At 47.2% G+C, this 119,343-nt stretch overlaps 4 protein-coding genes, 1 long non-coding RNA gene and 1 other non-coding gene across 10 annotated transcripts; 5 read left to right on the top strand and 1 right to left on the bottom strand.

The window, feature by feature from the left end:
* Nucleotides 1-2,349: 2,349 nt before the first annotated feature.
* On the bottom strand, nt 2,350-77,291 carry LOC112673806 (uncharacterized). Of its 3 annotated transcripts, none has more exons than XR_007405613.1 (7): nt 77,068-77,291; nt 62,762-62,817; nt 61,876-61,975; nt 60,383-60,553; nt 57,974-58,183; nt 46,128-46,245; nt 2,350-2,736 (listed from the first exon to the last, which is right to left on the bottom strand). It is a non-coding gene; the product is annotated as an uncharacterized LOC112673806 (long non-coding RNA). The 3 variants fall into 3 exon arrangements; XR_003145051.3 differs by lacking the exon at nt 77,068-77,291 and adding an exon at nt 64,826-65,120; XR_007405614.1 differs by lacking the exon at nt 57,974-58,183 and having other exon boundaries at nt 77,068-77,287.
* Nucleotides 17,807-29,716, top strand: BPIFA3 (BPI fold containing family A member 3). Its single transcript, XM_025469734.3, has 8 exons — nt 17,807-17,962; nt 18,061-18,199; nt 23,871-24,021; nt 25,888-25,995; nt 26,808-26,957; nt 28,208-28,292; nt 28,719-28,782; nt 29,505-29,716. The coding sequence occupies exons 2-8, from the start codon at nt 18,076-18,078 to the stop codon at nt 29,537-29,539; spliced, it is 717 nt and encodes a 238-aa protein (XP_025325519.1). The 5' UTR covers nt 17,807-17,962; nt 18,061-18,075; the 3' UTR covers nt 29,540-29,716.
* BPIFA1 (BPI fold containing family A member 1) lies at nt 35,848-43,112 on the top strand. Its single transcript, XM_025469732.1, has 9 exons — nt 35,848-35,984; nt 37,954-38,128; nt 38,301-38,460; nt 39,940-40,047; nt 40,174-40,323; nt 41,240-41,324; nt 41,957-42,020; nt 42,387-42,463; nt 42,941-43,112. The coding sequence occupies exons 2-8, from the start codon at nt 37,969-37,971 to the stop codon at nt 42,425-42,427; spliced, it is 768 nt and encodes a 255-aa protein (XP_025325517.1). The 5' UTR covers nt 35,848-35,984; nt 37,954-37,968; the 3' UTR covers nt 42,428-42,463; nt 42,941-43,112.
* LOC112674307 (U6 spliceosomal RNA) lies at nt 53,141-53,247 on the top strand. The gene has a single exon (XR_003145361.1). It is a non-coding gene; the product is annotated as a U6 spliceosomal RNA (small nuclear RNA).
* BPIFB1 (BPI fold containing family B member 1) lies at nt 71,454-91,798 on the top strand. Of its 3 annotated transcripts, none has more exons than XM_025469731.2 (16): nt 71,454-71,545; nt 73,871-74,030; nt 75,197-75,338; nt 76,017-76,124; nt 76,813-76,962; nt 77,707-77,788; nt 81,468-81,531; nt 83,461-83,546; nt 84,545-84,724; nt 85,541-85,594; nt 86,073-86,231; nt 86,682-86,749; nt 87,278-87,323; nt 88,186-88,249; nt 89,165-89,241; nt 91,621-91,798. In XM_025469731.2, exons 2-16 carry the CDS (start codon nt 73,916-73,918, stop codon nt 91,651-91,653), a joined length of 1,428 nt encoding a protein of 475 aa, XP_025325516.1. In that variant the 5' UTR covers nt 71,454-71,545; nt 73,871-73,915; the 3' UTR covers nt 91,654-91,798. The 3 variants fall into 3 exon arrangements, with proteins under 3 accessions (XP_025325516.1, XP_035561598.1, XP_035561597.1); XM_035705705.1 differs by having other exon boundaries at nt 71,516-71,651; XM_035705704.1 differs by lacking the exon at nt 71,454-71,545 and adding an exon at nt 73,045-73,638.
* Nucleotides 91,799-95,016: 3,218 nt separating this feature from the next.
* LOC125753582 (uncharacterized) lies at nt 95,017-116,902 on the top strand. Its single transcript, XM_049100781.1, has 15 exons — nt 95,017-95,094; nt 97,564-97,624; nt 98,715-98,922; nt 100,253-100,357; nt 101,435-101,566; nt 102,287-102,371; nt 102,469-102,532; nt 102,815-102,990; nt 103,832-104,014; nt 107,321-107,473; nt 108,648-108,715; nt 108,959-109,004; nt 111,312-111,375; nt 114,207-114,286; nt 116,429-116,902. The coding sequence occupies exons 1-15, from the start codon at nt 95,017-95,019 to the stop codon at nt 116,459-116,461; spliced, it is 1,536 nt and encodes a 511-aa protein (XP_048956738.1). The 3' UTR covers nt 116,462-116,902.
* The last annotated feature ends 2,441 nt before the right edge of the window (nt 116,903-119,343 follow it).

The following is a 119,343-nucleotide window of genomic DNA, read 5'->3' on the forward strand; positions in this document are numbered from 1 at the left end:
TCACAACTGTCACCTCTCCCTGTGAAACCAGCCCCTGGTCTACCTTATTTATTTCCATCTCAAGCCTGGCCCTAGAGGCAGTGAAGTTTGTGACCTCCAGAAGGGTACTTTCCAAAGTCACAGTTTCTCAATTTTGATAAGATGCTATGCTTAGAATCAACCTTTTCCTTTCTAACTGTCCCTTGAGCCAGAGATAGCAGGTATCAGTTATACAACCTAAACACAGACCTACGTGGCTCAGCTACTGGCAGCATGCCTGACTTGGAGAAAGCCATTCCCATTCTCCTGAAACACTTCTTTAGAAAAATGAGGAAATGGAGCAGCTGAGTAGCTCAGTCAATTAAGCATCTGCCTTAGGTCATGATCTTGGGGTCCTGGGATTGAGCCCCACATCAGGCTCCTTGCTTGGCAGGGAGTCTGCTTGTCCCTCTCCCTCTGCACCTCCCCCCAACTCATGTATGTGCTCCCTCTCTCTCTCTCTCTTCCTCATTCTCTCAAATAAATAAAATCTTTTAAAAAATTTGTTTAGAAAAATCAGGAAATGATCTTCACAGGGTGATTTTGAGGATCCTGTGCAAACACAGGAGAACCTTCATTCTGGAAACAAATGGAAGGAAAGTAAGCTCTGAGGTTCTCTCCTACTAGCCTTAATTCTTCCCTCCCACAGGTTTCCAGCTCTTAATCCCTGCATATTCCATGTATGGACAGATATGAAAGTCCAGCTTTATTTGGAGAAGGATGTAGATAGCAGATATCAACTCGCCTTTGGGCATTGCAGGATTGCACCTGACACTGTATGGATCCAATCTGAAAATTTGTAAGTTCTCCATTTTTCTCTCTCTGCATGCAACCGGTTGTGATGTAGCACCAAGGAGGCTTCACCTGAAAGATGTCACCAGCAAAACAATACCTTCTCCAATGAGTCTTTTGTGCATACGAGGATGGGTGTCTTACAAATAGAACTTCATGTCATTTAAAAATTTTTGTTTATTATGAAAATAACATTTTTACTGACATGAAAAGTGGCTCCCTGAATAGTACCCAGGACGAACAAAGCAGGCTCACTCGATTATTGGCTGACATTTAAGTTATTTCTGAATTTTTTGCTATTATAATAATCCTGAACCTTTTGGTGCAGGAAAGTATAGATTCCTAAGATTATTGAAAAAGTATAAATAGTTTTATGACTTTTAAATTTGAAGATACATTATAGTTTTAAGGCATTCCAAACCCCTTACCAAATACCTCACCAATAGAATTAAAGTGAGGTATTTCTGGCTGGCGTTGGTTAGTTTCACCTCATAGCCAATCTGGACCAATTATTCCTATTTTTACAACTTTTCCTTCAGTAGGGATTTTCAGCGAAAATCCCATGGATGCCATTTCCTTGACTACCAGTAGAGCAAGGATTTCACCATTTGTTTATTGGTCTGTGACACCTCCTCTTCAGAGTAACTGTTTTCAGAGGTTTGCCCTTTTACTAAGTGTTATCTTTTAAATTTATAAATGTATAATCTCTTTTTTACAAAATCTGTAAAAATGTTTTAAATTTAGGCTCGTGTTCATGATTAACTGAATCCATAGTCATCACCAACCTATTGCATACCATCTCTTTTTCATTCATGAATTCTTTATTTTGATTCAAGAAAGATGTGAGTGTGAAGTCCTTTCTGAGCTCTTACAGGTCTGGTAACATCTTCCTGTCCTGTTCTAGATAAGGCATCCTTGACTCACAGCCATTTTCCCCCAAGGGAAATTCTGTCAGTGTGGCTCCATGTCTTTTGACATGGTGAAGAAAACCAGTCTTTCCTTTCAGGGAAATCGGAGTCCTCAGGCTGGAAGTGTCAGATTATCTGATTTATATGTAAAGCAAACATGTTGCCTGAGAATGAGATTTACCCTCACCTGTAGAGATTATGGACTGGGTCAGGAACTTGAAGACACATTTACACTGCTATATCCTGCTTCTTTCTCCTCTACACCTGAAGTATGATATTACATTACTCCTTCCATGAAGGCATGACCATTGGGCTAAGGAGAAAAGATCTGTTGGAGCATTTGATAATTAGAAGAACAAGAAAGTGCCAGAAATAGAATGATCAGGACCTAAAAGGGTGGTAGATGTTGAAAAAAGCATTCCGGAAGAGAGGAACAAAATAGGCAAGGAGAGAGGGGTAATGCAGAACAATGATGAGGGCAGGATGATTTAAATTGAAAGATTAATTTTAGGGAGCCCTCTCAGATAGGTTGGAGCAGAAGGTAAGCCTGGGTCATGGAGTGCCATGGAAACAGTGAGCAGACTTTAAATAATGTAGGGTCAACTCTAACACATAAATGATGTAAAGAAAGAAGAGTTTGGGAGAATTTAATCTGTTCTATTTTCATTCTTCATTTAGTGTCACCCCAATGAAAAAAAATATTGTAGAAAACATAGAGAGAATCCTGGGAGACCTGATAATCCATAATTTGGGAGCAAAAGTAAGTATACAAACCCAGACTAGTTCAGTTTTTTAGTCTGGAACCCAGAACTTGGTGGACTGCATCTTCTTAATAAACTGGAAGGAAATCTTCCAGGAAGGAGAGTTAGGGAGAGAGGAAGTGGTGTTTAACAAGTTCCCATTCCGCAACCAGCACTGGTGAAGTGTTTTATGGATATTTTCAATTCTTCAAGTCAAAATCAGCATCTGTGTGTCTGGAGATAAGTTGATAAGCCTCTCCAAGACTCAGTTTCCTTATCTGTAAAATAAGTATAAGTAATCATAAAATTAACAATTAATACTCATTAAGACACAGGCATTGTGCTAAGGATCTTACATGAATTTTCATATTCTAAATAACAGTATTATCTCCATTTTCCAGATAAAGTTCCAGAGATGACCAATGACTTACCTAAGTCACAGAGCTGCCAAATAGCTCAACTTACATGTGACCCCAGGGCAGTCTGTCCCCCAAACCCCACTACCGGGTTGTTCCCTAGGGTTGGTTGGCTTTGAAGGAAATCTTGCCCTGATTGCCCCCAGAATATTCAGCCTCCATTGGTGGAGCCACCCCCCTCCTGACTCTTGCATACTTTCTTGTCTTTCAGATGTGTCCCTTCATTAATTCGTGTCTTTATGACCTGAATCCGCAAGTGACTAAGGAACTGATTAGTAAGTGCTGGTGGTGAGAAAACAGAGAAACACTCCAGGAGGAAGCTCAGACTCCTCCTTTACCCTTTACATCTCCTCTCCCCTGACACTCCTCCCAGATAAACATTCCCTTCCTCAGGGAGGCAGAATGGTCCCTGCTAATAATGATCCTCATAAACTCAGCTGCTACTGACTGTGAGAGTCCTATGCACTATGTCCAGGGTTAAGCACTCTGCCTGCACTGGCCATTGAACCTCTACCACTAATCAAACACATGTTGGTTTCAATTCCATTCTGGCTCCCAAAATTTAGAGAAGCTGAGATATAAATGGGAGCTTCTTTGGGGAAAAAAAAAAAAGCTGCCTGATTCTTCCTTTACCCTTCTAGATTGGATGATGTTGCATTTTGAGCAAAAAATTGGCCTGGTTTCAGCCCAAAGATACCTCCTTCTAGTAGTCTCTACCTCCAGGCACCTGAAGTTTCCAGGTCTGCCAGAAGCCAAAGCAGGCAGCTGAGGCCCCCAGTGGGAATCTGAAAACCAATAGAATTTCTGGGCTGAAAGGACTTTTCCTTCATTAACGGAAGATTCACTAGTCCTACCCAGCAAGTAGTTTTCTGGCCTCTGCTCACATACCTCCACTGACAGGGAGCTCACTATTATAAAGTAGGAAGCTTGAGGCAATTGATCTGAATTATTCTTTAAACTCCCAAGGTATAGTTTCCAGGCTCACCCAAACTAAATGTGAGTGGGGCAGCTTGACCAATGCCTTCACTCTGCTGATAATTGGGCCGCCATTCTAGAGAGGTGGACAGGCAAATGGGGACCAGCTGCTGTGACGCCAACTCCCTTCACTGTCTCATTTCAACGTATAGCTCTTAAGTTACTAGCATGGGAGGGAGTGATTGTTCCCAATTTATGGATGAAGAAACCAAGGCCCAGAACTGTCAATGAAGTGATCAGAGATGCCAGTGACTAAGCATTGCCTCCAGCCCCAACCTCATGTCTCCTAGTGGTTGCCTCATTCCCTAAACCTGCTCTGCTCCCATTCAGAGTAGGAGAAAACTCCTTTGGCCTCTCTGATCCTCCTTTACTGCCACTGTCTAAGTTATCTGTTTTGCCTTCTAGGTCTGCTGCTGCAGCAGGGCAAGTACCATGCCACTATTCAAATATCCCCAAAGTAAAGGAACCACGTTTGCACCAATATGGTGAGAGATTAGAGCATATTTCCATTCCTTAGTGATGGTACTTAGCCTTTAGGGTCATTATAAATGTTTCATTCATTCATAAGATTTCAATTAAGCTTCTACTATGTGCTAACTGCTAGGATATGGCTATGAACAACACAAGACTCTGCTCTCCTGGAGTTTCTAGCCTAGTTGAGTGCACTGACAAAGAACTAGGAAATAACTGCATAGTCAACTAAATTCCAGCAGATGGTGCATACACTGAAGAAAACAAAGCAGAGACTGAGAATAACAGGTGGAGGCAGGGAGGGAGGCATCAAATTAAGAGAATAGAGTCACGCAGAAGGCTCTTTGAGATCTTTCAACTGAGCCATGAATGATAAGGCAGGAGTTGTGCCAAGACCAAGGGGAAGAACATCACAGATAGAAGGATGAGAATGTGCAAAAGCCCTGAAGCAGGAATGAGTTTTCCTTTTGGAAGCAGGAAAGGAAAGCAATGTGACTGGGATGTGGAAGGGCACCAGTTGTAGGAAGTATCTTTACAAAGCTTTTGTAAAAAGTTTTATTAATGTATCATGTATTTATTTGCAACTATTCTATGTTGAAAACACTCTGATCGAGTGTCACCATCTCAGGTCTCTCAAAAAAAAAAAAGTATATCGACCACTCTCTTCCCTACTTCCCTACTTATTTTTCTTCATAAAATTCATTATTATCTGACTTTTACTATACTGTTTCTTTTCTGTCTCTACTACTAGAATGTATGGTTCATGAAAGCAAGGACTTTTTCTTATTCCCTGTTTTTATCCCAGGTGTCAGCATTACAAAAATGAATTAGACATGGCTCCTGACTAGAGTCCAGCCTAGTAAAGGATAAGACAAATAAATAGGCAATCTTATATGCGGTAGGGTCTTCTGGTTGGGATTCTGTGGAAGTAGAGAGGCAAGATCCAGCAGCACTCCCTGTGGACTTCCAGAAAGGCTTCAAGGGGAAGCAGGCTTTAAACTGGGCATTGAAGAATGATTAAGAGTTTCTTCCTGGGAAAATACATTAAAGACAGAGAACACCTGATGTGCAAATACACAGGAGTAGGAAAGGACCTGATGCTCTGAACCACAGGAAGAAGCTCTAGGTGACTGGTCGTAGGAGTCATGGAGGATGGAAGCATGAGGAATAAGGATAAGTTTGTAGTGAACTATACATGCTTTCTGAGAACAAGGGTTCATGTGATGGGTCAAGCCACCAAGAAGAAGGTGCAGTCCATGAAAGGGAACATGAGAATTTGAAGACCAACACTACAATTGAATCTGTCTTTAGGTTGGTGGCTTAGTTATGTAAGATTCTAAACTAATACTGTGTGATAGAAATATAACACAAAACACACATGTAACTTAGAATTTTCTAGTGATGAAATTTTTAAAAGGAAAAGGGAACATATTTAGCAATATATTTCATTTGTCAAATATATCCAAAATATTATCATGTCAACATTTAATGAATATAAAATTATTAATGAAATATTTTACATTCTATTTTTGTCCCAAGTCTTTGATTCCTGTGTATATATATTTTATAAGTTATATATAATATGTTATATATTATTATATGTTATATAATATATGTTATTATATATAACATATATTACAAGTATATTTCATACTTACAGAACATTTCTATTTGGACTAGTTGCAACTGAAGTTCTCAGCGTCCACCTATGGCTAATGGCTGCCATACTGGACAATGCAATTCTAACTAACTTGCTGCCAGTTGCAGCACTTTGAAAAGCCTAGAGCATCTCATTTTATACCCACCAATACATCTAGGCTGCCATCTATCACAGCAGCTCCAAATTGTGCCCCCATGTCATGTTAGTCCACAGACATATTTGCTTCAACCCAGAAAGTATTTTGTAAATGTGACTGTGTTGCCAATATTAAAAGTAAGAAATATGTCTTGTGATCAAGCAGAACATCTGGCAGTATTTTATATCCTTGTGTCATGAAGTAAGTCAAGGTGAGAAGGAAGATCCATCTTAGTTGATGAGAGACAGTACAGGGAACAGAATTTTTTATCCTGGGAGACGCAGTGGATGGATGTCCAAACTGGTATATGGTTCAGCACCATGGATAGTGGACAGCAGTATGAGGGAAGTGAGATGGGCAGAGGAAGAGGCTCTCAGCTCTGGTTTACATCCTCCTTAAAAAGGGGTATGAAGTTGACTAATATCTTTATTATCTCACACAAAATTAGGTCTCGCTTGCTGACCTCCTCCTTGGAATGTCCTCCACATTCCAGACCCTCACCTATATAGATGTTCATGTTGATTACTCAACTGCCGCCTGGAATTTCTTTCCCCACCCTGAACTCCAAGGATCCCCTACTTCTCTGGGTATGGAGGCTATTTTCCTGTAACTCCTCACCAGAATTCATGTGCTGATTCCTTATAATCTCTTCACAATAAATTCTTTTTTGCAACTCTGAACTATGGGTTGTCCTCCCTCCATAGTGCCATGTGGGCGGGGGGAAAGATAGCCAGAGATGGCTGTGGGTCTGATCATGATGACAAAAAACTTGCAGAATAGAGGAGGGTTCCTAGGTTAATTTAGTCTTTGTCTCAGAAATATCTCAACACTCTGGTCTGGAATTTCCCCAAAACTAAGGAACAAGTCTTCCTGTCTTCTCTGAGATGTTTTCTGGATGATTTTGTGGCCTTGGGCCACAATCCCCTCACTGTGAAGTGAGTTTTGTTCTCATCCAATAGATCCCTCAGGCAACCTACAAAGTTGTGGTTTATGGAAGAAAACTTAGCTCTGGTAACCCCATTTTTCTTCTCTCTGTAACCAAACTTCTCAAGAGACATATTGCTATCCATTGTTTCTACTTCCTCACCTTTATCCAGTGCTCAATTTTGGATAACCTGCCTTATCCCTCAACACAAAATAATTTACTTTAGGTTATCCATCACTTCCTTCAAGGCCAACATCAGCGAACTGAATAGTGTTCATGTTCCTCAAGTCATTAGCAATTAACTTTGCATGACCACTCCAATCTACTCCCCATCTGCTCCTCCTCCGCTTTTTCTTCCTTATCACTACCTTGATTCATGCCTGGCACTCTTCTGTATGCACATACATTACATCCACTTACTCTTTTAAATAAATTGTGTTGGTTATTAAGCTTTTATCTCTTGGTTATAAATCTAACTTTCTGTACTCTGTTTTGCTGTGCTGGGTCTGGAAGTATGAAAACCACCTATCTCTTTTACTAGCTTGCTCCTTGTTAGGATCCTTCACTTGAGGGAGGTTGCAAAGCTGAAGGAGGAGAAAAGAAAACTTTTCTCTCCTGTTTGCTTCCTATTCCTCTAAGCATTACCCGGCAATGGTTTTTCACCCAATCGGGGAAAGTTGGTTTCAGTTTACAAGTTGCTGGTTTGTTTGTTTTTTTAATGCTCCAAACCCAGCTTTATTCTTTTCCTCAGAATACTGCACCAATCAACGGGAGCCCCTTTCTCAGAAGTCTACTTCCTAGTTCCATGGGGTTTCTCCTCCAAGATCCTTAAAATTCATCCCAACCACCTTTTGTTGCCACTGGACCCATAACTTGGTTCAGATCTCAGCATGCTCCAGAAGGACAAGAATAAAGGATAAAATAACTTATATACTCAAAATAATTACTTTTTTTGATCATTTATATCAGCAGACATGGGGTATATGTGTAACAATTGATGTGAAAATGTTGGGGCTCTGGAGCAGACAGTCAAGAAAGAATTCTTGAGATGTCCTTGGTGCAAAAAGGTGGTTTTATTAAAGCGTGGAGACAGGACCCAGGGACAGTAAGGGCTGTACTAAGGCTGTGAGGAGTGATTGATCATACACTTTCAAGTTGTGAGGGGGTCAGGGATAGTGTAAGTCTCTAAGGAATTTGGAAGCAAATTTTCCAGGACCTTGAGGGGCTAGCTGTTGTTAGGAAAAGGTAATTTACTACTGCCTAGTAAAACCTTAGTCATGAGACCCTTCAGATATATATCAGTGGGACTTATGCTTGGAGAATGATGACTAACATATATCTTCGGTAGGGGGGTAGAGATAAAGGAAATTTCCAAAGGGATTTTTATATGTTAAAGAAAATTTAGGACAGCCTGGATGGCTCAGTGGTTTAGTGCCGCCTTCAGCCTAGGGCCTGATCCTAGAGACCCAGGATCAGGTCCCGCGTCAGGCTCCCTGCATGGAGCCTGCTTCTCCCTCTGCCTGTGTCTCTGCTTCTCTCTCTCTCTCTCTCATTAATAAATAAATAAATAATCTTTAAAAAAAAAAAGAGAAAATTTACAGGATCCTAGGGATTGAGCTAATGTTAAGGTTGCTTTTTGCCTCTAGCAAAGTATTAATATCAAGGCAGCTAAGCTCCTTAAGGAAGATCACTTTGCCTGTCCCAAGTACTTGTCAATGGGCTATAAGTTTTAAAGAAGTTTAATTCTTTTTCTTTTGCCTTTGTTCTCTACATCAGTAATTGACTCTAAATATGTTAGACAAAAAAAGAATATAAACTGAGTTGTATGTGATTAATTGATGGGTGCCTTTATCCAAGATTCCAGATTTAATATTAGATCACACAGCCTAAAATGGCTTTGATAGCTTATTGTGTTGGTTACTGGAAAATAAACTCAAAAACGGCCTTCATTCAATGAGGTTGAAGACTTTCTGGGTTCAATATAAGTAAGGAACCCGAAGACTTGGAGTGATTGTACTGTTAGAGTGTAGTTATTTTTGCAAACATATGTGCCCCTGCCGTTAAACCTGCTGAGAGAGCCCAAACAACAATCTCTTCACCAAAAAATTGGAAAAAAAAAAACAAAAAACGTTGGTTTGGACAGCATTCACATCCTTGAAAAGCTCTGTGGTGGGGATCCCTGGGTGGCGCAGCGGTTTGGCACCTGCCTTTGGCCCACGGTGCGATCCTGGAGACCCGGGATCAAATCCCACATCGGGCTCCCGGTGCATGGAGACTGCTTCTCCCTCTGCCTGTGTCTCTGCCTCTCTCTCTCTCTCTCTTTCTCTGTGACTATCATAAATAAATAAAAATTAAAAAAAAAAAAAAAAGCTCTGTGGTGTCTGTTTTCTATTACCCGGAAAATGCTGCCATTGAGAAATACTCCCTGATTTCAATGGGGCATGATGAGACAAACGAGTAGCAAAGAGCAAGTGGTGGAGCTTAACTGGGCGGAAACAAGAAGGCAAGCTTATTGGAATGGATAGCCAATCATGAATTGGCAATCAGAATACTTGACAATTGCTAATTGATCACAGTTTTCCTATAAAGGAAATGGATGGTCCACCTACTAAATGTTAATTGATTGGGAAGATCTCCAGGTTTGGAATCCAGAAACTTGCCTTGGGTTGCCAAAATGGAAAGTCAGAGCTTTTCATCCAATTTCCAACTAAAGGCTGGTTCACATTCAGGAAACTCCTGATTGAAGGGGAGGCAAGGGATCTTGCAATATTGCCACAGCTTATACTGTAAGTCTTCCTACAAGTCTTTCCCAAATTGGCCTGTTGACATTTATTGAATCATGGTACACTGTGGAAAAATATCCAGAATTTTTGGGGATATGAGATACTGGCTCAGAAATTATGCTATTTTCCAGAAACTGAAAATACTTTTATGGTCCACCAAAGTGATTATGGTTGTCAAATGATAAATGGAGTTTTGGCACGAGTTTAATTCAGAATGGGCCTGATAATTACATGGACCCATTCTGTGACTATTTCCCCAATTCTTTAATGTATAATTGGAAGAGACATCATTAGCAACTGGCAGAAGCCCCATTTGGCTCTCTGATCCACAGAGGGAGAGCTTTTGGGAGAGGAAAGCCTAAATGGAAACTCCCAGAGCTTTCTCTTTTAACCCGATAATAAACCAAAGCAAAACTATATCACTGGGGGAAATTGGAGAGACAAAGACCATCATTTTAATCTGAGGATTAAATTAAAAGGATGCTGAAAAAATAAAAATAAATAGAAGGATGCTGATACTTGTATCAGGCAAGATTAATGCGAGAAGAGAAAGAGACAAAGAGAGGGATTACAAGGAATTGATTTACATGATTATAGGGGTTATTTAAGCAAGACCAAGACCCATGAGGAAGCTATGAGGAAGTGAGAATCAAGCACCCAAGCTACTGTCCACAAGAAATATTTCTTTTTTTCTCTCTCTCTCCTCCTTGTTCTTCTACTCCTCCTCCTCTTTCCTCTTCTCTTTGTTTCTCCCTGTCTCTCTCTTCTCCTTTCTCCCTCTCTCCCCTCAGCCTTGCTTGTAAATCCTCCCAACTAATTGAATCAGTCCTAACTGGATTATCCAGGATAATCTCCCTTACATTAGGTCACTCACTATGAACTTTAATTACAGCTGAAAACTCCCTTCAGAGCAACACCTAGGTTAGCATCTAATTAAATAACAGGACTGTAGCCTAGCCAAGTTGACAGGATAGGAAAAAAGAAACTCACAATACTTATCTCATCTTTAACAAGACTGTTCGCTGTCCTTAAAGTGAACCCATCCCCTGACACCTGGGATTTACTATTGCCCTTAAAATGTTTTTCCCTCTATTCCAAGATGTAGGGACCATCAAAATCAGCTTGCTTTTACTTGGCAGTGCTATCAGTACTGTTTTCACAGTTTTTCCTAGCACTAGTCAGCAATCCTGCTCTCTCTCATAATATAGTTTACAAAACTCTTGATCATACTGATGTCACAGAATATCACATATGTCCAATACATTAACATTATGCTAATTAAACTTGATGAGCAGCAATTAACAAGCATTAGCAAAATTAAAGGCATTAGTAAAATACACATGAGCAAGAAGGTGAGATACAATCTCATAAAAGCCCAGATCCCCAGCACTTTCATGAAGTTTATTCAAGTACAAAAAAGCACAAAGCTTCATGAGCCGTTTTCATTTTTAAGGTAATGCATACCACAATTAAAATTGTTATTCTGACACATTTACTGAATAACTCTTAAGGTACCAGTTCCAGTAGGAATCAGCAAAAATAGGCTCTCCAGCAAACAGTGCAAGCTTCTCTAACATCTTGTCCTTATAACCTAGGCAGAACAAACTATACTTTCAAAGTATCCATGGCAAATAAGGATGTTTATGGATGCTCTGGCAAGCTCTAATAAGAGAAACACAGTACAGATCTCTAGAGCTTTGGAGAAAAGCCCTATCTTGGCCCCAACTGTTTCAATTTTTAAAAACAGCTCCTGCCTTGCTACTTAGTCCTAGTAGAAATGAATATCTAAACATGGGATATCTAATATGCAATCAGAGATATCCTTCAGGGACTACATATCAAGTTTCTTTTTTTTCCCCCTGACATGCAGTTTATTTTTTTTATTTTTATAAATTTATTTTTTATTGGTGTTCAGTTTGCCAACATATAGAATAACACCCAGTGCTCATCCCGTCAAGTGCCCACCTCAGTGCCCGTTACCCAGTCACCCCCACCCCCCGCCATATCAAGTTTCTTTATGATATATTACATTGATTTTCAAATACTAAACTAAACTTGATTTCTTGAGATAAACCCCCACTTAATCATGATGCCTTTTCCTTTTTTTACATTTAAATCTGTATTGAAGTCACAAATATGTTGTTGAGGATTTCTGTCTCCACGTTCATGATAAATATTGGCCTGTAGTATTGACCCTGGTCTGGGTTTGGTATTAGGGTAAGGCTGGCTTCAGAGAAGGACTTGATAAATATTCTCTCCTCTTCAATTTTCTGGAATAGCTTGGGTATAATGTGGTGTTTAGTATGGAGCAATCTGGACCTAGAGTTTTCTGTGTAGTAAGGTTTTTATCTACAAATTCAATATCTTTAATAGATACAGGGCTTTTCAGGTTATCTATTTCTTCTCAAGAAGCTTTGGTGGTTTGTGTCTTTCAAGGAATTTGTTCCTTTTATCTACATTATAGAATTAATTGGCATAAAGTCATTTATAATATTTCCTTATTATTCTTTTAATACCTGTAAAGTCTGTAACGCTATCAGCCCTCTCATTCCTGAAGCTGGTCATTTGTGTCTTCTCTCTCTTTTTCCAAATCTACCTGACTAGAGTTTTATCAACTGTATTAATCTTTTAAAAAAACTGGCTTCTAATTTCACTGATTTTCTTTAATGTTTTTTGGGTTTATTTCATTAATTTCTATTCTATTCTTTATTACTTCTTTGTTTCATTTTTATTTATTTTTTTAAAGATTTATTTACTTATTTGAGAGAGAGAACATTTGCACATGAGCAGGGCAGGGCAGAGAAAGAGGGAGAGAGAATATCAAGCAGACTCTGTGCTGAGTGCAGGGCCAGATACGGGATCTGATCCCAAGACCCTGAGATTAGAACCTGAGCCAAAACCAAGAGTCTGACGCTCAATTAACTGAACCACAAAGACACTCCTGCTTGCTTTGTTTTTAATTATTTTAACTTTTCCTGTTAAGCTTCTTACAATGAATGATGAGGTCTGATATGTGCTTTAAGGAGAAGAACTCAAGCACATTTCCTCCTCCCCACTGGCTGGCATTTAAGGCAGGCGTGGCTCTGAATAGCTGGTCATTGTGAATGGCCTACCACTGTCCTTTCCTCCTGAGAACAACTCCTCATTGTAGGACCCTGGGCTTGATGGGGCCAGTTCCTGCCCACTAGTGGTTCAAAGTGTTCATAGTTATGGTGAAACATGCAGTCTTCACTCTCCCTGAGAACTCCAGCTCATTGAAAATCTTTGATGGTTGCCATGCGTGTCCCATGGAGTCTTTAGTGGCCTCTGTGGAATACAAGAGGAAATGCCACAGGCTCACAGAGCCCAGGATGAAGGGCAGGCCGTAGGCAAATTTATCTAGAGACCAGATACAGCCTACAGAGCCAGACAGCCTGGGTTCGAATCCTGGCTCCATGCTTACCAACCGTGTGTCCTTGGGCAAGTGACCTCATCTCTGTCAGTCTCAGGCTTCATGTCTGTGAACTGGGACAATAACAACACAACCCTCCAGGGCTATTGGATTAATGAAATTAATCTACAATGAATGCTTAGAGCAGAGCCTGGCACTGAGCACCGAGCTTGGGGCTCAATACATGTCTGCTATGGCTCTTCCTGCCTCTCCCGCAATGCCTGTGGGGGCCATGGGATCATTTTGGGGAGCAGGGTGGAGGTGGGAGGGGGAGGGAGATGGAGATGAAGGACCACTCCTCTGATCTCCCTTCTGTGGGTCTGGCTGCCTTGCTCCTGCCTCAGCCCCACCTGCCCCAGCTGGTGACTTCAGAGACTTCATTCACCTTCTCTGTGCTTCTGCAAAGAGAGGCCAGTCATAACAGTACCTCCCTCAAAGGGCTGTGTGGAGGATTAAAGAAGCAATTACAAGTAAAGCACTTAGACTGCCCCTTGAGCACAGGCAGCTCTCAACAAATGTTGTCTGGCATCATTGTTCTTACTTCAGCTAAGTGGTTCTCAGGTGCCATATGCAGCAGACTCCCCCAGAAGCTTATTCCTAGTTCCCCTCTCCTGGGAAAGACTCAACTGCTCATCTGTATTTCTACAAGCCCCACTTGTCCCGCAAAAAGCAATACAAGGTACCAAGAAACTCCGGCATTTCCACTTTCCCTTCCTTGATTCAGGTCAGCCCTGAACCCAGAAGAGGCATCCTCATCATCCTTTGTCAAATTCAATATTCCACTCAGAAGGCACCCCGCTTCCCTTCTACCCCTCACCCCATTTTCAAGGAAGTTTGTCTTTGGGGTAATGTTCCATCTTTAGACCTCTATGATTGTTAAAAATGTATATTTCTTTAAAAATGGAATAAATGAATGCCTGTGTGTGTAATGAATTCCATTCTATAGCAGAGTGACTCTCAATGAACTAAACCAGTCTAACCCACTGAATCAGGTGCAGGGATCTTCCACCTTCCTCTTCCACCCATTCTGCTGTACCCTGGACTTTCAGGACCTCTGCCTTTGGCTAGGGACATGGAGCTGCCTTCAAGCCCAAGGAGTTACAGTGGTGGGAGGTTGGGTTGCAGGGTTCAGGGGAGGAACACCTCTGCTGAGTATAGGAGGGCACTCATATACAAAACCCTGCTTGGCCCTTGGTTCTGCAACAGGAAACTCCTGCCTCCTGGTCATGCTAGACACCCCCTCCCTGGAGCCAGGGACGGGAGTCTGGGCACATGGGCCTTTGTCCCTGCAGTTCTGTCTGCCATCCATGCCCTATCCCATCTACACCCAGGGCAGTCTCCATCTCCTGGACTCAGCTCAAATGAGAGACATTCCCCACTCGTCACCCAAAGTGGCCTTTCTCCTATTCTCAATTTCACTCCATTTATACGATCTGTAATTATTCCACGTGTTGTTTATTTTGTCAGTTTCTGATTCTTTCCCCAGACTAGAAGTTGCTAGAGAAGCAGGGTGTCTGTTATTGCCTAGAGCCAAGGAGAATGCCTGGCACATCATAGGCCCTCAGAAACTAATGGCTGACTGGATAAATAAATTTCTATCCAAGTTAAATTCCTTGAAAGCCAATTACCCAGAAGAGCAGAGGTTTTAACTGGTAACAAAGGGCATGCCTTAGGAGGATGATGGAAATCTTGCTACTATGAGCAACACTTTTTAACTCCGTACATTTTTTTTTTCTGAACAAAGGTTTTCATCACATTTTCAAAATGCCCCCCAACAATTGATGGGATGAGCACTGGGTGTTATGCTATATGTTGGCAAATTGAACTCCAATTAAAAAATGCCTCCCAAAAAGGTAAAGAAGTTTACTCTAAAGAAAGTTCTTTGAAATAGTAAGGGAGACAGCTAATAGATGAGGATTGGGGCTCCAACAGCTCCACCTTCCAAAGGAAACAACATCCACCACTCTGGAGATGGCCAGAGAGCCTGCTGGGGAGGCAGCTCCTCCTCATCCTGGCTGGGAGCTCCATGGGCCGCTGGGTTTCACTGGGTCCACATCCTGTCACATACGCTATGAGGGTAAAAGGAGATCACACATGGAGCAGGCTTGGCACAGTGAACAAAGCCCACCAAATAAATGGCAGAGCCACCATCCTCAGAGGTAGCTGCTGAGGAAAAGTAGGGAGCAATGGGGGTGGGGAGACAACATGTGAGCTAATGTTACCCTTAAATATCCACTCAAACTCCCTCTCTTCAGAGATTGATTCTCTAATAACCCCCTCCTCATGGGCCAGGTCTCCCCTCCATGGGCCCTCACATAGCACCTCCTACCTCCCCTTTACAACCAGGACTACATGTCACCCTCACAGGCTCACAGCAAGGATGGCTAAAGACTACCCGTCTCCCCATAGGGACGAGAGTGCCACAAGGACAAGGAAATGCATGGCTCACCCCTGAGCAGTGCCTTCCTGCTCTGTTGCCATACACCAGGCTTAGAAAGTCTACACCCTCTACCTCATCATCTCTTTAGACTCAGTGGCCCTGAGAGCCCCAGCCTGTGATGGGGCAGGCTGTCACTCCAAGTTCAGACCTCCAAAGAGCCAAGGACAACAGGCTTGTTCCTCCCGACAATGCCCACTCTTCTCCAATTTTCTTGATAAAATATAGCAAAATGCCAACTGGTTACACAAGACCAGGAAGACTGGAAAAGTACATTTCAAGGTAACTGATATTCTACAAACATCCCCAAGGAGAGTGTGAACTCTGCAAGGATGTCGATTCCGGAAAGCCATCACCCTGAACTAATGCTTTCGTTATGATCTCTTACAAAACTGGATATGAAGTGCCCAAAGATGGCCCCAGGGCTTCGTGAGATCTGTGAAGGACCCTGAACATTCCCTACAGCCCGGGACAGAGAGCACAGGGAGTGAAGAGTGCCTTTGTGTTGGAGCTCCCAGCAGCTGAACTGTGAGGCCCAGACCCCCAAGGCCTGTGTGGATACAGGGGAGCCGATGAGAGAGAGTGGTAGGAGGTGAAGTCAGAGAGAACTCCAGGGGACCCTGGGAGGCACTGCTGGGGTTTGGCTTTTTCTCTGTGTGCAGTGGGAAGTTTTAGAGAATTTTGAGTGGAGGAGGGCCCTGGTCTGATTAATGTCTTAAGATGATCATGCAGGGAGCACCTGGGTGGCTCAGTTGGTTAAGTGTCCGACTCTTGGTTTCGGCTCAGGTCATGATCTCAGGGTTGTGAGATCAAGTCCTATGTCGAGCTCTGCTCTCAGCAGGGAGTCTGCTTAGGATTCTCTTCCTTCCCTCCCACTCTGCCCTTCCACCCACCTCAAATAAAAATAAATCTTTAAAAAATAAAATGACTGTGCAGGCTGTTGTGTGCAAAAAGATTGTAGGCGGGCAAGGGGAAAAGCCACAAAATCAGTAAGGACACCCCTGCATAATCCAGGCCAGTGTGATGATGGTTGAATAGGAGCTGCTCGATGTGGTCAGATTCTGAAAGTATTGACAGGATTTCCTGACAGATGGGTTGTGGACAATGAGGAAAGAGGAATCAGGGACTCCAAAGGCTGGCGTCAGAGCCACTGGATGGATTATGGTGTCATTTCTTAACAGGATGGGCCCAGGGGGATTTGAACTGAATTCTGTCTGACCCCCAACTCCAGAGCAATGAAATAAACCTAATGCTTTGGCCTTAAAACTCTGTCTGCCTCCTATAAATCTTATTCATAAACCATCCATCCAACCAACCATTCATTCATTCATTCATTCATATCATTTAACAAACATTTATTGTGGCAGCCCGGATGGCTCAGCGGTTTAGCACTGCCTTCAGCCCAGGGCCTGATCCTGGAGACCCGGGATCAAGTCCCATGTCAGGCTCCCTGCATGGAGCCTGCTTCTCCCTCTGCCTGTGTCTCTGTCTCTCTCTCCCTCTCTCTCTCTCTCCCTTTCTCTCTCTCTCTCTGTGTGTGTGTCATGAATAAATAAAAAGATCTTTAAAAAAACAAACAAACATTTATTGTTAACTACCATGTGGTAAACATGGGAGGCACTGAACACACGAGGGTTAGGACTCACACCCTGCCCTCCAGAAACTTGTAATTTGGTAGGTGGTTCAGAGATCAGCTTTTCTCACTCATTCATGTGTTCAGTCAGTCAACAAACATTCATTAATACTTAATTCCTGGCAAGCAAGCATCACAGTAGGCATCGCAAATGATCTTGGCCTTAAGAAAGTCTTAGTCCGGGGCAGCCCTGGTGGCGCAGCGGTTTAGCACCGCCTGCAGCCCAGGGCGTGATCCTGGAGACCCTGGATCGAGTCCCACCTCGGGCTCTCTGTATGATGCCTACTTTTCCCTCTGCCTCTCTCTCTCTCTCTGTCTCTATGAATAAATAAATAAAATCTTTAAAAAAAAAAAAAGAAAGAAAGTCTTAGTCCAATTGGAGAGCCTGAAATTAGCCGTCCTCATTCATTCACTGTAGAATCCCAACACCCAGCCTGTGCAGCGTCTGGGAGAAGACTCCCACTGGATGACCCAACAGTGGGCTCTACTGGGCGTTTCCAAGCAACACGGCCTCCCTCTGGATCCCTGGCCCTCCCCACAGGGTTCCACCTGCTGCCCTCACCATATGAGCAAAGCCCAGTGGTAGCTGCCAGAGCCCATCACGACACATCTCCACAGCATGCTCAGGACTAACTCTGGTGTGTCTTCCCACAGAAAACTATGAGTCCACTCATTCAGACAGCCACCCCCACAACCACCTGCCTGGGTACCATCTGACCCTTCTTGACACCCGCAGGTCCCAGAACCCAGGATGTGTCCAATCTGGAGGCTCTTGGTCCTCCTCAGCTTGCTGTCCCTACCCTCAGCACTGCACAAGCAGCCCTGGCGTGCCCTGGCCAAGGCCCACATGGACAGCAAACCAGCTCTGGCAAGAAGTAAGCTCAGCCCACACTCTGCCTACTGTCACTGGGTGGGTGGGGAAGGTATCAACCTACTGGGTGACCTCGGGTCAGTCACTCTCTTTTCTTCCTTTTTCTCTGAACCCTCAAGTACAGAAAACTGAGGATGAGTTGATCATATGCCAATTCATAACACATCATTGTCACATGCATCATGGCAAGGCCCTCTTGTGTTGAATTTGTCATTTTCCTGTTTACCTCTTATTCTTTCCCATTTGCCCTTCCTCGGCAGGCCCTGAAGTGTGTTTAACACATGTGTTTACTTATGCTCATGTCCTTATAAAAAAAGGAAGGTTTTAGTTTGCATAGATGGTATTGCCACATAGATCTTGTTGTTTTTTACTGTTTTCATTGGACACTGTGCTGTTGACCTCTGTGGCTGGTACTGAGATGTCCAAGGGAGTCCTCCACCTGCATCGTCTCTAATTCTCCACTATAACAAACTACACTGAGATGAACATCCTTGCATGTGTGCCTGTTAGGAGCTGTGGAAGAGTTTCTCTGGGATATTCCCAGAAGTGGAATGGGTGCCTGGGCCCTAGGGTGGATACAAACTCAATTCAACTAATGGCTGCCAGATTGCTCTCTAGAATGGCTGTGCTGGTCTATACTCGCTCCAGTGATAGACGAGCATACCTGTCTCCCCACACCTGCTTGCCAACACCGGAGGGTATCCATCTGTATCGCTCTACTCCAGCTGCTGTAGCAAAAAATCACAGGCTGGAGACTCAACAGACATTTCCTTTCTCATGGTCTGGAGGCTGGAAGTTCAAAATCAAGATGCCCATAGAGTTGGTTTCTGATGAAACCCCTCTTCTTCTCTCTGCCTTCTGACTTGCAGGCCTCTGCCTTCTCCCCAATTTCCTCACACGGGCCTTCTGTGTGTGCACAGAGTGAACTCTGATATTTCTCTTTTTTCTTTTTAAAAGATTATTTATATTTATTCATGAGAGATGCAGAAAGAGAGGCAGAGACCTAGAAAGAGGGAGAAGCAGGCTCCCCAGAGGGAGGGAGCCTGATGTGGAATTCAATCCCAGAACTCCAGGATCATGACCTCAGCCAAAGGCAGATGCTCAACCATTGAGCTAACCAGGCATCCCTGTCTCTCTTTTTTCTTATAACACCAGTATTATCAGATTAGGGACCCATCCTTATGACCACCACGTTTAACCTTCTCTTTTTAAAATTAAAAAAAAAAAAAGAATTTAGTTATTCAACAGAGAGACAAACAGACAGACAGACAGCAAGCACAGGTAAGGGGAGGGACAGAGGTAGAGGGAGAACCAGGCTCCTGACAGAGAAGGGAGCCCGATGCTGTGCTGCATCCCAGGACCCCAGGATCATGACCTGAGCTGAAGGCAGCCGCTCAATCATTGAGCCACCCAAGCACCCCTGATTGACCTTCTTACCTCCTCCAAGACCCTGACTCCAAATACAGTCGCACTGGAGACTAATACCTCAATATATTGAGTTGGGGGCGAGAGGAGCCACACAATCCAGTTTACAACACTACCTTTCTAATCTCTGTCAGCCTGGAGTGCACTGAATTGTCTTAGCTTAACTTCATCTGATCCATGGGAAGTTTAGGCATCTCATCCTGGTTTTGTTAGACATTTGACTTATTCAAATTCCCTGTTCTTATCTCTTGTTCATGTTTCTCTTTGCTTCTGAGGGATTTCTTTTATGCTCTCTGATTTGAGTGGCAATTATTTTTTTTAAGATTTTATTTATTTATTCATGAGAGACACACAGAGAGAGGCAGAAACATACGCAGAGGGAAAAATAGGCTCCATGCAGGGAGCCCGATGCAGGACTTGATCCCAGGACCCTGGGATCACACCCTGAGCCGAAGGCAGATGCTCAACCACTGATCCACCTAGTCACCCCAGAGTGTTAATTTATTTTTGACGCTGGTCCTTTGTCAGGTCTAACCAGTGCTAACATTTCTCCCAAATTGTCATCAACTTTTTTGTAGGTCCTCCAATGAACAGGAAGATTTTTCAAACTCATCACAATTTCATCCTATGGTTTGTGTTTGATGAGTCCTAAACCTTTGTCTCTACCCCCAAATATCTTCTACTTTGTTTTTTCTAATAGCTTTGTGGTTTTATCCTTCACATGCAGGAATTTTACCTGTCTGGAGGCCACCTTTATGTCACTTATGCTTGTAAGTGACAGCTCCAACTTCACTTCTGTCTGTGTAAGGAGTCTGCTTTCTCAGTCCTTCTACGAAAGATCAAGTTCCCCAAGCATGTGGATTCCCTTTGGGACTCTGTATTCTATGTCTGTGTAACTATTTCTACACCAATAGCAGAATATTTTAAATACTACCTTCTTCTTGAATTTTAGAGTGTGCTGAGTCTTTAAAAGAAAAAAAAATATCATCTGGAAATTTGATTTGGGTTTCATTGAATTTGTTATTTTAGAGCAAACTGACATTTTTGCAATGTGAGGTCACCCATTAGTATAATGGTGACCATTATATACCCTTTAAACTTAGTCTATCTTTCAGGGTTTTTTCAGATTTTATTTTACATCCTTTAATAGAATCTTAAAGTCCTATGACCTTTGTTAAACTCCTATCTTTGTTAAATAGATTCCTAGAGAAATGTATAGTTGTTGCTACAGTAAATATTGCCCAATTTTCTATTATATTTGCTAGTTGGTATTACTTGTTCAGATGAAAGTTGTTGGTTTTTGAAAATTAATCTGCTATCCAAAAATCTCACTGACCTCAGTTTTAATAGTCTGTTTTATTTATTCTGCTGGATTTTTAATCCAGAGGATTGTAGCAACTACAAATAATGACAGTTCTCCTTATTTATAAACCTTATACTTCTTGAGTCTTTTTCTTGTCTTATAGTATAGCTAAGGCCTCCTATAGGAATGGGAACGTATCTAGAATTCTCCACTAAGTTTGACATCTTCTCTAGGTTTTTGAGATCTTTTTTATCATGTTAAGGAAATCCCCTATAGTCCTGGTTTTCTAAATTTTTCTTAATCATAAATCAGTATTGGCTTTTAACAAATTTTTTCTGCATCAAAAATTACTCCATTCTTTCCTCTAAGCCATTAATGTGATAGATTATATTAATAGATTTTCTTCTGCTGAACCCATCCCAGCATTTCTGGAATAAACATGAAATTTTCATAATTAACTAGAATGATACATTTATATTGCACTACTTTTATCATATACTAGAATATACTTATAATGTATCATACTGAAATATATTTTATAATGTAATGTATTTTTATAATGCACTATTAGCTATTTAATTTGTTAGCTAATAATTTTATAGGATTTTAGCAAATTTTTCATACATGAAATTGATGTGTACCTTTCTTCCCTTGTACTGTTCTGGAAGCTGGGCAAGTTTCGCTAGCCTCATAAAATTAATTTGGCATCTTTGTCTTTTTTCATTTTCTTTCACAATTATCTCTTTATAAAAAGTGTAGTAAAACTCTTCCCCAAAACCATCGAGATCAAAAACTTTTGGAGAATGACATCTTCAATTACTATTTCTATTTCTTAATGCTTTTAGATAATGTTTCCCACTTCCCCCATCACAACTTTGCATTTTGTGGTTTACCACAAACAAATCCATTCCATTTAGGTTATGAAATACATTCATGTATATTTGAGGTCCCAGGCATCCTCATGGTTGCGATGGGTGCAGTTAGAATGCTATTTCATGGGGCTGCCGTGAAGATTTAAATGAGGGAAAGCATGTACCAAGTACTTTTTCAACTGTGAATATATTTATTACTATAACTACCTCTCACTATCAGTTAGGGTACTTAGCTACACAGAACAGAAAACCTACCTCAATATGGCCTCAACAATGAAAAAAAAATGTTGTTTCACATAATCAAAACTCACAAGGAGGACAATCTCAGATCTGATTCAATTAGCAACTCAAATATACCACCCCAATTTTGTCCGTTTTTTTTTTAGCTCTGCTATCATCCTATTTTTATCCTCAGGTCTCTAGTTCCCAGGATTGTAGGAAAATGGTGGCTAGTGGCCATCAGGTGGCCTTGCTCCCTTCCAGTAGGTGACAGAGAAAGAAACTCCCTCTCAAACATAAAACATAAGATCTTTGGTTTAGTGTGATGAAGCCAACTTGGGTCACATGCCCACTTTAAACCTGAAAGACGGACGCCCAGGTGGCTCAGCGGTTAAGCATCTGCCTTTGGCTCAGAGCATGATCCCGGAGTCCTGGGATTTAGTCCCACATGGGGCTTCCTGCATGAAGCCTGCTTCTCCCTCTGCCTGTGTCTCTGCCTCTCTCTCTCTCTCTCACTCTGTGTGTGTGTGTGTGTGTGTGTGACTCTCATGAATAAATGAATAAAATCTTTTAAAAAAATAAAATAAAATATATCTGAAAGAGTCACTGGGCAATGATGGCTCAGATTATCAAAGGCCTCATTTGGACCAGGAATTAGAAAGAGTACTTGAATGAAAACAGGATTCAGATGGGAATGATAGAATGGATGAATGGGAGGACGGATAGATGAATAGATGGATGGATATTGGATAGATGGTAGATGGAGGTTGGAGGGATGGATAGATGGGTGGATAGATGGATGCATAGGTGAATGGATGGATAAATGGATATTGGACTGGCAACTACTAGTGTCTCTTATCATCAACCAAGAACTACTAAGACTTCTAGGCATACTTGTAGTGTCACTCTATCCTTGAAACTATTTGGTCAATGTATGTCTCTTTTACTAGACAGAAAACTGGTTTGTGTCTTTGGTATGCCCCACAAGGCCTGATATCCAATAGATGCTCAATAATATTCTTTTTTGGACAAATGGTATCTATACAAATATCTTTAGATGAATTAATCTCAATATTTCTCACAAGAATCATGTGAGATGGGTATTATTACTGCCCTTATTATACAGATGAGGAAATCAAGACTCAGGAGGGTGATAGACCTAGCATTTCAACTCCTGACACACTTTCTTGTTTGCAGGCAACAGAAACATGGGATACTGAAGGGGAGTCTGGGAGCTGGAGGGAAGGGAGTGAGGGGGAACCATGGTTTCTGCAGCTCTGCAGTGTGGATTCTGATTACAGGGAGGGTCAAGTCAGAGAAATAAACGTGTCCTGTGGTATGCTCAGAGGCTCATCAGAGCTGGGCCCAATAGGCCACGGATTTCAGCATGCCATCACTTTTAGAATCCCCTTCCTTTTCAGAATTCATTCTTTTCTGCTGGTAGCTCTGTTTCATCCTACAGCTTATTCCAGGGCACAGTGTGGGAGAAATTACATTTCTTCTCTTCTTATTTGTTCTCCTCAACCAACATTTATTGTGATGCACATCCTGTACATGAGGTTCTGTGTTCCAGATATAGAGACACAGCCCTGGGTGGACTCTCAACCAGTAAATCTTGTTTGAGCAGCTCTTGTCTGTCAGACCCTCTACAGGTATGTCACCACCTCAACCCTGCAAAGCACCATTTCCCAGATGAGGAATGCGGATTTCCAAGTAGAGAGCGGAGTTGGAGGGTGACAAGCACCCATCACTCAGCAGGAAGTGGACACCAGCCCACAACCTGGGCCTCTTGACTCCAAACCCCCTACCTTTTCCATGACATTTTGGAATGTCACTGGTCCCTTGTCCATTTCCAGTTATTGCCCAGGGCCTCATGAAGTACAATGCAGAGGGCCGGATCCAGAATATCCGCCTCATGGACAGTCTGAATGCCTCAGGGCAGATGGCTCCAGGGATGGTGGGCTGGTTAATAGGCAGCATGAGCCTCCAGCATCAGCAAGAAAGCAGGTGAGCCCTGGAACCCCACCACTGGCCCTGGGACTCTATAAAGCTGAGTCAGAAGGCAGAGCTGAGGGATCACGGGGCTGAAGAGGGAAAGTGGGAATATTGCAAGGAGGGGATAAAGGGCCCAATATGAAGGGTTGTTTGGGGGAGGCAGCATAGCAGGGGAATTAAAGCAAAATTTCAGGAATAATAGCTCCTACATTTAAATCCTGGGCCTGCCTCCAACCTTGGGGAGATTACTAGATCACTCGGGCCCTGAAAGACATTTTAAAAGTACAAAACAGCAAAGAGGCTTCATCTATAACATGGGCACCCAGAGCACGGCCTAGGTAAATGTCTGGGGTGCCAAAGAACCCAGGACTAGGGTCAGACATTCAAACCCCACTCTAATGCTTGAGAGCTGAGTGACTCTTGGTAAGGTTTTGGAGATCTCTGAGCTTCACCTTAAGTCCTCATCAGTGAAATGGGCATAACAATTGTCCCTGCCTCTGGAAGTTGTGAGCTTTCTCTGCTGCACAGAGTGGACGCATAGGCATTGGGCGCTCCGATTAACCCAGAAGAGCTGGACCCGTGCTGCTTGCCTATAGTCCCACTGCTTCCCCTGGAGGACATGGCACCTTCAGCCTCCCAGGCTCCAGCCACTCCAGTGCACTGCCCCAGCTCCAGCCTGCTGCGCCCTGGAGCTCCCTTCCCTCTCATTTTGCCCCTTACTTTCGACATTCTAATGAGCGCTGGTACTTGCCAACAGGGTTTCCCTGGATGCATGCATCCCCCATCACCTCCTTCCATTCCCTTATTAGTTGTTACAAAGTATTCCTGGAGCACCCACTGTGTACCAGGACCTGGGCTGGGTACTTGGAATACAGCTATGAATAAGACATATGGTCACTTTTTGGATCTTACGTCCTACTTAGTGAGATAAGCCACAAAAGTAAGTAACTCATTTCAAGTAGGGGGATATGTTATGAAGATAACTTTAGCAAGGTAAGGGGTGAGAGTGAGGGACTTATCGGGAAGACCTTTTAAAGAGAAATCCCTAGGAAGACTGAAGAGAAGGAAGCAAGCCACATGAAGGACATGGGAGGGCAGTAAGTGCAAAGGCCCTGAGGTAGCAAAGAGACTAGTGTGTCTGAGAAAAAGGCCTGTGTGACTGGATGAGCAAGGGGGAGGGTGGAAGAAGGTGCGGCTGTGGTGGCAGGTAGGGCCAGACCCTGCAGGTCTCAGGCACCATGGTATGGAGTTTGGATTTTATTCCAAGAGCAGTGAGAAACTCAGAGAGAAGGTTAAATAATAGGGCTGCCTAGTGACTACCACATGGAGAATAGTTTATAGGGAGGCCAAGTTCATGGAAAGGGAAAGGAGCCCAGAGAGAAACTAGAGCAACTCCAGGCAAGAAGTGATGGTGACCTGGACCGGGTGATAGGGATAACAGTGAGAAGTTGCCAAATTCCAGGTATATTTTGTAAGCAGAGCAAACATGATTCACTGATGGGTTGCATGTGAAGGTGAGGGCTGGGGAGAAAGCAAAGAAGGCTCCCAGGGATTGAGCCTGGGCACCTGGGCAGGTGGTGGGGCACTGTGCTAGGAGGCAGTGGCTGGGTCTGAGAACAGCCCCAGTGTGGGCCTGTAGTTGGCTGTGGGCTGCACACATTCGTTGTGTGGAGTTGTTAAGGGCCCTCTGGGACAACGTGCAGCAGCCCGGGGCTCCTGTGGGTGGCTCTTGCCCTCCGAGCATCTTTAAAAGGATCTGACTCCAAAGCCTACCGCCTGGCCCTTTACATGAACGGCATACCAGCGTTTTTTATCATTCTGAGGCCTCGAGTCTGAGTTCCCTCACACTTGAAGGGCCTCTGCTCTTTCCTTGTGTAGCGCCAACATCACCAACATTCAGCTAGACTACAGTGGGATCCAGATGTCTTTCCATAAGGAGCGGTTCTCAGCAAACATCTTATTTGAATTTGACATTGACTTGAGACTGTGAGTCATTTGGCAGCAGGGTCGGTGGGAATCTGGGAGTTGGGGGGAGGGTGGAACTGGGCAGCCTGGGGAACCCAGATCTTTCTGACTTCAACCTCGTTCAAATCTTGGTTTCTGAACTCACTTGCTACGTGACCTCGGGCATGTCACTTCCAAGTCTCTGAGCACTGGTTTCTTCAGCTGAAATGTGACTGGCAATCACTGGTGATTTGCCCATTTAAACCTATGTGAGTTCATTACGCTGATTTTTTAAAAAAGAGAGAGAGAAACACTTTAATTATATCATCACCTTCCTTCCATCTGTTCAGACGGTCCTTTACCATCAGTTGCTCCCAAGAAAAGGGAGACCACAGCTAAACGGTAGAGATTTTTTTTTTTTACGGTAGAGATTTTTTTAAAATAAGATGAGCCCTCTTTACGCTGATTTTTTAAAAAAGAGAGAGAGAAACACTTTAATTATATCATCACCTTCCTTCCATCTGTTCAGACGGTCCTTTACCATCAGTTGCTCCCAAGAAAAGGGAGACCACAGCTAAACGGTAGAGATTTTTTTTTTTTACGGTAGAGATTTTTTTAAAATAAGATGAGCCCTCCACTTCTGAATTTCCAAGGATTTGGAAGCCAATCTATTTAAAGGATTTTCAGGAGCCACTCTGCCTAACAGCATTTTCTCCTTAGTTACTGGCTGTAGGAGTCAACAGGCAGGGCTGCTTCATTGAAAGAGTCACTCTTCCCTTTGTGTTGGTTGTTTCCACCTCGTCCTCCTCTCTGCCTCCTGCCCCTTCTCTCCCCCTCCTCTCTCTCATCCCCAGGCCCTTCAATAACAAGATTGTAAAGACACATGTGTGCATGAACCTCGTTGTGGAGTTCTGGCTGGAGAAAGATGAGTTTGGCCGGAGGGATCTGGTGATAGGAGATTGCCATGTGGAGCCGAGTAGCATCTACATGACAGTCCTAACTGAGTAAGGCCCCAGGGACCCTCCCCAGGGCTGGGCCCCTTCCTGGCTAGTCCTAGCTGCAGCCGCACATCTCTACCACCTCCTAGATGAGCCCAAAACAGATCTCACCCTTTCCCCAGGATCTACTTCTCTCCCTGAGTCAGCATCCCAGTGATGGCCCAGCCACCCTCCCAGGATCCAGACTCTTCATCTTCCTCACACCCTGCAGCCCACCTTCACTGGTTCACGTTAATGACCTCCTGGCAGCCTCCACTAGCTTCCTCTCTCTCCATCCCCACAGCCACTACCCTGATAACTAGACCACTTCCCAGACCATTACAAGACCCAGACTGGCTTTCCCTGACTCGGACTTTGCCTCCTTCACTCCATACAGCCCCCTGCAGGAGAAATAACTTTCTAGCACAGAAATGTGGTCATGTCCCCAACCTCTGCTCCAAACCCTCCAGTGGTTCTCCAAAACCCTCTGAATGAAGAGTAAACTCCTGGATGTCATTCAGGGCCCTATTTATCCTCCTACCTGTGCCACTCTGCAGCCATCTACCATCTTGTGTCGCTGAAGGACCTACCCCTCCATCAACACGCCCAGTACTTTCATAGCCCCGTGCCTTTGCCTGGAATGCGTGCCTTTTGCCTGGAATGCCCTTCCCTTCTTCCCTAGAACTCCTCCTCATCACTTATTCATTCAACAAGTATTTATTGAGAACCTACTATGAGCCAGATATGGCATGCTTGATGCTAGGGATACAGTAGTGATCATGACAGAAAAAATAGAGCTGTTTGTATTGGTGTAATTACTAATAGAGTATAACAGATCCATATACTGGTTGACCAAGTCTATCAACCTCAGCAGACTATGAGTCTCTCAAGGGCAAGATCTGGATATGATTTCTCTCTGTAATTCCAGAAGGCTGAAAGCAACTAGGTCTTCAGTGGGTGTCCAGTCATTTATTCATCAGATGTTCAATGAATGCCTAAATCACACCAGGCATTCATGGCTAGGACAGTGCAGGGAAAGGACTGATCTCTGGTGCTCTGCCAACCTGATTCTAATTAGCACTTACCAGCTGTGTGACCTTGGGCAAGTTACATCACCTCTCTGAGTTGCCCCTTCAACTACTGCTGACTGTGATGCCTCTTGTAGACAGCTGGCTGAGGACTAAATGACTGTGTAAGGTGTACTCAACACCTAGCCCCTGGCATGGGTACTACATGGATTTATCTGTTCTGTTCTGTACATCTACCTCTCTTTCTAGAGATATCTCACCAAAGATGAAACATTTTCTCCACAACTTCAGAGGGACCCTGGCAAAAGTTATCCCAAACCCAGTAGAAAGTCAGGTAAGTTTGTGAAAAATATTGTCCCCGTGGGGTTCTTTGAGTCTGAGGGTCAGGACATATATATTGTTTCGGAAAAGAGTTTCCAATCTTGGGCTTTAGAACCTGAAAAATCTCAATTAAAAATTTCAGTTTTGTCATTTATTGATTGTGTGTCCTCAGCAAGTGACTCGGCTGCCCCATGCCTCAGTTTCCCCACCTGTATCATGGGAATCATCACAGTCTCTATCGCATAGAATCATCATGAGGATTCAGGCAGACATGAAAGTGTTGTGCATGGCATCCAGTTGGTGTTCAATACAGGGGAGCTGCTCTTGCTGCCATGATTCCTTGTGGAAATGCAATAGAGTCTAAACTTCCAGCTGCAGGCTCTTTAGCTTTGTTTTCCTAGTCCTTGGCCTGACTCTTCTCTCTCTGCTGGTGACCCAGGTGTGTCCTCTAATCGGTGAAATCCTCAGACAGCTGGACGTGAAACTGATGAAAAGCCTCATGGGTGAGTGTCTACATCCATGTAGGAAGGAGGACAGGATTGGCAAATGGAAGAGGTGCCCCAGGGGAGCCCACAGAGAGGCTTGCTGAGGGGTGTCTGCATGTGCTCTGAGAACACTTAGAGGTGGCCATGTGACAATGACCATTACTGTTCCCCAAGAGAGCTAGGACAGCAGAGGACACCCTACAAGCAGTCTGTATGCTGCCAAGTCACCCAAACCTCCAGATTAGATTACTACAAACTATAGCTCCTCTCAATGTCTCCACTCCCCTTTAGGGAGCACTGCCCACCCCTCGAACCTCAGACCAGACCACCCTCCATCTGCAGATAGACAGATACAGTCACCACCCTCACGGAGCTTACAATCTAGTGAATGGAAGACTATGAGAAGCATATAACTACATATCATGTGGAAAGAATTTTTTTAAGATTTTATTTATTTATTCACGAAAGACGCAGAGAGGGAGAGGCAGAGACATAGGCAGAGGAAGAACCAGGCTCCCTGTGGGGAATCCAATGCAGGACTCGATCCCAGGATCCTGAGACCACACCCTGAATGAAAGGCAGACACTCAACCACTGAGCCACCCAGGCATCCCCATTTGGAAAGACTTTTAATGCAAGTGCCTCAGGCACTGGCTCTGGTTGGCATGGACAGATGAAGGTTCCTTCAGAGGCTGGACAGGCAGTCACCCTGGTAACTGATCCTGCCTCTCCTCCTTACAGAACAGGCTGTTGCTCATAAATTCAACCAACTATGAGTCCAGCCAACCCTCCACATGCCAGACTTGAACGTCTTCCAGCTACCCACTGATCCAGAAGGAGATTCCACATCTTGGGACCTTAAGTCTTCCTTGGAGTGGGCCTCCCACTCCCAAAACCTTGCCCACAGAGTCCTGTCCTGTCCCATAATAAACTCTAGCTCTGAAGGGTACAAAGGTCTCCTTTCCTGGGCCCCGAGGTTAAGGTTCCAGAAGTCAGGCTTGATGAAGCTCCATCCTAAGACTAAATATGCCTGGGTTTACTCATCAGCCCAGAAATACCAGAGAAAACACCTTGTTTTCCTGTAGTTTGCAACCAGGAACCCATCTATAGATTTGCTCATCAATGCAGGGAAGGCCTGTTGAGATTTCCCATGCCCTCATTCATTCACCCCAAATTGCTGAGTACCTACTACGTGCCAAGTACTTGGCCAGGCTCCAATGGAATGTAGAGAAAGGATGACAGAGTGGAAAAGCATAAATGTTGGCACCGAACAGATCTGATTCACTTCAAATTCGATTCAGCCCAACGAGAAGTCCCACATGAGTGTGAACCATGCACATCAGAATAACTGATGACCCCCTGGCCCCAGCACAGGGTTGCAAAGAGTGTGAGCTCAGCAAATATCTGCTGTTAGTGGTGGATGAATCTGCTTTAGGACTCACTCTCTGTGCTTGGGACAAGGCACTTTACCTTCAGGTCTCCCTCACCTGCAAAGCGAGGCTAGAAATCGTACGGGATATGGAGCAACAGGAGCCTTGATGCTGCTGGTGGGTGGTAAGTTACACCACTGCTTTATAAGTCCAGGTGACAGCAGCTACAAAAGCGTGACAGAGGCCTGCCCTGTGCTCCAGCCGTGCCACTCCTAGGTGGGTGCATCGTAGACACACACACAGACACTACGAGATGTGGACGAGACTGCTTGTAGCAGCAGTGGTCCTAATATTCCCTGAGTAAGAACCCTGAATTCCCATCAAAAGAGTGGGTAAATACCAAGGGAGAGTCACCCATTGGAATGCTCTATGGTCATGTAAATGACCTACGACTACACACGACCACACGGATGGATCTCAGGCCCGTAATAAAGCCAGGCACAAAAGGGCACATGTTGCATCTCCCATTTACATGAAGCTCGAAAACAGTAAAAGGAATCCGTGCTGTCAGAGTGCAAGACCATGGTTACCCTTGAGGAGAGGGTAGGTGACCGGGAGGAGCTTGAGGCGGGCTTCTGAAGAGCCAGTACTGGCCTGTTTTTTTTTTTTTTTTTAAGATTTTATTTACATATTCAGAGAGAGGCAGAGACATAGGCAGAGGGAGAATCAGGATCCCTGTGAGGAACTTGATGCAGGACTCGATTCCAGGACCCCGGGATCACACCTTGAGCTGAAGGCAGATCCTCAACCACTGAGCCACCCAGTTGCCCCTGGCCTGTTTCTTGATCTGGACACTAGTTGTGGGGAGAGTGTTTCATTTGTGAAAATTCATGGAGCTATTCACTTGCGTGCATTTTTCTTACATCTGTTAGACTATAACAAACATTTTGAAATAAAAATATTTACTATGTAGGACGTTTGTAGGACTATGTGAAAAAACATCTGCAGTATGTCTAGCATGCACTAGGTCCATGGGAAATGCTTATGGAAAGCCATTTAAATCATTGTTAATTATTTGATTAATGACAATTCAGTTCTTAAGTATTGATTCCTGCCCTCCTCCCAAAGGGAGGCAAAGCATACTGAGAAATCAAGGGGAAATAACACACCCATTAATCACAGTAGCACACACATATTAAGCACTTGGCACGTGCCAAGCTTGGTGCTCAGAGCTTCTATTCAGCAATGTCATCAAATCCTCACAGCGAATTCATGCAGGAGGACCCCAAGGCTCAGAGAGAGAAAGCCACTTGCTCAAGAGCACACAGCGAGGAGACGATCAAGCGGAATGTGCCCAGGCAGCCAAACTCTAGAGCCCAGGCTTAGCCACTGTGAATCCTGCCTCCAGTCCTCCCTCTCTTCCTCCTAACACCCTACACACACACACACACACACACACACACACACACACACACGGGAAAATGATGATAGAGGCCCTGGGCTGGATCGACAAGTGCAAACAAGGAAGTGTCAACAGCTCAGATATGAGAATAGGGCGGGAGAGCCTCCTGTCTCCCTCTGTCAGCTCTGACCACCTAATCCGAAATGCTTCGTTGGGGATTTGCAACCCTAAACGCCCATGTTCTCACAGAGGATTCCCCTTGACAGCCTTGAGTTTGGGGGCGGGGTGTGGGGGGGGTTGTCCAGCTCATGATTCAAAGAGCAAACAGAGGAGGGCTGAGCCCATCCTCCAGTGAGCTTGCCTGAAGGCAGCTTTTGTCTGTCTTCCTCCTGACCCGGGGGTGGCTCAGGGGCCTCTCCTTCCTCAAGGGGCCTCCTTGGGTTTCTCAGATTCTATTTTCCTTTTGTTTTGAGGTTCATAGAGCCATGGACTCATCATGTTTTCTCCCTACAGACCCTGTTGCACAATAGGCTTCCATTATGATACAGGGGCTGGAGTGGGAGCAGGGTGGGGGGATGTTAAGCAGAAATTCAGCCCTAAGGGCCCAAAAGCTTGCTCCAAGCAAGGCACCTGTCTGTGCCTTGTAACTCCCATGCCCCTCTCCTACGGAGTTCTGACTCTGTGCCAGGCACTGGGCAATAACCCCACTTAACCCACAGCCGGGGGTGGGCAGCATCAGCCCCAAGTTGGAGGGTGTAGGCTAGGGAATCAAGGCTGCAAGAGGGAAAAGCATCTTGCCTAGAGGCCTCAGCCCAGCCGGGCTTGGGATCCAGAGCAGCCTGACTTCTCAGGGGTGAGAAGGCTCCAGAGAACAGGAGCAAGAACTTTCTGAAGATTCAGTAACACAAAGTCGTTCTCAAAGTGAAGAGCACTGAAGCGGCAGCTCGGGATGACGGTCTGCTTTCCTCCCTGGGCTGACCCTGGGCAGGCCACCATCCTCCCTGAGCCTCATGTACCCTCACAGGGTTGTTCTGGACAGTAGAGGGATGGTATAGAGCTCCAGGTCTCATAAGAAACTATTATTATCATTAGCTGCAAATGTAGGTGGGAAATTCATCTCCAAGGTAAGTGGTAAGTGGAACTTGAGCAAATTGCTGAAAAAAAAAAATTCTCAGGTGCCTGGGTGGCTAAGTGGTTAAGCATCTGCCTTCGGCCCAGGGCATGGTCCTGGGATCCCGGGATCGAGTCCCACATTGGGCTCCCTGCATGGAGCCTGCCTCTCCCTCTGCCTGTGTCTCTGCTTCTCTCTCTCTCTGTGTCTCTCATGAATAAATAAATAAAATCTTAAAAAAAAAAAAAAGAAAATATATTCTCTCTCTTGCCATTTGCAATGATGTGGATGGAATTAGCGCATACTATGCTAAGCAAAATAAATTCAATCAGAGAAAGACAAATACCATATGGTTTCACTCCTATGTGGAATTTAAGAAACAAAAGAGATGAACATCAGGAAAGGGAAGGTAAAATAAAATCAGGTGAAAACAGAGTGGGAGGCAAACCATGAGAGATGCAGAACTCTAGGAAACAAACTGAGGGGTGCTGGAGGGGAGAGGGTACAGGGATGGGGTAACTGGGTGATGGGCATTAAGGAGGGCATGTGATGGAATGAGCTCTGGGTGTTGTATGCAGCTGATGAATCATTAAATTCTACCTCTGAAACTAACAGCAAAAGATCAGGAAAAAAAAAAGAAAATCTATTTTCTCATCAAAGTTGGGGCACCCAGCTCCCCAGCTCCCTGCTAACCCTTCTGCCTCAGCCCCTCAATAAAACCCCTGGGGTTTCCAAGACCACCTGAAAGTCCCCCTCCAATGCAGTCCCCCATGCACCCACCTCCACCTAATCTTGCTCCAGGGCAACAGAACCAGCACCCTGACTGAGGAAGCAAAGGGCACCACTTATGGTTTCTGAGAAACACTTTGGGAAGGCACCAACGTCACCAAGGTGGAAAACTGTCTCAAAATGTTAGCAGCGTGACCTTTCATGTCTCTGGATGCCCCCTGCCTCTTGCCCTCCTCAGGGCAGCAGGACGGGGCAGCTCCTGTGGCTCCAAGGAAGGGCATCTCTGGCAGGAGTGAAGAGAAGCCTTGTGAATTTTCAAAGCCTGGGTCTTTGCCAAAAAAGGTAGTGACATCCCATCCAGACTCCTTGGACAGCAGGGAGCCTGCTTCTCCCTCTCCCTCTCTCCCCCTGTTCTGCTAGGCTCTCACTCTCTCTCTCTCAAATAAATAAAAAATAAAAATCTTTTTAAAAAGAAGAAGAAAGAAAGAAAACCCCAGAGGAAAATGGGGAAGTTTCTGTTACCCAGGAAAGTGGCATTTGAAAAGGTAACTAAAAAAAAAAAAAAAATGAAATGGTAACTAAGCTACAGATACAGGAGAAAGACAGACATGGGCACTTGAATTTATGAACTGAGATTCACACCAGCTCCCCAGACTTCATCCCCCACCGCCCAGTGAGGTAGATATCATCCTCCCATTTATAGACAAGGAAACTGAAGTTGAATGGATTAGAGTCACGTGCCTGAGGTCATAGGATTAGAGTCAGGGCAGTCTGCACCCAGACCCATCCCCTCTCTGCCATAATATATATGCAGCCTCCTGGCTTCAAACCAGAGGTTGTTAGCTGTCCAGAAATTAGCTTCACAAACTTAAATCGGTCCCTTGACTTATCTACCTCAGTTTCCCCACAAAGATAGTAGCAATCTGACCCTACTCATAGGAGTTGTACCAAGATAACAAAACAGTGAGACCCCTTTGAGGATGACTGACAACACACAAGCCATGGGAAGAGTCTAGAGAATATTTCAATGGATAAGTGAGTTCAGAGCCATGGCACTAGCCCCTTAGAGGCATCGGCCAGACTCTGCCAGGAAGGAGAGCAGTTCTAGTGAAAGCCTGGCACGAGGGAAGGCAGCACGGCTCATTGATTACAGGGATATGAGACACGGGAGTGAGTTCTGACTCCACCACTCACTTGCTGTGCGCCCTGGGAAGTAGTTTCCCTCTCTGAACCTCAGTCTCCCTATCTGATATTTGAGGGGCAACCATCCCAACCACCGCTGATGAAGACGAGGTTGAAACAGGGAAAGCACCCAGCACATAGTAGGTGCCCCATAAATAATATGCATTTCCTCCTCCCCTTTCTGCTTTTACTTATAAGATGTTAGGTATTGCAGGGCAAGAGCTGCTCTCACTAGTCTAGGACCTTGATCTCTCAATGTCCCAATGGTTTCATCTGCAAAACGGATTCAAAGGCCCAAGGAGTGGGGACAAATGCCTTATTTGGAGAAGGGAAGAAGATAAAGTTAGGGTAGAGACTGGGATGCCACAGCATCCTTCTGGCCTGGCAACCTGGAAAGATTTTTCCAGGATATCAAAGTGAAATGTCATGGGATCATGCCATGTCTGAAAGCAAAACGGGCAGTGAATGAACGGTGGGCGTCTTTGCGTCTCAGCACAGCGATTCAGAGAATGGACTGCGGCGTGAAGGTCGTGGCCCCAGGCCCGCTGCGCACATCTGGACGCGTCCACTCACGCTGCAAGTCTCAGTTTTCCCCTTGTAAAAGAGGGGTACTCATTCCCAGCCCACACCTTGGGAGGATTTGTGGGGTTGCTGTCTGTGAAGAACAGAGCCAGGCTGGCATTCAGCAAGGGCTCAGCGAGTGTTAGCTGTTGACAGTGTTTCATTGTGATCATCCAGTGCGAGCAGTTCTGACTGCCCCATTCTCACTGGGTCTCGGGCCCTTGCCTCCACGGTGCCTCAGTTTTCTGCTCTCACAAAGGAGGAGCGCCGCCTGCCCTCCCTCCTAGAGTTCTGATGAGGATGGACAGCCCCCAGCACATGACTGTCATGCTATAGAGAGACTCGGAAAAGAGGAGACCCCAGATGTAGGAAAATCAGTTTGAAGCTTTGGACACTGGGAGCAAGAATCCTTCAAATGGAAAAAAAGAACTGGACCAGGAATGGAAAACAGCCTCACTATGAGACTGAGGCCCATTCCCTGGGCTCCCACTGGCTGCCTCTCCCCATGTTCCAAAAGTGATGCCAGGCTGACTGGGAGCGTGGGCCCCCGGCCTCGGCTCTGCTCATGAACCCATGAAGTCTTGAGTAATATCCCCATCTCAAGTTTTTCTCTGTTTAACTTGTCCATCAAGTAGCTTAACTGTCCCACCTACTAATGTGATTGGCAATTATTTACTTTGGAGAGCCCTGAAAGACACCACCAAATCACAGAATTCTGAATTATCTAGAAACCCAGCATCCGATCGCATCATCTGATTGCACATTTCCTGATTTGCACACTATAAAAGACGCTACCTCCGTGGCAGAAGCAAGCAGGAGAGGGAAGGGGAGAGCAGGAGAGCCACCAGGACCTCTGAGAAGCCCAGGTGAGATCCGCTCATCCCACACCTGCTCCGCCATCCTGGGTGGCAGGGCTGCCAGGCTCCTTGCTGTGGGGTGGGCACTGGCTGGCTGCATTTAGGATCGCTCACTTGGAGTCTTTTTCAGAGGGATTTTCAGAGGAATAGGAATGGCCATTTACTCTGCTCCCCTGAGAGACCAGTGATATTGATGTAAGGTTTGAATGTGGAAATGTAGAAAAGAGGATTTGGTGGTGATGGGGAGCATGTGGTTGTGTGTGAAGGTTCGCTCACGAGCATGTTCTTCTTACTCTAAATCAAAATCTCTATGGCAGGAATTTTACCTTGAGGTTTCCATTGTGGACTCAGACCATCATCTACAAACCACCTAAAATTCACCCTCATTTTGTACATTTTGATGCACTTTTCTGGGAAGAGTGTCCTCAGCTTCCATTGCATTCATAAAAGGTCTGTTTCCCAAAAGAGATTCAGAGAATGCAATCTAAGTTGACCTCCCCAGGGAGGCCACAACTGGCTCTTTGGACCAGAAAGCCCTTTCGATTCCAGCCAGTCACAGCAACGATAGTGCTGCTTTGTCTGAATCAGCCAGTTGATGGAATTTTGCCCAAAGAAGCTTTCAACACCTTTGCTGGCTGCCAAATAGGCCTATGAGAGGAGGTGATATGTGGGAGGAAACAGTGCAAAAGGCAGCCAGATGTCAGGGGTTGCACCTAAATTTTGTTCAGGTTAGCTTGAGAGAGAAGAGAAAGGTATAGAACAGACAGTGTGGGGACTCCTGGGTGGCTCATTCAGTTAAGTGTCTGCCTTTGGCTCAGGTCATGATCCTAGGGTCCTGGATTGAGTCTCATATTAGGCTCTGGACTCAGCAGGGAGCCTGCTTATCCCTCTCCCTCTGCCCCTCACCCCTGCTTGTGCTCTCTCTCTCTCTCTCCCTCTTTCTCTCTGCTCTCTCTCAAATAAATAAACAAAATCTTAAAAAAAAAAAAAAAAGATCAGGGTGTACATTTGAAGAGGTCAGAGACCTATCTCCAACCACCAAGTTGCCATCAAATTGTTGTGTGACCTTGGGGAAGTCACTACCCCTTTCTGGCCCCGATTCTTTTTTTTTTTTTTTTAAGATTGATTTTATTTATTTATTTATTTATTTATTTATTTATTTATTTATTTATTCATGAGAGACACAGAGAGAGAGAAAGGTAGAGACACAGGCAGAGGGAGAAGCAGGCTTCATGCAGGGCTTCGTGCAGGGCTTCATGCAAGCCCGATGTGGGGCTCAATCCCGGGACCCCAGGATCAGGCCCTGAGCCAAAGACAGATGCTCAACTGCTAAGCCACCTAGGCATCCCATGGCCCCTTGATTCTTGTTATGCAATGAGGACTTCGAATGGCTCCAGGATCTCTCCAGCATTGGTCTGGATGAGATGGTGGCTATGAACATGTGACCTCTGATATTCTGTGATTTAATAGGGCTTCCACAAATCATCGCAATCTGGGTCCGGGCCAAAAGATTTTAATGGAGATAATGGCAAAGAAGCTCAGTCCCTCAGCTTTTTCATTTGCTTTGTCTAAAGAGGGAAAACTAGGGGCAATGATTCAGGCCATTGCAAGCAAGCCCAAATGGAGGGTAAATCTGATGGTCACTGAATTTAAACAGAGGCCTCTGGGTCAGACAAATCTGGCTTCAAATCCTGTCCCTATTTTGTGTTTACAATCTTGGGGGAAGTCATCTAAACTCACTAGACTGTCCTTTCCTCACCTGTGCAATGCAGGTGATAAATCCCCACATCTTCGGGGGTGGTTAAGATAAAATCAATTACTGAGCATGAAGTACGCAGATGAATGCCTGGCCCAGAGGAAATGCTAGGTAGTGTTAGCTATTACTATTCACTCTCTGGTGTTCTGGAGGTCGGGGGCAGATGGTGGACGAATTCCTCTCTGATATACGTGCTAGCTGGACCCATCATTCTGTCCACAGATACCAAGAGTAAAGATGTTTCAAACTGGGGGCCTCATTGTCTTCTGTGGGCTGCTGGCCCAGACCACAACCCTGCTGGAAGCCCTGTCTTTGCCCCTGGAACATACCCTGTTTTTGGAGGCGACTCCAGGCCAGGACCCAAGTCCCACAGATCTTGCTGGAGACTTAACAGATGGTGAGAGTTTGTGACAACCTCTTTCAGGGGTGTGTGTGTGTGTGTGTGTGTGTGTGTGTGTGTCCAATGGTTCGATGCAGGGAGGGAGGCAGGGATGATTGGGGGTGAGGGGCTGAGGATCTGTAATTATCAGATTTGACCCCCAAGGATCCACCCCTGTACCCATTTTTAGGCCTCAGCAGTGGCCTGCTCTCTGGGGGTCTATTGGACATTCTCGAAAACCTTCCACTTTTGAACATCCTGAAGACTGGAGGAGGCACTTCTGGTGGCCTGCTTGAGGGCCTGCTTGGGAAAGTGACTTCAATGGTCCCCCTCCTGGACAGTATCATTGAGTGAGTAGTCATAGGCCTTGGTCCTCCACACACCAGAAAATCTCTGTTGGAGATCTGGGCCCCCAGGCAGTGGCCCCAGAGGAGAGAGAGGGGTGGTCTGAACATGAGGCCAGGACTCGTGTGAGATCCTTCCCACAGCCTGGCAAGAACACCAGTCCTCTTGAATCAGTGATTGCCCCCAGTCCTGAAGCATATCTTGTGTCCTCAGCATCATCCATAGTCCTTATGACAATGCTTTAAAGTGCAATTAATCTCCAATTTAGAGATGGTAAAACTGAAGCACAGAAATGTGCCTGTGCTCACACAACTAGAGTGGTACAGAGCCAGGGATCTAGGTCTAATTAAGTTCAAAGGCGAGGCCTTTCCACTGCACTGTGGTAATTCTGTTCTCCTCACCTATGGAGAACACAGGTGGCCTTTGATGTAAACAAGAAAATATAAGCTACTCTCCTTGATGACATCCTCAATGTAATGGCCACTGAACAGTCTGATGTGGGGTTTCCCATTAGACTCCTGAGAGCTCTCTAAGCAAGTATAGCAATAATGGGAAGCTTGATGCCAGGGAGCTTCCAAAGCTGGGTCCTTGATAGGACTGGATCAAAGCCATCTCTAAAATTCCCACCCACCCATATGCTTGCCCCTGACTTGGAGACAGACAGACAGCCTTGAGTTTGATTTCCAAATGCACCACGTACCTGCTGGGTGCCAGAGAATAGGATGCTTGGTCTCTCTGGGCTTGGTTTCTCCATCTGTAAAATGGAGATCATGGTACCCACAGAGAAAAACTGTCGGGAGGACTGGAAACAATGTAATCACCTGCCACAGTTGTTGTGAGGTCGGCTCATGGAAGAGCCTTGCTTCCATCCTCTGTCTCCATTCTCTCCTACTTCCTGCTCCTTGATTTCCATGGTAATCATTGTTGACTGACTTGCCACTGAAGGTGATGGTTACTCCACTTGCCCATCCCCATCCATTCATCCATTTATCCATCCATCCATTTGTCCATCCTCTCTTCCACATAACCAGTTACTCTCCCATGGGTCTGCCTACCTACTCATCCATCCACAAAGTGAACCAATATGGAGTAGCCTCCTTATTTGTAAGACTCTGAGTTGGCGTGCAGAATACAAACAATCCAGACACAGCCTCCACCCTGAATACCTCAGAGACTTGAGATGAGGAGAGGGCCATGGTGTGTCAGGATCTGACCTAGTGCAGAAGTTGGGAAACACTAATCTCCCTGCAAATCTCCCTGCTTAATGGGTGAGGCCAGAGGGGTGGCTTCTCCTGCCCAGGAACAATATCAATGGTATGACTCAGAACCATGTGGTTTTTGCTGCAAGATGCCACTCTTGTCTCCCCCATCTCACCTCATGGGTAGCTCCTCTTCTGGAATGAGTACAGTTGGGTTAAAGGTGGTTTCCAGGTTTGGGGCCAAAGGAACTAATATTCCTCCTTCCAATGTTGCTTATTGGACAGATTGAAGATCACTAACCCCCAGCTGCTGGAACTTGGACTTGTGCAGAGCCCTGATGGTCATCGTCTCTATGTCACCATCCCTCTAGGCATAGTCCTCAATGTGAATACGTGAGTGAGTCCCAAGGGAAGATGGGAGGGTGGCTCTCCAAAGGAGACCCTGATGACCATGGGTAGCCATAAGGGAGGTGTTGGGAGTCTGACAGATGCAAATGCAGCAAACTTTCTCCTCTGCAGGCCCCTGACCAGCAGTCTGGTAAAGCTGGCTGTGAAGTTAAACATCACTGCAGAAATTTTAGCTGTGAAAAATGATCAGGGGAAGATTCATCTGATTCTTGGTGACTGCACTCACTCCCCTGGGAGCCTGCAAATCTCCCTGCTTAATGGGTGAGGCCAGAGGGGTGGCTTCTCCTGCCCAGGAACAATATTGATGGGATGATGGCTAGATGGCTGGGAAGATGGAACAATGGGAGTGGGGATTAGTGGGAGGATGGGAGGGTGGGAAAATGAATAGGAGGGAGGGAAGACAGATGGATGGATGGGTGGATAGATGGATGGATGGATAGGTAAATGGGTGGGTAAATAGCCACTATCTCTTCTTAGCTGGGCTGGCCAATTTTATGCTCATTAGGCAATAAAAAAATCTGAGTTCAAGCTCATTGACCAGAGGGGCATGCAAAGGTGGAAAGATTCTTGTATGAACTTGGACAGTGCTTTCCCCACATAGAGTCTCTTGTATGAACTTGGACAGTGCTTCCCCACGTAGAGTCTCAGCTTGGTCTGATAACTGTAAGATGAGAGCTGCATTGGAGTTCTTGAGTGAATCCACTAAGATAATAAGTATGAAAGTGCTTTATCCCAGTATGAGGTAAAATAGCTATGCAGCCTACCTGGGTTACTTCTTTCATTTACCTGCTAAAAGGGAGAATGAATTATGCATAATATGTAGAAGTCATCCCATAATGGTTACCATTTCCTAAACACATATATTGTGTTTCACATGTATCATCTCACTGAACCCTCATGACAAGTATATACTAAGCACTGTTCATCCATGTATAGGAATTCTACTGAATTCCTAGTGTCTGCTGGAACTAGGTGTTTAAACTACACGTGCCTATCATGTGCAAAGCTGTGTAGGGTGCCACTCCCTGTGAATAGGCGCCCTGGTGTTTGCTGTGCAAGGGTGTGAGTGGACAAGGCCCCATTTCGGTCACTTAGTACTGAGACTGATGTGGGCACAGTGGCCGCACATACCATCCCCAGGCCTCTGCACCACCCCATGGATTTTTTTTTCTTTTAGATTTGCTCCCCTCCCTGTTCAAAGTCTTGTGGACAGTCTCAGCAGCTTCTTGAATAAAGTCCTTCCTGAGCTGGTACAGGGCGAGGTAAGCGGGGGCGGGGGGCAGGGAGTGGCAGCTCCTGATCTTTGGGTCTCAGAGCTTCTCGGGCTGAAAGAAGGCCCTGGAGTAAGCTTTTCTGAGCCCCTCAGTTTGTTATGTATATACCATCTATCATCTACCTGTCCACTGATTCACTTGTTCGTGTTTCTTCTTTCTATCCTGCAAATTGCAGTGGTTGGATCCTGCTCTGGGCTGAGCCCTGTGCATGTCCACACCACAGCTGAAAGGAACTGTCCCCTGCCCCAAGAATCTTCCAGTCCACTCCCACTGTGGCTATAGACAGGCATTCTTACAGCCTATGCTTGGGTGCCTCCTACAATTCGAAATTTACCCCTCCTGGAGCAGTTCGCCCTATTATGGCACACAGGTGTCATATCACATGGTGAACCCTGGCTCGGTGTGTGATTGGGCACTTCACGTACATGCCTCCATTTCTCCTTCTGCCCGTGTGAATGTGTAAGCATCTATCTGTGAGATGGCTTAGAACCAAACAGTCTCAGACACAGAAAAATGACAGAGAATCTCCCCCAGAGAATCCATCCTGGGGCTGCTGCAGTTCCCAGGGCCTCCCTCCAGGTACTGCTTTGCCCAATGCCTCTCTTTGCTCCCTGGGTCAGGTATGCCCTCTGGTCAATGAGGTTCTCAGTGAGTTGGACGTCACCTTGGTACATTCCATTGCTGGTAAGTACCCCTTCCCAAGGCCTCTCTCTCCCTCTTCAGAAGTAGCGATCTCCCCCAAGGAGCTCTATCCCTGCACACCACAGGAGAGAGCTAGATCCTTCCAGCCTCAGCTCTCCCTTTTTCAGGTTTCTTTTTGCCTTGAATTATCCAGATAATGTTGAGGGCTGGGCCCTGCCTCCCTCATCAGCCCTGACACTGAGAACAGCTGGGCTGTTTGGTAGAACGAGGGATTGTCCCTGTCAACCTTTGCCTGAGCTTAGTTGGATGACCAAAGTTCCTGCTCCCCAGCCCCAGGCTTCAGGGGGAGTGTAGGATATCCCTCAACTCCTTCACACTGAGATCGTCATTCTGGCCTGCATCTTCCAGAGTTACTGATCCATGGGCTGGAATTTGTCATCAAGGTCTAAGCCTTCTGGGAAAGGGACCCGGCTACTGTTGAACTGGTGAGTGCCTTTCCCCAATCCCCAGGATTTGGGTGCTGCTGTAGGAGGCAGCAGGGGGCTTGGGACAAGTGCTGTTCAAAGAGAGACAAAGAGCCATGTAGACATTCCCAAAGATGCACAGAGAAGTCTACAGAAATGCTGATGGAGGTGGAGAGACTCAGGTAGCACCACAACACAGCCACAAAGAGAAACATGCATGGCTGTGGATACATACACACACACACACACACACACACACACACACACACACATAAGTACATGTGGATAGAAAGAGTCCCCGAACCCCAAGTCTAGGCCTCCCTTGTGGCTGAGACAAGACCAGACCCTAGCCTTAGAGTCTCAGCCCCCTCCCCTTCTCTGGAGGGCATGTTTGATGATGGGCCCATACCAACAAGAGTCAGTGACCTCGAGTCTCCATTTGGATGGTGGCTTCTCCCAAAAGAACAATTTCCTTTGCTCAATCCACTCTCTTCCCAGCTTCCAAGGGCTCACAGAAGGCTGACCCATGTCCTGGACAGTGACACGGCCACTGCTTGTGGACCAGAGGAGCTTTCTCTCCAAGGAAACCCCACTCTCCCTCCTTCCCCACCAAACATGTGTTACAGCCCATGTTCTTCACCAAATAAAGTTGCTCTTTCTCTGCACCGGGGACCTTGTCATGCTTCACCCTCATTCGAGGGCTAATAGATTGGGAAGAGCCCTGGCCTGGGTGGTTGGAGCCATAGAACAGAGTGTGGAGCTTACATTGTAGAACTTTATGGTCTTAAGCTAGACACGGAGATGTTCAGAGGAGGGGGGATTTCAGAGTAACTGCTCTAGTGTCCTCAGGAGGAGTGTATGAGGGGTTGAAGGTAGGTGTAACACTCTAGGCAGAGATGAGGACACACAAGTCTACCACACAAGAAGCAAAACATCAGATCTGAGAGATGTTCAGGAGTGGACCTGAGTGTAGGTGAGGGAGCAGGTGAGGTGCAGGTTGCTGTCCATATCTCAGGTAGAAGAGTCTGAAGGTGACTGGGGATGTGGGAAGATGAAGTGATTCCAGCAGGAAGATTATGCCTTCAGCTGTGGCCATGCTGAAGGAAGTGCCTGGGAGACCCAGGGGAGATATCCAGGAACCCGATGGATACACAAATCATCCACCATTCCTCTTTTGCTCGCTGGCATCCAGTCATACTGACTTCCTTTCTGTTTTCTCAGCAAGAGGATATGAAAAATGACAAAGAGGAAGTGTAGGAGGCAGGACAAACTGGTCCACATTGTTCATTGCTCATAGACATAGAGAAGGGCCATTGGAGAAGCATATGATAAGATTATTGATGCCATGGGTGAGAGTCCTATTTTTGGAAGAAGAAGCCTGATTTTCAGAAACTGAGAAGAGGAAAGGATTAAAGGAAGGAAAGACTGAGTGCAAAGAAGATTTATGAAAAATTGGAGACAAGAATAAAGAACAGGACTACTCAGGCTGGGGAAGGTTGTCCCCTCAAATAAAAACTAAATATGCCATCATTGTTTGTGGCCCTTAAAAGACTAGTGCAACCATGTCGTTACACAAATGAGGGTACTGAGGCCTTGAGATATATGTGAATGACTTGCACAAGCCACAGTTTGACAAAAAGACAAATCAAGGGCTGAAACATTCCAGACTGCACAGAAAACTTCTCCCTTGTGCTCTAGGAGACCCCACTGACCTTGTGACAAGGAGCAGATTCAGGTTGGTGTTTCTCAACCCTTGTCAAACATGTGTCAACATGCCTAGACTTAGCACCATCCCCACCTACTGCTGTCACCAGCCAATACGGCATAGTGGGAAGACAGCCTAGAGTTCAGAACTGCAAAGTTTATTGTAGGAAACCAGCATGTGTGTTCTGGCAAGGGAATGGAAGGAAGAATTTTCCACAGCCACAGAACTAGAATACTTCTGGGCTCAGGATGAATAGTTACATTTCCTAAGCAGCTGAATGATCATCATGAATGTCTGTCTACCTAGTCGAGTGATCTGAAGCACCACTTTCCAGACTGGAAACTAGCAATTAGGACCTGACAGGGTTTGAGAAGAGTCCAGGCATTAGTTACTCTTAAGTCCTCTTTTGGGCAGGCATTAGGTCAATACTGAGTGTCCCCCTTGGCTGAGATTCCAAGAATCAAGCTGAGTAAGGACAGGCACACACCTGGTACCATCAACCCTGGTCCTGCTGCCCTCTGACCAAACTGCTTTCCCTTCTGGACACACATTCACTGCCTGTCTCTGAATACTAGTTTCCCACTGCTCCCCTCCAAAATTAAAATTGTTAGAACCAGCTTTTTCAGAACTCTTGAAATTAACCAAAGGCTTGCAGCAATCTGGGGTGTGTTTATTCAATAAAAATTGCTGAATCTTGGTAAGAACAATGTGCTTTGTGGTGTCTTCTTTTACCCTAGTCCCATCTCCTACTCTCCATAGAAGACTTGAAAACCCAAAGCCTATAGTCTTGGTGAAAATCAGTAGCCTGGAAGCCTCTGGACAGGAAGTATTGGAACAACGTCAAAACCTCATCCCCAGAATACCATCATTATTTGATCTGCCTCGTTAGTTCCCTGGAAGATCCTACTCTCAAGGCTCTCTTTATTTGACTCAGAGTTCACCCAGTATAAACAGCCTCTTTTCCAAGGACGTTTGTCAAAATGACAGATCTAAAGACTGGGAGTTTCTAACTCTCAAGCCAGTCTACACTCAGGTTTCAGCAATTTGTCATAATTACACTTTAAGTATTCCTACCCAGCAGCCTCTACTTCAGGTAAGCTGATCTTGGCTGTAATTCGATGTGTTCACCTATCTCTCCAGACCAGGGGATGGCAGTTTGCCCTCTGACTTCCATTCCCTGACAGGACGAAGAGAGTGGCTGACTGTCCACGTTGAGTTCTTTTCTTGTTGTGAGGATGGGAGTATTCACCTCCAAGCTCTTTACATGCTGGTGCTGAGATGGGAAGTCTGAGGTTTTTATACTTTTCACCAGTTATGTTTGATTCCCTGGAGGATGGGCCTCCCAGGATTCTCATACCACCATCCAGAAAGTGAGACTTCATTAAAAATTGTCAACCATTATTTCTTCACATTTATTTCCCACACCATTCTTTTCTCATTCTGAGACTCTTGTGACATGAAAATAGACCTCTCGCTAGAGTCCAACTGCTCCCTGAGGCTCTGTTCATTTCTTTCAGCTATTCTTCTTCCTCTCATTCAGATTGGATCCATCTCCAGTGTGTCGTTGCACTAGACATTTTTTTTATTTTTTTTATTGGAGTTCAATTTGCCAACATATAGCATAACACCCAGTTGCACTAGACATTTTTAACATCATGTTATGAGACTGGATCTTACTTAAATCCTATGGAGAATGTTTGGGGTGGGTTGGTTTGGGTTAGCATGCAAATTACCCAGTTAGATTCAGGCTAACCCAGTTAGGTTCAAATTCCAACCCACCTTCTGCAGGTGGTGTTTTTATAAAGAGGATTTCCTTCACTGTCTTATGTGTAGGGGACCCCCTTCCTACTTCTTGGGATCAGAAAGAGAGGACTTCTCTTGGAACTTCTTGTATTCACGCCTGTGTGTAGTTCCATGCCTCACATTGCTCTTGAGTCCAGGACAAAAGATATGGGAGGGAGAAAAACCCAGGAAACTCACCTGTGAGTCATTCATTCTTTCAGGTATGACTCCCTTCCTTGGTCCACCTGCTGCCACTTATGTTTCAGACCCCTCAGAGAGCCACCTCATTCACTGTGTCCAGGGTTTTCATTTCATTCTGAAGGAAAGACAAAGTAAAGGAAGTTTCCTTCCACCCATCTCAACTCTCCAATCCGCATAACCAGATGGGCTTTCGGCACATAACAGTGGACTACCAGTGACTTAACCAAGAACCCTCCTGGTCATAATATTTTTACTAGAACAGATGAGTGCAGCCTCTGGTGCCTGGTATGTATTATTTACCTGGCAAGTGTGTTCTTCTCAGTCCCCACCAGATAACCACTTAAGAGGCAATTTGCATTCACTTGGGATGGACCATGGCACACATTCGGTCTTTTCCCTGTTCTGTCACAAAATACAGTCTAAAGGGGTCCCCTCATGTTCATGTTCTGGCTACCACTTCTGTATAACATACCACCCCAAGATTCAGTGGCTTAAACAGCAGTACTTATTTCATGATGGTTCTTGGTTTCTGTGAGTGAGAAATTCAGAAAGGGCTCAGGATGAAGTTCTGGTTCATAATCTCTGCAATTGCAGCTTTACTTGTCATCACTTCCTTTAATCCTCCACACAGCCCTTTGAGGGAGGTACTCTTACGATTGGCCTCTCTTTACAGAAACACAGAGAAGGTAAATTAAGTCCCTGAAGTCACCAGCTGGGGCAGGTGGGGCTGGAGCAGGAGCAAGGCAGCCAGACCCACAGAAGGGAGATCAGAGGATTGGTCCTTCATCCCCATCTCCCTCCCCCTCCAACCCCCACCCTGCTCCCCAACATGATCCCATGACCCCCACAGGCATTGCAAGGAGAGGCAGGAAGAGCCACAGCAGATTTGTATTGAGCCCCAAACTCGGTGCCAGGCTCTGCTCTAAGCATTTGTTGTAGGTTAATTTCATTAATCCAATAGCCCTGGAGGGTTGTGTTGTTATTGCCCCCACTTCACTGCGAAGCCTGAGACCCAGAGAGATGAGGTCACTTGCCCAAGGACACGCAGCTGGTAAACATGGAGTCAGGATTCAAACCCAGGCTGTCTGGCTCTGTAGGCTGTATCTGGTCTCTAGATAAATCCATCCACAGTCCCTGGGGTGAAGTAGTCCCCCCTCTTAAAGGGAGCATCAAAGAATTTGTAGGAAGACAATTTAAAGGGGGAATATTAAATAAATAAAGGTGAGGCACCTGGGTGGCTCAGTCAGTTAAGTATCTGCCTTCACAAGGAAGGAAGCTGAGAAAAACAAAAGACCATGAGGAAAGTTTAAGGAAAATAAATGATAGCCTCAGAAGGAAAAAAATCTATGTATAATTGAGAGCACCAAGAGGGACAGAGGGCCAGAAAGCATATTTGAACAAATCATAGCTGAGAACTTCCCTAATTTGGGGAGGGAAACAGGCATTCAGATACAGGAGATAGAGATGTCCCCCCCAAAATCAATAAAAAACGTTCAACACCTCAACATTTAATAGTGAAACTTGCAAATTCCAAAGATAAAGAGAAAATCCTTAAAGCAGCAAGAGACAAGAGATCCCTAAATTATGGGGAGAAATATTAGATTATCAGCAGACCTCTCCACAGAGCCCTGGTAGGCCAGAAAGAGCTGGCAGGATATATTCAGGGTACTAAATGAGAAGATTTAGCCAAGAATACTTTATCCAGCAAGGCTCTCATTCAGAATAGGAGAGATAAAGAGCTTCCAAGATAGGCAGAAATCGAAAGAAAATGTGACCACCAAACCAGCTCTGCAAGAAATATTAAGGGGGACCCTGTAAAAGAAAGAGGAAGCCCAAAGAAATAATCCACAAAAACAGGGACTGATTGGGTATTATGATGACACTAAATTCATATCTTTCAATAGTAACTCTGAACGTGAATGGGCTAAATGATCCCATCAAAAGGCACAGGGTTTCAGAATGGATAAAAAAGTAAGACCCATCTATTTGTTGTCTACAAGAGACTCGTTTTAGACCTAAGGACACCTACAGTCTGAAAATGAAAGGTTGGAGAACCATTTACCGTTCAAATGGTCCTCAAAAGAAAGCTGGGGTAGCAATCCTCATATCAGATAAATTAAAGTTTACCCCGAGGACTGTAGTAAGAGATGAAGAGGGATGCTATATTATACTTAAAAGGTCTATCCAACAAGAGGAACTAACAGTCATGAATATTTATGCTCCTAATGGGGCATAAATATGGGATCTGCCAAGTATATCAATCAATTAATAACCAAAGTAAAGACATACTTAGATAATAATACACTAATAGTAGGAGACTTCAACACGGCACTTTCTGCAAATGACAGATATTCTAAGCACAACATCACCAAAGAAACAAGAGCTTTAAATGATACACTGGACCAGATGGATTTCACAGATATTTACAGAACTTTGCATCTGAATGCAACTGAATACACATTCTTCTCAAGTGCACATGGAACTTTCTCCAGAATAGACCACATACTGGGTCAAAAATCAGGTCTCAACCTATACCAAAAGATTGGGATTGTCCCCTGCATATTTTCAGACCATAATGCTTTGAAACTAGAACTCAATCACAAGAAGAAATTTGGAAGAAATTCAAACACGTGGAGGTTAAAGACCATCCTGCTAAAAGATGAATGGGTCAACCAGGAAATTAGAGAAGAATTAAAAAGATTCATAGAAACTAATGAAAATGAAGATACAACCGTTCAAAACCTGGGATACAGCAAAAGCAGTCCTAAGAGAGAAATACATCGCAATACAAGCATCCCTCAAAAAATTGGAATAAACTCAAATACACAAGCTAACCTTGCACCTAAAGGAACTGGAGAAAGAACAGTAAATAAAACCTATACCAAGCAGAAGAAGAGAGTTAATAAAGATTTGAGCAGAACTCAATGAAATAGAGACCAGAAGAACTGTAGAACAGATCAACACAACCAGGAGTTGGTTCTTTGAAAGAATTAATAAGACAGATAAGCCATTAGCCAGCCTTATTAAAAAGAAAAGAGGAAAGACTCAAGTTAATAAAATCATGAATGAGAAAGGAGAGATCACAACCAATACCAAGGAAATACAAATGATTTTAAAAACGTATTATGAACAGCTATACACCAATAAATTAGGCAATCTAGAAGAAATGGATGCATTTCTGGAAAACCACAAACTACCAAAACTGGAACAGGAAGAAATAGAAAACCTGAACAGGCCAATAACCAGTGAGGAAATTGAAGCAGTCATCAAAAACCTCCCAAGACACAAAAGTCCAGGGCCAGATGGCTTCCCTGGGGAATTCTATCAAACATTTAAAGAAGAAACAATACCTATTCTACTAAAGCTGTTCCGAAAGATAGAAAGGGTTGGAATACTTCCAAACTCGTTTTATGAGGCCAGCATCACCTTAATTCCAAAACCAAAGACCTCACCAAAAAGGAGAATTATACACCAATATCCCCGATGAACACAGATGCAAAAATTCTCAACAAGATACTATCCAATAGGATCCAACAATACATTAAGAAGATTATTTACCATGACCAAGAGGGATTTATCCCTGGGATCAAGGTTGGTTCAACACTTGTAAAACAATCAACGTGATAGATCATATCAACAAGAGAAAAAACAAGAACCATGTGATCCTCTCAATAGTTGCAGAGAAAGCATTTGACAAAATACAGCATCCATTTCTGATCAAAACTCTTCAGAGTGTAGAGATAGAGGGAACATTCCTCAGCACCTTAAAAGCCATCTATGAAAAGCCCACAACAAATATCATTCTCAATGGGGAAACACTGGGACCCTTTCCCCTAAGATCAGGAACAAGACAGGGATGTCCAGTCTCACCACTGCTGTTCAACATAGTACTGGAAGTCCTAGCCTCAGCAATCAGACAACAAAAAGACATTAAAGGCATTCAAATTGGCAAAGAAGTCAAACTCTCCCTCTTCGCAGATGACATGATACTGTATATGGAAAACCCAAAAGACTCACCCCAAGATTGCTAGAACTCATACAGCAATTCAGCAGTGTGGCAGGATACAAATCAATGCCCAGAAGTCAGTGGCATTTCTATACACTAACAATGAGACTGAAGAAAGAGAAATTAAGGAATCAATCCCATTTACAATTGCACCCAAAAGCATAAGATACCTAGGAATAAACCTATCCAAAGAGGTAAAGGATCTATACCCTAAAAACTACAGAACACTTCTGAAAGAAATTGAGGAAGACACAAAGAGATGGAAAAATACTCCATGCTCATGGATTGGAAGAATTAATATTATGAAAATGTCAATGCTACCCAGAGCAATTTACACATTTAATGCAATCCCTATCAAAATACCATGGACTTTCTTCAGAGAGTTGGAACAAATAATCTTAAGATTTGTGTGGAATCAGAAAAGACCCCAAATTGCCAGGGGAATATTGAAAAAGAAAACCAGAGCCGGGGGCATCACAATGCCAGATTTCAAGTTGTACTACAAAGCTGTGATCATCAAGACAGTGTGGTACTGGCACCAAAACAGACACATAGATCAATGGAACAGAATAGAGAATCCAGAAGTGGACCCTCAACTCTACGGGCAACTAATATTCGACAAAGCAGGAAAGAGTACCCACTGGAAAAAGGACAGTCTCTTCAATAAGTGGTGTTGGGAAATTGGACAGCCATGTGCAGAAGAATGAAACCAGACCATTCTCTTACACCAAACACAAAGATAAATTCAAAATGGATGAATGATCTAAAGGTGAGACAAGATTCCATCAAAGTCCTAGAGGAGAACACAGGCAACACCATTTTGAACTTGGCCACAGCAACTTCTTGCAAGATACATCTATGAAGGCAAGGGAAACAAAAGCAAAATGAACTATTGGGACTTCATCAAGATAAAAAGCTTCTGCACAGCAAAAGAAACAGTCAACCAAACTAAAAGGCAACCTACAGAATGGGAGAAGATATTTGCAAATGACATATCAGATAAAGGACTAGTATCCAAGATCTATAAAGAACTTATTAAACTCAACAGCAAAGAAACAAACAATCCAATCATGAAATGGGCAAAAGACATGAAGAGAAATCTCACAGAGGAAGACATAGACATGGCCAACAAGCACATGAGGAAATGCTCCGCATCACTGGCCATCAGGGAAATACAAATCAAAACCACAGTGAGATACCACCTCACACCAGTGAGAATGGGGAATATTAACAAGGCAAGAAACAACAAATGTTGGAGAGGATGCGGAGAAAAGGGAACCCTCTTGCACTGTTGGTGGGAATGTGAACTGGTGCAGCCACTCTGGAAAACTGTGTGGAGGTTCCTCAAAGAGTTAAAAATAGGTCTGCCCTACAACCCAGCAATTGCACTGCTGGGGATTTACCCCAAAGATACAGATGCAGTGAAACGCTGGGACACCTGCACCCCGATGTACATAGCAGCCATGTCCACAATAGCCAAACTGTGGAAGGAGCCTCGGTGTCCATTGAGAGATGAATGGATAAAGAAGCTGTGGTCTATGTATACAATGGAATATTCCTCAGCCATTAAAAACGATGAATTCCCACCATTTGCTTCGACGTGGATGGAACTAGAGGGTATTATGCTGAGTGAAGTAAGTCAATCGGAGAAGGACAAACATTATATGATCTCATTCATTCGGGGAATATAAAAAGTAGTGAAAGGAAATAAAAGGAAAAGGAGAGAACATGAGTGGGAAGTATCAGTGAGGGAGACAGAACATGAGAGACTCCTAACTCTGGGAAACGAACAAGGGGTGGTGGAAAGGGAGGTGGGCGGGGGGACGGGGAGACTGGGTGACGGACATTGAGGGGGGCACTTGACGGGATGAGCACTGGGTGTTATGCTATATGTTGGCAAATCGAACTCCAATAAAAAAATATATATATACCAAAAAAAAAAATCTGCCTTCAGCTCAGGTCATGATTCCAGGGTCCCGGGATCGAGCTCCACATTAGGCTCCCACCTCACTGGGGAGTCTGCTTCTCCCTCTCCCTCTGCCTGCTGCTTCCCCTGCTTGTTCATTCATTCTCTCTCTCTCTCTCTCTCTCTCTCTCATAAGTAACTAGAATCTTCTAAAAATAAAATAAATAAAGTTAATGGTGGCTGGTATGTAGTAGAAGTTCTGGAGGTGAAATGTGAGCAACTGGAATCTAGGGAGCTTGGGGATCTGTCCTCCAGCGCCTGACCAGCCTGGCTGCTGGGGCACCCAAGTCCCCAGGATCCTAGCCTTGCACCAGTGCTCGCACACATGTCCTGTGACCACTAGGAGGAGCTGCTGTAAGGTAACCCAGCAAACATCTTGAAGATTAATATTTATTCAGCACCTTGCTAAACCCTTTCAATGCAAGGTGTTGTTTTTTTTTTAATCCTCACGAGATGAAGCCTCTAAGGCTCAAAATCATACAGCTTGTAAGCAGCGGATCCAAAATTCAAATTCCAGCAAACTCTTGAGCCTAAGCTTTTTGCCAGGGGTTGCAAACTTAGGAGCCTCCAGCCAAATCTGATACGTTGTTTTTCGTTTTTACCTTAAATTACTTTAGGGCAGCCCAGGTGGCTCAGCTGTTTAGTGTCACCTTCAGCCCAGGGCCTGATCCTGGAGACCCAGAATCGAGTCCCATGTCAAGCTTCCTGCATGGAGCCTGCTTCTCCCTCTCCCTGTGTCTCTGCCTCTCTCTCTCTCTCTCTCTCTCTCTCTCTCTCTCATTAATAAATAAAAATCTTTGAAAAAAATTACTTTAAATGCTGATTTTTTCCTCCACCTCAATGTGATTGTAAATGCATTCACCATTTCCCTGAGCCCTGTCACACCACCCTATGCTCTTAAACACTTGGTCCCTAAAAAATAGGGTTGCCAAATTTGTCAACCAAAACTAGACACCCAGTTAAGTTTGAATTTCAGATAAACAACAATGAGTAATTTTCGTAAGCACATCCCAAATATTGCAAGAAATATACCAAGCTGTGCTCGCTTCGGCAGCACATATACTAAAATTGGAACGATACAGAGAAGATTAGCATGGCCCCTGCGCAAGGATGACACGCAAATTCGTGAAGCGTTCCATATTTTTTAAAAAGAAAACCATATCTGGGGGCATCACAATGCCAGATTTCAGGTCGTACTACAAAGCTGTGGTCATCAAGACAGTGTGGTACTGGCACCAAAACAGACACATAGATCAGTGGAACAGAATAGAGAATTCAGAAGTGGACCCTGAACTTTATGGGCAACTAATATTCGATAAAGGAGGAAAGACTATCCATTGGAAGAAAGACAGTCTCTTCAATAAATGGTGCTGGGAAAATTGGACATCCACATGCAGAAGAATGAAACTAGACCACTCTCTTTCACCATACACAAAGATAAACTCAAAATGGATGAAAGATCTAAATGTGAGACAAGATTCCATCAAAATCCCAGAGAAGAACACAGGAAACACCCTTTTTGAACTCGGCCATAGTAACTTCTTGCAAGATACATCCACGAAGGCAAAAGAAACAAAAGCAAAAATGAACTATTGGGACTTCATCAAGATAAGAAGCTTTTGCACAGCAAAGGATACAGTCAACAAAACTCAAAGACAACCTACAGAATGGGAGAAGATATTTGCAAATGACATATCAGATAAAGGGCTAGTTTCCAAGATCTATAAAGAACTTATTAAACTCAACAGCAAAGAAACAATCCAATCATGAAATGGGCAAAAGACATGAACAGAAATCTCACAGAGGAAGACATAGACATGGCCAACATGCATATGAGAAAATGCTCTGCATCACTTGCCATCAGGGAAATACAAATCAAAACCACAATGAGATACCACCTCACACCAGTGAGAATGGGGAAAATTAACAAGGCAGGAAACAACAAATGTTGGAGAGGATGTGGAGAAAAGGGAACCCTCATACACTGTTGGTGGGAATGTGAACTGGTGCAGCCACTCTGGAAAACTGTGTGGAGGTTCCTCAAACAGTTAAAAATATACCTGCCCTACGACCCAGCAATTGCACTGTTGGGGATTTACCCCAAAGATACAAATGCAATGAAACGCCGGGACACCTGCACCCCGATGTTTATAGCAGCAATGGCCACGATAGCCAAACTGTGGAAGGAGCCTCGGTGTCCAACGAAAGATGAATGGATAAAGAAGCTGTGGTTTATGTATACAATGGAATATTCCTCAGCCATTAGAAATGACAAATACCCACCATTTGCTTCAACGTGGATGGAACTGGAGGGTATTATGCTGAGTGAAGTAAGTCAGTCGGAGAAGGACAAACATTATATGTTCTCATTCATTTGGGGAATATAAATAATAGTGAAAGGGAATATAAGGGAAGGGGAAGAAATGTGTGGGAAATATCAGAAAGGGAGACAGAACATAAAGACTGCTAACTCTGGGAAACGAACTAGGGGTGGTAGAAGGGGAGGAGGGCGGGGGGTGGGAGTGAATGGGTGACGGGCACTGGGGGTTATTCTGTATGTTAGTAAATTGAACACCAATAAAAAATAAATAAATAAAATAAATATACCAAGCTAAAAAATTATTCATCTAAAATTCAAATTCAAATAAACTTGTATTTTTTCTGGCCAAAATAATTTTCAAAACTTCCTGTATTTTTTCCGGCAACCTTAACCTACAGGCAAAGATCCTACATATACCCTACAGGCACTTATAACTCCTGCCCTGAACTTCATTCCCCCACAGAAGGGAATTTTTTTGAGCATCTACTTCATGCTAGTGACTTCATGGTACTAGAAGTATCTCTGATAAAGATACCACGTGGAATTTCTGACAAACCCCAATAAGGGAATCACAGAGAAGACAGCTAGAATTCTGGGTCAAGGCTACACTATCTTCAGCAGCAATCTGTATACTATTAGAAAAACAGCCCCTGACATGTGACTGATATCTGGTAGAGAAGGGGCACCTGATCATAGGGCATCATCAAGTGACCCTGCGACCAGAACTTATCATGCACCCGGCATGTTATTCACCAAGTCATAAAATCAGGCAGGACCAACAACAATCCATCATCAGATAGAAGCGGTATGTCTAGTTTGGGCTTAAGAAGATCCAGTGGGCATAATCAAGCTGCATGATGCAGCTCATGTCACCTGTGTTACCTCCTAGTATTGCACCAACACATCTTCAGTTCACACCTACGGCCATAGGAACATTCCCCATTACCAGCTGATGGAGAAAAACCAGAGCTCACAATAGCCCCGCTCAGGGGTGTCATTGGCAAAGCAATGAGAGTAACTCCTCTCCGGGGGGTTAACCTGTAGGCAGCGCACTTGGTCATCCACATTGAGAAAAGAGAAAAATAACCAAATATTTAGTCTCACAGGCTGAGGCAAATGACTTAATAGCTTAGTCAGGAACCTGGAAGAAATAAGATTTAAAGATCGGGTGCACTGAGGCTAATCTAGTTAACTGCCATTGAACATATGACCTGTCAACAGGGACCAACCCCGAGCTCCCGATATGATAGCATCCATTCAGATGGCCGGTTAGCCACTTGGGCCAGCGGAAGCACAGAAGATCAGTGCAATTTCGAATGGATAGTAGAGGAGGGGACTCTGAGTATCAGTCAAGGACTCATAGTGGCAGGGCCTCTAGTTAGTATTGTGAGTTTCCCACAAGCTACGCCTACCTCAGTCTGCTAAGGCAACCATAACAAAATATTACAGACTTGATGGCTTAAACCACAAAGCCAGAAGTCCAAGATCAAGGTGTGGGCAGGATCGGTTCCCCCAAGGCCTCTCCCCTTGGCTCAGAGATGGTTGCCTTCTTAAGGCTGCTTCACATGATTATCCCTCTGTGCCCCTGACACCTCTCTGTGTCTCCTAATCACCTCTTCATCTAAGGACATCAGTCAGATGGGGTCAGGGCCTCCCAATGGCCCCATTTTAACTTAATTGCCTATCTGAAGGCTCTGTCTCCAAATATAGTCAGAGTCTGAGATACTCAGGATTGGGGCTTCAACATAGGAATTTAGGAGGAATATGATTCAGCCCATAACAATGATCACCCAGAATCCTGGAGCAGCTGTGCCTAGAGAGTATGCACTTAAAATGACAAGCAAGGTGAGATGCCTGGGTGGCTCAGTGGTTGAGCATCTGCCTTTGGCTCAGGTCCTGATCCTGGAGTCCTGCATTGAGTTCCCCAGAGGGAGCCTGCTTCTCCCTCTGCCTATGTCTCTGACTTTTTCTGTATGTCTCTCATGAATAAATAAATACAATCTTTGGGGGAAAAAAGAAAGAAAGAAAAAATGAATGACAAGCAAGGCAATCTGAGCGGTGCACGGATGGCCCACCCACACTGGCACTGCCCCGCCCAGATCCTCCTTACTGGGCACCAACCCCCAGCTACAGTCAGCGTTGGTCACTAACGACTCACAGCCACCCCCTTCGCTAGAGAATTGCCTCCATGCCTCAAGATGCTTCCTTCCTTAACAGTGATCAAAGCCTCAGTAGAAATAGCTGGAAGGGACCATGGAGGCATGAGGAGGAAGTGAATTCATGCAGGGGAGGTGCCCATCACTGAACATAAAGGGGAAAAGTTACAGAATGATATGTCCAATGAAATGAAATACTGAAACTCTATATCTGATGTGGGAAAATCACCAACACATGTTAGCAAAGGATAAGGGGAACAAGGTGCAAAACACAAGGTAATTTGATCCTTCTATGATTCCTGTAAAAGGAGAAGCTCTTTCTGGAAGGATAGATGAGGAAGTGTGTATAGTGATGAAAGCTCCAGGCAATGGAGTGGGTTGAGATAGGAGAATATATATCTGTGCTTCACTCAACATCCTTCTGTAACTGGTGGAATATTATCCCATTCATGTATGACTTTTCCCTCAACATTTCATTATTATAAAAATATTCAAACATACAGGAAATTTGAAATAATTGCATAATAAGCACCTACATGTCTATCACCTAGTTTCAAAAATGAACAGTTCACTATGCTTGCCCTATCACCTGTGTGTCCATCCCTCCATCCATCCAAGCATCCTATTTTTGATGCATTTCAAAGCAAATTGCAGATGGCAGTTCGCTTTATCTTTAAACACTTCAGGCTTCGTTTCATTAACTAGAGCTCAACATTTGCTTATGTTTTTTTAACTTTAAGATAAAAGTTATATAGCATGAAATGCACAAATCTTTAAGTCTATTTATGTATCTTCTTAAAATCTGTTTCTTAAATTAAAAAAAGAAAGTGCAGCTACTGGCATCCATTGATCCATTCTCAGTCAGCACTTTTGGAGCCCCTACTGCACCACACAGTGTGGCAGGGTGCTGGGGTGACACAGTGGACGTGACAAAGTTGTAGTGCCCATGAGCTCATCGTCCAGGGTGGGCGACATACATTCAGCACATAAATGAATAAGTAGAAAGGATCACCTAAGGCCGTAATGGGAGCTGTGAAGGCCAGAAAGTGCAAGGATGTAATGCAGAGAGCTTGGGGCTGTGAGTGGAAAGAGCAGGAATAAAATGCCAAAAGGCCCATAGGTGGGGGCCAGGTGAGCAGATGCCTGAGTGGTGAGAAGATGCACAGACACCCGAGCTTCTTTGACACATCCTATCCTGGCTGTTTTCTGGGGCAAGCCTCCCGGCCTCCCTAGGCCTCGGTTCTCTGGCCTGTGTCACAGGGCCAGAGATCTTTCCCTGTGGGGTTGTTGGGTGGGGAGCTGCTGCGCTGCCCCTCAGGCCAGCACCCGGACACACACGGCGCCCCCTGCCCCTGGTAGTGCTGTTAAATGCACCCCAAGCCCCTGTGTAGCCACCTCTGCACTCGATGCTGGAAACACAGGAATGAGTCAGACGGGTGTCTTCTCTCGTGGAGTTGCCAGTCTGGAGGGTGAAGCGACTACAGAAAGGGGTGATCAGAGCTGCAGGAGAAACAGCTGGAAAGCATCTTCATGGCACTGGGGAGGAAATGACTTCCTCTCATGAGCTGTCCAGGACAGTCTCAGAAAGGAGGTGACACGGCAGGTCTAAAAAGACAATTGGGAAGTCATCAGGTGAGCAAGGGTAGGAGCATGTTCCAGGCTGGAGAACCAGTCACATGAAAGCAGAGAAAAATGAACTGACCTGATCCATGCAGGAAAAACACATGCTCAGGTGAGCATAGTAGGAAAATTAAAGGGGAGGCTGGCCAGGGAAGGTCAGGACCTCGGAGGACTCAGGGCTGAGGCTGAGAGCTGGACTTTCTCCCAAGAGCTATACCAAGCCAGGGACACACTTTAGGGAAAGATGGTATCAACACCATCCACCAGAAAGACTAAAAGGAAAAGGACTGACCGCACCACATGCTGGTGCCAGAGTAGAGCCACCAGAATTCTCACATGCTGCAGGTAGAAATGTAAAATGACACTAATGTTACAGGAAGGCAGATGGGTCTAGCTATGGCTAACCATGCAGACGGCAAATTTGAGGGGGCTAGGCCAAACCCCGGGGAGGCCAGCGAGGAGGCTGCTGCAACTAGTCACCCCAAGCAAGAAATGGTGGGGCCAGAGGTGAGGCCAGGCCATGGAGGGGAGAGCAGGCCAGAGACACCGTTGGTGGGGGCAGAGACTCAGGAGGCAAGAGGAGGCAGTGAAGAATGAGTGGAAATAGGCCAGAAGCCAGGCTCTCTGTGCAAGGAAAGTCTGGAATGGCCTCTCCCAGGGGAGAAGCAGGGTGGGAAGCAGGGGTGGGGTGGGGTGAGGCAGTGCATCCTGAATATAGCTTTCCAACCCAGTGATGCCCCCACCTTCAGGTGGGTCTGCTGGTTCTCCTTTCTCCTCTCCCGGAGGCCGGGTGACTAAGTGAGTAAATGTTAGCCCAGAAACCTAATCCCACGTGGGTGACTTTGAGCGAGGTACCTGGTGAGCCCCCCTGCTTCCCTCCTGGGCCCCAGGATATCGAGATAAGCAAAATAAGTGAAGGAGATTAAGAGGGACAAACTTACAGTTACAAAATAAATAAGTCATGGTGATAAAAGATACAGCCTAAGGAATATAGTCAATAATCTTGTAATAAAATTGTATGGTGACAGATGATAACCACATTCATGGTAAGGCATTGTGTAATGTAGGAAAATGCTGAATCACTATGTTGTACACCTGAAACTGATATTCTCTGTCAACCATACTTCCATTTTTAAAAAGTGAAAAAAAATGTTCCATAGAAACTATATTCACAATAATCCTGAACTGGAGACAGCCAAATAGGAGGGAGAATGAAGACACAGATGGCACATCCATACAGTCTTGTGCATCCAGAAAAAGGACCAACCTACCAGTGGCTGCTACATGTGGATGAGTATCAGAAATGCTAGGCTGAGCGAAAGAGACACAGTAGAGTACACACTGTATGTTCCATTTATGTGAAGACCAAGAACAGACAAAAGTAAGTTAAGATGGTTTAAAAGAAAAATCATAACCTACCCCCGTGGGGGCTCAGGGGAATTGGCTACAGGGCATAAGGGAAATTTTGGGGGTGATGGTGAAATTCTGCATCGTGAAAGGGGTTTGGGTTATAGAGATACATGTATTTGTCAAATCTCAGGAAATGGACATGGAAGATCTATGCTTTTCATTATATGCTAGAATGTTTTCCACTGTAGCCCACAGACTAGGCAGTCCCCATGATCTCTTTAATGATTCCAGAGAATTCTCTGGCTAAAGATTGGTGCCACACCTGCTGGCCACTGCTGACCATTTAATCAAAAGTAATATTCCTACTGGGGCGCCTGAGTGATCAGTCGGTTAAGGGTCTGACTCTTGATTTCAGCTCAGGTCATGATCTCAGGGTCATGGGATCGAGCCCAACATTGGGCTCTGTGTTGTGTGTGGAGCCTGCTTGAGATTCTCTCTCTCCCTCTCCCTTTGTCTCTCCTCCCCACCCCCACCTCACTCAGTTCTCTCTCTTAAAAAAAGAAAGAAAGAAAGAAAGAAAGAAAGAAAGAAAGAAAGAAAGAAAGAAAGAAAGAAAAAGAAAGAAAGAGAGAAAGAAAGAGAGAAAGAAAGAAAGAAAAAGAAAAAATATATTCATACTGTACTTAACATTTTTCTAGGTCTTTCTGTGTGTGCCCTGTTCCTTAAGGGCTGTGATAATCGAGCTAGAGACAGCAGGTGCCTATCAGTCTGGGCCTGTCTGCTCTGAATAGTCAGTTCCACTGTGATCCTCAGACCCTTCTAGCCTCTAGTTACCTCGGTGATGTGATCATCAACCTTTTTGGAGACAGACTCAGGGAGCCAATCTTGGAGCCAGGGCAGATGTGACACCCACTTTCCCACGAGCACACAACTTTGACTTTGTTGGGTTGAACTTGGGGGCGTCATGGAGGAAACAGCTGGTGTTGGATGAACTCTTCCTCCTAGCTGAAAGCCCATTACAAACAAACGTCAGACCCTAGGTAATGACATACATGCCGAAGTACTTAGTGGGAAGGGGAATGACACCAGCAACTTATGAAACACATCTAACAAATAAGATGGATGGGCAGGATTTCCATGGTGGATAGTCGCTGTCATCTGTAAAACTAACTTTGCTTGTGTTTGAAAATTTTCATAAGAAAATGTTATGAGGAGGGGCAGATGGGTCTAGCTATGGCTAACCATGCAGACGGCAAATTTGAGGGGGCTAGGCCAAACCCCAGGGAGGCCAGCGAGGAGGTTGTTGCAACTAGTCACCCCAAGCAAGAAATGGTGGGGCCAGAGGTGAGGCCAGGCCATGGAGGGGAGAGCAGGCCAGAGACACCGTTGGTGGGGGCAGAGACTCAGGAGGCAAGAGGAGGCAGTGAAGAATGAGTGGAAATAGGCCAGAAGCCAGGCTCTCTGTGCAAGGAAAGTCTGGAATGGCCTCTCCCAGGGGAGAAGCAGGGTGGGAAGCAGGGGTGGGGTGGGGTGAGGCAGTGCATCCTGAATATAGCTTTCCAACCCAGTGATGCCCCCACCTTCAGGTGGGTCTGCTGGTTCTCCTTTCTCCTCTCCCGGAGGCCGAGTGACTAAGTGAGTAAATGTTAGCCCAGAAACCTAATCCCACGTGGGTGACTTTGAGCGAGGTGCCTGGTGGGCCCCCCTGCTTCCCTCCTGGGCCCCAGGATGCCAAGATAAACAAAGAGCAAGCTTCTGTCAGTTCAGAGAGTTTGTGAGTCCAGAAAAGCTGCAAAGATGTTCAAGAATTCGCTTTGTTTGAGTTTTAGAGCCTCTGCTGGTACCAATGGACACAATTGCCACGTGGTAAGACATTTGTAATGTGGCTTGCTCACACTCAGAAAGTGCTCCAAAGCACTTCTTGTTACATGATAGATAGCTTGGTGTGGGTCTTCCAGAAGCCGGGCTGCCTCCCACACCATCAATGGGAATGACAAAGTCATTCACCTTTTTATTTTTTCTTAAACCTTCCAATATGAAGGGCTGAGCAGAATGCTGGAACACCTTCAATACCTCTCCAACCGCTGGGCACTCTCTCCAGGCACCCTTAGCAGGCAACATGGCTGGCCAGAGTTCCACAACATGTTTCTGTTTGTTTTCACTGTGACTTTAGAAAAAATATGTCGCCTCTCTGAAGGGGACTCATCCAAAGCTTATCTGAAAAATGAGGATAAAACCGTGCCTACCACCAGGCATTGGTGTGGGGTTACATCATTAAATTGGTTAATAATGCAAGCAAACAGTGCATAAGTGCTCATTAAACTTACCTATAGCCATTAATATTCTCTGGAGCTGCTATCGTGTTGTGACGTCTGCTTTATGGGAAGCAGTGTTGGTTTTTCACTTTGGGTAGTGTTCTACAGTATCCTGTCAGAAATAGAAAATCTAACGTGATTTCACTTACCAAAATGCCTGTTGAGTAAATAGTAATCCTAGCCATTGGCAGATAGTGCAAACTGTGAAGGCAGGTGTGGAAGGCATGTGAGGACGTACCCAAACAACAGGTCTGTGGGAGATGGTGGCTGAAAGACTGAGCATGAGTTTCGGAATCGGATGGACCAGAGTTCAGATCCTGACCTCTTGTCCCAGTACTTGTGTGACCTTGAGCAAGTCATCCTGCCTGCCTCCACCTCCATCTCCTTCTCTGTACAACAAGGGGAGTAGTAGCAAACTGAATGGCTAGAGGCTCAGTCTGGCGGGTAGTGAGCACTCGGAAATGGTAGGGCCATTCCTGTCCATACCTCAGGCAGCCCCTCCTTCCATATATAATCAGCCCCCCAAATTGTGTTCCAAAGTCAAGCATGTGAAATGTGGAATTAGAACAAGGGGAGATTTACCTGGTGTGCGTGCGTGTGTGTGTGTGTGTGTGTGTGTGTGTGTGGTGTTGGGGGAGGTCATCGAGTTCCCAGGATGCTAAAACCACCCCAACCCTCATGAAACTCTGATGGTATAGTTCCAGCATTCTACAGCTGTCTTTATTTTTTTGTTCTCTGTCCTGGTGACTGAGACAAATGAGCGTTATGTTTTTTTACAGTTCCTTGTCCGTTTCTGGCTCACTGACTCCCCAGGAGAATGTGAGCCCCAGAAAGGCAGGGGATAGTCTGTTTGCTCCCAGAACTGTGCCCCCACATAGAGGATGTGTAATGCAGTTACCTGGCAGTCAGCTGACCTGCTGGCTGACTGTGTCTGTCTGTCCCACTGGTCCTGAGCTAGTGAAGAGAATGAGGGAGTCAGGAAGAAATATTTGAGGTCAGACCCCTAAACTGCACAGCCACCCCCAGCCCAGCAAGTCTCCATCAACAGGTGTAGGCACCTCCCTGGGTCTGCCCAGGGCAGCCAAGGAGCCTTCCCGCATCCTCCTGGGGCCACGCCTGAGAATCTGTCTCTGACGATGACTGCTTGGGGGAAGACGAGGCTGACCCTCTGAGCCCCCCAAACTGAGTCTCCCCTTTTGCATATTCAGCTGCTCCCAGAAGTCTGATTCAGGGGCCCCCATCTCCTAGGCAACCCCCATTTTCCAGCTTATATACACACACACAGCCAGACCCTATTTCTAAGGAAATTGGAAATTTCAGATGGAAATTCCAAAAGACAGTTTTCATAACATCCCCAACTTGTAAAAGCACGTGGTTTTTCCTTTATCAAGTTAGAGCTACACAATGTCCATAATAATGACTACAATAATTGTAATAGAAATCTTAATGTTGGGTGCCTGGGTGGCTCAGTGAGTTAAGCATCTGCCTTCAGCTCAGGTCATGATACTGGGGTCCTGGGGTCAAGTCCTGCATCTGGCTCCCAGCTTCATGAGGAGCCTGCTTCTCCCTCTGCCTCCCTCTCTCTGTCTCTCATTAATAAATAAATAAATATATCAAGGAAAAAAGAGAAAGGAAGAAAGGAAAAAAGGGAGAAAGAAAGAAAGAAAGAAAGAAAGAAAGAAAGAAAGAAAGAAAGAAAGAAGAAAGAAAGAAAGAAAAGAAAAGAAAGAGAGAAAAAGAAAGAAAGAAAGAAAGAAAGAAAGAAAGAAAGAAGAAAGAAAGAAAGAAAGAAAAGAAAGGAAGAAAGAAAGAAGAAAGAAGAAAGAAAGAAAGAAAGAAAAAAAAAGAAAGAAAGAAAGAAAGAAAGAAAGAAAGAAAGAAAGAAAGAAAGAAAGAAAGAAAGAGAAAAAAATTCTTAATGTTAAGAGTGCCCTCAGGTGGGTGGTCCTGGCCTGGCTTGAAGTTAGCGCTTGTCAATCAGGCACACACTGTCACAAGCTCATCTTCCCAGCAGCACTGCCATCTAGGGTAGTAAAAGAGTCCACAAGGTGCTAGAACAGGGCCTGCAAAGGCGGTGAGCGCTTATATGGTAGGGGGGTTCCCATCAACGCCCACTGCTGAGCCAAAGTCAGCCACCACTCAGTGACGAGGGCAGGGCCACTCTGGCCGCACATTGGCCAAGGCCACACGTGTGCAGCGGGGTATCCCTTCTCAAGTGCCCAACAAAGGGCTCCCCAGCTCCCTCCTGGTCCTCTGAGATGGCACACAAGAGATGGACAGAGACAGGGACAGAAAGAGACTGAGAGAAGAGGACAGAACAAAGAGACAACATAACAGAAACCAACTTGTGTGTGTATGTGTGTGTATGTGTGTGTGTGTATGTGTGTGTGTGAGAGAGAGAGAGAGAGAGAGACAGCTGGAGCCAGAGGGCTCAGACAAGCAGGGTCCCGGAGGCCAGGCTTCAGAGGGCAGACCAGACTGTCCCCCTGCACAAGGGGGCTCCACAGCAGCCTGCGGCATTCAGGGGTGTGCCAAGGGGCTCCCAGGACCCCAGCCCCACTTCACCTCCAACCTAAGGTCTGGTTTCCGGATCAGATGGCCCAGCCCACTTCCCTGTCACCTGTTCCATCACAAGGCTTCGATGAGCCCCCAAACCCACTCTTTCCAAAACCCACCTCCATCTCTTCCCCTCCTCTAGAAAGCTCTCCCCTCTTAGCCCTCATTATCAGCCTCGCACTCTTATCCCTGAAGCCCAGATGAAATGTCACCCCTTCCATGAAGCCTTCCTTGATCTACCCTCCTCCCCAGTGGGGCAGCACATGCCCTCTGTGCTGTTGGCACTGTCACACACTAGGTGGGTGTGGACCCCCATCACAGAGCTGACCCCCCCCACCTGCTCTACCGTTTGACACCCTTTGCCTGCGTCCCACACTCCAGCCCTGATGACAAGCCCTGTGCTGACCTCTGTCACAGACAGCACTTGCCATGACAGGCCAGGGCTCACTTCACTTGCAGCACCATCGCCCGTGGGCTTCGCCTTCCTAGAGCACTTCCCAACACCTAGCTGACCTCCACCCTACGTCACGCTGCTGCTGCCGTAGTCAGTGGGGTGGGAGTCACGGAGCTTGGCCCTTTGCCCTCTGCCTGCGATGACCCTGATTGTGACCCGAAGCCTGAGCTAGAAGTCTGGCTTAGCTAGTGTGTGTTTGCACTGAATCTGACCTATTCCTGTCCCACAAAAGAGGGATTATGCTCAAGAGGTTGCTGTGGTGGTTCCGGGAGGAGCATGACTGGGCTTTTGTTGCAGAGGTGATCTCTCTGTCCCATCGCTGGCCAGCCCTGTGCCCTGCCTCCCCGGAATCCTTAGCGGCGGGGGCTGTGGGCAGCCCTGGGAAAGGAATGGGGCTTCCTTTCCAGAAAGATCTGCCCAACCTTTATTTACTCATTTTCAAGCCATTTCATGGAGCTGTTTGCTGATCAAAAAATGCATTCAGTGTAAAAATTTTTTAAATTCTGAAAACACAAAGAAGATGGTACAAGTCACCTGTGATGACACTTGCAAGAAACAAGTATTGTTACCCTTTTGGTGAAGTTCCTTCCGGTATTTTTTCTAGATGAAAAAAAAAAACATTTGGTGGGTGGGTCGGGGTTGGTGCCTGGATGGCTCAGTCAGTTAGGCATCTGCCTTCAGCTCAGGTCATTATCCTGGGGTCCTAGGATCAAGGCCTGCATTGGACTCCTTGTTTGGTGGGACACCTGCTTCTCCCTCTGTCTTGTTTGTGCTCTCTCTCTCTAATAGATAAATAAAATCTTTCAAAAAGAAAAAAGAAGAAGCTTTCCTTTTTTCTTTTTCTTTTTTTCTTTTTTCCTTTTTTCACTTGCTAAGAGCCTTCAATTAGTTTCTTTACAATGTTTTGTGACAGTTGCCTGGTGGCCCACAATTTATTTGTTGAGTCCCCTGTTGCTGGACATTTAGGCTTGGTCCCACTTCGAGCTGTTACACAGAATGCTCTCCTGGACAGCCTAACTGTTCATCTTGCCTGCACCACTGGATGATTCCCTCAAACAGAACCTACACAGGCCCTGGGTCATTGGGCATGAGCCTTCCTGAGAACAAATGTGCCCTTAGGGACAGGCCATTCCTCGCTGCTTATTTACTGAACTCCATCCACTGTAAGCAAAGGTTGTGAGAGCCAGCCTGACCCACAGCATCCAGGAGCCCAACATCCTTACCTAATAGCTGCGGAGACCAAGGCCCAGAGATAAGAACCGATTTGTCCTAAAACATTAGCAAACTCCATGTTGTCTAGATAGTTTCTCCTCGCTCTGTTATCTCTTTGATGTTTTGCAAAGGAATACAAAATCTTCAACAAGAATGCAGGTGGGATGCAGCAAGGATCAGCATCTGTACAGCTTATGGTAGACATTGCTACTCAATCATCACGCTCTTCTGCTGAGTCCAGACCCTTGAGGACTCCAACAGCTGTTACCGGGCAACAGAACTGGCACAAGGGGTGAAATCTTTCTGCCATTCTGGTGGCATCTTTGGTGCCAACAAAGAGTCTTTTTAAAAAGAGGATCTGAGCCCACGTAAGTGAATTCTTCAAGGAGGCTTCCTTCTCATCTTCTGAGACAGTAACAGTGTGTAAGTCCTCCGAATTTTCATCTGTCCAGCCTGGCCATGTTCTCAGAGACACACAGGACCATGGACTTCTTTTTCTTAAGATTTTATTTATTCACAAGAGACACAGAGAGAGACAGAAACATAGGCAGAGGGAGAAGCGGGCTCCCCACGGGGAGCCCAATGCAGGACTTGATCCCAGGACCCCAGGATCACGACCTGAGCTGAAGGCAGATGCTCAACTCCTGCCACCCAGGTGCCCAGGACCATGGACTGCTCAGAAAAGGATGCTCTGTCCCAGCTGCAGGCAATAGGGTGGGCGGGGACAAGGGACCAAGTCACAAGCTCCACAGTCAGAACTGGGTCCAAGCACTGACTCCACGTTTTATAGCTTGTGGAGCCTTGGATATATCACTTCCTTTTTCCAAGAACCCCTGCTCAACTGGAAAATGGGGGTGGTAATACTCGTAGTTTCTTCTCTCTGGGCCTCAGTTTGGTTATTAGAATGGATGTGGCCTTTTCTACTCTGACACTTTGCTGTGTCTGTGTGTCTGATTTAACTCTCTTTGATTTCACACTCTCTCCCTACCCCTAGGCTTCTCTGGACTGGCTTAGTTTGGGCAGGGGAGGAGAGGCTCGTGCTCGTTCTCTCTCTCTCTCTCTCTCTCTCTCTCTCACACACACACACATACACACACACACACACACACACACACACACCCTTTACCCTCTCTCTTTGGCTGCATCCAGGGATGGAGCACAGGCAGAAAGGAGAGGGAAAGGGAGCAGATTTCCCTTGGCTGATAACATTGCAAGATGGCTCTCTAGTCTCTGGGGAACCAAAAAATGTTTAGAGTTCTCATGGGCACCTTCCTGGGGATTTGCAAACCTTCCTGCAGCCTCTCAAGCTGCAACCCCAGACAAGGGCAGAGCTCCTCTGATGGCTGACCACCCTGCATGCCACTCCAGCCCCTGGCTCTCTGGAACTCTTTCCTCACCTGTCCAGGGGATAGTGTTGCAAAAGACTTAAATCAGCCCCAGACCAGTTCTCTGTCCTACAGTGTTCTTGGAAAAACATACACACAAACTTTGACCCTGTCCATAGCCATCATTTTCCTCAGAAGCAACTCTGTCCACTATGACTTCAGCTCATCAACCTCTCTCTCTCAGGTGAAAGATAGAATCCAGTCCATTGCCTGACCCACTCCAGGGGACATACCCCTCAAGCCCCTAAATGGTCCCTGGAAGGCCCCTTTCCTCTAGGGCCACAGTAGGGGCAGACACCCCCGCTCTAGTCAATGGGAGAGTGAGTGGAAGGACCAGGGCTGTAGCTGTCTCGTAAGAAATATCTTCACTGGGGGCACCTGGGTGGCTCAGTCAGTTGGGCATGATCTCAGCTCAGGTCTTGATCTCGGGGTCGTGAGTTCAAACCCCGCATTGGGTTCTGCACTGGGTGTGGATTCTACTTTTTAAAAAAATCTTCCCAGACCTTCCTTCTTTGCCCTCATGATCCTTTATCACCTCGATCTTGGTCAGAAGTCTTCACATGGCAGATCCGAGGGTGGTGCAACAGGTTCTTGGCTATCTGCTTGCACTGTGGTCTGGCCCCTCTTCTTGATATATAGCATCATCTGTGGAACTGCGGTGTCTCAGACAACACTTGAGTTTTCAGATTTGAGTGTTAATGAGGACACCCATCAGTGGCAGTCAGAGAGAAGAGCAAGAAGAGCCCTATTTTAGCAAAAGTGGCCAGGAAAGATCTCTCCAAGGTCTTCCTTTCCAAAGAAGGGACACTGAAGCTGAGATTTGGTGAATAAGGAGGAGCCAGGCTGGAAGAGGAGCACTCTTTTGGAAGAAGGCTCAACATGTGGAAAGGCTCTGAGGTAGGAGTGAGAGGAGGGAGGAGCAAAGTGATGAGAGATGAGGGCTGAGAAGGGGGCAGCAGCCAACCATGCAGGACCTTGTAAAGCTGGCATTTTCATACAAGAGCCACAGAGACAATAAATAAAAATATTTTTTAATTAAAAATCTTAAAAAAAAAAAAAAGATAGGAGGCACCTGCGTAGCTCAGTGGTTGAGCATCTGCCTTTGGCTCAGGTCATGATCCCGGGGTCGAGTCCTGCATCAGGCTCCCCACAGAAAGCCTGCTTCTCCCTCTGCCTATGTCTCTGCCTCTCTCTGTGTCTCTCATGAATAAATAAATAAAAATCTTTTTAAAGGAGCCACAGAGGCCTTTGGAGGGTTTTAATAAAGAGAGGTGTGACAAAATCTGAGTAATTTTTTTTAAAGTTAACTCAGGCTGTTGGGTGGAAAGTGGATTTGGGTAGGCAGAACTAAAGGTGGAAAGAGGAAGACCAGAAAAGACACTGGAGTGAATTAATGAATGCATGGATGGATTGATGAATGCATGGATGGATGGGTAGATGGATAAAGTGGACAGCTCTCAAGCCAGAAGAGGACCCAAGCCCCAACAGAGTAAATAGTTGGCACTTTGGGGACCTCAAGGAGGGCACAGAGAAATCAGGTCCAGATGGCACAGAGTAAGGCAGCTTTATGCAGACCCTACTTTCTGAATTAGGCCTTAAAGATCAGTGATGTTAATATTCCAATAATAATGGTAGCATTTACCATCTACTGAATTCTCTGATGTACTGCATATTTCATTATCTTATGTGACCCTCGAAACAGTCCTATTTTATAGCTGAGGAAGCAGAGGCTCAGAGAGAAAAAGTGATTTTCCCACGGCCTCACAGCTGATGAACCCAAGAACAAGGAGTAAACCACATCTGTTGGACTCCGGAGGCTTTCTCCAGTCCTGCTGTCCAGACAGGGCAAGAGGGAGGTTTCAGGGGAGTGAGCGAGGCAAGGCATTCCAGAAACAGGACACAGCACAAGCAAGGCCCTGCGTGCTGGGAAGAGGTGCAGGGGCAGGGATGAAAAGTCCCTCAGCAGTCCAGTAAGGGCACCGAGCGACCCCAGGGACAGGGCTCTGCTGGCTCTGGGCTCCGAGGTGTGCCAGCCCAACAGAGAGCTGTTGTACTTGTTGATCTCAGCAAGTGTAACCGGGGCCAAGAGGCAGGAAGCAGGAGCTGATGCAGGCCCCGGCCCTGGCGCCAGGCTCAGGCACCCACAGAGGGCATTGTCCACGGGCAGCAGGCATAACGAGCCGGGGAGCCCAAGAAGGGGCATTTGCCTCTACGGAGAGGGAGACGGAGATGTGCCCAAGGGACTGGCAAGATCCCCACCAGGATGCCTCCCTGCCTCCTACAGTGCCTCATCTTTAGGTATTTGGTACATTTGCAAACATGGCAGGATGGCAAATGCTCTTGTTTTGTTCCTCTTGACAACTCCAGGAAGGGGAGACTGGCCAGGGCCAGGCCACACACTGAGGGCCTCAGGGCACTCACCGTCCCTCCCTTGTCCCACCCCACTCCCCCGCCCCCCCACACACACACACACGGACATGGGATTCAACAACGGCCCTCTCAGCTCTGAACCACCAGCCCAGCTTCTAGACTGAGTGGAGGAGCAAGAATGAGTCCCCAGATCACATCAAAAGGCTGTGTTTGCAACCCACCCTCCCGACACTGGCCTGGGGTCACTGGGAAGAAGGACAAAGGATGGTAAAGATCTTGTGGTCCCGACTAGAGAGACTAGGCCCAAGTCCCAGCTCTGGTAGCCCTGGCCACGGGACCCGGGGGCAAGTCAGCCACCTCTCTGAGCCTCAGATGGCCCTGGGAACCCCAGGGCAGGACGCCTGCCCATGAGTGACTTGTGCAGGTTAAGTGAGGCAAGGCTTGCACCCAGGCGGAGTGATGGGGGGCCCAGGGGACCGCTCATTTGTTCCTCTGGGGCACAGTCATGTCTTGTTATTCATTCATTCCACAAGTACTCACTGAGATTCCTGAAGGCAAGGGCAAGGCAAAGCGGGGAAGTAACTATTGCAGAATGAATGACCAAAACCACATACTAAGTGCTTTCAGCAGCCGGTGAAGGAGCAGCTACAATTATCTCCATTTTACAGATAAGGATGTTGAGGCCCAGAGAGGTGAAGTACTTTGCCCAGGGCCACACAGCAAAGTAACCCAAATGGGATCCAAACCTATTCTGTTGAGTGAATTAATTAATGGAGATGCGTATCCTTGGATGCATTTAGGAATAAGCGGTGGGCAAGGCTATTACTTCCTTCCCCCAGATCAGCTATCTGGACTAAACTATGATCATTGCCTCTCTACAAAGACCCAGGCTATTGCAAGAAGTAATAACAACAGCAACAACCATTCACAGTTATTGAGCACATACGCTGTGCCAGGACCTGTGCTCTAAGCATGTCCACCGAGTTCCTCTTAGCACACTGGTAGGTAGGTGCTACTATTATTCCCATTTCACAGATGAAAAACTGAGACTTGGAAAGGTTAGGAAATGTGGCCCAAGTTGCCCTCCACTGAGTCAGGACTTGGACCCAGACTGTCCCCAGGACCTTGTGTATCTGCCAAGCTATAGAGACATCCCCTAATAGGTTTTAAAGTCCGAGTTCTGGTTTGAATCCTGGCTCTGTCATTTGCTGACTATGCAAGGCAGGTTCCTCCTTGGTAACATTGGGATAATGATCCTGATCCTGGTGGGGACGAGAATCCACTGACATGAGCAGTGTAAAGCCCAGGGTGGTACCTGCCATGCTGTAGGCGCTTAATACATCCTCACTGCTATCGTCCCCCCAGGAGCAGCTGTCCAGAAGGCAGGGAGCCCCTTCCAAAACCACACTGTGCCCGGTCCAGCTCCTCTGCCATGTGCCCCTGTGCCCCGCCCACTCCTCATGCCAGCCCAGACCCTCCTTTCTCCAAACCCCAGGAAGCTGGAGTCCCAAGGCTGTCTCCAGACAGGGATGTGGTTCACCAGAAGCCACAAATATTTACTTTGGAGACCTCAGCCCAGCCCAAAGCCTTGAACCAAATGCAAAGGGTGACTTCCCAGACTGGGGCATGCAGGATATAAGGTTAGACTTCCAGACCCACTATCCAGTTGAGGAGAGGAGCATCCTGAGGACTCCGGCGTGTCCAGGTAAAAGTGTAGGGAAGGGGCTGAAAGCCTAGGGCACCAGGAAGGTTCTAAGCTGGAGATACCTATTGCAGTCAGGTCAAGAGCAAGACAAAAACTTGACCCTGAGGTAAGGTCCCTTAGTCCACTAGGACCCTCTGAGGTCAGGATCAGGGGTAGAGAGGTGCTCAGCCCCCTTGCCCAAAAGACCAAAGAACAATGATGAAGGAATTGGATTGGCTAAGTCTTTCCCTAACCTGATCTCAGTGACATAAACCTACCTTGCACACACCAATTGTTCTGTGCCCAGCCTATGCTGGGGTGATTCTGGGGACAAGGAGGAGCATCAGACTAACCTGGCCCTCAAGTTATTCCCAGTATGGGTCGTGTGGTACATGCTGTGCTCAGGGAAAGACCAGGGACATTGTGGTAAAGGGCAGTCAGGGAAGGCTTCCTGGAAGGGGTAGCACATCAGTTGAGAAGCCAAGCAGAAGTTGGCTGGACAAAGGAAGAGAGGAAGGCATCCCACTGTAAAGGGAACAGCCTAAGCAAAGGCCAGGAGGTGAGATATGATGCAGTGATTGTGTACATGGTGTTTGGATTTGGGGAGGAGACACTTTTCCACAGGAGGAAATGTTGCCCTACTGTCGGCTCCCTGAGGACCTCTGATCAGAGGACCGACTGGTGTGCAAAGATAGAGAAGAACAACAGGGTCAAGGTGCTTGAAAGAAAAAGATTATGGAGTGGGAGTGGGGGGCTTCCCGAGCAAAAGGGTGCAGGGCATTACCTCTGTCTTCTGGCTTTGACTGCAAGGTGGTTTCTTCTGACCCCAGCATTAACGATACTGTCATAATCATAATGACAGCTAACACGCATTGAGCTCTTGTGGCTCATTTAATCCTCCCAACAACCCTGTGATATAAGTACTATAATTATCCCTTATTTTACAGATGGGAAAACTGAGATTCAGAGAGGGTAAGGCACTTGCCCAAGATCACACAGCAAGTGGTAGAGGCAGGCCTCCAGCTCAGGTCTATCTGACCCCGAGGCCCATGATATTTCTCTTCCACTCTCAGTCCCCATGGCCCAGACCTGCTCAGTTTAGCAGGCTCAGATTCCCCATTTTTCCAGGATTCCCAGAGGCCATTCATTCACTCAGCAACCACTTACTTATTAAACACCCACTGTGTGCCAGGCATTATGGCAGGCACTTGGAGTGTACAATGGGGTCCAGCTAGACCAAACACCTCCTCCTGGAGCTTACAGCCCAGTCCAAGAGACAGACGTTGAATCATTACAGCAAATGGCTCAGAGAGTTCATGTTGTTCCATCCAAGAGATACATGTCATCCAGAGGCCCTGTTTATCTTTGGCAACAAGAAGCTCACATGCTGAGCCAAGGACTGATCTGAAGGACTCAGATCTCCAGGTCAGCATCTTCCTTCCCTCCAAGCAGGACAGCCTACAGAGGCAGAAGCTTCCCTGGCTGAAGCTTGGAGGCAGAGCCAGGGTATAAGCTGAGAGCTCAGGACCAGCTGACAGGGGCTGATGCACTGCCCCATGGTGGAGAGGGGGGGTGGCCAAGGAGTGAGAATACCCCAAGGTCCTCTCCCAGGAGGCACCCACAGGCCTCTTCCTCTCTCTGCCTTTCTCTCCTTGGCTCCAAGCAGCCACCTATTTCCATCTAAGGCCCCTTAGTATCAAAGCAAACACCTTTCCTGCCACCCTGCATCCTACCTGAGTATCCATTGCCCTCTTGCCTCCAAACTTCCTGTCCTGGGCAGACAGCAGCCCCTCAGTCAACATTTCTCCACATGTAGTCCAGGGTCTCTGGCTGCAGGAGAGGGAAACTACAGAGAAAGGGACATGCAGGCAGAGTTCTGAAAGATGAATAAGAGTTCAGCAGGCAGATAAGGAAGAGGAAAGTACCACAGGAAGAGTTAGAACACAGACACAGGACAGAACACGGTATGTTCTGGGAACTTCAAGAAGTTTGGAATGATTGGAACTTCGTAGGGAAAAAAGCAGGAGGTGAAGTTGGCTACGGTTGGACTCTGGAGGGTTCTAAGTGCCAGACCCTTTGAAGGAGGGCACTACTTCATCATGCCCATTTGCCAGGTGAGAGAAAACAGGCCCAGAGAGGCTAAGCTGATTGTCCAAGGCCACACAACTAGCACCCAGCAGTAGAGACAGGACACAGACCCAAATGGTCAGGCTCCAGAGCCCACACTCTTAACCACTTTGCTCAATAGCCTCTTCTGGACTTTCTGCCCCAAGTCACCAGGCATGGCAGGCTTGCCCTTCACCTCTCTTCCCAGCTAACAGGTTCCTTCAACTGTGCTCACTCCAGGTTCCTTCACCTGCCACCTGCTGCTGCTCACCGATCCCCACAAAGATGGCTGGCCCATTCGCCTTCACCCTCCTCTGTGGTTTGCTGTCAACTACTTTGGCTGAAACCGCCCTCAACCCCCCTGCAGTGTTTAGCCTCGGCCGAGAAGTCATCAAAGAAAGTAAGTTTCAGGGCCCCTGGCTGGCTCAGTCAGTTAAGTGTCTGACTTGATTTTGGCTCAGGCCATGATCTCAGAGTAGTGGGGCCGAGCCCCATGTTGAGCTCCACACTAAGGGTGGAACCTGCTTGAGATTCTCTCTCTCCTTCTGTCCACCCCCACCAAAAAAAGAAAAAGAAAGCAAGTCTGGGCCACCCAGGCCTTACCACCATAAGGCAAGAGGGCAGGCAGAACAGCCCTCCAAAGGAGGGAGGGAGTTCCCCATCACTGGGAGTGTGCAAGGCACAGCTGGGATCCCAGGTCTAGGGTGAGACTCAAGATGGCTGGGAGTGTCTATGATCCCAAGAGTCCATGATTCTAAGATCCTCCCTTCAATTCTATGATTCCACTGGGCCCCCTCCTTCTTCATGTCCCTCTAGACCCTTCACTGACAAAGCTTAACATCCATTACCATGGAGTAGACCAAAGGTTGGCTTTGTTGCTGCGAGATAGTAACACACAGGGACTCTAGGACACAGTAGGGGACACACTTGGGTCATCCTGCCAGAGAGTTAAGGGAGCTGGGGTATTTATACTCCTATCCTCATCAGTCATGGGCTGAGGACTGCTTCTGGAGCTGCTTCTGGAGCACTCAGCACTTCTGACCTGCTCTTCACACAAGCCAAATGGGCTCTGGATGCCCAGGGAAAAGTCCAGCAGGGACCAGAACTGAAGACTCCTGACTTCTCCTATCTCAGTTCAGTACCTGAGACTCTCTGGACAACAGGCCCATGACATGGGAGCCAGAGAGTTATTAGCAAGTATGTTTTGGCAGCAAAACAGCCCCCAACAAGGCCTTGTGGGTTCCCTGCCTCTTGGGTCCAGAGAGTTTGCTGCTGGCTAGTGGGAGGGATTCTGGTCAATGCTCCCACAGAAGCTGGCAATGCTCAAAGGGGTAAATGGTCCCACCTATGTCCCCACCTGAGTGTTTATGTGAAAATGACCTATCTGGACCATCATCCTCAAAGCCACATCTCCACAGTAGATGGTCAGGATGGAGCCATCCTTCTCCCAGCCTTATGTCTGGGTCCAGGTAGCCCTGAGTGATGCCCCCTCCCAGCCTGAAGCCACTGCCAAGCCATCTGTCTTGCCCCTCCTGCTGGACCCTAATCTCTGAGATCTGCCTCCAGGGCTGACACAGGAGCTGAAGGACCACAATGCCATCCACATCCTCCAGCAGCTGCCACTGCTCAGCAGCATACGGGAGAAGCCAGCCGGGGGCATCCCCATACTAGGCAATGTGGTGAATTCCATCCTGAACCACATCATCTGGTACGTGGAGCAGAACCAAGCGGGGCGCTTGCTCCTTCCGCACACACTTTGCCTATTCAATTGACCAGTTGACAAGCATCACCTGGTATCAACTCGGTGTCTAACCAAGAAAAATGGATCAAAGTCCCTCCTTCTGAAGCTCCCAGAGGAGCTAACAATGACACAGGAACCCTAACAGGGTGACCCCAAGGGGGAAGGTTGCCTGGGGTGGGATAGTGAAGGGGGAAGATGACACTTCTCAGTGGAGGTGACAGGTGAGCCAATGAGTCCACACTCACCAGGAGAAAAGAAGAAAATGGCATTCTGGGGAGTGGGAGCAGCCTGGGCCAAGGCCCAAAGGGGTGAGAGTCCCAGAACAGCTGGCACTCAAACCCCAAGGTAAGGACTGAGAGGTCAGTGGGGCCAGGTCACGGAGGGTCTTCCAAGTCAGCCCAAGGATCTGGGATTCATCTCTTAAGTGGCAATGAGCCATGGGAGGATTTCTCACAGTGGTGGAGGGGACAAATGGGGGCCAGACCATGCTGAGGAAGAGCCATGGACAGGGCTTAGGTCCAGCTGCTGGCTGGACACCACTGGCAGGGGCACCAGGGGACACAGGGAAGAGTCAGGGGGCCAGTTTGGGAATGATGTTCAGTTGAGCATGAGACATGAATCTAATCTCTCCCACATCCCATCCAGGTTGAAAGTCACCTCAGCCAACATCCTGCAGCTGCAGGTGGAACCCTCAGATGAAGGCCAGGGGCTGACGGTCAAGATCCCCCTGGACATGGTGGCTGGACTCAACACGTGAGTGTCCTACCAGTCAGATACAGCAGCCCTCACAGGATCGATCACGCATTGCCCCTTTTCTCCATGCATATATCTGATAGAGAGTCCCAAGCAGAGGGAAGAGCAAGTGCAAAGGTCCTGAGGCAAGAGTCCATTGACCTGAGACACTTGCTTTGTCCAAAGAATGACAAAGAGGAGAAAGGCGGGGGGAAGAATAGTGGGAGGTGAGATCCTTGTGGGGCCTTGTGGGCCAAAGTAAAGACTTGGTTTTTGCTGAGTGAAATGAGAGCCATGGAGGGTTCTGAGCAGAGGAGGGACATGACATGATTGAACTTTCAAAGAATCCCTCTGGTTGCTGTGTTTGGAGGCAGGGAGGCCATTCAGAAGTCTCTGTTATAATTTGGGGAGGGAGACAGTAGCGATGGCTTGGACCAGTTTGGGCATAGGGAGGTAGGTGGTGAGAAGTGCTCAGATTCTGAATATGTTTCAGAGGTAGGTAGAGGCAACCGGCAGGATGGAGTGGCCAGCAACCAAGATGGGAAAGATCATGAAAGGAGTGGGTTTGGGGAAGGAGCCGGAGTTCAGTGTGTGTGTTTTAGAGAGACAGAGGAGCTTGAGCTGGGAAGTAAGAGAACCAGAAGACTGAGATAGCCGGCAGGTTTGCTCTGATCTGGAGCTGAGACAGTGTGGGCACCTCTACTCCCAGGCCCCTGGTCAAGACCATCGTGGAGATGCACATGGAAACAGAGGTCCAAGCCATCATCCGAGTGAACACCAATGAGAGGGGCCACGCCCACCTCGTCCTCGCTGACTGCTCCACTAGCCAGGGGAGCCTGCGCATCAGCCTGCTGCATAAGTGAGTGTGGCCGCCTCCCGCCGGGCTCCCACCATGCCTGGGAGGGAAGCCAGGTGGTATTCTCAGATGGAGAACACTGTGGCCCAGAGAAAGAAAGGGACTTACCCATCCTGATTCTTGAGCTGAGGCTCCTTTCAGGGAATCCGTGATACCAAAGAACGTTCAAGACATCAAGAGCAGAAACATAGTCGGTGGGATTTCAGGCATCCTGCCAGGAAGTGGGGGAAATATTTGAAAGTGGAGAGGAGCCACATTCTTAGGGCCCCTCAAACCACTTCAGGCAGGCGTGAGGGGAGCCAAGGGTAAAAACATGCTTTGGCGTCAAGCAAATGCATCACCTTCATTTATTGTCTGTGTGCCACTGGCAAGTTGCATCCCTATGACTCAGCTTCGAGGCCACAGTGAGAGGATGAGATTAGGCTCCAGCCACAAGCACCCAGCACCACACATGGCACACAGCATGGGACTCCCCTCCACTTTGCCTTAGTGGGAGGATGGGGAGAGAGCCAATGCCACCATCCCAGTACCCAGCATACGTTTCTATAGACAACCTCCAGCTTCTACTCCCTGACAACTCTCTGCCACCATCTACACCTGGCTGGGGGGGTCTACTCCCAGCCCTGTCTGTAACAGGGTGTGTGACCTTGAGCAAGTCACCCTCCCCCCTGGGCTCTATCTTCCCTTATGTAAAATAGCATCATCTCTGCCCCTTCCTAATCTCTCTCCCCTTCTCCTCTCCGGAAGGCTCTCCTTCCTGGTCAACTCCTTAGCCAACACGGTCATGGACTTCCTGGTGCCAGCCCTGCCCAAACTGGTGAAAATTCAGGTGAGTGGAATCAGGGCCTCTCTGGCCTGCAAAGATGGCTCCCCCTGTGGGGCTGGGTGGAACTGCAAGTTGATGCTCAGGGACCTGTGTCTCCCTGAGTGGGAAACTTCTAGGCCTGACCATTCTTTCAGTGGATCGTGGAGCTAAAGGTAACAGAACTGCCGAAAGTCACCCAGGAGACCTTGAACAGTGACGTACTGATAAATTATTAACTGGCTCTGAGGAGGTTGAGTGGAAGGGACCCTGATTTGTAGCACTTGCTGATTTCTCTGGCATAAACTCTTGCTCCAAGGCCTATTTCAAGCTTCTCGTGTGAGACCACTAAGCAGAGTTGGTAAGAAATGCCCCGCAGCACACTATTGTATGGTTTCACCACACAGATGTAATTGACATAAATAACCTCCAGAGCAATAATAGTAAAATATAACAAAATAATTAGGAGGTAATGAGTTTTGAGTTCTCATTAGCTTTGCTTTTAGTATAATTAATTTAGTTGTAAGTTTATATAATTGAATTTTTAATAAGGTTTAGGTTTAGCTCATGGCTCAGAAATTCCTGAAAATTTAACACATGGCCCTCACCAAGTGGTACAAGCTGGCTCAAGCATACCGGTGTCTCGTAACAACCCATGGTCTTCAGGGGTCCGTCACCCACCAGGCCTTGCTGGGTTTATTCTTCTGAGTCAATAAACAAGTTCATCTCAATTTAGATGTCCCTTGTATGTCATGGGTGAACTAAAACTGTAACTTTGAGCACTGATTTCCACTGTAAATTCCAAGATGGGTTCACCACAGTGAGCCTCCTGGGGTTCGAAACACCTTGTCAGATAACTAATGTTTTGTTTATAATTAAACTTCTTTGAATTGAAAAGATTATATAATAACTCAACTGACTTTGGGGGGAAAGTGCCCATAATCCTTCCATCTTAACGTGGCAGCCGTTTCCTCCTTTATATCTATACGCCTTCCAATCTCCACCCACATGCATTCATATTTGTATGTGGTTGTCCTCAGTGTCAATATAATTTGATATTCCCTAAGTTATACCTATGTTCTATGCCACTGTGTAAGATTCATAATTACTGTAATAGCTGCATCATATTGAATACTTTACTAAACCATTCCAGAGAGATTTCTAAGAGGAATCTGAAAAGTGAAGAATTCTGTAAAATTTGTCTTTTCTTACGTGAGATATTTTTTCTTTTATGAATTCTTTTCTATTTAAAGGTGGGGTTTTTTTTTAAGATTTTATTTATTTATTCATGAGAGACACTGAGAGAGAGGCAGAGACACAGGCAGAGGGATAAGCAGGCTCCATGCAGGGAGCCCGATGTGGGCCTCAATCCCCGGATCCCGGGATCACAGTCTGAGCCAAAGGCCGGTGCTCAACCACTGAGCCACCCAGGTGTCCCTCTTTCTTTATTTTAGAGAGAGAAAGGGAGAGAATGAGAGGGCAAGTGGGAGGGGCAGAGGGAGAGAGAGAAACTCAAGCAGACTCTGTGCCAAGTGCAGAGCCAAATGTGGGGCTCCATCTCCCCAGCCTGAGATCACAACCTGAGCTGACACTTAACCAACTGTGCCACCCAGGTGCTCCTAAAAGTGTGAGTTTCTTGAAGTAGCATCCAGCTGGAAATTTTTTCCCAGCCTCCAGCAAAATCATATTTTAAATAGCATCATATTTTATTAGCTAAAAATGTATTTTCCACTAGAAAATATGGCATAAAAATGCTGTTTGCCTAATATCTGTTTTTAAGGGTGAAAAATCATGTATAATGAATGATATGAGAAAGCTGGGGTTCTCTTAATCACCATTATTTTCCACCACGAGTCAGTGAGTTTGGTACAAAGATCATATGAATATTTTACTTAAAATGAAGGGAAAGGCACACCATGTTTAAATCTGTGAGGAGCCCATCCAGAAAATGCCGAAGCCCTTTTCAATGTAAATACGTGTGTCCCAACCCTAGCTGCACATCAGAACCACCCAGGAAAGCTTTTAAAAGTACTGATGGAGATTCCAATGTAATGGGCCTGGGTGGGACCATAGTACTCCAGAGGATTCTGGGTGCTTTCCTGGAGAATTCTAATGTGTAGTCAGGGTTGAGAGACACTGGTGGGAGTGCAAGAGAGGTAATTCTGAGAGATGATGCCAAGGTCGCCAGCGACACCTCTCCCCCGAGGAACAGGCTGGCCCCTAACAGTGAATGCTGGGGGTCTCCAACCCCCAGTCCTCCATCCTCCCTGGGTTCTGGGTTAGCAGAGCAGTTAGAAGCAGGGAATGGGCTTTTCATAGAAAAAGATCATAGAGAACTTTCATAGAAAAAGTTTCTCAAAGTGCACTGTCCTTTCTCAAGAGTTGTGATGGGTGGTCAACTGGAAGATTCTTCCACTGGGGATATTGTATCTAAGACAAATGACAGAATCAGCGCACCACCCCAGAAAACGGGCTGCCTAGAGCAGAGAGCAAGACTCTGGGGTTTGTGGGTTTTTTTTAAGATTTTAATTATTTATATGAGAGACAAAGAGGGAGAGCATGAACAGGAGGGACAGAACAAGAGGGAAGAGAGAATCCCAACTAGACCCCACTGTGCATAGAGCCTGATGCGGGGTTCAATCTCACAACCCTGAGATCACAACCTGAGCAGGAACCAAGAGTCAGACGCTTAACCAACTGCACCACCCAGACACCCTGAGAACAAGACTCTTGAGTCCCACAAGCAAGTCAAAGGCTTAAACTCCTCCTTCAGCAAAACAGGCGAAGCCAGGATTAGGTGAGGCCAGGGTTGCTTACCCTCCACATTATTGACATTCAGGTCATATAATTCTCTGTTGTGGGAGCTGTCCCGCACACTGACGGATGTTTAGTGGCATCCCTGGCCTCTAGCCACTAGATGCCAATAACACCTCCCCCAAGTTGTGACAACTAAGAGTGTCTCCAGAAACTTCCAAATGGGGACACCTGGGTGGCTCAGTGAGTGGCTGAACATCTGCCTTTGGCTCAGGTCGTGATCCTGGGTCTGGCATCGAGTCCCACATCAGGCCTTCTTTCTGCAGGGAGCCTGCTTCTTCCTCTGCCTGTGTCTCTGCCTCTCTCTCTGGGTCTCTCATGAATAAATAAAATCTAAAAAAAGAAAGAAACTTCCAAATGTCTCCTCGGCAACAGAATCAGCCCCTTGGTGAGAACTGCTATAAATTTTAGGGGGAAGAAAAGCTCAGGAGGCAAAGGGATATGTTGGATCTAGAAACCCACAAAAGGCACATAGGTTGTTCATGAGTCTTGCTGGCTCTGCCTTGCCAGCCCCCGTTCTAGAGTCTGACATGCAGAAGGAACTCAGTAATGACTGGTCGACTAAGGAACTGAATTAGGAAACAAATTCTCCATTTCCCTCTCATGGAAAACATGAGCTCTCGTGAACAGGACAAGGGGTCTGATGGGGAGGGCAGCTGGCCAGCCAGGTACACTCCTGGGCACAGGGTAAGGGACAAACCACTGCAAAAGATCCCAGGCCACGCTGGGGGCCGGGGTGGGCTCTGAATGCAAAAATGGCTGGCAGAATGGACACAACACCAAGTTGTCAATCCCATGAACAAAAGCCTGGCTGGACAGGCCAAGTGTGGGTCATTGTGGGGTTGTGTTCTGGCCCCGCGATAATGGAGCCTCTGCATTTGTGCTGTTGCAGCTGTGTCCCGTGCTCGAGGCAGCCTTTGAGGACATGCATGCAGACCTCATGAACCTGCTGAGGGGTAGGTGCTCTGCTCTCTCCCACCTTTTTCCCTTACTGCTGAGCCAGCCACCACATCCTGGCTCTGCCCAGCATAGGCCTCCCAAGTCAAGGCTGAGCCGCAACCTGGCCCAGTAGCAAGTGCAATGAGCATCTAGGAGTCCCTCTCAAAGATGAGCAGACAGGAATTCACCACACCTGTGACTTCACATGTACCTACTCTGTGCAAGTTTTTGTGTGAGTCAGATTTCCAGGTTCAAATCCCAACTCTGCCATTGACTTGCTCCGTAACTTGGGAAAGCCACCCCACCTTCCTATCCTCATCTATAAAATGGGGTTTCCTATACCACAAGATTGTTAGGATTAAAAGTTTACAGGGTAGTTCCAGGCAGGTAGCAGATGCTCTACCTGCATGGAGCAGTGGGGTTTTGTTGTTGTTGTTTTTTAAAGATTTTATTTATTTATTCATGAGAGATACAGAGAGAGAGGCAGAGACACAGGCAGAGGGAGAAGCAGGCTCCATGCAGGGAGCCCGATGTGGGACTCGATCCCGGGTCTCCAGGGTCACGCCCTGGGCCGAAGGCAGGCGCTAAACCGCTGAGCCACCCAGGGACCCCTGCACAGAGAATTGTATACAAATGGAGCTGAATGGATGAACGAATGAATGAGTGGATGAGACGGCAATTACTGCAGCCTATTAGAGAAGAGAAGACAAGGGAGGAGGCAAGACGCGTGCTCAGGAAGGAGGCCATTTCTCCCTCCCTGAGAGTAGCAGAGATGGGAAGACTCTGTGCAGACCTCACAACTGCGCTGTGCTCAGAGCTCCCAGAGTGGGAATTAGTGGGAAGAAGAAAATTCTACCATCCGCTGTCTCAAGATCTGAAGCAGCTCAGCCAGAAGATGACCAGGGAGGAGGGGAAGAGGAGAATGGAAGCAGTACGCGGTGAGCACCCAAAGAGCACCTACTGGGCTGGGTCTCGCTGACTCCTCAGATAACTCCATGAAGTAGCCATCAGCATCCCACCTCATAGATAAGAAAGTGGAGGCTCAGAGAAATTAAGTCATTTGTCCAAGTTCACAGAGGAAAGTAGTCATAGGGGAAAGCTTGAACCCAGTTCTGCAAGTTCCAAGTGTGGTGTAAGTCAGATATGAGCCAACCTAAGTAGGGACCAGTCCTGTACAACCTATGAGGCAGGTATTTCTATTCTATCTACCCCGGTTTTAAGATGAGAACATTGAAGTTCAGAGGTAGGAATAGAGTAGCCAAGGCTCTTGGGGCTCGAACAGAAGTCTGTCTGGCTCCTCTGCTCCTCAGGGGCAGGGCAGGACGTTTCCCCAGGGGAGCAGGTGGTCCAAGCAGGTGGTTCACCCTCCGCCTGTCCCTGAACTTCTGTGCAGCCCTCCCCATTCTCCGCCCAACAGCCAGGGCAGCTGAGACACCACTGCCACCTGCTGGCCATGAGGGGAATCCTCAGGGGAACACAAGCGAGCCAGGGCGCAGATGGGCGTGCACCAGCTACGCTGTCCTGCTAAGGGGTGCAGATCGTGGTCCACTGGAGGAGGCAGAGTTATAAACAATAGTTCACTCTGGTTCCAAACCAGGACGTTGGCATCAGACCAACTGGGTTCAAAATCTGTTCACTCTATGACCTTGAGCAACTCATTTTGCTTTTCTGAGCCTGTTTCCCCATCTGTAAGGGGGGAACCTCCTAATGTTATTGTGAAAACTGAGTGTGAACTGTAAGTGTAAAGGTTTAGCACAGTATGTGGTGCCTGACAGATGCTTGATAAAAGTCATTCTCATCATCATTATCATTGTCAGCATCGTTATTTCCGCTCCTCCCTACTGACCCCCAGGCAATAATGCAGCTTCAGCCAAAAGCAGCCCCCAAAGCACACCATCCAGTGCTGCCCTCCTGTCTCACAGAACTTTCTTCTTGTCCCTGAGCAGTGCCTATTTCCTTCAGCTCTGACCGTCTGGAGTTTGACCCTCTGTCTCCTGCCATCAAGGGTAATGTCATCCAACTCAAGCTGGGGGTGAGTGTCACGGGACCTCAAAAGTAAAGTAGAGATAATCACTGCTCTTCTTTAATTGCCAAGGATTAGACACCATTGGTCTGTTTCAGGGAAGAAAACACCACTCACGGCTAGGACACACAGGCTGATTTAGAAACTCAGCAGGCCGAGCACAGTCCCATGTAATCCATCCTGACGGAGGAACACCAGCAGGTGGAATCCAAAGGCTCCACACAGAACATCGGTCCCAGAGATCTGTCCTCCCACTCTGGTTTCCCCAGTCAGAGGCCAGAGTCGGCACTGGGGTTCTCAGCCTTCCTCTTAGGCAAGCCCCTGCCAAACCCCAAATATCTGATGACCTTGAAACAAGAGCCCAGGATCAGGACCCATCCCTGGAGGTCACACAGACCTGAGTTTCTCTCTCAGCCTCACAACTCCCTGGCTGTGTGACTTCAGGCAAATTCTATCACTTCTCTGAGCCTCTCTCCTCATCTGTAAAATGGAGACAATAATAGTCACCAAGGGGAAGGTGAAGTGAGGCTGCACAGGGCCCAGCAGGCAGGAGGAACAGCAGGAACCCTCTGTGAAATGTGGGGCCATGCAATCATCCTGGGGCTGGGGTCCCTGAGGGACCAGGAGAGCCTGGACAGCGTAAGGCCCAGAGCCATTTACTTGGTTACTCCAGGCAACTGTTGCAACCAAACATTTTCATCACTTTGGTTGCAGTTTTGAATTGTCCCTTCATCCAAAGGGTTTGTGAGGTCTCTGAGAGGTCAAAAACCTAAATGCCAAATAGGACATCTGGGTTTTACAGAATCAGAGGTTAACTGAAGGGTGCTGGTGGAGTCGCTGTTGTCGGCCACCTGAGATCACTCACCACCTGAATTCCAGGCTGAGCTCCCTGTCAGCAAACGCACAAAGGGAAATAGGCCAAATGGTGTCATTGTCTTCGAGGTTATTATTGGGTACATTTTTGGAGTTCAAGTTTCCAGCCAACCATCTGCTTTGTGTCTTCTCAGGCCAAGTTTTCAGACTTCCAGGGAAATGTGACCAAGTGGTTCAATGAGTCTGCAGTTTCCCTAACGGTCCCCTACCTGGACACCACCCCTTTCAGCCTCACTGTGAGGCAGGATGTGGTGAATGCTGTGGTAGCTTCCTTGCTCCCTCCAGATGAACTCGTGGTCCTGGTGGACTATGTGGTAAGTCTTGGCACGAGAGGACGGGGCCCCCTCCGCTACACCATGAGAATTTCCCGAATCAAAAGGGCTCAAGGACTGCCCTAAGCCTCTGAGTAGTAATCCTTTGTCAGGCTCAGTTTAAGTCCCTCCAGTAATTGAGAGCTCACTCCCTCCTCTAACAGATAGACTATAGCTCTAAAGCTAGAAGTTTCCTTATAAGATTCAGTCCTAGTCCTACTTTCTAGAACCTAATACAACTGCTTCCTCTACCAATTAACAGTCCCATTGAGCCAAAGGGCGTCTTAGATAGTGAGTTTGTCCAGTCGTGCCCGCTGTCCACTGTGGGGCCCGTGGCAGACATCACTGATTGATCAGGGCCCTCCTTACTATCGAGCCTGGATGCCGACATGGCCTTGGAATCCTTGTCAACCCAGCACAGCAGATAACTATCACCAGTCAACTGGAGTGTGCTACCTCCTCCAGAGTGGACCAGTGGGGAAACTGAGGGGTTGGCCCAAAGTTAGTATGCTGAGAAAAAGGGAATGATCACCAGCAACCACATTCATGACTATAGTAAGAACTGGGTCACATCTCCATGTCCTCGGCCCAACACCCACAAACACCAACAACCCATAGTGAAAGTCCAGGCTGGTGAGGATCCCATGCCCCACAGCAGCTGACGCAGAGGCTGTTTTCCACCAGCGACAGTCTTGGGGCCTGGGCCATCAGATCCACCCAGCTTTCCTGGGGTTGTGGGGATCCAGGCAGTGGGACTATGGGAGGCATGCCTCCCCTGTCCCCTCTAGCCGACCTGCTCTGCCTCCCCCTCATCCTCAGCTTCCTGAGCTGGCCCGCCGGTTGAAGTCAAACATCAAGACAATCAGTGAGAAGGTTGGTCCGCCTGCCATCAGCAGTTTGATGGGTGCTTGCTGTGGTCTGTCCACTGACCTCCGGGAAGTAAAATGCGTGTGGGACTGCTCGGTTTCCTTCCAGCGCTGGTGTCTGCTGTCCTCACAGAGCGTTCAGTCTAATGGCATCAATTACACAGATGATATTTCAGTTACAAGTGTGGTAACAAAGGATAGATTCCAGGGGTTCCGAGGGCATGACTGGGGCACCTAATATAATCCAGGAAATGAGAGAGGGCTTCCCTAAAGAGAAGAGTATTCCTGCTGGAGGGAGAAGCAAAACCAAAGGCTGTGAGATGGGGATACCAACAATCCACTCCAGGATGGGGCAGAAGGATGGTGGCTGCAGCAAGAGAGGAAGTAGGGAGGCCAGGAAGGTGGCTGGGGGGCCAGGCCACAGCAGCTGCACGGGGCCCTGGTGAGCCCTTGGGAGGCCCCATGTGGATCTGATGTCTCTCCAGGCTGCAGATCAGCTGGGACCCACACAGATGGTGAAGATCCTGACTCAGGAGACCCCAGAGCTCCTTCTGGACCAGGGCAGCCCCAAGGTGGCCCAACTGATCGTGCTGGAAGTGTTCGCCACCAATGAAGCCCGCCGCCCCTTCTTTACCCTGGGCATCGTGAGTTCACTTGTCTGTGGTGTGAGCAGCAATCTGGGGCCCCTCCTGTGCCTGTTCACTGTACTGAGCACCCTCTTCCTTTGCTAATTGTTTCCACCACTCCCGTTGCCCAGTTGGAGGCCCAACTCCGGTCCTGTGACTTTATTAGTTAGGATCTTCGGGCAGAAACTTAATTCACATGCACAGAAGGAACTGTATTAGCTCATATAATGAAAAGTCCAGATGGCCTAACCAAAAATAGCCAGTTTCAGGTGCTCCAACAATGTCATCTTCATTCTTCTCTTCCCATCTGGCAATTTTGTTTTCCTAAGTACCGCCTTCATCCTCAGATAGATTATCCAAGGGCCCCGGCTGATAATATCCTATCAGGTTGACAACATCAGCTGGAAGAGCCTTTCTGCCCCTATGTTTGACACAAGTACTGAAAGAAACAGCCTTCTCTCATTGCAGGAAGCCAGCTCAGAAGCTCAGTTTTACACCAAAGGTGACCGACTTATGCTCAACTTAAATGAAATCAGGTAAACACATAAATCATTGTCTCACCACCTTGTGACCAATGGTTTTCTTTAAACACCCAGTGTTTCAAACCTCCATATGTATGAGCATGAAGTAAAGGTTACTCTGGGAGGTGTAGAAAGGAGACCTTGCCTGGACTGTCCTGCTGTGGGAACCAAATATCAGAGAAAAGGGAGGAAAGAAAAGCGGCCTTACAGCAGCCATGGGACAGGCTGACCCCAGCCGTGGGAACAACATGCCCAGCACCATCCCCTCATCTCATTCCGGACAACTCCAAGATGCTGGAAGTGACAGTCAAGCCCCGATGCTGACCCCCCATGAGCCCAGCCCAGAAGCACAGGGCTCCAGCTGCCTTTTGCACCTCTGCCCACCTTCTCCCCACATCCCGCAGCCCTCTTGCTGCTATGCCAAAGGGAGTTCAGGGGTTGCAAACTCGAGCCTTGTGGGACAAATCAAGCCCTACCTAGTAGGTGCTCCATAAATAGTTGTTGAATGAATGAATGAATTCTCAAGGGCATCTTCTGTTGCAGCTCTGATCGGATCCACTTGATGAACTCAGGCATTGGCCTGTTCAACGTGAGTATTAATAGATCATCCTTGGGGCACAGGGGCCAAGATAGTCCATTGAAAAAAAAGAAACATTGACCAAGATTTGCTTGGAACCAGGTTGCCATAGGCAGCTCCATGATGGGCTGGCCAACCTCCACGTTATCTGTTACAAAGTCCTACCTCCTGGCTCTGGTGTTTACTGAGCACCTACTATATGCAGGACACAGCTGAGAACACACAATCACAGATATACAGATACACATTCACTTTTCTTCTGTAACATTTTGATCTTTCATCAAAAACCAAATCCCTTCTTTTCCCATTCTCATTTTGCTCATGTAGACTCACTTCACCTCAGTGACCTCTGGTCAGCCTCTGTTCCCCCAGTGGAGTCAGAGTGGCTCAGAGATCTCAGACTGGCTAAATCCTGTCTTCTTGCAAGGTTTTGTTTTGGTTTTTGGTCCACGTGTTTTGTTTCATTATCTTTCATTTTTTATTTATTATTTTATTTATTTTTTGGCTAATTTTTAAGTGATATCCCACATGATAATCAGAACTTTGACTTCACTGGAGAAGTCAAAACTCAGGGAACTGGGTGAAATTCCCTTGGAACAAATTCAGCTAGAACACAGCAGTGGAGCCCCTGAGGGTGGGGGTGCATCCCCCTAATGCTACCCAATATCCCCCCATGCACTGGGAGTCAATTGGACCTGTTTGCCCCCCAGCCTGTCGGGTCCTGGGAACCCTCTCAGCTCTGAATGGCAGTACCCTGGGATTCCAGCATCTCTCCTGATTGCCCTGGCCATGGGGCCGGGCTGGACCCATTTTAGGAATGACTTGGGGGACTTGAGATCCTCAGCCAGGGTAACAGTGACCTTCTCTTTCACAGCCTGAAGTTTTAGAAAACATCACCACTGAGATCCTCATCTCCGTCCTACTGCCAAATGAGAACGGTGCGTCCCTTTGCTATACATCCCCCATTCCCCAGGGCTTGGAGGGTGATGTCTGCATCTCACTTTCCATCCATCCTCAGAGCCTACTTCAAGTTCTACCTCCTCCAGGAAGCCTTCCCAGTCACCCAACTAGAAATGACCTCTTCCATCTCCAGCTTCCTAGCCCCATTTACTAGTGCCAGAACCTAGGCAGACAAAGGTGAACCAGGCAATGCCCCCGCCTCACTGGGCTGATGGCAGGAGAGAGACAGAGGTGTAAACAGACACTAGAGCACACTCGAGGTGCCTCAGGTAGACCTGGGTTCGAGTCCTGATTCCCCTTCTTGTTGGCTACCTGGCCTTGAACAAGCTGCCTTTCCATCCTAACTCAGTTTTGCCGTCTGTAGAATGGGAAAATAAAAGCACCCTCCTCGGGCGCATAAAGGAGACGATGTTTGCAAGGGGCCCAAGGAGGTGCCTGGCACAGTCGGGTCTCAACATCTCTGTACCATCGCTGATGTTTGCACTGTTGTCTGTGTTACAGTGGAGGAAGCCAAGGGCAACGGTGGAATTACTCTAATGAAGCCCCAGATTGAGGGAGTGGGGAGAATTAGTAACCTATGCAAACCATGTCTTTCTTCATTTCTTATTTTATTAGAGTAGGAAATCTAAATGTATAGACATCTCTGTTGTGAATGACAGGAGTTCCTGATGGTTCATGAGCAGAAGTGGGAGGGGTGCCCTCTGGAGCCAACAGCAGCTGGTGCTGGAAGCATAGGGCGGGGATTGCGGCTGGGTGGATGCTGGGGCCAGAGAACAGTGAGCAGAGGCAGGAGGGACAGTCCGAACTGAGTGTGCCAGGTCCCGAGTTCCCTGCGCATGGCTGCTCAATCCCACCCCAAGCCCACCGGTCTCTGACCACATTTATTATTTCAGGCAAATTAAGATCCGGAATCCCCATATCAATTGTGAAGGCCTGGGGATTCGAGGCAGCTTCATGCTTTCTTACCGAGGTGAGTGGGGTTAAACATTCTGCCCCAGGGAGGGCACAGCCGCTGGGGGAGCCCTGGGCAGGGAGGCAGGGCCTGCACTCCAACGCTGACCCTGCTGGTCACTCACGGGGGGCCCTGGACCAGCCTCTTCTTTTTTCCGGGTCTCACTTCTTCATCTGTATGTGTAAGAGTGAGACCGTCCTGGCCTGGGGTGCATTCACCTCCAGCTTTCTCCACTCTCCTTGTTATTCATTCATTCACTTGTTCATTCAGTCAGTAATGCCTGGCACATGGTAAATGCTCAATAGACATTCGCTGAGCAATGACTCTCCTTGACAGCTGCTAGGGAGGGGAGCTGAAGCAGCATCACTCCCACCCCCCAATATTAACATTAATAATATTTAAAAGCCCATAATTGTTTTGTGCCACTGAACAACATCTTATTCAGTCTTCACACCCATCAATATAGCAGATCCTGCCGTAATCCCCATTTTAAAGATAAGGAAACTGAGACCCAAAAATGGCAAATCCATATCCAAGGACACAAGCACTGTAGGTGGCACAGTTGGGGTTTGTACTCCACACCTGCCCTCCTAACACGTGCTCCAGGCCCCAATTTCTGCAGGAGCCAATGACAGTGAGGTAGGCCCATCTCAGTCAGCCAGCCAGCAGGCATTTACTAAGCACCTACTGTGTACCAGGCATTGACCACAACAGTGAACAAAACCTCTGCCTTCCTGGAGTTTCTAGTCCACTCTAGGTGGGGGAGATATTGAAAGCAGAATTATTTAGAATTAAGAAAATTCACAGGCTGATTGCCTACCTTTCCATGGCCAAGGTATCCAACTCAAGGCCAGAAGCCACCTTGGACCAAACCTTTAACTTATATTAGTCCTGATTTGCCCAAAGCTGTGGATTGGTATCACTGACTTCCTGAGTTATTTCCTTTCATCTCAGAATTTCATGCTGGAGAAATTCAAAGAGGAAAGGAAGTCTCAACAATGCCTCCCCATACCACGAGGTCACATTTGGTAGAAGGGTAGGAGGCTTGGTTAACTAGTTTCAGAGGCCAGTTAATGTATGACTTACTGCCCACCTCAAAATCTGTGTACACCCTTCAGCTGACTGTGATGGAGAATAATGAGAAAAGTGCTGGGATAGTACAGAGAGAGGCTGAAAATTCTAGACTCAGGAACCCGAGGACCAGTGCAATCCCGGCTCTGCCTCTCTCTAGCCATGACCTCAGGCAGGTCCTTTGGCCTGAGCCCAGCTTCCTCCTCCATAAAACCCAGCAGATGCATGAATACACAGGGCATACACTAATGGACTGACTACATTACAATAGTCCAGTTACAACATAAGCAGCTTATCTAAAATACATATTACGCTCGATTCATGTTGGATGAACAACATTGTCCATACAACTGGATGGCTAGAGCTTGGTTTATTTCACATATCTCTTCTTAAGGGGCATTTAGGTACTTTCCTCATTTTTTTTTTTATCAACTTGCATTGCATAGCCCATCATTTGCACTTTGGGTTGGAAAGATATCGCCTCATTCTTTGGATCTCTTTCCAAGTTTCCTGTTTTGCTCTATTCATTTATTTTGAGCTAGTAGCCCATTGATTTCCTTTTTATAGCTTTGTAATTTATGTTTTAAAAGCTAGCTGAAGGCATGAATAAATGGATAGATATGAGATAAAGCAAGTATGGTTCAGAAAGAGTTAGTAATAGAAACTAGGTGCTTAGTATTCAAGTGATCACTGGAGAATTCGTTCCACTTTGCTCTCTGTTTAAAAATCATCATAATAGGGGCACCTGGGTGGCTCCATGGTTGAGCATTTGCCTTTGGCTCAGGGCGTGACCCCAGGGTCCTGGGATCGAGTCCTGCATCAGGCTTCCCACAGGGATCCTGCTTCTCCCTCTGCCTATGTTTCTGCCTCTCTGTGTCTCTCATGAATAAATAAATTAAAACTTTTTAAATTATTATAATAAAAGATTGGGGGAAACTTAATAGGTCACGTTCCTTGTATCACACTTAGTTTCAAAAAATAAAAAAGGCAGAGCATCATTAAAAAGTTAGCTGGCTGGCACCCAGTGACTACAGCCACCAGGAATTTGCATTTTGTGAAGCTTTTTGAAGAGTTCTGGTGATCACTTGGGCTTGGGGACAACAGTCCTATGCAATCCCATACTCTGCATGCAGATACTTTACCTGCGCCCCAGACCCCTGCACAACATCACTGTTCCCACACAGACTTTGATCCTTCCAAGAATTGTGTGTGAGTGAGTGAGTTCAGGATCATAATCTCCCGTGGTCACCTGGTGGAGGACCACCAGCATAAACCACATCAAAGCAGGAGGTAAAACACTGAATGGACTTGTCTCCTCAACTCCAGGATGCCCTTGTGGTCACCCCAGCCTCCTCATAGAACCCCGGACTGCTCTCCTCACTCCCATGAAGACTTGGATCAAGGTGGCCATCCAGGGCAGGCTGGGTCCCAAAGGAAGTATGGACGCCAGCTCTGTAGACCACCTCTCTCTGCAATAAATAAAGATTTATCTGTGACTCCTACAGTCTGGAGTGTATCTTTGTCCCAACTCAGGAGTTATTTTAACTCTGGCAGGCTTGGGAACCTGACATCCAAGCCCCCTCTAGGTCATGTTGAGGCACACCTGAGCCGATCTGGGCCGTGTCCAAGCTATGTCTGGGACATATTTGGACGATATATGGACAATGTCAGGGTTATGGCTTCCTCCCTGGGCTAAGGGATAAGAAAGCCAATTGTGCTCCTCTACCTTCTGTGTCAGCCTCAGTAGTATGGTAGGACACCTGTTCTGTTGATCTAGATAGTGTGAGGACTAGAGGGCTCTCTGAACAGTGTGATTCTGGAGGCAAATGAACTAGGCTTGGAGTTTTGACATGACCCCTCAATGGTCATGTTTGACCCTGGGATGTGGCTTCCCTTCTGTGGGCCTGTTTCCTTCTCTATAAAATGGGGAGAATCATAGTCCCTACCTTGGAAGGGGGTGGTGAAGATGAAATGAGAGAGAAGGGTTCCTGGCACAGGGTACTCGGACAATGCCATCTGTGAATGATGTCACTGTCACTGTTGTTACCTGGCTTTCAGGACGTCAGGCCTTAGCACTGACAGCCCTTCCCACTTGGACAGTGTATGGCTGCCATTGTCTCCTGGTCTCCCTGATGCCAGCAAGTTTAGTACCAACAACAGGGCCTTTGTCCTCCAGACTCCAGGCCTGCCCCAGGACACAGAGCCCTTCAGTCACACAAGGGGCCTCCCAGGAAGGGGCAGGTGGGTGTTTCAGGAAGAGGCATTACCCAGCTTCAGGGCATAAACCAGCCCATAAGAACAGATGACAGCCTGGGAATGCAGCCAGGAAGGAGCTTCTCCTATCTGTAGGACACAACCCAGGCCCAGAAGGACACAGAAAGGACAGGACAAGACCCCACTCAAGGTGTTTACACAGGGCAGCAAACACTTCTGGGGCCAGGTGCCATGTGGCAGCTTCCCCTCGCATCCCCAACTCCCAGACACTTTGCCATCTACATCCCCACGCATCACATTCCATTATTTTCCCGAATCATGACTGAGTCTGGATTTGAACCCTCTCTCACCATGAAGATGAGAAAGTCGATCACCTGTTTGGGGCGGGACCCTTCCAGCTCCCTAGGGTTGTATAAGGATGTGAGGGGAAGGAGCACTTTGAGGAGCCTGAAAGATGGAGCAGGGCTTCTAGTCTACGGTCCCATCTGGTCCCAGGGATGGCATTTCTGTCCCACCCCATGACCTTGTTGACGCCAGGGGTTCAAAAGACTGGCCAAATGAGGGCACTTCTCCAAGACAGCCATGGCTCCCGGGTTCCAGCCACCCATGATCAGTTCCTGGAGGAGGGGCACCCTGGAGTTTGGTGGATAAATAACCTGCTTCCTCATCCATCGGGGCAGGGAGGAACTCCACACTGGCTCCCACAGCACCCCACAGGACCAAACCCAGGTGCCCACGGGGATCACTTGCTTACTAACACCTCCAAGGGCTGGGCCGGCTCCTTCCCCACCTCTCTTTCCCCCTCTACCGGCATCTCCTGGGATCGCCGCTCAAATCAGCCACCTGCCCTCAAATCCTGCTCTCAGGATGGCTTCTGGGGAAGCCAAACCAAGACCAGCATGTGCTCTGCAGGTATGGTGCTAAGGGTGTCACAGACTTCCCCCGTCCAGGCTTCCTCGCAGCCTCTGGCAGCCCCACATGACAAATGAAGAGACCGAGACTCTGACAACTCAACATGACCACCAACCAGCCCCCAACCACTAGCCCACACCACCTCCCTCCACTTTGTGCTCCTTCATCACCTCTCCCCCTTCTCCACTTCCCATAAAGAGGAGAAAGGCTGTCTTCTGCACCAGCCTCCTTCTGTTTGGGCCCCAAAACGCAACCGCCCTCAATGCACCCCTAAGGCAAGAACCCTCAGACCAGAAGCTCCAAGACTCCACCGCCTTCCTGGGCTAGGGAAGGGAAAACTCTGCCTCCTTCTGAGTCTTAGCAGCAGCAGCAAATAAAAAACACCAAGTGATATCTCAGTCAGCTATCCTGCCCCAAAGGAATTATTACTGTCTCTGTCTTACAGATGAGATCAAGTAGCACACAGCCAGTGAGATGATGGGAACCCAAGCCTCACTCCTTTGTCCCAGCCTCCCACCTGAATCCTTGGCAGGACGGTGGCCCACTTTCTTACCCCTCAAAATACCAGTGACAGCTAAACAGCCTCTAGTCTCTGACAGCCACTCAGTCCCTGGCATAGTTTAGTACTTAGTGCACTTCCTGCGAGATTAACATTCCCATTTTACAGATCAATAAACTGAGGCTCAGAGACAGACTATCCTGGTGTCTCGTACCTCTCTATGTCTTTCCCACAGCTTCCCTTTCATGAAGGAGACCCTCCAGAAACTCCTCATTTCTCAGCAGATGATTAGTCAATGAGGTAAACAGACAACCCACGGGGCTCCAGCCAAATTCTTCCCTCCTGTCCAGTTTAGAGAGGCCAGATTTGGGAAGAGAAGGGAGAGCTACATGCTTCCACCAACATCCTGCTCCAGGCCCCAGTGACTCAGAGGAGGAAATTGCCCCAGAGCCTTTCTGTGCTCCAGGCAGAAGGAGCACAGAAACTTGGCAGTAATGTTGAGACACTATCAACAGAGATGAGGGGCATCCACCAACTTTGAAAGCATCTTCCAGGGACTCCTAGGTGGCCCAGTCAGTTAAACATCCGACACTGGATTTCAGCTCAGGTTGTGATCTAGGGTTGTGGGATTGAGCCCTGAGTCCAGCTCTATGCTCAGCGTGGAGTCTGCTTGGGATTCTCTCTCCCTCTCCCTCTGCCTCTCTTCCCAGCTCAAATAATCTTAAAAAAAAAAAAAAAAAGGCATCTTCCAACCAAAAAGTCCATGATTTCATGACTGAGATTTTAGAATAGGTACATCCCATTGAAAATATGCCACTGAATCATACTAACTCTAGCTATTTGCTTTTGACATTAGCCAAAGCGAGAACTTCAGAACTATCTAACATCGACCTTGCATTTCCCAGGCAGCTGCTGCCTCCCAGAACCCATTCTTCCACCACCAGCCCCTCTGCCCTGAGTGTCCAGCTGAAGACTAGAGTTTAACACCTGCCCTGACCATGCCTCTGAGTTGTCAATGGGAAGAGAGTTAATCAGGGAGAATCCTTAGAAAATCTAAAAGCTACCTAGAGATGAATACAAGTGCCATTCAGATGACCATGGCAGCAGTTAATGAAGGAGTCCATGCTGACATGGCCAGCTGTGCCCACTCACAATGGTGGCACCAGGATTTCCACGTAAGAGGACCTTTGCATACTGAATTTCCCTTTCACTAGGTAGCCAGTCCCTGCTCTGGGCCCAGATTTCAAATCCTACTTTTGCCATGGTGGACATGCTGTGCAACCTTGAGCAAATCACTTAACCTCTCTAAGCCTCAATTTTCTCCCTCTAAGATGGAAATTAAAATAAGTAACTTTTTTGAACCCTTCCTATGGTTCAGGCCCTATGCTGCTGACATCTATATGAGTTCCCTCAATGAATCTTCGCAAATACCAAAAAAAGTATGTAGATTTATTAGTCCCATTTTATAGATGTCAAAAGTGAGGCTCAGAAGAAAAACTTGCCCACAGCTACACAGCTACTGAGTGACAGTGGTGATTTGAACCCAGGCCTGTCTGGCTGCAGAGGCATGGCACAGAACGATGTAATGAAAGGGCTGGCTCTCCCACACATCTGCTGTCTTCCACACACACACCCCAACACACTCCCTTACTCACTTAGGTTCTGTGACTGCCACATCCTGTATCCCTGTATCGGCAGCTTCCTCGGGCCACTCCCAAGAGCTGAAGTCCCCGCCCCAGGCTCCGCAGCTCTGATGTCATTTCTAAGGGAAAGGGCCCACCCCCAAACCCGCAGAGCCCCCACTCTCCTACCCCTCCTCCCCTGAGGTCTGTAGGCCCCGGGCCCAGTGCCTGCCCGCCAGGCCTCAATGATGAGCGCTATCAGTTTTGGCCAGAAGCCCCTCTGCCGCCTGATGCCAAGAGGACTCCTTCCTCCACTGAACAGCTCCTCTGATCACAGCCCTGGCCCCACCCAGCCGGGCTTCAGAGCTCAGGTTATAAAAATTGTGCCTTTCTGGGAGGCTGGAGACAGAGACCAAGGAGATTCCGGGCAATCCTGTTATTAGAGAGGTAAGGACAAGGAGGGCACTTCTCAAATGCTCTTGGAGCACCTATGATAATGTGAAGTGGTGCACAGGTCCTTAATGGTTGGAATCCAAGCTCTGCCACCTGTGTGACCTTGGGCGATTCATTTCTCCACTCTGAGCCTGTTTTGTCATCTGTAAATTGGACTTGCAATCCATGATCCCAGACCATTGTGGTGAGGACTCAGTGATGAAGCTTTACAATGTTCTCGGCATGGTACCTGCCCCATAGTAAGCACTCAAGCAGATGTTAGGGCTGGTATGGATGATTTAAGGCAAGAGAGGGAGAGAGCTGGGAGACGGTGTGATGTATGGAGAGCAGGAAGGGAGGAGAGGTCCAACTTGGGTGAACTGGTTGAGAAAAATGCCAAAATAGGAACTGACTAAACCCTGGTAGGATGAATCGGGGTGAATTTCAGACCAGCCTGTAAGCAAAAATGTGAATATTTAATGCCACAAGAACAAATTTTCCTGTCCAAAACTCACATATACAAATGAATAAATACATTTTATTATTACCCAAAGTAATCACTGTTTTGAGCTACTATGCCACCAAGCAACATAGGACTGGATACTACTAATTCAAGGCATTACCAGGATTTTCTCAGGTACTTCAGAATAGTCTCAGCCTTTGGGGAGCCTCCTGTCCTTCTCTGAGGGCAGCATTTACCCTCCCGGTGGCTGATTCATGGGAGTGGCATGGGAGGTGCAGTGGTGGCTCCTCAGTGTGCCCTGCGAATGCTGGAGAGGTCTGCATCCCAGCTGGTCTCTGCCTCGTAGTTCCAGAGACTGCCCACTTGGAGGGCTCCCTGCCTATGTCCTTTGGTCACTGGGGCATTTCATCTGGGCAGAGCTGAAGTTCAGCTGATAAGAACCTGTACGAATATCCTGGCTGAAATATTGAAATAGTTCCCTACTAGAGCTGGCAAAGAGCTGTGGCTTCCAGCCCCTCCCTGTGATGCCCAGCCCAGCCAGTCTAATACCTACCCCAGGACCTTCATCCCTTGTCCTCCCCCAAGATCCAGAAACCTCCATAGTTCAAAGGGAGTAGTACATCTTCTGACACCTCACAGTGTCACCCAGCCACATTAACAGGTGCTGAGCACACTGCTTGCTGAGTGCTCTGCACGTACTGTTGAATGTATTCCTCACAACAACCTATGTTTATCTCCACTTTACAGATGAGAACACTGAAGTACAGAGAGGTCATGTAAGTTGTTCAGGGTCACACAGTCAAGAAGTAACAGAGCCTGGATTTGAAAACAGTCCACACAATGGGGAAGGGCATTCCTGGAAGAAGGAAACAAAAGCACTAGTGTGAGGTGGTGAGAAGTATAGCCTGTGTACCAGGACACGCAGATCTGGACCTAGGGAGGAAGGCAAGGAGAGGAAAGTTAGACAGAGGTTCTGGGGGAGGCAGAGCTAGGAGACCCTAGACAACGGGTCCCCAGTGGGGACATGGAGGTGGCTACTGGGGTTCCTAGCTCTATGTCCACAGGTCCTGACTAGGAGGATGCTGCTGTTCTGGGGGTTACTGCTATGCTGGGGGCTGTTGCCCCAGGCTCAAGGGGAAGCCCAGCACCAGCTCTTCCTGCGAATCAGCAAGAATCAGCTGGAAACAGGTAAAATTTAAGGAGTGGTCTTCAGGAGATAGATCTCAGGGAAGGGCAGGAATGGGAGAAGGTACCACTTCCTTCCCCAAGGCTTTGTTTTCTGGCCTCCCCATCACCAGAAGCAGAATTTGCCTTCCTTCACCCAGACCTGACCTCATTCTTCACCTGCTCTAACACTTGCTTGGTTCCTTAGTGCCCTCAGAAGAAGCTCCAGGCTCCTCATCTTGGCATTCAAGACCCTGCATTTCCTGTCTCTTCCACTGCCACCTGCCCTGACCTCTTATCCTTCCCAGCCTCTTTCTCTTCCTGTGCTATTTCTTCCACCTACAACTCTCTTTCTCTCCTTCCCAACATAGTGAATTCTGTCTGACTCATCCTTTAAGGCAAAGCTCTAACAGCTCTAACAGTCCATCCCAGTTTTCCCAGGCAGAAGGAGTCCTTCATCTGGGCTCCCACAGCCCTTTGGTGAAGCCTCATCTACATGACCTGATGTATTATAGTACCCTGTCTATCTGTCTGTTTGTCTCTCTCCCTCTTGACGATGAACTCCTTATTGCCCATCCACTTCCTACCCCATTCACCACTGTCTAGTCTTACTGAACTTTCAGTTCCATAAATTCACCAGACTCATTACCACCTCAGGGCCTTTGCACATACTGTTCCCTCTACCTACATTGCTCTCCTCCCTGATCTTGCAATAATGGATTCCTTCACTTTATTCAGGTCTCAGCTCAAATTCCTCCTTCTCAGAGAGGCTTTCTCTGACAACTCTATCTAATGTAGACCTCACCCCAGTCATGTTCTAACTCAGCTCCATCTTATTTTCTTTGAAGCACTTATTTACTTTCAAAAATTACCTTGTTTGCTTATCTGAGTGCTCAGTTCTTGTCTGTCTCTCCCACTAACATGTACACTCTATAGGCCCAGGCTGCCCACTGCTCCTGTTCCCTGAGCCCAAAACAGTGTGTGCACTTAATAAGTACCTGCTGAAAATCTAAATTGCTGACTCTGACTCTAAGTGCTAGTGGGCATTTGCTGAATGACTAAATGAAAGGTAAGCCCCACCTTGAGGAGAGGCTTGTGTCCTCAGACATTTCAGACCTGTTCTCCGAATACCACGTCCTGGACCGCCTGGCCAGGATTCCTGTGACGGGGGCCACAAGTGAAGGTGTCGCCATCCTAGACCACCTGCCCTTCGTAAGAGAAGGTCTCTCCAAGAAGAGCAGTGGACTTGATCTGTCACTGGTCGGGGACCTGCTCTCGGGGAAGAGCCTCCCACTACTGAGGGAGCTGCTCCAGGCAGGCGGGTGAGTCTGCAGAGGCTGCCTCTGGCCTTTCCTCCCCCTTCAGGCTCAGCCGTTTCGGGCAGGTGTCCTTGGAGGTTCTCTATAGCCTGGAAAACACTCAGCAAGTGCATCTTTAGCGTTCTAAATCTCTCCGAGCCACTTATAACTGTCCAAGGAACAAAGCACAGTCTAAATCAAGGATGTCAGCCTGGTGGCCCTCCAGACCTCTACATTCAGCCTATACCTGGGTATTGCAAACTTGCATAGTGTTTTTTAAGTATTTCCATTTTAAAAAATTAAAACCATTTTAATGAATTGCCAATATTTAAAAATTAAGGGTTTGGTTTTTTTTTTTTTTAGATTTTATTTATTTATTCATGAGAGACACACGGAGAGAGAGAGAGAGAAAGAGATAGAGAAAGAGAGAGAGAGAGAGAGAGAGAGAGAGAAGGAGGCAGGGAGGGAGAGAGAGAGGCAGAGATATAGGCAGAGGGAGAAGCAGACTCCATGCAGGGAGCCCGACACAGGACTCCATCCTGGGACTCCAGGATCATGCCCTGGGCCGAAGGCAGGCACTAAACCACTGAGCCACCCAGGGATCCCCAAATCAAGGGATTTTAATCAAAATCTAGGTTCTCTGATTGTATAGGTTGTTAGGGCTGCCATAATGAAGTACCACAAACTGTGCCTTAAACAACAGGAATTCATTGTGTCACAGTTCTAGAGGCTGAAAGTCCAAGACCAAGGTGTGGGCACGGCTGCACCCACGCCTCTCTCCTAATTTGGGACATTTTGCTGCCCATTCTAGTGGGTACCAGATGACTCGCCAGCTTGTATCTAATGTTCAAAAAGGGCTCTGGGCTCCTCTCAGCTCAGGGAGATGCTGGGAACTGACATCACTGAGGGGAGTAGAAGGCTCATGTCCTCCCTCCAGAACCCTTGGCAGGGCAGATGGCCCCTCCACCGATGGCGGTTGGGATGGCGGTTGGGATCACCAGCCATCTTGCTTTCTCTGACACTTGCTTGCTTCCCTCTTGCAGAATGCCTATACTTGAATTCAGGCAGTCTCAATGCATATAGACAGCCTGTCCACTATATTCTCCCCATTTTGTAGAGGGTGATACTGAGGCCAAAAGAAGGGAAGGGACTCAGCCAGGTGTTCAAGGTTTGGAGGCTGGAACTACAGCCCCATTGTTCTTCATCTGGGCTGGGGATCAGGGATAGGGTTGTCCCAAAACTGTTCAGACTCCCCTTGGGGTCCACCCTTATTCCAACCAACCAAGATACACACACTCTACAGAACAACAGTGGCCTTACCAGGCCATACCAACACCCCCCAAACCTCTCACAGGTTGGTCATAGAAGATGTCAAAGGACCTGAGGTTACCCTGCAAATCCTGAGCGACAGCCTGCTGCAGGTCACATTGCGAAGCAAACTATACCTCTCGCTCCAGGAGTGAGTACACTGGGTTCACCCTCCCAACCTTCCTCAGAGCCAGGCAGGCCAACCCCTAATTGCTATGACTCAAGAGGCAGCCATGCAGGGCTACACAAAGCTTCCTGCCTATGTCACCAGAAGGGTCATAATAATTCTTGCCACTTGGGCGTGTTTCCAACTCATTTTTACTAATGGGGAACCCAAGGTACAGAGTGGGAAAGGGACCTGCCCAGGATCATACAGTGAGTCAGCAGCAGAGACTGGATAAAACCCTCTGACCCCTACATCAGGGAACATGTGCCACTCTGAGTGACAGGCAGACACATTAACAGGATGATCTGAGGAGGGTCTGGTGCAAGCACCTTAGTGTATGGCATAACTGGACTGCACTCCCACTCACCATCCAGGCAACTTGAAAAGGGCATCTGCTCCCTGGGCCTCAGTTCCACATCTACAAAATGGGTGTATGATCCAGTCCACTCCTGCACTTGGCTGTTGTGAGCATTCACTGCCGCCCTGAGAGCTCGGATCACCCACTAAGCTGTGGGTGATGATGCTGACCTGGGGTTGCAAGCAGCAGCAACAGAGGGAGTGCTTCGGGTGGTGACTACACATGAAACAAATCTTCTTAAATGCCCTTTAGGAATATGTCCACTCCTCATTTTCTTATAAAATGTAGACTTCTTGGTCTAGCTTCCCTTTTTAATAGACAAGTGAGCACAAAGAAATATTTCTTTTGATAGAGATGTGGACACAGAGAAATATTTCTCTCCTATATGATAAATGTGTCATCACCCTTGTGGTGATGTGCAGTAAACACACAGTTTGACCTGTGGCCTAGTGGGGACTGGAGCACCTGGAGTACCTGTGGCCCACCTCGAGGTCACCATCAGCCCCAGGTGATTGCCCCACTGCAAGGATGTGAGCGGGTATTGTCAGATCTCTCAGATTTTCCAAAGTATGAGATCTGTATCTTTAATGACCTCTCCTAGTTTTTCATAAGCCCTGCAGGCAGCTGCAGGCCACCAGCCTATGACTTCTGGCCTCCACACTGGGCTGTGGCTTGCAGCCTGCCTAGACATACTGCCCCTACAGGATACTGCGGCTCAAAGTCATCAAGAACATTCGCATTGGGGTACGGCTGGAACATACGGGGAACAAGACCAAGGTGGTCTTCGAGGAGTGCCACACCCCACCAGGATACCTAAGCATCAAGGTTCTGGAGCAGTGAGTACCTGCCCACACCCATGCCCCCACTTCCTGTACTGCTCCTGCTGCCCTGCCCTTCACTGACACTCACCGCTGGGGCTGCCTCTTCCCAGACTCATTCTCAGTGACCCAGGGCATCAGGGATAGGACCATCTCCATGGCTACAAGCTGCACACCCCATCCATCAGCATTTCCTCCCTCCACATGGAATGCCATGGCTGAGAGTGGGCATCCACCCAGGTCAAATCTCAGCGTGGCTGCTTCCTATCTCAGGGGCCCTGTACAAGCTATTTGACTTCTAGAGCCTGTTTCCTCACCAGTAAAATGGGATTGCCCACAAAACCCAGCCAGCACGGGGTGCCTATGGGGAAAAGATGGCCTAACCCTGGTGCTGAGATAACCTTAGCACAAAACCACCTCCTCCCAGAAGCCTTCCCTGACTCTCCCTCCTTGAAAAACCCCAGAGATCTTTATCAGAGAGGAAATAAAGAGATAGACACTGGGAGGGACAATCAGGAAGAAATAAAGAAGAGGAAGAAGTCATAGAGAAAGAGAGTAAAGGCATGAAGGGAATAAAACAGAAAAGGAAAGGATAGGGGTGGAAGAGAAGAAAAGAGATACCAGGAAGGAAGCAGCCACTCTAGAGTTCCCAAACAATACCATGGACTCCTTCCCCTGGCCTCAGTTACCCCTTCCCTGGTGTCTCAGACCCCACCTGCTCCCCCCCCCCATCACTAGGATGGACCCCCTTCTGGTGAACGAAGCTCTGGAGTTGGTGACAAGTGTCCTGGATGAGGCATTGCCCTTCCTCCTGCAGAAGATAGTATGTTGTTTATCCTCCTCTGCCTCCTGGAAGAAGGGTGTGACCCCAAGGGAGAGCCCCCCAACCTGACAAGGACCCCATCATACCTTCCCTGCAGGTGTGCCCCCTGGCCACGACTCTACTCAACTCACTGCTGGAAGGCCTGCTGCATATCACTCTACGTATGTTCTAGGCTCTGAGAATACAACAGAAACCAAACAAAGCCTATCTGCAGGGAGCCTACTTTCTAGTGGGGGCGAGAAAGGGCACTATGCCTTATGACCTTGGGAAGTCATTTCCCCTGGAGCCTGTTTCCATATGTAAAATGGGACTAATCCTAGGCATACAAAGTAGATCACACTGTTGTAATAACACACATAACCTGGCACAGAGTTGTTGCTCAATAAATGTTCATTGTCACAAGAAGCACAGACCTAACCCATGAGGATGTTCGAGCTACACAGAGAAGGAGAACAAATTTCTCCCCTCCCTCGCTGCCTCCCCACACCCTTCCACCCTTCCCCAGGGGAAGCTGAGTCCTGGTATCATTGCAGCCCCAACCATCTCAGGCCCAGAAGACTTCCAGTACTACGTCACCACCACGGAGTTCACAGAAGAAGCCATCCTGATGAAAGTCCGAGTAAGCCACTCCCCTTTCCTCCTGCCAGCCAGGGCAGACCCTCTGGGGACAGCAACTGGCCTGGGAGAGGATGGGCAAAGAGGAAAGTGAGGCGGGGCTTCTCTGGATAGGAGGCATAAAGAGGAGAAGGAGGAAGAGCAGGTAAAAGGAGGTGGCAGGAAAAAGAGGAGGAGAGAGAGAAGGAAGGAGAAGGAAGGGGACACCTGGCAGGCCCCTGCCCTCGGGGGCTGATGCTGAGCCCAGAGAGTCCCTCCTCACTCCTGGACAGCAGGAGTAGCCATAGGGCTGCGTGTCCATGAGCAGGGAGCAGGCTCCAACAAGAGGGTAGGTGGGGCAGTTCAGGGGTGCAGAATCATGCGTAACACCCAGCTGGAAGGGACCCCTCAGATGGGAAACTGAGGTGCAGAGAAGGGATGAGGCTGGCTGCCCAATTCCTGTTCACTTCCTCTTCCCCACGGGAGGGTCTGGAGGGGGGTCAAGTGGACAGGAAGGATTTGAGTGGATGGGCAGGAGGCACTGTTCACAAAGGCACAGAGAAGGGAATAGAATCAGATAAGGGAGAAGCAAGGGGAGAATTCCTGGGTTCAAAACCCAGCTCCACCTCTGACCATGTGTAGGACCTTGAGTAAGTCACTTTACCCCTCTGGGTTTCAGTTTCCTCATTTGTCAAACGAGGACAGTGATAGTTCCCATCTCATGGCACCCTTGTAAGGTTGAAATGAGATTGTGCAGGTGTGTTCAGCACTGCCTAGCACACAATGAGCCCTTGATATCGGTTACAGCTGTAACCAGTTGCTGGCCAGAGGAACTGTTGCCCTGAATTTCCCCTTCTTTTCTGAAGCTTGTGACGCCCTGCAGCCCCGACCACAGACCCCGAAGGCCTGCCCTCCTGACCCCCCAACCTCTTCCAAAATTAGCCCAAGGCAGCATGGCAGACCTGGCTTTTGGGCTAGAAACCTACAATGATATCCTGTCCTGCCTCTACACCAGCAAGGAGATCCGTGTGGACCCCCAGGACTCCAAAGTGAGTACTCAGGAAAGGGGAGTACATGACATTATTGCTCTACTTTTCATATGAAGAAACTAAGGCCCAGCTGGCAGAAGTGCCTTTCTGGGTAGACCTAGGTAAGTCACTTCTCTTTGGACCTCCCTGGAGAACTCCTATTCAGCTTTCAGAACCCAGCATATAAGTCCCATCCTCTAGGAAGATTTCCTTGAACATCCAGGTCCATTTATTTTTTCTCTCTCCATAACACTTATCCATTCATTCATGCCACAAATATTAATTGAAAGCCTACTATGTGCCAGGCCCCGTGCACCCAGGGTCCCTGCCCTTGCAGAGCTCAAAGTCAAGGAGGAGAACAGAAACTGAACAAGAAAACAGATAAATAAAATAATTTATCTTATTTGTAATAAGAGCAATGGATCAGCAAGTGACTAGTGGAGATGACAGGGCTACCTGGGGTGCTGCAGTCAGTGAAGACGTCTCCGGGGAGGTGGCCTGAATGCTGACAAGGAGGTACACACATAGAGGTCTGCAAGAAGAGCAAGTGCCCAGGGTCAATGACGGGATCAAATGAGGGAGAAATCCAAGTACATCGTTGCTTCTAGCAGCTCCTCACCACACTGAATGAAACCCACTCTCCTCCCTGTAGTTCCCCGCCAGCCTCTCCAGCTCTGTCTCCTTACCCACTTCACTCCAGCCACACAGGGCTGGTACCCACTTCAGGGCCTTTGTATGTGCTGGTCTCTCTGCCTGGAACATTCTCCTGCCACTGTTGGTCTCAGTGTAAACATCATCTCCTCAGAGAGTCCCTCCTTGACTAACGCATCTAAATACCTAAAATAAGCCTCCCCGTCTCCCCCCACTTCCTCTCTCTTTTTCTTTCTGTCCCTTTCCCTTCAAAACACTGATCACACTATGTGTGTGTGTGAGTAAAGTTGTATATCCAAAGTCATATGTATACTCATACACATACATGTAGGTGTATTTGTGTTTACTTATTTAACTCTCTGTGTTCACTGTCTCCCCCACTTTGAGGACAGGAACTATGGATGGTATACTATGTCTACAGCATCCAGTAGGTACTCCATAAACATGGAAATACAAAATCCTAAGACCCATATCCAAAGATACAATGTTACTGCTTCAATTTTTACATGAAGACACAAAGGCCCACATAGGGAAAGTGACTTGCCCAAGGTGACCCACCGGGTGGGATCAGGAGTGGAGCCAGGCTCCCCATGCTGTTCCCTCCTTCCCACACAGGTGTGGCAACTCTGTGACGGTTAAGTGAACACGGTAATTCCATGTCTACAGAAATTCTTACACCAGTGGGCAAAGGTATTTGTGCAAGGGTGCTCTTTATACCTTCACTTGCTACAGAGTGAAAAATAAAGTTAACCTAGGTGGCCATCAATAAGAAATTGGTAAAATGAGCTAGTTATGGTCATATAAGGTAGAACACTATGCAAGTGTTAAAAAGACTTAGGTTGTTCTATATATACTGATATTGAGAGAAAAATGACCATGATTAGAATGTTCTCATCTGGGACACCTGGGTGGCTCAGCAGTTGAGTGTCTGCCTTCAGCTCAGGGCGTGATCCCAGAGTTCCAGGATCACGTCCCACATGGAGCTCCCTGCATGGAGCCTGCTTCTCCCTCTGCCTGTGTCTCTGCCTCTCTCTCTCATGAATAAATTTTTAAAAAATAAAATCTTAAAAAAAATGTTCTCATCTATGCATGCTTAAATGTGTGTAGAGAACAGGATATACTCCAAAATGCCAACAGTAGTTACCCTGAAAATAGGATTTGGAGTAAAAGGGGAAGAGGTGTTGGGGTAGACTTGTACTTCTTACTTTACACATTTTTTATTTTTTATCATGATTTATGATTTTCAAAAACCAATGGAGTATGGATAGATGGATAAAAGTGTGATAATGAAAGTATAGGAAATGTTTATTGAAGAATCTAGGTGATAAGTATACAAATGTTCCTATAAAATTCTTTCAATTTTGCTGCATATGTAGGAATTTTCACAGTAAAAATTGGGAGGAGGAAATCACTGAAACAACAAAATGTTAACATTTCCAGATATATCATGGTGAGAAACCAGGTGAATGGTTCCTCCCATGTTGACAATGACTAATGTGCAGGTAGTGCATTCAGTTGAAAGCAATTATATATACTTCATTGAATCCCATTGACACCCCTACCCTGAAGCTGCTCAGAACAGATCTACAAGATTCTAAAAGCCACCCATTTTGCTCTTTTTCCAAGCTGCCAAACTCATTCAGCTGTTGTCACTGGAAGAGCTGGAGCCTGGGCCCCCAGTGGGTGTGTTACCATCTTCCTTCCCCTCCAGCACCACAGCCAGGATCTCAGGGAAGAGTCTGGGATGGGGGCAGGGTTGGGTCACATAAGCATGTTCCATCTGGCCAGAGTTACCTACTGTGAGCTCCAAAATTCACTGCACTTACGTCACAGGTGCCATGAGGTTAGAGGAGTTGATTCGAGCGAGGCACTTTGCTCATCACCCTGCCCAGGGACCATGGCCAGGGTGCTAGCGTTATTACTCACTCTTGAACAGGTCCCTGACCATGCTAAGGCACACCTACTGAGGCAGACAGATGTGCACATGTGAGACAATAGTGAGCAGTGACTATGTGCCAGGCCCCTCCACCTATATCAACATAATCTGAGACACCTCATGCTTCATCCCATTTTCATATATGAGCAAACTGAGGCATGGCAAGATGAATTCAGTTGCCCAAGCTCACACTGCTCAGTAAACGGCAGAACCGGGATTTAAAGCCAGTCCTGGACTCCAGAATCCATGCTCAGTGCCCTCTCTCCAAAGGCTATTAGAATATGGCATCTGATGAACAAACGAGAGCAGCAGATAACAGTAGCATTACGAGCTGCTGGGCTCTATCCTAAGCACTCTACATGACTGAATTCATCCAATCCACATAACAACCTTATGGAGTAGGAAGGATTATCCTTATTTTACAAGTGTGAAAACAGAGAGGTAAAGCAACTTGTCTCAGGCCACACAGCCTACAAGTGGTGGAGTGGGGATTCTGGCTCCAAACTCTATGTCCTTTCTTGCTACACATGCCCAAGGACAGGAGAGTGTGATCTTACCTTAAAGGAGCTTAGAGAGGTTAAGTAAACTTTCCAAGGCCATGCAGCAAGTTGCAGCAGAGCTATAATACCACCTCGGAGACCCTGACACCTTAGATGATCCTGTTCGATTCCTCCAAGCTGGGAGTTAAGGAACTCCATCCTCTCATCTGTCTGCACCTTTTCTGCTTTAACTTCATTCAGACTCCTAATCAGTCCAGAGGAAATGTGAGACTGACCATCAGCACTCCCGACCCTCCCACTGTCCACATTGACGGCCACACCGCCACCATCACCCAGCCAGGCTCGCTGATGCTGCTGGCGCCTAGCAACACTTCCTCTGTCTCAGTTTCCTGGGTGAGTAAGCCTTGAAATTCTTTGTTCCTCAGAAAGGCCTGGGTCTACTTGGGGGCACCTCCAGGGCCAGCTGACTGAGGCAGCGGCGGACCTCACTGCCAGACCCCAGTGCCCTATCACCTGCTAATATTTGATCGGTCCACACCCAAATAGCTGTGCCTGTTGTCAGAACATTAGAATTGAGCACCTGCTCCCCTGAATTCGGCTTCCAGTGTTCCCCCAAGGACCTCCTCAGCAACTAAGGGGCTGGCCTCTGACAACCTCTGCTCAGTGCCTTGCAGGTACTTGTCAAGTCTTCTGACTGTCTTCCCTGGACATGGCTGCATTGGAAGCCCTTGTCCACAAACTGAGGAGAAAGATCAGAGAAAACAGTTCATAAGGGGCTCAGCATGTCTGTGTTCTCTACTCTATTTCTGGGGAAATACAGCTTCCTCCAAAGTCTCCACCTCTTTATTCTGAGCCCCCTTGGGATTCCCATTTCCCATTCCACAGACCTTAAAATTGGGGAGGTACCTCAGACAAGGAGGACCAGAGGGTTGCTCCACCACAGGTGAGCCCAGCAGCATCCAATGGATACATAGGACCTTGGGATCTTAGTTAGCATGACTCTGTGGTCAAGAAATTGGTCATCTCTGGAGCACCTACCTGGCTCAGTTGGAAAAGCATACAACTCTTGATCTCAGGGTTTTGAGTTCAAGCCCCATGTTGAGTGTAGAGATTACTTAAATAAGTAAATTAAAACTTTAAAAAAGAAGAAATCGGTCATCTCTGACTGGTAGTAAAAAGTCATATTTCTGGTCTACAAGGTGACTGTGTGAATTATGGAAGCCCATAGACAACCCCCTCAAAACCAGAGTCCTCTGGCTTCCATCAATAGTGATGCTATGGCCAAGTAGCTCATTGCAAAAAGTTTTCAATCCACTGGGCTGAGCCTCATACTCAGCCCCAGCCTTCCCTGGTTTCTGGGAGCACCAGCATCATCAGTGTCTCTCCCATGGTAATACCCACACAGGCATGATCTGAACACAGATGACCAGCAGTTGAGGTGGAGGGAAAGGACCACATGAGAGGGACCAGCCCTCTCACAAGCACTCATGGTGGCCAGGGTGAAGGGAATCCCTCTAGCTGGAATATAAACTCCTCTCCTGTTCTGATCTAATTTCAATTCCCACAGAATCTCCTTTCAAAGGCTGTATTTTCCTCAAGAAATCAGGAATTAAAACTCCAGTTCACGCCAAACAGGTAATGTTCTTCTGGTTTTGGATGTTCAGAAGAAATAAGAGGACTGACAGAGAGATGGGGGAGTAGGGGGCAGGAGTGTGGTCCGGGGTGCATTTCCATGCCCACTGTCAGCATGCAAGGAGTGGTGTATGAGGAGGGAGGAAAAAAAGGAGGGAGGGGGTGTTGTGTTGGAAGGTCACTGAGTGCTGCACCCTCAAGCAGCTGCCATGACCTGAAAGGGTGATGATCTCTTTTCTCTGGTAGCACTGCTGTCACCCTGGGCCCTTACCCTGCTGGCCTTGCAAAGCAGGTGAGTCTCCCCTTACCTCTGGCCTCTCTCCATGGTTCTGAAGGACCCGTCAGCAGGTCCCTGATTTAGGAAGGTGAAAGCTTCACTCTCTATCACTGATCTTACCTTGCCCTGGAGTCCCACACCCTATGGGGTCAGGGTAGCCTCCAGAACTTGTCCACTTCACTCTTTCATACACTTAACAAATACCTACTAGGTGCCCAGCCTTGTGTTAGGTATTTGGGATATGTCAGTGAACAAAGCAAAGGATTCTGTCCTCGTGGAACTCAAAATCTAGCAGGATAAGGTCAGATAATGAACAATACACACAGTAAGGTAAACGATATAGTATGGAATCAGGTGATAATGCTAGGAAAAGTAGAAGAGGGGCAGGGGATCAGGAGTGCAGGTGAAGGTAATACTTAAAAGGAAGATGGGGGGAAGGTCTCATTGAAAAGGTAAGTGTTTGGGATCCCTGGGTGGCGCAGCGGTTTGGCGCCTGCCTTTGGCCCAGGGCGCAATCCTGGAGACCAGGGATCGAATCCACGTCAGGCTCCCGGTGTATGGAGCCTGCTTCTCCCTCTACCTATGTCTCTGCCTCTCTTTCTCTCTCTCTCTCTCTCTCTCTGTGACTATCATAAATAAATTAAAAAGAAAAGGTAAGTGTTTGAGTGAAGACTGGAGGACTTGATGGGAGAGAGCTATGGGGTTATGGGGAAGAGGGGACCCAAGCCCCAAGGCAAGGGTGTGTCTGATGGTTCAGGGAACAGTGAGGGGGCCAGGATGGCTGGATCAGAGAGTGGGAGGGGAGGTCAGAGAGTGAACGTGGCCTACTGGGGTGGGGAGGGGGGCTGGATCTTCCTGAGTAAGATAAAAGTTAATGCAAGGTTCTGAGGACAGAAGTAGCAGACTGGAGAGGGCTGGAGCAGAGGCAGGAAGGCCACTGAGCAGGCTGGTAGAACAATGCAGAGGCTTGATGAGGCTTGGACAGGATGGTGGCAGGTGGCAGTGGGGTTGGGGGAGGAGTGGCCAGGTGCAAGACACATTCTGAACATAGAGCTGACAGGATTTCCTGCTGCATTGGATGTGGGGAAGAAGTGAGAGAGGTGTGCAGGATGATGGAACACCTCCTTCTCTACAAGTTGAATGCCTCCTTCGGGAGAACATTCAGTTTGCACCCCCTTTCTGGGTTTCCACGCCCATGGCCTCCCAGCATAGTGTCCTGAGCCACCTCAGCCATCTGCACCCCATGTGGCAGAGAGGAGTTTCTGCTTAGTGTGATGAGTCTGGTCCCTCCTCACCCTTGGGACACTGGCCCCACTTGTCAATGAGTCCACAGGTGGAACACACGGTCTCTTCCTTCAAGCACTGTTCTTGCTCCTACACTGAAAGTTTTTCACTGCCCCTGCCTGTCTGAGGGAGGCCCCCTAAAGTAACTCCCCTTTTGCCCCACCCTGGGGATATCCCACCATCCTCCACTTCCACAAGACTATGAACCTCATTCTCTAGGCTTTAATAGGAGAAGGCTGCAAGATGGAAAAACAACAAGATGAAAGGACTGAACAAGAACATGTTACTGGGAAATACTTCAAAATTATCAGCCCTGCTGTATGAGACCTTGCTCTGGCCTTACTTGCATAGGATCTCAGGCATGAAATGTCCTAAAGATTATCTTCCCAGGTCAATGTCCCTTCTAAGACATCATCAGAGGGCAGTCATCCAGACCAGGGCTGCTGTATATGGTTGCACAGGTCATGCACTGTACAAGCCACTGACATCATAGATAATACAGATACAAATATGTTTGTAACAGTCTCCCAGTACATGAGATAAGAATGTCTTTAAAAAGGGAAGTCTTTTTCCAATCTGTCCAAATGGGTTGGGGCAGCCCTGATCAACCTCTTGAAACTCTTAAACATCCCAGGTAACAGGAGGCTTGCTATCTCAATGAGAAAATTCCTGCCCCGTTACCAAACTGGTCTAAGCATTGGAGAGCTCCTCCTCGAACTGACACAAAGTTGGTCCCTGTGAAGCTCTGGTCCTGGGGTTTCCTCTGGCCCAACCTATTTGCTCTCCCCCTGGGCCATTCTACAGATATGAAGATAGCCCCTGTGACCTAGAGTGAGGGTAACTCTTTGTCAGGTCCCTCAACTTGCCCCAGGCCCTTCATTCTCCGGTCAGCTGGCTCCAATGCCCTTTATAAATGGAGCCCCCAGGACTATTTCTGATCTCCTTTGGGCACCTGTAGTGTGGAGGTGCCCAATTCCCATGATCAGAATCTGCCAACCCAGCAAAGTGACCTTCCTGTTCTTTTTTCATCTGTTGTAGGAAAAACGTTTGGAGGCCTTTCTCTTAGAGCTTCTGAACAGGATATTTTTGCCCCATCACAATGGTGAGCCCCCCATATTTCTCCCCATGCCCATATACCATGCAGCTTGGAACAGCATTAACTGTGTCCAAAGCTCTGCGTGGACAGCTGGTTTCTGCCTTGTCCCCTAGAGTTGGTCAAGAACTGCCCACAGGCAAGGCAGATGGAGGCAGGGTAGACACTGAAATTTGGAGTGTGGCAGATAGCGGGGTGGGAAGGGCCCTTGTTCTTTGCCCAGTCAGCTTGTGCTGAGAGGAGCCCAGAAGTGGGATGCGTGGCCAGGAAGGCTTCTTAGGGGATTGGCATCTTGGAAAGTGAGAACAGGTAGGGGCCTTAGAGATGGTGGAGACCACAGTTCACAACTCCAGTGCTTTCAGGGTCCAGGGAGGTACCATTCCCAAAGGAAGCAGGTCAGGTGGGGCCGACAGCAAACATGCACTGCTGTAAGTGGGCAGCTAACACTCAGCTCAGTCAAACGTTGCCAATAGGGTAGATGTTTTGTATCTTAGACACTCTAAAGCTGAATTTTTTTGAGACATCACATCTATATTTAGCTATCAGCAACAAAACAGCACTGTCTTTGTTCCAGCTCCCTCAGAAGCAGATCCTGAGATAACAGACTGCAGGTAGATGTGAGGGAGATGACCCTAGGAAGTGGGAAGTGAGTTCTAAGGGAGTGTGGAGCCTAGTCAGGTTCCTCTGCTCCATAGAACTCACTGTTCTCCCTCCCCTGACACAGTCTATGCAACAATTGCCCACCTACTTACATGATTATTTGGTCAACGGCCATTACCTTAAACAAATGGTAAGCTGCCCAAGGGTGAGGACCCTGTCTGCTTTTCATTGTCTCCCCACACCCCGTCCAGTGCCTCCCATCCAGGAGACACTCCGGGAGTACATACAGGATAACCAGCTCAGACCTTACTCACCTTTGAGAAATCATCTGGCTCAGCTTCCTCCTTTTTCAAATGGGCTCACTGAAATTAAATGACTTATCCAAGGTCACACAGCAAGTCTGGCAGAGCTGAGCCCAGAACTGTGGCTTTTTTTCCCCCTTATAGGGGCATCTCTCTACACTCCAACTTGAAGACTCCTGTTAGGACTGCAGAGTGAGGCTAGAGATGCAGGCAGGAACTCAAATTCTGGTTGGGTTGAAGGGTTTGGCATCATTCTGTGGCCCTCAATAGCCAGGAAAAGTTCTGGGCATAAAATAAGTAAATCTGTGTTCAAGAAGGGGGACCAGTTGGAGGTGGTGAACAGTGGTGATGAAAGGCCCAGCAAGGCAGCCAGAAAAAGAGTGTAGGTAAGCAAGGATGCAACCTCACCTGGCCAGTGCCTACCACAAGCAGCTTATTCAATAAGTGTATCTTAGATCCTCGACCAAAGAGAGCTATGGTGAGAGTCAAGAGATAACCCAGGAGCTAGGTCTGGGTTCATGAAGCCTAGATAGTCTTGCAGGTTCTGAACACCCAGGCCAGTCGGTTGTACAATGTTAGAAGGTGCCATTCACACTGGGGTCCTGTCCAAGCTCCCCCACAAGGAAGAAAGGAGCAGGGCCAAAGCCACTGAAGGAAATATAGGAGAACTGCCTGTAAGAAGCAGCCTAAGAGTGAGAAAATTGGCAGGGAAGAGATTCACAGAAGCCTCTGATGCAGGCAGGGTCATCTGGTCCCAACACAGAGAAAGGATTGCAATGAGGAGGAGTTAGAAGGCTGGTGACAAGGCCTCTGCAAATCACAGGCCAGATGGGAGACCAGAGGCACCTGTCACTCTTCCTCCACCCTGCCTCTCACCTAACTGGGCTGGAATGACACAAAGGGCCAGCAAGGGGGTATGAGACCCTCCCCTGAGCCCAGAGTGATGGTGGGGAGCCTGGGGGGGGAGCGGTAAGGGCTGGTCAGTGCAAAATTTGGGGCAGGAGGGGCCCATACCAGGCCCTCAAAGTCAAATCTCAGAAATTCAGTTTGCCAAAAATCAACTGGCCAAATGGTTAATTCTTTGAAACTCAATTTACAAAATGACCAATTCTCCAAGTTTACCATTTACCAACTTACCAAAAATTTACTCTAAGGATTACCTTTCATATATTTGATAAATGAGTATATTGACTAATATTTTCTTTAATATATTTAATGGATATTTTCTTATTATATAACCAAGTTCCTAGTGTTTTAAGGCTGATTTTTCAGTTTATACTGACTTGTTCCTAATCTTTTTCTGAGACATTTTGTTTCTGCCAACATTCTAGCATTTTCAGGAGCACATTGTTTCAGTTGTTTTCCTCAATTAAATGAGAAGAATGAAATTCATTAATAGAATCCTAAGATGCTTTCAACAAACCGAACATTCCTTAAAATGCTGCTAAGAATATCTCCACAAGAATGTGTTCATAGTTACTGAAATTTTCCAAGAAGAAATTCCCTCAAGGCAGTTTTTTGGTTTTTTTTTTTTTTTAAGATTTTATTTATTTATTCATGACAGACACAGAGAGAAAGAGGCAGAGACACAGGCAGAGGGAGAAGCAGGCTCCGTGCAGGGAACCCAACATGGGACTCAATCCCAGGTCTCCAGGATCACACCTTGGGCTGAAAGCGGTGCTAAACCACTGGGCCACTGGGGCTGCCCTCAAGGCAGCTTTTGAATAAATGAGTAGAGTAGCTGTTTAGAGACCTGATTTTCTGGAGTGAGGTTACCTGATAAGGGACAGTGTCCCCTGAGAAAGGGGAGGAGAAAGGGGCCATGCCAAGTCCCTTCTCTGCTCTGGACAGTGGAGCAGTCAGCCAGGGGCCAGCTGGCACGGCCCCACCCCACACTCATCAGGGCACTGAACTCTCCCCTACCCACACTTCTCACAGAGCTGCTCGGAGAACAAGACCTTCCGCTGCCCAACGTCAAGGGCATCTCCTTTGACCAGGCCCACGTGGAGCCCTCCAAGGTAAATGCTGAGAAAAAGAGCCTCCTGAGACACCCATGGGAGGTCAGAGCTCGAAGGGTCTTGGACCCCTACAGGTGCCTTGTCTTCATCCTGCAGGGGTAGAGGCTGAGTCTCAGGCAGAGGAGGCACTGCATGTGGCAAGCCCTTTACTTCCCTAGTCTCACCATCTCATAGCCCTCCTGGATGTGAGGAGGGCTCACATTTATAGATGAAGAAACTGAGGTTCCATGAGGCTCCATGAATCCCTCAGGGAGCCAGGCCACTGGCTCACTGAAAGCTTCAATGCCTCACACAGGAAGTTGTCACAATGAGCTCCATGAAGTTGATGTTATTATTTCTCCCATTTTACAAGGGAAGGAACTGACTGCTCAGAGAGGCAGAGACATTTGCCCAGGGTTCCAATTGGGGTTTATCTAATTTTAAAGCCTTTACCCTTAGCCAGGACCACCCACTAACCCCCCGCCCCCAGAACAGGGCTCTTGCCTCTGGCACCTGCTTTCTGTGAACTATCAGAGGGTAGAAACCCAGGCTGGCACTAGGTTGGCTAAATGCCACAGAGGTAAGATGAAGCCAACAAGCAGAGGGCCAAGAAAACTAGCAGAGGAACCACAGAGGTGCCACCAAGGAAGAAGGCCAGCTCTGAATCTGCCCCCAGAGTCACCTTGCCCCCTTGGCCTTCATTCCATCCCTCCATGAGGTTAATCTGAGAAGTAGATGGGGTTGGTGGAAAGACATGCCCTTCATGTCTTCATTTCCCACCTTAACGAGACTCCCACTTCAACAGCAGTGCTGAAGGGGCTCTAGGGTCAGGGCAGAGAGACAATCAGATGGAACCTCCTGGCTGTGACATCAGGCAAGCCACTGCCCCTCCCTCAGCCTGTTGTCCCTGTCTATAAAATGGAGATAAAGATAGACAGTGGAGGTGAGGGTTCCCCTCAGAGGCACAAGGAACTGCTAGGACCACTGATTTCACTCAGCCCTACTTTGACCCACCATCCCAGACCTAAAATTTGAGCTTCAGGATCCTCAGCTTATGCCTGGTTCCCAATCTTGATATTTGGGAGACACTAGAAACCTGCTTTCAAGAACCAGAAGTTACAGTGCCAGAGGCAGGAGAGAGCAGCAGCAGTTTGTCTCATAAAACCCCAGATCCTTGCCTGTGCTACTTCCCCACCCCATCCTCAGACCCCTACCCTATGCCCCACTCAACCAGGGATGACCCTGGCAGGGAGCGGTCAGCCCAAGATGAGCTACTACAGGTAATACAGGGGCTAGGGCTGCTCCAGGAATGATGCCACAACACCTGGCAAAGTGGGCCAGGAATGGCAGGGGTCCCTCTATAGTTCTGAATGCCAAAAATGGCCAAGTCAGAACACAGCTGCAGCAGCTCTCTCATAACCAGACCTACAGAGACAAGAGGAGACAGAGTGGGAGGACTCATAGGCTCACTCACTGATTCACTTCTAGGCTGCCTCGTACATTTGTGCCAGTTACGTATTACACAACTCCAAAATGCACCACTCATACTATGGTACAGAAACGACATCGCCTGGAGTTGGGCAGTGCACAAACTGCACATCCTTACATGGCCACCCTAATCACTCCCTCATTCATTCACTGTCACTAGTTCATTCTGTTAATACATATCACTGGCACTCTGTGCCTGGCCATGTGCCGAGTGATGCTAGGACAAAGATAGGAGTTAGACCCAGTCCCTGAAACCTTCAAGAGCTCCCCTTCTGGTGGAAAAACAGGTACAGAAACAGATAGATTCCAGTAGCATGGTTTGGGCATTGTGGGTGGGAGCACGTAGAGGCTCTAGCTGGATGAGAAACCTACCTCAGGGTGACCATGGCAGGATGAGCCCCAGTGCATCAGAAATAGTAGAGGACTCTTGATAGATAGGTTTTCAGGAAGAGCTCCAAGGCTTGATCTGTTCCTTCCTTCACAGACATTCTCAAGATCCTTCTTCCCCTGCACTCTGTCCCCTTGTCCAGTCTGTCCCTGACCCTGCCTTCTTGCCAACAGGGGAAGCTGTACCCTTAGGACACATACAACCCTACTCAAGATGGCGAGCCTGGGATAGCTGGTTTTGTGGGCAGCAAGGACAGAGAGGGCATGTCTACCTGTTTCTATCCACAGGGTTATGTGCTCCTGACCGTTCCAGAGGAATAGCCGGTTCTTACCGAAGGCCTGTCCCTCCCTCAGCCACAAGTGGTCTGGATCCTTGAGAGTCCAAGAATGGCCACAGTCACAGTGGAACATCTCAGTTGCAATAAGATGATTTCTGTTTAAGAGGGAGTCTGGGGGCAGCCCGGGTGGCTCAGTGGTTTAGCACCGCCTTCATCCCAGGGCCTGATCCTGGAGACCCAGGATCAAGTCCCACATCGGGCTCCCTGCATGGAGCCTGCTTCTCCTTCTGCCTGTGTCTCTGCCTCTCTCTCTCTCTCTCTCTCTCTGTGTGTGTCTCTCATGAATAAATAAATAATCTAAAAAAAAAAAAGGGAGTCTGGTTCTGAGTTTGCTAGGGGACTCTGGGAGGTGGCAAAGCTACCCTGAAATGTTTAAAAGGAAGGGCTTTTCTCCTTAGTAGTTCTTGGGTGTCCTTGGCACCTCAGGGAGATATTCTGAATTCTGTCTTCAGCATCTCAGGGAAGGGAGGCTCCTCAGAAGACACAGGGAGAGCTTGAGCTTCAAGAGCTCAGGCCCAGGGACACCTGAGTGGCTCAGCAGTTGGTGTATCAAGGGCTGGGAGACATATTCACCGAGCAGAGTTGAATCCTAAACCCAGAATTTTCCCACCCATGTGTGAGCACACTGCCTAATGCATGGTAGATACATAGTAGGTACAAAATAACTGAATGGAGGCATCCTTAGGACCTTGAAGAAAGCCAAGGAAGCCTTGGCCTGCTCCTCAGCAGGAATGAGCTATCCAGGCATGAGAGGCCCTATCCTACCACGGAAGCTCTTCATTTCCCTCCCATGACTCTAACAGGTGCATCTCACTTTATAGTCTGCAGGCAGGGACAGCTGGTACCCCTTAGCTTCTTAGGATAACACTGAGTGGCACCTGATGGGGTGTGCAATTACCCCCATTGGCCCAGCAGGGTTGCCCACACCACCTTTGGTGCTGGAAGTCAACACACTAGATCCAAGGACCACCATCCTCCTCCTTCTACCCCAGAAGACCTCCCCTTGCCCCCACCTCCATCCCAGGCCTCTTAGCTCAGCTGGGGAGCAAATAGCCCAAAACACCTCTCTCATTCACCTGCCTTGGTGGCCTAAGGTCTTCCCCAATGGCATCACTCCTGAAGGTCTTTTTAAGGAAATATACTTTTTAAGAAGTAGTTTTCAAATGTTTTTCAAAGCTAATGATTCATTTCCTCAAATAAAAGCTTGCAAAGAAACCTGATTCATAAGGCAGATGACAAAGAGAGGCCCTGATTAGAATAATGCTGGGGGCCTAGAGATCTGCTGCTCTAGCTCCACCTTCTAACCTGCAAAGCAGACGTGTCTGAGGAACCTCTATGCTCCATGGAGTTAAGGCAGTGAGCTACCCAGGAGGGAGGCCCCAGTGCACGAACCATCAAGAACCAAGGAGCAAAGTGCTAAGGAAGTGAACAGAGGATGGAGGCGTTTTGACAGCTAGGATAGTAACCTAAAGAATAGAAGAAGGGGCACCTGGTTGGTTGACCATGCTCCTCCACTCTCGATCTCAGAGTGGTGAGTTCGAGCCCCATGTTGGGTGTAGAGATTACTTAAAGGAATCAACGGGGGGAAGTTCCTCAGAAGTAAGAAAGGAGCCTAGAAGGGAGGACACAGAAGGCTCTCACTCTTCCCCACTGGCAGCAAGGCACCCCTACTCCCCAGCTGAAGGCTCTGCCTCCTCCACACCTCGTCCAATACCCATTTCAATCCTGTTGCCCTACTTTGTAAATGACTCTCACATCCATCAGCAATACCACATGGACAAGGCACCCATTGTCTCTCACCTGGATTATAATATAGCAGCCAGAAAAGACTTTTCAAAACATAAGTCAAATCATATCACTCCCTGATGAAAACCCTCCAATGGCCTCCCATCCAACGCAGAAGAAAATCCACCGTCTTTACCACAGCCCCCAGCCTCTGCCTCTACTGGTCTCTAGTTGCCTCCCTGCCACCCCCTTGCCCTCCCTAGTCAGGCACACTGGCCTTGACTTGCTCCCCACGGGATTGATCCCTACTGCAAGGCTTGTGAAAGCCACTCCCTCTCCTTCTTTCCCTCACCCTGCATGGGATAGTATCTTCTCATCCTTTAGATCAACTAAGAAATCACTTCATCTGGGGCAACTGAGTAGCTTGGTGGGTTAAGTGTCTGCCTTTGGCTCAGTTCATGATCCCAGAGTCCTGGGATTGAACCCCACTTTGGGCTCTCTGCCTGCTTCTCCCTGTCCCTCTACTTCTCCCTCTCCTGCTCCCCCTGCTCGTGCTCTCTGGCTCAAGCTCTCTCTCTCTCTCTCTCTCTCTTAAATAAATAAAATCTTTTTTTAAAAAAGATCACCTCATCTAAGAGGCCCTCCACTACTCGCATCTCAAACTTTCTTTCAAAACACTTAGCACAACTTGTCATTATTTTATTGAATGGTCTGTTTACTTCTTCTGTGTCTGTCTCTCTGACTACAAATTATGAGAGGAGAGACCATGGCTCATTGATGCATTCCTGGGCTTGGTACATAGTAGGTGCTTAATAAATATTTGACGAATACATGAATGGATAGATGAATGAAAGGAAGGATGTGTGGTAGACGGATGAACTCATCACCCCTAATTCAGGCCCTGCTTCCATCTGAGGACACACTACTGCTAGAAACCAGAGGGTAGGTAGGGCCAAGGACTCCAGATCTTCCATTTGTATAAAGATATATTCCAAGGAGAAATAATCCTTATCCATTTATTAGAGCAAAGAACTCTTTTACGTGATACCTTAAAGTAAACAAAACCTAGTTTGAGATGTTAGATGGAGTCAAACTGCTTTTCCTTCTAGCATAAACTTGTAATTCAGATATTTCACTAAA

The sequence above is a fragment of the Canis lupus genome, chromosome 24, assembly GCF_003254725.2.
Source record: "Canis lupus dingo isolate Sandy chromosome 24, ASM325472v2, whole genome shotgun sequence".
In the NCBI taxonomy this organism is placed as follows: domain Eukaryota; kingdom Metazoa; phylum Chordata; class Mammalia; order Carnivora; family Canidae; genus Canis; species Canis lupus.

Bases quoted from the DNA above. Each gene is read 5' to 3' on its own strand.
- BPIFA1 (XM_025469732.1), top strand. From the start codon at position 37,969: ATGTTTCAAACTGGGGGCCTCATTGTCTTCTGTGGGCTGCTGGCCCAG. The intron at 38,129-38,300 runs GTGAGAGTTTGT...ACCCATTTTTAG, and splicing joins TGCTGGAGACTTAACAGATG to GCCTCAGCAGTGGCCTGCTC. The intron at 41,325-41,956 runs GTAAGCGGGGGC...TCCCTGGGTCAG, and splicing joins CTGAGCTGGTACAGGGCGAG to GTATGCCCTCTGGTCAATGA.
- BPIFA3 (XM_025469734.3), top strand. From the start codon at position 18,076: ATGTGTCCAATCTGGAGGCTCTTGGTCCTCCTCAGCTTGCTGTCCCTA. The intron at 28,293-28,718 runs GTAAGTTTGTGA...CTGGTGACCCAG, and splicing joins CAAACCCAGTAGAAAGTCAG to GTGTGTCCTCTAATCGGTGA. The intron at 28,783-29,504 runs GTGAGTGTCTAC...TCCTCCTTACAG, and splicing joins ACTGATGAAAAGCCTCATGG to AACAGGCTGTTGCTCATAAA.
- LOC125753582 (XM_049100781.1), top strand. From the start codon at position 95,017: ATGGCAGCAGTTAATGAAGGAGTCCATGCTGACATGGCCAGCTGTGCC. The intron at 95,095-97,563 runs GTAAGAGGACCT...CTGTTGCCCCAG, and splicing joins GGTGGCACCAGGATTTCCAC to GCTCAAGGGGAAGCCCAGCA. The intron at 111,376-114,206 runs GTGAGCCCCCCA...CACTTCTCACAG, and splicing joins ATTTTTGCCCCATCACAATG to AGCTGCTCGGAGAACAAGAC.
- BPIFB1 (XM_035705704.1), top strand. The intron at 75,339-76,016 runs GTACGTGGAGCA...CATCCCATCCAG, and splicing joins ATCCTGAACCACATCATCTG to GTTGAAAGTCACCTCAGCCA. The intron at 88,250-89,164 runs GTGCGTCCCTTT...TTATTATTTCAG, and splicing joins CCTACTGCCAAATGAGAACG to GCAAATTAAGATCCGGAATC.